The sequence below is a fragment of the Periplaneta americana genome, chromosome 13 (assembly GCF_040183065.1).
Source record: "Periplaneta americana isolate PAMFEO1 chromosome 13, P.americana_PAMFEO1_priV1, whole genome shotgun sequence".
Classification (NCBI taxonomy): domain Eukaryota; kingdom Metazoa; phylum Arthropoda; class Insecta; order Blattodea; family Blattidae; genus Periplaneta; species Periplaneta americana.
In genome coordinates this window covers 109,894,973-110,026,584 of record NC_091129.1, presented here as the reverse complement: position 1 = coordinate 110,026,584, position 131,612 = coordinate 109,894,973, and the positions used below count along the sequence as shown (strand labels likewise).

Sequence of the window (131,612 nt, the reverse complement as noted above, 5' to 3'; positions counted from 1 at the left end):
CAACGGTTCGAGGCGGAAATCCTCCCCCGAAAAGGTCTGCCCCGGGTTCCGTTGTAGAAGCTGTCCATCATCACATGAATATAATCCATGGAGGCCAGTCGAGAGAGCCAGCAGCTTCGGAGGGCCGCCTGTAGAGCAATCTGAAAACTAGAAGTAACGGGATGATGAATGAAAGAATGATAGGGGAGGAAATGAAGTGGCGAAGGTGAGTGGGGTTCCAATAGCCTGATAAAGTTACCTGATATTAATCCATAGGAGTGAGGGAAAAATCCCGAAGAAACCTCACCCAGGCAACTCGTCCCGACCGGGGATCGAACCCGGGTCCGCTGGGTTCGGAGTTAGACTCGCTAACCCCTCAGCCACAACGGTGGACAAGTACATATATTGCGATTAATTTTCATATGAAATAAGACGAAGTTTGTAATGTCTGGTTTCCTCTCTCATATTTGAACATTGCACAATACTACTCGGTATTATGAAGATTGTTTGATGGCCGTGAAACTAGTGGGCCCGGGTTCCGGGTTCAAATTCTGGTTAGGACAAGTTACCTGGTCGAGGATTTTCCGGGGTTTTCCCTCAACACATTAAGAGCAAATGCTGGGTAACTTTCGACGATGAACCCTGGACTCGTTTCGCTAGCATTATCGTCTCCATGTCACTCAGACGCTAGATGATCATAGCAGTTAATAAATCGTCGTAAAATAACCTAATAAATAAAATACTAGCACCGAAGTCATTTCGCGCACTTTTCAAATGGCTCACTTAGATGATACTACTGCACAGTTTTAGAAAAAGTTTTGTCGCACAGATACTTTATAAGTCCCAGAAAGGAGGCAGTGCGCATGATCAGACATTACAAAGAAACGAAACTAATTTTATTACCTCAATTAGTCCTCTTGTGAACCAGGTCGCTCGTTCTCTGATCATGCGCACTGCCTCCTTTCTGGGACTTTTTAAAGTATCTGTGCGATTGTACATAGGGTCTATTTTGTAGTGTATGAGACGCGATATACTGCATACGTTTGATATTTTACGCACTGAAAACTTTTACACCCCTTAATAATTTGGCAGTGCAGTTACGATCTTGGTAGCAATTTAACTTTATTTTGTTGGAAAAGAAAAGCGATTCTCTAGCGTTTATGAGATGGTATCAGATGGCGCTGCTGGTAGTTACGAACTTTCGATACTTTCTATAGTATAGAGTATGTGGGTGAACTCTTGATATTTATCAGGATGTTACGACTTCCGTATTCGGAATTTAATCTCGTCTCACGAAAATATCGAAACCGGAAGGACTCTAGTTAGAAAATTATCGAATCAGTAAGACGAAAAATGAACACATAGAAGGATGTAATATTCACCTTCTTGCTTCTTTTAATATAAGGTAGGCCTACTAGTCGCTCTCGGTAGCGTAGTTGGTATAGCGCTGGGCTTCTATGCTCGAGGTTGCGGGTTCGACCCGTGCCGAGGTGATGGCATTTAAGTGTGTTTAAATGCGACAGGCTCATGTCAGTAGATTTACTGGCATGTAAAAGAACTTCTGCGGGACAAAATTCAAGCACACCGGCGACGCTGATATAACCTCTGCAGTTGCGAGAGTCGTTAAGTAAACCATAATTTTTAAGCCTAGGCCTGCTAATTAGCACGTGACGGTAACATGCCATCAAAAATGCTTTCAATTTGGAGCTTCATACTTATTGTATTTCTTACATCCAAATGTTAATACTTTTTCAGTACAGTGCAAGATTTGTGAGAAACCTAAGTTTTAGACAACCAATATGTAGGCCTACTGGCGAACTATAATGGATTTGATATTATGAAAGCGAAATGAAAGCGAAATAGATATGTGCATTATCTTACCTTTGATGATTTCACTGTCATATCTACAAGAAGTTCTTCGTATACAAAGTTCAAAGTGCAATATCTGTCCACATTTGACATCTTCCACACAAGTCAAATATTTATGAATTATTATAGATCAGTATTTACGTTGGGATAAACAAGTTGATTTTATATGTACAAGTATAAGAAAGACAATTATAAATTCATAATACTTCGAAATTTTATCACTAAGGAGGCATTGAGAATAATATTTTTAGCTTTAGCACAATCATTAATACAATATGGTATAATAAATATAGATTACCCAACAAATTTAATTTATACAGATTTTAAAGTATTAACTATTGAAGAAATTTATAAATATAGTTTACTAACTTACTACCACAGAAATCAAATAAAACATAGGCCTAAATCTAATCGACATGAATATCGTACTCGAAGACAAAAGTCTACTTTCCCAGTAATTGGGCCTAAATGTCATACAAGTGCAGCCCTTAAACATGGTGCTAGTTTCGGCCCAAGACTTTATAATAAAATTACAAATCATTTTCCAAATTTGAAATATTTTAAAATTGAAGCTTTTAAAAAAGAAATTTATAAAATTATTCATGATATATAGGCCTAATATTAACAAAAGTGTATATTTTTTTACCTTTTTTTCTGTCGACTATATTCATGTTTTTATTGAATATCACTGGCTTCTGTCTGATTGTAAATTATATTAAATGTTTTTTCTCTCTTTTTCTCTTTCGTCTTCTTTTGTTTTTGCTCTTGTGTGTTATTTATCGGTTTGAATTAAGTTAATTACTGTATTTAGTAAACTGTCCTTGTAAATTTTATGTTATATTATTGGCTAAGACCACACCGTACATGAGCCTGGCTCTTACGGTAGTATGTAGAAAAATTCTTGTTTTATAGTTTTCATTTGTACTCACTAGCTAGCTAGTTAAATAAATAAGTTAAATAAATATGCTGCCGAATTGCTGGAATTTGAACTTAATCATTACGGCAACATTGAATGAGTGGCCATTTCGCAACTGTTACAATGAGTGGGAATGCAACAGTAAAGAAGGCAGGGGACTTGTCTCTATAGCCTACCAACACGGACGATCGGCTGTATAAAATTAGATAATTTAATGTGTTATTTATATATCTATGTTATACTTTAAATTGCTGATTATATATCTGGCGGCAACTTTATGATAACTGCTGTTTACAGTATTATTTGATATGACAGGCGTGGAATTAAATGCCATCTGGCGGTAAATTTATGAAACATTATGACTGGAGTTTCAACTCGCGTTCGAAAATGGATTATGAAAGTGAACTGAAGAAAATAAAATAAGATGCTGGGGGATTAATTTTGGATTTATTACTAACAAAATCAAAATTAAGGAAGTAGTGTGACGTATCATGCAAAAGATGTATGGAATAGCGAATGATAAAGAATGTTTAAAATAAGTAAGTAAAGCGAGAAGATTCTTCCCACTCATTCAGATGATGTTTCAAACCATAATTTACATCCCGTAAGTTCTGACGTGTGTCTGTTGCCAGTAATAAAAAGTTTTGGTTATCAGTAGAATAATGAACAAATTTATATAATTCGTGTATATTTCTTGAGGAAAAAATAGTCATTTTTAAAAGTAGGCCTGGCATTATTTTGAACCGCTTTATTGATCGATTGCTCTCATGTATCTGGTCGAAAACAATTGACAATCGGCGCAAACAGGTGGAAATCAGTGTTAAAAATATTCTTCACACTAGTGCTAAAAACACTTTTCGCACGCTACAACATTATAGTCAATTTTTAGCACGCTTGCCCTCCGTTAAGAGATCTACTTTTAGAAATTGCTGTCTAGAAAAATACTGTAAGAAAGTAATTATGTATTTCCGCTAGAATCTCGACATCGATTTTTTGCATTATCTAAAATTTTCTCTAATGAGATAGTAAAACGAATCAGTCAAATCATCACAATTACGTTAAAAATGCTGCAAATTACAGATAAAGATAATATGGTTGACATGAACATCGCTGCCTTCCTCCCGCAGCTGCAGCAGAAAGCTCGTCTTGATGAGATGATGGCTCTTCACGTGACCTTGACCGCGATCTTGTGAGTGTGTCAGTGAGCAGGTAAGAGGACCACCCTTGGAATTCAACTGAGCGAGCAACAACAATGCGTTTCTAGGTCCGTTCCCTTTCCAACAACACGTTCACACCTGCTCTTTTGTCTTTTAATAATTGCGATGTACTTTTCTTTCGAATTATCGAAAGGAAGTGTTTCCACAATAGGCACGTGCGTACATTGGATTGACCGAGTTTTATAATTTCATATTTAAGTAGATATACCTATCATCAGCTTTTACCACCAACAAATGAATAAATGCTGCTTAAATGATAATTGAAACAAGTGTATACATCATGTACTGTACAGTATCATCCATCCATTCTGTACAACCGCTGGAGCTACGTAGGGAAGGTTTCTTAGTCGAATTTGTGTACGAATGGTTAACCTCACTGCTTTCCACTGTAGCGACCTGGGTTCGATCGTCGTCTAGATCATGAAGGAATTTGAGGTAGACAAAGTGGGCGCGAGGTGGTTTTCTCGGGGTTCTCCCGTTTCCTTTCACCTTATCATGTTCATTTCACTAATGCTTCACAATCATCTTCACTCTGCAATGTTTCGAGCCAAGCCTTCAGAACAAATAAAAAATTGCTAAAAGTTATACACATTGTGTTTAATAATAAATAGTATTATTATTATTATTATTATTATTATTATTATTATTATTATTATTATTATTATTTAAAGATCGTTTCCTCCTTATATCTTTATATTACGACCACAGTCTAGTACGAGTATATACAGTCACGAAGTTTGAGTTGTGAGGGTGCTAGAAACAATAGACCGTGCCGGTACTATTTCGCATTGTTTGTAATGAGGCGATAGTAGCGATCCTAGTGGTTAGCAACTATCTATGGATGCATATTTACTACTTATTGGGCTTTGTGACTGTATATATTAGAATGTGGTACGACTAAGCGTTCAACCGTATGGATGAAATGCTTCACTACGTGTTAACGTAATTCATGACAGAGCGCATGTAACATCAGACCTGCCAATATACGAAAGGTGAAATGCGGGAGATGGGAATTTAGTAGGGAATAGTCTTTTGGATGATGGTGATAATAATAATAATAATAATAATAATAATAATAATAATAATAATAATGATAATGATAATAATAATATTAATAATAATAATAATAATAATATCAAAGGGGTGTAAACGTAACTTTAAATAGGAAAAGCCACCGGCGTCGTTCAGTCGGCTAAGGTGCTTGCCTGGCGATTTGATTACCCCCACCGTAAGGATCTTATTGTGAGCTACGGCGCACGAATATACTGTATTTGGTTTTACAAAGTAACGAATGACCTATATTTGGTATGATATTGTTTTGCAATCGCTATAGGTGCTTCATTTCTGTACAAATTTAAAGATTGAACTAGAAAGATCATAGGTATGAGAAAATGTTAGTAATTTTATAATTTTGTTTATCTTTTTTATTGGTTTATTTTACCACGCTATATCAACTGCGATTGTTATCCAGTTTCTGAGTGAAATGAAGGTGATAATGCCAGCGAAATGAGTCCAGGATCCAGCGCCGAAAGTTACCCAGCATTTGCTCTTAATGTGTTCAGAGAAAACCACGGAAAAAACTCAACCAGGTAACTTGTCGCAACCAGGATTTGAACCCGAGTCTGCTCGTTTCACGGTCAGACATGGGTTTATCTATAGAAAATGTTTCGGATTATTATACTGTACCTGTTCAGCCGTTTTAAATTGACAACACTGAAGAAAGGACCATGTAATGTGCCGCACTTTCATTCTGTTCCGATTTGTTCTTTGGACTTGGAAATAGGAATTGTGTATATTCATCAGTCTTATCATCACACCATGTTATAAACTTGTTTTCAGAATTGCAGAGTCTTTGGCAGGCTGAGACTTCACATTTGGAAGATATGCGTTTCGCTGTTTGTTGTTTTCATACTGAGTCGACAGATATCTTCCTCACCTTTGATCAGATCAGTCTTTTGGGACGTTATCTTAGTGGGCAAAGTCCACTGAAAAGACCAGCCTCATTCCTTTCTTGTTGAGTAAGAGGGCTGTTTTTATTCTCTGTTACGAGTAAATTATGATTTTTCTTCTCATGTCTTAGTTCTAAAGCATTATCCCGATAGCATGCCTACATTATATTTGGGAGATCCGGGGATTGCTCTTAAGAGCAGGGTAATCTGACCTGAGATTTTCGCGGTTTCCGAAATTTCACGAAACTCAATACGTAGTAAATATGCATCCATAGATAGTTGCTAACCACTAGGATCGCTACTATCGTCTCATTACAGACAATGCGAAATAGTACCTGCACAGTCTATTGTTTCTAGTACCCTCATAAACTCAAGCTTCGTGACGGTATATACTAGATTGTGATAGTACCAACTACAAGGTCACGACCCTATTCCTTTTGAACCCTTTAATTCAATGGTCGGCGTTTCTTGACTCGCGAGACAACCCCTTAATATACAAGCAGGGTGGACGGGTGATGTATGATCTCCCACCCCTTAGCCATCACTTGTTCATTCAAACTTAAGCAGTTTAGGTATGTTCATTGTCCGTCTCTGCGCACTGAAAACTTGCAATAGTGAAGGTGTTACCCGCCTTTTCCTCTTATATCTCTCTCCTCCTAGCTTCTCCTTTGCTGTGTTTTGCGGTCTGTATTTTATATGATGTAATTTTTACCGACCACTACTTTAACCCTTTCATCACACTCTTTATGTCATCGGATATCTTCCACGACGGACTAGTCCGGTAAGTTGCACAAACTGGCCAAAGATACTGCCTTCTGTACGAAGGCAAGAGAGCTAGTCCTCTTGCAGGGAGATAGTTGTGAGTAAACGCAGAATACGTTGTGAAACGCGTTAAAGCAGTGATTTTGCATAATTTAAGCGCATAAACGTGTTCTATAGTGAGAATCACGTAAGAGCAGTTCCTAAAAGGCTAATTTGGCCGTCTCTTCAGTGTTTCCAACCAATACCAGATATCACCAAAGAGGGTAAAATTACAATACCATGTACAATAATAATAATGATGATGATAATAATAATAATAATAATAATAATAATAATAATAATAACCAGTTCTTGCTTATTTATTTACTACATCCCATCTTTATGTTAGGAGGTGTTTTCTAAATGTTTAATAATTTGTGAAAGAGTAGGCCTATATTTTCCTCCTGTACCTCTCGCACATTTTGTTGGAAATGAGTAGATTAATATGATCTAATATTACAATGCATTTTGTCTGACAACATGAAATTCATTGCTTTGACTAAGCAGTTTATGATTCACGAGACCGAACCTAAAAATGTATACTCATTACATATTTGCAGCCATCGGCTTAGCTCGGTAGGATAAGGCGCTTTCCCTGTCGATCCGAAGTTGCGCTCGGGCGCGAGTTCGATTCTCACTTGGGTTGATTATTTGGTTGGGTTATTCCAAGGTTTTCCCTAATCATAAGACGAATATCAGATAATCTATGGCGAATCCTCGGCTTCATCTCGCCAAATGTCATCTCGCTATTACCAGTCCAATCAACGCTAAATAACCAAGTAGTTGATATAGCGGCGTTAAATAACCAACTAAAAAATTAAATATTTACATAATGAATTCATAGTTTTCTGCCCAAGGATAGATCTTTACTACAAACCTAGCATTCTCCAATCTTCTCTCTTTTCTGTCTTCCTCTTAGTTTCCTCGTACGATTCATAGCCTATATGTTAATGTTGTCTCAACTGCTATCTTCTTGTGCTTTGAACTTTTCTCCCGTTCGCCATTTCTTCCAGTGCATTCTGGAGTAGGAAGTTTCTTCTTTGCCAGTGACCCATCCAGTTTCTTTTTCTCTTCCTGATCAGTTTTCAGTATTATTCTTTTTTTCGCCCACTCTTACTAGCACAGTTTTATTTCTTATTCTGAACATCCTTAATAAGGTAGCGATATTAAATTTTTGTTTTAGTTCTTGAATATAAATTTTAAATTTTATTTTCTGTAAGTCGTGATATGTAATTTTTATTTTTCACAAGGTGTTTATTGGTACAAACAATTTCCGTCAAATGACTTATATCATGCAAGTTCAATTTACAAACGTTTTCATCATACAAATGACATCTTCGGGTAACAATAATCACGGTTTCATAACTGAAACATTTAAGCATTAAAATTATATGAAAAATTAAAAATATTGAATTACATCACCGTAACCAACATTTTATAATTAATATTCTATATAATACGATTATTCGTGAAATACTTTCAGTTGATAATGACCAAACATACCATGTAGGCCTAGCTAAAATGTCAAATAAATACAATATATTAAGCCTGTATTTGATGATTATGTTATCGCCTGCACAATTGTTTCTCAAGCTACGTAAGCATCGCGTATAGACCCTATAGAAAGACTAGTATGATTCATTTCCTTAAAAATCCAAAATAGGTTCTCATATGTTTTATTTTTCAACTTTCTAGGCGGAATATTAGTATTATTTATTTACGTTACAAGATTAGCAACAAATGAGATATTTTTATATCTATGAAAACAACATTAATCTTAATCGAATTTTTCTGAACAGCATTCTATCTGATAACCGTTGTGTGTGTTTTGTACTCGTCAGCTTGTTTGCGTTGCGTCGACTCCAAACAGCAAGCACGATGCTGAGATACAATTGTTCGTTTCTTACATAATTAATACAATCGCAATCACTGTAGTGCGCAGCGCCTATCCAACCTCAATACACTCCGTCGAACTCTTGGCAGAATATCCTTATCTGATCAAGGGATCAGGTTATTTTGTTTCTCAGCAGCTGTATGTGTGCCGCGGCCTGCATACGCTTCGTTGACTTCTCTTCAGTGTTCATCAAGGCCTCATAGATCGAAACTCGGTATTAGAGAGCAAAGTAACATTTTCTGTTTAGAAATGACAAAACTCAAGTCCAGTGTAATGTGTGACCAAGGGACGAGCCGTATTGGACGCAGGTCGCTGCTATAGGTTTGTTCCAGTAGAATCATATGCACTAAAAATTTGAAAAAAAAAATGTATGCACATATACCCTTAAAAACCAGGTCGGGACAAGTTACCTGGTTAAGGTTTTCTCACGAGGTTTTCCCGGACTCATTTCACCGGCATTATCACCTTAATTCCATTTAGACTCTAAAACAACCTGAGATGTTGATACTTACTTACTTATAATAATCCGTGGCGCTACAACCCGTGAAGGGCCTAAACCGACCAGCCGGCTGCTGGCCTCACGCTCACATTCGAAGCAGAGGTGGACGATCATCCAACCAGAATGGAGGTATCGTGTGGTTAGCACGATGATTCCCCCAGCCGTTATAGCTGGTATTCGCAACCGGATTTCGCTACCTATCGTAGCATCACGATGCTGGGTGAGCACCGGTCCCATACACTGGCCGAAATTTCATGAGAAAATTTCTTCCCCCATGAGGACTCAAACCACGCATTCCGTAACGCGAGTCCTAGGCAGGATGCCTTAGACCGCGACGCCACGGCGCGGGACACTTACTTACTTACTTACTTACTTACTTACTTACTTACTTACTTACTTACTTACTTACTTACTGGCTTTTAAGGAACCCGGAGGTTCATTGTCGCCCTCACATAAGCCCGCCATCGGTCCCTATCCTGAGCAAGATTAATCCAGTATCTAGCATCATATCCCACCTCCCTCAAATCCATTTTAATATTATCTTCCTATCTACGTCTCGGCCTCCCCAAAGGTCTTAATCCCTCCGGCTTCCAAACTAACACTCTATATGCATTTCTGGATTCGCCCATACGTGCTACATGCCCTGCCCATCTCAAACGTCTGGATTTAATGTTACTAATTATGTCAGGTGAAGAATACAATACGTGCAGTTCTGTGTTGTGTAACTTTCTCCACTCTCCTATAACTTCATCCCTCTTAGCCCCAAATATTCTCCTAAGCACCTTATTCTCAAACACCCTTAACCTATGTTCCTCTCTCAAAGTGAGAGTCCAAGTTTCACAACCATACAGAACAACCGGTAATATAACTGTTTTATAAATTCTAACTTTGAGATGTTGATACAGCATCGTAAAATAACCCAATAAAAAAGGAACAAGAGAGCGAATGGAAGAACGAAAGAGAGAATAAACGAAAGGAAGAACGAGATAGGAAACGAATAAACTGAAGAATGAGAGTACGAATGGAAAAATGAGAGAGAGAGAGAGAGAGAGAGAGAGAACGAACGGAAGAACGAGAGAGAGGCAATAAATGCAGGGAAGAAAATAAAAAAACGAACTAAATAGGATGGCAGTAGAGGATGAAATAAACTAAGTTGTTTTAGCCTACATTTACGTACATCATACATATATCAGCATCTTCCCATTAGCATTTGCTCTTCAAGCTATCTACACATCTTGTTCTCAATGTGTGATTATTGCATTACATCATACTCGTATTGTAACACGGAACTTAGTACGGGTAATTGATGACTGAGTGGTTCAAGCTTCAATTATTGTTGTTACTCCGATGTGCTTTGCATGAATATTGATTAACATTTAATTCAAGTGTGAAACAGCATATTACTGTAGGACGTAACTCCGAACAGTCTGAACCTATCTAGGGTTTTCATATCTCTAGCGGAATTAATATTTTATGGGTTTTATCGACTTAAGGACATAACGTCATGCGTTGGGACTACCGTGTTAGTCAGCACACCACCTGACTTTCGCCTAATATAAAGCAGAAGAATTAATTGGAACTGTACGCTGAAATAACAATCAACAATAAACTACAGCAAAAGAGCGTCCATTGGCGTGATGTTAGTCCATAGTTACTAAGATGGAATGTCCGCCCGCAGACTGCTGTTCACTACCGAGTCTAGTCGGCCGCTACTTTTCCTTTAACAGTTCATGTTTTCTCCTCATATTCTCACAGTTGACACCTGAGCACACTGGATGTCCTCGATCTCACTTGAGTAAACAACGCTGGAATATTTTGTTGTTTTAAATCTGTAGTTTAGAAAAAATGCCAAGTACGCAACTTTCTGTCAACTACGTAACATAGCCTACAATGTCATGTTCAGAATGGGTTTGTGGGATGTATTACTCTAGTCTTAAAAAGTTCTCTTTTAATTTCAATCATTAATTTTTAGATCTGTTCCATCTCCAAATTAGAGCCGATCCTTTGACTTACGCACCTGCTCGTACTTATAAGAATCTCAGAAGAAATAAACAATACATTTAAAATTACACATACTTTCTCGTTGTATATTTGATGTAAGCGATATGAAACGATTGGAGTTAGGGAAAAGCGTGAGAGAATCTTCGGCTATTTTGTTAAAAGCTTTCAAGGGGTCACGGAATTGCCTATCTTGACAATGTTAAATTATGTCTTACATAAAGAACTTTTCCTCGAAGATGTTCAAGCTACACAGTTGATTTTTATACAAGTCATGTACACGTAACTTGGCTGTATTCTGAACAGTGGTATTTCTTTAATTTACTTCCTTACTGAGAAATAATTTTTCCCCATTCGTATATATTTTTTCAACGGTTTATAATAAGTTATATTACACCGTGTATTCATTCATTTAGGCCTATAGTGTACGGCCATTGCAAACTCAGCATTTTCCAATCTTTCCTATTTTCCGCCTTCCTTTTAGTCTCTGCGTAAGACCCATATACGAGTATCTTAATGTTGTCTATCATCTGATACCGGTGTCTTCTTCTGCTCCAAACTTTTCTCCCATTCACCATTCCTTCCAGTGCATCCTTCAGTAGGCAGTTTCTTCTCAGCCAGCGACCCAACCAATTCCTTTTTTATCTTTCTTCACCTAATCTTTTCAACAAGGCTTCATTTCTTATTCTGTCTGTCCATTTCACACGCTCCATTCTTCTCCACATCCACATTTCAAAAGCATCTAGTCGTTTCCCTTTACTTTGTCGTAACTTAATGTCCATTTTCTGCCCCATACAATGCCACATTTTGCATGTAGATCTGGAAAATAGGCCTATCTTTAAATAAAATTAAAAGCTAAACTTGCATAGCATTTCAAAATAAAAAGTTTAAAAAGTGATATAAGAAAAGTACAAAACTCAAGTTTTATGAAGCACTTTGTAGGACACAAGTAGGGTACGACAAGAGATCCCATGTTGCTTAAGAAGCCATGTTGTGAGATCAGTAGAGCTGTGATTGGAGGCGCCATGTTGCTAGATTAGTGAGAGCTATGATTGGTAGAAGGAAACTAAATGAGGAGGAAGGGAACAACTGCATAAAAAGATTATTTCTGTTCCGTGCGGCCTACTGTACTCCAACCACGAGAAAGTCTTTGGGGACTGAGACGAAGCGGGGTAATGCTGTGAATGAATGTTGATGTCATAAGATGTCATAAGGTCACACACGTGGGTACTCGTGTATCTGTATTGGCTAGCTCCCACAGCACAAACAATAACATTGATACACACATATTGATACTACCCTAGTTACAAAATTAGATCATGTTAATCTCCTGGGGCCACATTCATGGACATTCTTAGCGCGAGCTTCCGGTGGATGATCAGCGAATTAACGTTTTTCGTATTCATAAACCAGTGTTAGCGATATGATATCGTCGCCTGAATGCAAGAACTATGATTTTTCATATTTTGTGACATCGCCTATTTAATTATTTATTGCACTAAGGAATATGTCTCGTTTTCTTTTACCTATTTGTTATATTGGAAAATAGATGTCGCTGGTATCGTTCGAACAGTTACCTAGATCCTGGATTATATTTCGTGCGATTTTTGCTATGCTATAAAAGCGGTAACTAAAAAATGCAAATTTCGAGTTACCTAGTTCTTGCATTCAGGCGACGATATGATATGAATCCTGTACAAGTAATCAGTCGATAGCCGGGGCTAGTTTAGCACGCTCGTAGCGCGGGCTAGCAAAATATATATGAATAGCAACCTAGGTCTTTTAATCTCTCCATACAGGAAATAACATATGCAGGAGAGCGCATGGTTTTTAAACTGACGTTATAACGGTAATATTATCTATCTACTTCGCTCCAATAGATGACGCAATAGTAAGCACATTCCTTTCACAGTTGATCTCCTGGTTGGAGAACAGTGCGATATCGGGCAGTGTGGAGGGTGTGGAGTGATGTGTGAGTTTCAACCTATTGGAATTCTTGAGTTCGCATTCCAGGAGTGAACATGCAGAAAATCGGCAAATGCCCAATGTGTCGATGCGTAATTTTATAGAACTCTATTAACAACACGAATCTTTATGAAGAAATGAAATCTCCAACTAATGCTAACAAACCGAAATGAACACCAGAAACTCGTTACGACCATTCAACATACTTTTCCAGCTATAGACAAGGAATTTGTGATTGAAAGAAAATAAACACAATAAGGTGGTTTAAAAGCCATCATTGTGGAACTTCAATTTACTCTTATTCACATGTGACCAAGGAACCCCAACAACCAGCGCATCGTATTTGAATGCCGAAACTGTAAATGTAAAAGATCAACAAAGTTTCAACATACGGTATTTAATATTACCCATACACTGAATAGGCCTACTTACTATCTTAAGATACAAACTATACATAATACAGTTCATTCATATTGGTCTACATAGTGATCATTTTTTCCTCGCTATAAAACAGCTTCATTGTTGGTAAAATATTGTTAGCTGTTTCTACATTGTTTTTATTCATCGGTGTTGTTTCTAATGAGCTGATTTCTTTGTATGTCAGCTACCAGTAAAGGAGTTTGTCTCCATTCTCATTTACATCTTCATAACGTATCATGGCAGAAAGCCATTGGCAAAAGCTTGTTTGTCTGCTGATTCGGAGTGCGCTCTGGTAAGAATTCGATTCCCGCTTAGGCTGATTCCGAGGTTTTCCCCAACCACAAGTCGAATGTTAGGTAATCTGTGCCTAATCCTCGGCCTCATCTTGCCAAATATCATCTCGTCATCACTAATTCTATCGACGCTAAATAACCAGTAGTTGATACAGCGTCGTTAAATAACCAAGTAAAAAAATTAATCGTGGCAGAATGCGTACTCCAGATTTCTCGATTTTTTTAATGGTGAGGTGTAGGAAGCATGAGAGCTCTTTCTTCTGAACTCCGGTAGCCTACTCGATCCACAATCGCTTTTTTCATCATAAACATGACGGAATCTTCTTTCGTAGCTTGATCTCTCACCTGTCCCGTTGCATCAGGCATGGTTCACGTTGTCCTTTTATTACATGGCACAGAACATTCTCCAAACTCTCTCTGATCGTCACCAGGTGATGAGTCTTGATGAATAGCCAAGCTAGTCAGCCGTACAGTTCACCCAGATATTTATATCTCATGTAGCACGACTTGGCAGTTGTCGCCTGAACTGACTCATTCACAAGCCCTGAACTCACGGCCAAGGCTGTCGGTACGCCATTCAAGTGAATGTGCCATTGTCACATTGTAGTAGATAAAAGATATAGGCATGTACATATGCATGCATGTAGACCTACATACATATATATGTATAAACATGTAAAATAAGTAAAAAAATATGGAACAATGCTGTAGCTTTCCTATTTTTAACTTTACTGAAAAACTCTATATGCAAAAAGTTATAGAGGCTGAAAAAAAGTAATATTTTGAACTTAATGATGTGACAATGGTTCTGTTCTTTTTTAATGGTATCATATACTTTTGTTTTTAATTCTTCAGGCCTCAAAACCTACAGTACAAAATCATTTTTTAACCATATAAATTATTATTTTGTAATATTTGTCTCAAATTTATGATTCCTGTGTAGGCCTATTTGTACGAATAAAGAAATGCTTCAGTGACATAAATTTGTCACTATGGAGAATAAGGGGGCCATGGATTAGTAATAAAAGTTTTTTTAATACTTATGCCACATTCACAATCTGTCTAGAATATACTATAAGTAAATAAATAATAAAAGTTAGGTAAGTAGTGTTAGTGAAACAATAATATTCATTTCTACACTAAAACTAATATAATAATAATAATGATGATGATGATGATAATATAATAATAATAATAATAATAATAATAATAACCGTATGATGGGGTTATTTAAACTGAGTACAAGTAACTGTGGAGTGAAGTTTAGTATGTCTGACTGTGAAACGAGCGGGTCAGGGTTCGAATCTTGGTTGAGACAAGTTACCTGGTTGAGACTTTTTCCGGAGTTTTCCTAACGCATTAGATCAAATGTTTGGTAACTTAGTTGCTGGACACTGGACTCACTTCGCTGGCATTATGGCCTAAATTCCACTCAGAAGCTAGATAATCATAGGAGATAAAAACGTCGTAAAATAAACCAATTTAAAAAAATAAAATATGTTTAAACTGTTATTATTCGCATATATTGCTTATTCACGTAGTAACAATACATTTAATCAGTTCAATGCAACTTTTCCCATTGTTGGCAATAAGTGTTGCTCTTCTGAGGTCGTCAGTACTATCCGTATTGCGAACGACCGATTCGTCCAGTGTATGTAATTTGTTTTTGTACACTTCGCTTTTCATCCATCCCCACAAACAAAAATCAACATGAGTAAAGTCTGGGGATCTTGGTGGCCAATGCACGTTACCATGACGGCGTGATATCGTTCGGGGAATGTCAGATTTGAATTGTGTCACCTGAAGGGACTCCGTCATGCTAGAAGAATATGTCCATCTTTGTAGCCAAGGGAACTGCAACAGCCGTTTGTCTACACTTATTATGAATAGTGCTGCCTCAGGCGATCTCAGAAGAGCGACACGTACTATTTCTTTATGCGTAGTCAATATTACGCAGTAATTTGTTGTTCCTTCACACCATAGGGCGGCCGGGTAGCTCAGTTGGTAGAGCAGCTGGCTACGGACTGTAAGGTCCGGGGTTCTATCCCAGGTTGTGACAGTATTTTTTCTCATAGCCAAACTTTCAGACTTTCAGAACGGCCCCGAGGTTCACTCAGCCTCCTATAAAATTGAGTACCGGGTCTTTCCCGGGGGTAAAAGGCGGTCAGAGCGTGGTGCCGACCACACCATCTCATTCTAGTGCCGAGGTCATTGAAAGCATGGGGCTCTACCTCCATGCCCCCCAAGTGCCTTCATGGCATGTTACGGGGATACCTTTATCTTTTACCTTCACACCATTTGTAGGGCCTCCTATGCGTAACATTCAAACGATGTGTCTCCACATCCATTGAAAACTGTACACTTGATTAGATGAACTGTTTTACTCACAATAGTCCATCCTATCATTCCGTAAAAATATTTATTATTCCGTCTGAATCACCCTGTATATGAACAAAACTATCTTTCACATGCAGAAAATCATGTACACTGTATTAACAGTGTAGTTCTTGATTGATTGGAAGCCTCTCTTTGGAATTTTTCAGTCTAAAATTCCATTGTTTTCAGGCGAATTCAATCCCTGCTTCGTGAGTCCACAGATAGTGAGCAGATGACATCTAACATGCTGGGACTGCGACCTATTCTATTACGCGTTCCTCAATATGAGCAGCTTACCAGGAATTTCAATTTTCATCGTGGAGAAAGAAATATCTTCCAGAATTCACTTTTCGTGTTACACGGATCCTCAGGAATTTTAATTACGTGCACATTCAGATGTTCTAATTTTAACTCACGCTGCAGTTGCTGTTACGAACAGGATGCCATAGAGATCCCAACATGAGCCGCGCAGAAGAATGCAATAGAGACGGCGTAAATGTCTGCCCACTTTTGTTCAATCAACTCAAGTGTAATGTGTGCAGAGGGAAAGTTAAACGTGACGATGTCGGCCGTGGAAACTGAGGAACAAGGACGTAAATGTGGAGCAATACACATACTGACTGATAGATACAGATTGACTGACTGACTGGCTGACTGACTTAATACAGGGGCGAACTGACTGACTTGCAAAATGACATGGTGCAGGAACAAATCGATCACTGTTTGCCTGTCATTTTTTTCTCTCCGGTTCACACTAGACGCAAGTTGAAACTGCCGTATATGGAGACGGCATAACGCCGTCTCTCTAAGGAAAATATTCTTCCATCGATATTAATTTCGCCATTTGTCAGTTCAGTCTATGTAATAAAAAATGTGACAGACGATTTATCGAATCCCTCTAATTGCTTGAAATGTTTATGCTGTTCCTGATTGTTTTTGTGAGTAAGGTTCAAGTAATTGTAATGATGCTTGGGATTTTAAAAAGATTTTATATTTATTTTCATTTGTCGTCATATTCCGCTTATTTAAATTTAAAGGCTGGTTCACAATAAACCGGAAAAGGAAACGACAGCGAAAAACGAGAACGGAAATAATTTTAAATACATGTATTTTGACAATATCTCTGTTCTCGTTCTCGTTGTCGTTTCCGTTCCCGGTTTATTTTGAACTAGCCTTCTCATTAACTACTTCATAAACGCTTCCTCACTTCATTAGGCCTAGCCTCGAGACATCAATGCAATTGAAAAGCGTGATTCCAAAACGCGTTCAGTCCATTTGTATGAAAGGACTGGGCTAGTTCTTTTATCCAGCGATGTAAGAACTGAAGTGACATGCACAATAACACAAACTTTTAAAAAGAATTGGCGTTTTTTTTTTTGGAAGGAAAGAAGGTAAAAATATAATAATGGAGATCTAAAAAAAATCGCATACATACATACATACATACATACATAATACATACATACATACATACATACATACATACATACATACATACATACATACATACATACATACATACATACATACATACATACATACATACATACATAAGTGTTCTGCCCATGTGCAGGTCTTTTACTGCAAACACAGCATTCTCAAATCTTTCCTATTTTCTGCCTTCCTCTTAGTCTCCGCATATGATCCACTTATCAGTACATAGGCTACTCAATAAAATTTAGGCTATTTAGATTTATTGTTTCTCAAGTTATTGGTATTTATTAGTTTTTAATTACTAATCGATGTAAAAATGTATTTGCATAGCAACTTAATCTGTGTTACAAACACATTTGGTATCTGGGTTTAATATCGCAAGTTTATTTTACTATCCATAAATGTTTAAATTTCCATTATTATTTAAATGTATTATTATTATTAGGCCTATTATTATTATTATCATCATCATCATCGTCATCATTCAATCTATTATAATGTTTACTAAAACTGAATGAATGTAAATCCCAGAGCAAATTTTAATTCTTACACGTATTACAACATTCTCAGAAATTTTCAACTGATTCGGACAGCTTAAAACTGATGTTATACACAGCAAAATGCTGAAAAAATAAAAAACTGAAAAAAAACAGCGAGGGAGGCGAGTACAGGATCTTTAAATACAATGCACAATGCGCATGCTCTTTAAAAATGTCCTTTAAGTACTTTAAAAATGTCGAAGTAAGTAAATAGATGCCATTTTCTGACATATGAAGAATTAGATTTTGTAATGAAAAAGAAACGAAAAATTATTATTCCGAATTACTAAAATTTCTGTCATATCTATGTACAATATAAATAATCTAAAATTACACTCCATATGAAAAAGTTATTGAGTAGTTTAATGTCAAAGACGGATATCTGTTGTCTCCATAGTTTGATCTAGAGGCACTTTTTGTTTCACAATGTTCTTTGTAATATTTTAACACAATTTATTTTTATAGATGTAGTGTTAGAGTTTGCATAACTGAAAAGAGCGTGAAAAAATATATAAGAATCCACATTATCTAAATTTCGATGTGAGATCAGATGTCCGTCTTTGATATTAAACTACTCATATATTCAGTTTTATTGTTACTTTTCATGAACAGGCTTACTGTACTAGCTTCCTAGCGTACATCGAATTAATTTTAAGTTTTTGGATACATGCATAACAATGTTAAGGGGAAACTGTAGTGAAATAATGGTGAAAAATTAAGAAAATTCACTATTTTGTTTTTATGTTGGTAATTGTATTTGAACCTTCTAATTTCATAATATGTTTTCATGTCCTGTTTGAGAATCCCTCAAACTGTGTCACGTGATTTATGTATATTGTAATAGAGAAGAAAGAAATTGTAAAAAATTACAAAATGCTCTCTGTGGCTATAGAGACAAACCACGTTCAAATCCAAAAAAAAAAAAAAAAAAAAAAAACTTCACCGTTCTAAGGTATTATCCCATTTAATCGAATGAGTTGAGGGAAATGTTTCTAATGCTGTTTTTCTAATTTAAAATTTTAAGCTGTTTCTTGAACATAAAAGGTCCTTGCACAACAGTTATTGCCAGATTGGTCTGGAACTTCTCACAGAAGTCAATTAAATGTTGATAAATAAAATTTAAGTAGCATTTCTATGTAATATTAATATTAAGTTCATTCGGGGCATATTCATATTGCACAGATTAAAATATGCTGTAATATTCAATTCATTAAATTAAAAAATGCGACTATTTAGACTGAGCTTGAAAAGCCAATTAATTGTTATTTCTATGACTATTTTCAAGGTTTTGAGCAAATATGAAGTAAAAATTTTGAAAAATTTGTCTTAAGGAATCTTTCTACAGTAGTGATGTCAATATAAAATATATTTAAAAAATATTATTTCAAAACTATTATTCCTAATAGCACTAAATTTTGTACAGATGATAATATTGTAGGCATGTTTATCATCATCGTCATCATCATCATCATCATCATCGTCCTGTCAAGTACTAGTCCCAAAAGAACTGTTGCGGCCTGATAAAGCGATTTTCATGCCATCTTTTCATAGGTCGACCAAGCGACCGTTTCCCATTTGGAAGATACTTCATTATTGCCTTAGGGATCCTGGATGAAACCATTCTTGAGACGTGTTCCTTCCAGTTTAACTGATGTCTGGAGATATAGTCCAGTATTGATGACACATTAAGTTCTTGAAGGATATCTTCATTTTTCTTTCGATCCCATTTAGTGTAGCCAGCGCATGAATCTCGGCGCATGAATCTCATCTCGCAAGCTGTTAGTCTGCTTTCATCTTTTGTCCTTACAGTCCACGCTTCACTCCCATAACATAAGACTGGTCGAGCTATTATCTGATAAAGACGAGTACGAATTGATTTTTGTACTAATGAAGGTTTTAAAACTCTATTAATAATGCTCATTGATTTGTTGAATTTTACAATTTTCTGTGATAAATCCAAATTTTCAACAAAAGAAAGTTTATATCCTAAATAATTAAACTCATTAACTCTTTCCAAAATAGTGTTATTTATGTTTATGTAGTTTAAAATTCATAAACTTTTGATGAAAATTGTAGAAGTTCTAAAAATCACATAAGCGCCCCCCTTAAGCTTCTCGAAATAATTTTTTTAATTCACTACAATACAATAAATAGGCCTGCATAGCTACCTTCTACATCTGAATGTTTCATGCGAAATGCAGAAATAACATGAATCGCAAGGTTGCGAACGCTCCCACGCAACCCGAAATTAAGTGTATATTTCCAAACGCAGACAAGAATATAATAATTTAAGAGATAAAGTGTTGGACACTTAATGCGTGGTTCACGGTGTTACCTCAACACCCGTGGAATGCGTGAGTGCATCTCCTTTATGAATCACAGTTCTTGCTGCCGTATTCGGAGTGGTCTAATTTTAGATTCATGCAGGCACGCAGCAAGCGTCGCGGCGGTTTCTTGTGTTCAAGTGAACACCGCGCGGCGCTACAACCATCTGGAACAATCTGCGACGTCAGCCGACGCTCCAGACGCGGGTATATAAGGCGCCAGACGCAAGACGGTGCAGTTAGACGTGCAGATAGATCAGTTTAGAGAAGAACACAGCAAGGGTGAGTTTAGCTTTATCTCGCAACTGACATTTGACGTTTGTTATTGCCTTCATTGTAATGAGACTAATAAGCTTTTAAATTCAGTAGATGCAGGCTAAACTCTAGAAGACAGATAAGCTAATTGTCCTAACATTAGTGACTGTTCCCTATCGAACTGCAGGAATAAAGGTCAATGTAGAGTATCCACCGCCCACTGAACGAATATTGGTTAAACGAGCGTTGAGCGACTTCCGCCGATTTTGGAATAGACACCGACGCACTTAGGTTAGGTTAGGTTAGGTTAGGTTAGGTTAGGTTAGTTTAGGCTTTTATTATCCCGTCAAGATGAAGGTGAAAGCGATTGAGTGTGATTTTTTGTTTTCTATGTTAGCAGTTCAAGTGCGTCGGTGTCTATTCCAAAATCGGCGGAAGTCGCTCAACGCTCGTTTCACCCGAATATTTCACACTTTTATCACTGCCAATGTTTGGCTATAAACCAATTTTCGCAAATCTAATGTAAAAGACTGCCTACACAAGCAACAAGTTATACTAAATGTTTAGGATTAGTGTAAAACTGGCCTATGTCTCCTATAGTGGGCAGGGCATAAGTAATATTCACCTGGAATGTTGAATTCCGTTGCTTATGCGCCCGCTACCATTTGAACTGCATATTAGGGTGGGGTGAATCTATACATGACATTGTTTTTTTATCTATTTTCTAAATGTAATAGTTGCAAAAATCTGTATTTTTACTTTACTTACGAATGTGAAAAATATTGAGTTTCTATATTTAATTTTTGAGGCGCCCCAAGGGCTTTAAAGTTCCTTAAAATTATATATTTTTGTTTCCTCTTCGTATACTTGTTCTATTATTTTGTTTTTATTACATAGCTAATGAATTACTGTAAAATCACATATTTCAACTTTATTCGGAAGACTCTAAATTGGGGTTGCAGTATACAGTATTTTTGAGGGGAACAAAAGGGACAAAATATATAGTATTTTACATAAAATATGACAAAAATTCCATTTTGCCCGATTCATTTTTTAGCTAGAATTTATTCTGGTTTTCTTTTTCATTTCTTTCTGAGTGGCAATTAGATAAATACGAGTAGGTCCAATTATCATCCTTCTTTTTATTCTATGCTCTAGTAAAACATTTTCTTGTTTTGGAACACGGCGGTCTTTATCACAATTAGGCCTACAGTATTAAATGTTTTTGCATTTGCAACTGGATATATCAAATAGTTTGTTTGCTTCTTTTTTTTAATTTTGCAATGTTGTCATTTTAGTTGTCGTCACTATGTCGTTTCTTACAAGGCTTCATTAAGTTTGTGTATTGATCATGGTAAGCACGAACCAGTTCTAATATTCTTTTATGACTGGCTTTCGGAATTTATGCCTTTACCTGGATTTCCTTAGTTTTGATAGCAACTCTTTCTGAAATCTCTCCAACAGTAGATTCTTTTGATTTGAAGACAGATTTTAATTCATTTCTGACCCATAGATAATATTTCATTACGCCATGATAATATAGGTAATTGTGATGGGTTCAACCCCTCTGGCATTGCGAATACAGGGTAGAAGGTCAGATTTCTTATATTAATTAGAGATATTCTGATTTAAATACCCTGCGACATAAAAAGAATGAATTTCCATTAATGTTATTATATTAATTATATAATACACAAGAGCTTTATGATTGGAAATAATCTTCTTACAAATTGAGGTTTTTGTGACACTTCAGGATGAAACAACAGGGTACCAAATATATGCCGAATCTTTTAACATGTATTTTTTAATATGTTCCTGATATCCTGTTCAGATTAAATCACTGGAGAATGTTCTCTCGCCAAAAAACCTGAACTTCAAAATTTTGTGAAAATTTCAAAATATGATGCTCTTGGGGCACCTCTAAATATTAATCTAGAGGAAATATATTTTGTATTGTTCTTTATGATATCACCCCACAACTTTTCCCTTGTATTACATTTTGATTCCACAAACTTCATATTTTCACTCCACCCTACTGCATATACCTCGATATTGTGAATTTTCTTTCTCACCCAACTTAATTCGCAAATTTTTCCACTTTAACTTGTCGATTGCTGATTTTTGCTCAATTGAGTTTGTAGCCTGATTCGCTACGAATCGTTTGACACCACTGCAAACATCCTATAACTTCGCATTCTCGAGCTACACTGTCTCGGCTGCCGCGCGACCCGCCAATTCGTGCCTCAGGGAATCCTCTCGCGTATCATTAGACGAAGTCACTCGCTCCCATCAAGGTCACGTTGGATACATTCATTCTTGTCGATCGCCGTTTTCTTCATTGGAATATGTCGTGCAGTTTAGAAATTACAGGGCGACAAAACTGATCTGAAAATGTGTCGGTCAGTTTTCTGGGACGTAAGGGCTAGACCGATCTTACATGCGTATTTACGTCAACAAGCGCCGATCTGTAGAGGAAAAAGGAGAATTGTTAATTTGTTTTATTAATTTAACAAGAGGATATTGTAGGCATAGTTTAATGATGATTACTTCATGTTGTTACAAAATATCAAGCTGAAATTAGTAATGTATTTGATTAACGAATAATGACGAATATTTCCCTGGACAGAACAATAGCATTTTTCCCTTGCACAACAAAAACTCAGAGAATGGAAAGACGAATATTTTTCCTGGACCAAAAAATTGTGCTTTTTTACGCAAAAAAATTAAGAGCAGTGAATGAAAGGCGATTACTTACTTTCCCTGAACAAAAGAAATTGTTGTCCAGTAGTATGGTCGATTCCATCAAATACCATTGACCTTCGACACGTTTCCCTTTATGGTACTTCCTTTTCCAGAACTCTTCGATTCATCAATTTCCACAATGTGACCTTCATATTTGAATCTTCCATGATTACTTCACAACTTCTCTTTGCAGTTGGCCATGATTTCTCGCAACGTTACGACACGGGTTTTTAGCTACTTAGGGTCTACCTATATTCTAGAGTCGTTCGTAAGTATGGGCCAGTGTTTTACAACCATTGTGATGACAAGCCCTCCCCCTCCCTTTCCTCACATTACTTTTGTGCAGACACCTGGCTTAAGGTACAAAATGTAGCCTAATTGTAGAAGATAATAATGTGAAATTTGGTTTAAATTGGAAAAGAAACAATTTAACAACGCCTTTATTCAATACAAAACAGTAATGTTTAAATTTTCAAAGCATTATTATTATTATTATTATTATTATTATTATTATTATTATCCATACTACTACTATTCTTTTATTCGTGGCCTCCCTTAACGGCTTTCGGACCCGTGAACCTCGCCCCCCTGTTGAGAATAGTTGGTATAGGCAATCTAACTGGGTAACAATCTCAATTTCATAGCACCATATTTTTCTTGAACACTAAACTGGTCATTTATATCTCCTTGCACTGTTGGTTGAACTGTAACATCTGCGGTTATCCATATCAGGGACTCGAGTGGAAATATTGGTCCTTCCAAGTGTAATTAATAATAAAATGAAAAGACGGTGTTACGACTAGTTCTCTCGGAGTACTCTCAAATTTCTTGTTATCACTTCAGAATTCTTCTTCATGTTATTAACATTGTCCAATAAGGAAGTGCTATTGACAACCGGTACCACAACATCCTGCGGCAGTACATGTGGCCTTTATATCTAACCCATCACTTGAGCCATACACAAATTCAAATAGAGATCGATATAAATGGAAATTTATTTGACTGGGTGACTTATCGAGGACCGGATAGAGTACTAAAACTCAAATTGGTACAATGTGGGACCTATATGCGATAATTAACCTAGTCTGACAGGTGGTTCGGGTGACATTTGTGAATTCGATGTTGACAGGTGGGCCACCTTACATCAGCCATGATAGAGCCAGGTTCAATTCCCAGATAAGCTCCAGGGTCTGGAGCCTCAAGCCCTTAAATGCTATAGGTACCAGTATTGTAGAACCTTATTGCCTACAAGATTTCACCCCAGTCTATTTTTAACTGTTGCAAATGACATAAAATGAGGGGGAGGTGGAGAATGTTAGTGAAATAAAAGAGGGAAACGAGATTCCCCGAGAAAATCCTCTGCAACTTCTGCTTTGTCCTTCAGAATTACAACACGACCAGATCGGGGAACAAACGCGGGCCGCGATGGATTGCTATTGGAGATAACTTACGTATTAAGATAATATTGTGGGAATTAAGAGGAGTAAACGACTCGATAAATCACTATCCAACTATAAATACTACTAGAACAAACATTGGAAAGCAGAAACAAAATAAATAATTAACATAACAGATTGACTGCTCATATTTAACATAAAATTATCACACGAAGACTAAAATTTATTCGTAACATTCACGTGACGATATCAGTGGGCATTATACCAAACTTGATTCCGCCTGCAAAACGGTTAAATACCACACGCAAGTCTAGACTGCTATTTGAGCTGCCTAAACAAAAATGAACTGTTTAGGTCAGACGCTCTGTATTGAATTACTATCAGTATTCTCGTAAAGTATAATACTCGTTCAGTTTCTCGGTGACCTCATAATATAAATATCCAGAGAGACTGAAACTTCGGCGCATGTCCTTTGATCTTTACCGTGAGCTACTGCGAAAATCATGGCATTCGATCGGAGATTGCCTGCACAAACAGCGCTCCTGAGCCCCTGCTAATCTGGAAACATGTTTCTTATACTGCGTACAGCTCATGATGATTATTGTTAGCAGAAGATGTCGCTGGTGCCACTTCTGTTCCGTGACTGGTGGGACGACATTGAACGACCATCCAGGCTACTGGACCAGCACTTTGGACTGGGTCTGAGGCATCATGACTTGCTGCATCCGGGCTCCTTGACACGCACAGGATACTTCCGTCCTTGGAGAAATATTACCCGACAAGACAGTGGCTCTTCCAATATTACTGCAGACAAGGACAAATTCCAGGTCAGTAAATGTGAATAAACCAGGTGGGTGAAAAGTAAATGTCAGTTGAAAATTGCTAATAAATCTAGTAATAATTGGTCGATTATGATGAAACAAGTTTTACTGTGGACCGTAGAATGGTACAAATTGTCTGAAATATTAAAATTCCATATAGGCACAAGCATTGTCCACCAGTTTCTTTAATGATTTGGGAACAGCCTCGACTGACTTTAGCAGGAACTCTGGTAGTATGTTGGTCAGAACTTCCCGAATACGATCCTCCAGCTGATCCGCAGTTTGTGATTTGTTGCAATAAACCTCCTGCTTTGCCTACCTTCAGAGGAAAAATTGACATGGAATGAAGTCAGGACTCCGTGCTGGCCACTCATACAAACCACAACGACCCAACCAACATCCTGGAAAGTGATTGTGAAAGCATGATTTCCCCATATTTCATCAGATAATCAGTCTTCCGCTGATAATTCCTGACAATAATGCTGCTTCCACGGACGAAAATGTAATTCTATCTTAGAACAGTTTGGATTGCATGGCGGGTTAGGCTACCTTTACAAGTAATCGGTTTGGAACTTCGGGTGAACATATCCTGCACGAAATGCACATTTTCCTCTGTGCTGGATGTCGAAGGACGAACATTTCTGCCACTATTTGTCACAGATCCTGTGTTCATCAATATTTAATGGTAATTCCTGATGGTCTTGGGATGCGCTGCAGTACAATGCCCATGTACGTCTGCATCTGTACCATGGAATGCTACACTCCGTAACAGAAGGCTAGATGAGCTTGCTCATGCAGTGTCAGGCATATCGCCATTATCGATTAAATTCTACCATTTTAAAGATCTAAAATTTTTCTTCATACCAATACATACATTAATATTTACAAAATTTATGAGCAATTTTCATTAAGCAATTTCTTCTCACCCGCTCTGTACATCTCTTACTTTTTGGGGTTAGCATTCCAGAAGCTATAGACTTTGTGGACGAATGTGAAAAGATGTTACAACATGTAGGATTAGGATTAGGATTATAGGAGCAATAGATAATCAAAATGGGTCCCAGTTTTAATGTCCATTATTTCTGTTATTCATACATTAGATATGTTCAGTGGTGGTTCTGGAATAAAAAGTTGCAGAACTGAAGAACTACGAATATTCCTTGCAATCACGAATTATTAATGTACAGTATTAGTAGATACGGATTTTGAAGCTTTGGCTGCTTACACTTAGTGGTGTCATTCTAATTTTTTAAGAACAGATTCTCTCCGCTAATACAGGGCCGGATTTAGTAGGCTATAGTGCCGCCCCCTAGGCAGTGCTAAAATTTGCCGCCCCCCATCTCTCGCAAACCGTTTATGAGCAGCTATTATACAAGTCATGTTTAGTTTAAATTAGTTTTAAATGAAATTTTACAATTCAGAAAACAAATTACTGAAATCAAAATATTCGTACATCTATCTTCTGAATTATAAAGATTTCCTTCGCACTGTCTTCACAGAGAAAGCATTGATGATGTCATCAAAGTCGATCTGACGAAGCACATCAGACTCGATGCAAAGAAATATATTCAAACTTATTCATTGTTGAAACAAAATTGATTTGTGAAAGGCAAGCTGTGGTTTATTTTTAAGCATTGGTTTTGTTGGTGGTATAATTATTACGAGCATTTCTTACTTCGATAGGAAGTATAAAATAAATTGTAAAATAAACTCCAACTCTTTGCGGAATAAACCTTTCATATCGAGTTATGTAGTGCACATGCTGGAAAGTGATTAAATAGTATTGTTGACGATATAGGCTATTATAGGAAATGTAACCCAGAGTTCTGGTTATATTCATAGCGATAATATAATAAACACACATTCAATTTGATTTTCAACAATGCATTCTTATTTATACAAGCAGTTAAATTTAAGCAGTTTCATAGTATAATAACGTAATACCGGCATTACAATATTATTATGCAGCTGCACACTTTCCTTCTACTCTCGCCACGACCACGACAACGCGATAACAAAACAATATCCGACTTCCACAAGATGTTCAAGAACAAACTTCAGAAAAGATTTACCAACAACTGTTTTAAAAACAAATTTCACTGTAAAATGAAAATTAAAAAGACAGAGAGAGAGAGAGAGAGAGAGAGAGAGAGAAATATCGTCCCACCTGGAAATTGCCGCCCTACGCAACTGCCTAGGTTGCTTAGGCCTAAACCCGATACTGCGCTAATAACCGCAAATTTCAAAATTGTTATATAAAAAATAAGGCAATAATAAGCTGCGACAAATAAAGAAAAATTGCAATACAATATGCTACTGTAGAATTGTGAGGAGAGCAATTTAAAAAGTCGCAAATGCGAATTCACGTCACACGAAGAAGGGGAGTACAGAATATTCAAAACACCAGTTATGACCACACTGACGTATTGTTTGAAACATCCGAAGATGCCTGCACGGCACACACTTATACCCTCTTTATCAGAATTAATTTAACATTAAATTATGGCGTTGCTACGAAGTGGCAGGAATGAGTGTTTCCGTAAAAAAAACGAATATTTTCCCTGGACCAAAAATGCAATATGGCGGTGACGTACTGAACATTTACCAGTTTAATGTCACACAATTCTCTAATCTCTCGAATCTCCTGAATCTCGAGTCTTTCTAAACAACAACAGTATAATAATAATAATAATAATAATAATAATAATAATAATAATAATAATAATAATAATAATAATAATATAATAAAAATAAAATAATATAATATAATCATGATAAAATAAAAATGAATTTGTAATATTATAAAAGAATAAGGACAAGCTACTTCAAATTAATGTTTTAATTGAAGAAAATTATAAATCTGAGGTTAACGTAAAACAAATTTAAGAAAAGTTTTCGAGAAAAATATACCCATAGATGGCATATGGCATCAAACAGTGTGGCACTTAGGGCCGTCACAAGATAATATTGGTGATCTGGTTACCACCGAAATTGCAACAGTAGTCTTTTTTTGGTTAGTGAACGCATCTATTGGATGTCGAGTTAAAACTCTAACATTTTTTTTTTTTTTTAACGATTCGAAAGCTCTCAATAACGAAAAATCACGAGGATTCGCATGATTCTAATGTTCCATCTATATTAGAAAAATTCGTTCTTCTGTAAGACGTATTTCAATAGTATTGGTATTACTCAACCGAGGCAAGTGAAGCTGCGGGCTTAATGTGAACTATCGCATTGATGCTATATGAAACCTTATAACTGCTACTGTATGCTAAAGACAGCATATTTTCTGACAAATTCACTGGCAAATCCTTTCTGACCGCTATCCCCTCTGAAGTGTCACCAAAAGAAAGGCCTGCGCCGTAGGTAGCTTTGGAGAGAGAAATGTGAACGACAGAGGAGGATAGTGTGTGAGACATAGAAAGGCAATATTGGAGCCACGATTTTCGGTGGCGACTAAGGCGTTTTTTTTAAACACACTTTCCCTCTAATTCTTCACATTTTCTGATCACCACAGGCTGTTTAGCAGCTCTTGCTAGTGCACTTCTGAGAATAAACCCAGAGATGCCACTTGCTACAATATTACATCTGACTTTACTGGCTATAGTTCGCTTATGCTCTAACCAAAAGAAGCTGAAAGTCCAGCGATTTAATTTCTGCAGTTACCCTCAGAATTGTCAATTATGACAGGAATGAATAGCATCAGTGAACCTAATGACGAGTTGTGCCTGGTACCAGATAAATTACATTGACGATATGCTGTGGCCAAAATACCTAAATTACAAGGGCCCCCGCAGGATCCGGTCTCAGTGGTAGCAAGATGGTTAGAAAATTAGAGGAAATGGTTGGACGAGGAGAGAGAAGAATGAACATGAAAAATAGCCAGTTCTGAGATAATTACTTTGCGCACACATTCATAGTTTAAAGCACTCGCTTTTGTTGAAATGTTTGCCGAGGGTTTGAGAAAACATGTATCGAGCATGTAGAGAAAAATAAAAGAATCGCGTAAAAAAAAAATCTCCCCTTGGGAGCCCTTGCTAAATTACCACTTTTTTGACTTTGCTTCTGACTAGCAAATTGATTTATTAGATCAGTATATTGTAATGATCCCAACAATTCTGACTAAAATGTCAAGAATAGCTAGATGGTAGAGCATTGGTATATCTTCATTCATTATGTGTATACAGGTACAATATATTCCTCATAAAGCAACTAGATATCAAGTTAAACCAACTGTAAAATGTACTCATTCACCTTAAATGTTGATTGTAGCAGCCTTCAGCATTGTAGTACTGTTTATGATAGGTACCGTAACCTTTCAGATTAGCACACCAGAACACTCTTATCTTACAACTGAGGTTTCTTAGTGATTGTGAACGTTGAATACTTTTCATAACACCCATCACACTAGCTACGCTTTTTATATATTGGAAACCCAGTAAAATCCGAATTGTACGAGAATAATTAATCAATAGCAAGCAATAATTCATAAGGGGGAACTACATAATATATTGTCAAAAATGTAAAATAATTTTAAAGCTGAAGCTTCACTTCTTTTAAAGTAAACTGAACATGACATTTTTATATGGAGACTTCGTATTAATTACTGCTAGCATCTGAGAGAAGCTAAGACGATATTCATTATTGTATTTTTCATGGTTCATATTCCTTGTCTGTTGGAGATCTTTACCTGATTTACAGTATGGTACCGGTACTGAACATTTTGGCAGCAGTAAGGGAAGCAATAATACTAAATGTTTAACAGAGAGATTAACATTAGAAACAATAGAATGTGTACGGTACTGGACTATCAGTTACTACGGTATCAGTTATTTATTTTAGGAATTACTTTAAGACTATCCAAGGTGTAATGTTACCCATAAACTTCTAGATTTGGAATCATTTTCATGAAAATTTCAGAGGGACTGTAATTAGTTGGAAATATTTGTAACCATGCTAATCACAATGCTCTTTTCAACTTTAAAAATAATAGTTACATTCTTACGTAGCAATCAATGTCTTAACCTCGCTCTCCATAGAAGTAATTATATGTCCACATCCCAAAACGTAACGACAGGGTTATTGAACATTTTACAGACTAAAAGCAGTGCAGAATGGAGTTCCTCAACTGTAAAATGGGTAAGTTTTTCATCAACTACTGTAATTTTAGGCATTAGCATAGGTTAATTTCGTGTTCGTATTATATGCTTGAGTATCAGTAGTACCTAAAATTTATGTTCAGATTGTCTTTTCTCATTCGTTATTTAAAAAGCGTGAGAACCACCAGATACTTTGTTTACAAGCCGCTTGTAACAGGACAAGATCAACATATCCAATCTATATATGTAAAATGATGGTATTGATATCGTTATCTATATTAAGGGTTGGGTCTGTTAATACTGTCGGTTACAGATACTGGTATAAACAAAAACAATTGATTGTAGAGGAAGTAAATTGATCACACAAAGAAAATGCCTGATATACTCACAAACCTAAAGAGAAAAGGAGAAAAGAACTTACGGATGCTCACTAAAAGGTGGAATGAAATACTTTAACAAAAGGAATATATTGATATTAAACTGAATCAAATATTACTGAAGGAACAAAGAAGCAATTCGACAACAGGATTTAAAAAAAAATCATATTTCCTCTGTAAATAAATATGGATTTTCTGTATTCAGTCAAAATGAGTGAATATTTGAACAATTTCAATTGCTTTCTAATTTTGAGAACACCCACACATTTTTTATTTATAATTTGTCATTCCATAGTCTAAAGACTGCTCTCGAGAGTTCATTTCTGCTGCTTGGCATTTTCTTTTTTCTTAGGTCTATTTGCTATTTGCTCCCTTCCTTTTGAATGTCCAGTGTTCACTTTCAAGCAGTAACCTTGATAATAAAAATACATAAGACAACTTTATAAACTTACTGTCTAAAATTGCAATAAAAAGTTTTCGTTTAATTGCTTCACACTACTGTTGCTGAAATCTGCCAATCTTTAAGTTAGGATCTCTACTATTGCTGCTGGTTGTTTTTGATTAGTCACTGTCGAAGATAGGTCTGAACCTCACAAGTGATACCAACATGGCACCACTTATGAGACAACTGGGCCAGGAGATAATGGGGTAGGGTGGCCAGTTCCTTTCCCCCCCTACATTGCATACATCGCCAATTATCTACATATTACACTAGTCAGACTTCAGATGTATAGGGTATAAACAATTGTTCTTCCTCTGACACATATCGTTAAATGAGATGTACTGCCTGATAATAGATGTTGCATATCAGCCAGAACCTCAATCAGAAGTAGTTCACTATATTGTTGGGCACTAATTGAATTTTATTCATTCAGTCTTCTGAACAGTAGGCCTACTCACATTTGCTCTAACAAGTTGTAGTCAATGGAAGTCAAAGGCTGGCAGAAAATTTTCTCAAAGAATGTAAAGAATTTACTAATATTTCTGAATGGAAAGGTATGGAAAAGTTTATAAAATATAATATAAATTTAGTCTTCTAAGTGATTGTGTAGTTCACAGTGCATGTGAATTGAATCTGTGCAGGTGATCTTGGACGTGCAGCAGTTTGCGCCAAGTGAGATCACAGTGAAGACTCTGGACAATACCTTGGTCGTGGAGGGCAAGCATGAAGAGAAGCAGGATGAACACGGCTTCATTTCACGCCACTTTGTGCGCCGGTACGTGCTCCCCAAGGAGATCCAGGTCGAGAATGTTGTATCCAGTCTGTCATCAGATGGTGTCCTTACAGTGACTGCCCCCAAGAAAGTAAGTGCCAACTGTAGCTGAAATGACTGCGTTCAAAACCATTCCTTTCACCACCATCAATTTTTTACATAAAATCTATTTTCTTTTAATTCTTTGTATTATTGACACATGCAACATAAAAAGCACCTTGCTTCCTTCTGTCCATCCATATGAAATAGCTAAATTCTGCAGAATTTTGTAGATGAAATCCGCATTTAGTTAAAATTAATAGGCCTGCATTATTTTACATCATCATAAAATTACAAACCTTGTAATAAGTGACCAGAAAACTGGTACACTATAGAGGGGTAGTGTAATCCCTCGTGGGTCTACTTACATTGAAGCTATTATCTGGCACACTTGAGAGAATAACAAAATTACAGTAAATTTAAATTACATGTTAGAATACACTAACACAGTACAATAATTACATTCCTATATTTCATTTTCATATAAAGATATAAAATTATTCTCCTTTTACTCCATTATATGAGGTATAATGAAAGTATTTAAAAATAAATCTCAGATTATGACATTTTTTCTCAGGATCCTTGATATAATAAGAAAAGCTTTTTGCTTCCATATCCCACTATGCGTTTGGAAAATGAATACTTTGTTGGTATTCAGTATTCACCATTCATTTTATGGAGAATGTAGGTTGCATAGTGATTGTTGTTTGTTGTTTAGTCAACTGTCCGAAGACAGGTCTGAACCTCATAAGTGATACCCTAGATCATATATGTAACAGATATGTCGGGCTTATAGGCTTTGAGGTTAACAACTTTTGTCAGGTTTACTAAGCTGCCATCTAGTTGTTACATAAGAAGTCACGTCATAATTCCCATTTGAATTGCATTAGCGACTGTGCTGCCATCTCGTGTTCGTTTACGGCGGACGGGTGGCGATCCTGGCGGTTGTTCTCTTCAAAGTGCTGCCGATTTTAACGTAGCGAAGAGTTATCTGTTACATATATGATCTAGGGTGATACTAACATGGCACCACTTATGAGGCAACTAGGCCAGGAAGTAATGGGGTAGGGTGTCCAGTTCCTTTCTCTCTCCATTGTATACAATGCCAATTAGCTACATATTACACTAATCAGACTTCAGATGTATACAAACAATTGTTCTTCCTCTGACACATATCGTCAAGTGAGATGTACTGCCTGATAATAGATGTAGGTTTACATATCAGTCAGAATCTCAGTCAGAAGTGTGCATAGTGATGATATAAAAATATTTAAAACAAAAAGTTAATGTAATTCACTTTCAATTTCTTGAGCACAAATAGCAAACAAAATAACAGTTTGTATTGCGATGTAAATTTAAAAAAAGTTTTTATGTTTTGCAGTGCCTTCCACCTGCATGTGGCGAACGAGTTGTACCAATTGTGCAGACAGGAGTGCCAGCTGTGAAACCTGTAGAGCAGCCCATTGTGGAAACGCCAAAAGAAGTGAAAGTGGAACAATGAATACATGTTATTTTGTTAATGTAATGTAATAATAAAACTTTTGTACCTTTTGTGTGTATTTGTCTTCTTATTTTTGTGACATCAGTAGCTCTTTGACAAATTCTGAACATATCATTGCTATTTGAAAAGATTCATCATTTCACTAGTAACAGTAGTTAATACAGTCTTCACATTGTATGAGACACCCAGTCAGTGATTCAACAATGTAATTTGTTTGTGGGGGTGGGGAGAAGAATTTTTTCGTGTGCAATTCCCATGACAACAAAACTTATCATAATTGAAGACCCCCTGGAATAAGGATGTAACCAACAGAACTGTAATTCATGTTTTAGGAGAAAGGAATTTTTTTTTTCAGGGATATATTTCAATAGACCTATATTTTCTATCACAACCATTTGACTAAATAAATGCTTTAAATATACTTTTTCTGCCTACATCACATATTTCTAGAATCGGACGTTACATCTTTTTTTCCGGGGAGGTCTTCATTTGTGAGGCAGAGTTAATTAACAAGCAAACATTCTGATGGGGGCAGATAAAAAAGTTATTTTTTTTTCTTCCACCATGTTAATAATGTCAAAAGAAGTCCTTATACAAATTTTGGCCACTCTACTGCAATTACGAGGCCGTCCAGAAAGTGATTTTTCCCTGGGGCTGTTTACAGAAAAAAAGCATAATTGCATCGAAAGATTTATTGAAACAGATACAGCAATTGTTACGCTATTTGTCAACACATCCCCCACTAGAACTGAGACATTCGTCATAGCATGAGATCAATTTTTGTATCCTTGTGTCGTAGAAGTCAGCTGCCTGGAATCAGAACCAGCGTTTGACAGCGTCTGCACCTCTCTGTCAATCCCATGACATGACAAATGTCTCAATTCCGGTGGGGAATATGTTGAAAAATAGCTCAACAATGGCTGAGTGTGTTCCAATAAATTTTTCCGATGAAATTGTGTTTTATTTCTGTTAACGGCCCTTGGCGAACTTATTTTTTTAAGGACCTCGTAACTGCGGTCGAGTGGCTAAAATTTGTATAAACACTGCTTTTGACATCTTTAACATGGTAAAAGGAAATAATTTAACTTTTTTATCTGGCCCCATCAGAATGTTTGCTTGTAAGCTTTATTATCAACTAGTCTAAAGCTATAAATTTAGTAAACTGAAAGAAGACCGCAAGAAATGATACAATATTATCGCTATTAGCAAATTTTACTCACTTTATATTCGTGTATGTGTGTGCGTGCGTGTGTGTGTGTGTGTGTGTGTGTGTGTGTGTGTGTGTGTGTGTGTGTGTGTGTGTGTGTGTGTGACCCATTTTCAATTTGTACACCACTTCTGCGGACACACTGTACATGTGTAGTATCTGTGAAGAGTTATGTCATTATAGGGCAAGTGTATGTGTAACAGTGGCGTATACTGGTTTAAGGGCCTGGGCTACCACTGACCCTATTATTACACAAAATATATTTTAAAGTCCCTACAATAAAATTCCTTACCTATTTATATATGAATTTCAGACGTCTTGATTGGGACGAAAATACTTTGATGACTTCGTCATTGAAATTACAGTTGGGCCGCTTGCGAAGTTTCTGTAGAAATGACTTTTCAATGGACATCAGTGCCAAGCCGGATAAACGTTCTTGTGTATGAGTTGATCTACAGTAGGATTTTATTCTCTTCAACGCAGAAAATGTTCTTTCTACCGATGCTGACGTAGCTGGTATTGTCACAATTAATGTTGCCAATTTAAGGACTTCAGGAATAACTTGGTTCAGCTGGTTTTCATATATGGCAGATAATATTTCATGGATAGGTTTGTTCGAAAAATCAAAGACCTCTGCTGAATATATTACACTTAATTCATTTTTCAAACGTACTTGATCAAAGTGACTGTTATAGGACTGAAATAATTTGTTTAGTGCCTCATTCGGGAAGTTTTCTCTATAAGCAGAAAATTTTTGAGAATCTAGAAGATATGTGAACTGAAGCTTTCCATAATCAGAAAATCTGTCAGTAATTTCCATGTGCATACGATCTAGTATGCTGTAGTACAGCTGCCTGTATTTCAATTCATCATCTCCTTTTCTTCGCTTTAATGGTGGTTCCATTGTATTGGCTGAAGAATTTTCATTTTCCATATTACTCCATATGGACGGAAACCCACTACGTCTGAACTCAAATATAGTATTTTTTAACTTTGATACCTCTTGCAAGCAGTATGCTATGTCTAGACTTTTTGTCTGAAGAATATTGTAGAGCACATCTGTATGTGCGAACACTCTAGCATAGACTTCAAGAAGAAATATATTCTGAAACTGTGTGAAAAAATACAAATATCCTTTAGCCTGCACAATTACATCATCAACCCAGTTTTCTTCAGAGTCATTACAAATGATATTTTCAAAGAAAGCAGTCAGTTGTTCTCTGTATTACTTTACTGTATTTACAAGCCGAGATGTAAAATTGCATCTAGTTGGTGCTACTTTTGGGAGTTTCTTTTTCATAAATTCTTGATTTCTGATCTTTTAGGAGATGATGAGGAAAATGCAGCTAAACCCGACAATGTTTTGAAAAAAAATGCGGCATTCTGGAATGGATGAAGTAGTTTGTTGCAAAACTAAATTGAGAACATGGCTGTAACAATGGACAAATAGTGCTTGAGGATACTTTTCTTGAACTTTTGTTTTTAAGCCATTAATATTTCCCGCCATAACTGAAGCACCATCGTATGTCTGTGCAATTAACTTATTGCCGACATTGTATTCTGCTATAACACCTTCCATATGCTGAAACAAAGCAGCAGCAGTTTTGCCCGAACTGACATTTGTGAATCCTATAAACCGTTCTTGAACATTGACAGTACTATCGACGTATCTTAAAACAGTGGACAATTGACTCTGATTAGAGCAGTCACTTGTTTCATCAACAACAATGGCCGCAAAAGGTGCTTCTTCTATTTCAGATTTTATGTTCTTTATCATAACCCCACTTATAGCAAATATTAAGTCATTCTGAATTGCGGGAGAAGTACCACGAAATACTGTTGAACTCTCAAGATGATTGGCCAGTAAATGGTCAAATTCACTTAAGGAACTTAAATATTCAATATAATTTCCTCTATTGTCTGATTCCACACTCTCATTATGATCCCGAAAAGCCAATTCTTGTTTTCCTAGAAAGCAGACTGCGTTAATTAGATGCAGTAAAATCTCCCATTTTTTTTTTCCACAGGAGCATTGTGTTGGTTGATATGTAGAGCTTTTTGCTTATCTAGCTGTAAATCAATTCTTGTCTTCTCAAAGTTTGCAAAGTTCATGCTACTACAAATATGAGCTTTTGATTTGTCGTGTTTTAGGACTGCTGTTCGAAGGGAGTTGATATTAGAAAACCCTCTTTTGACCACACATTAGTTTCGCGGCTAAATAACAAACATGGCCAGCAAAATAGTTTAGACAGTTTAGAACTACCACACAACCAATTCCACTTACCATATGATGTTGAAGTGAAATGGCGTGTGTACTCACGCTGTTTTTCTTTTACGTCCATGGACAAATTTAACTCAGGAGTTGGTCTTTCCATTTTCACAATTTCAACTTCTCGTTGTATGTACGACGATTAAAAGGCACTTTTAATAAACCTTCTATTACACAGTCATTTTCAACACAAATCTCTCCAGAAACTTGTTCTGCCATATTTTTCACAATATCACTTAATTGGGAAATTAAAAACTTAATAATTCACAATTAATATAACTCTTAGACACTCGAACAAATCACAAATTTAAAATACTGCACTGCAAGAACACAATTACATTCATGAGCTAGCGTGCTAAGCGTACTGTTGCTTCGCGCCTGCGAAGAAACCGATCACGAGAGCGGCAACTCACCCGGCCTTACACTGCACGTTGGAAACAGAAGAGAGCAGGGGGATGGGCAGTTGTGCGACCGGACAGCGTGCACAGTACGGTCACAGGCTACCTCACGTAGCAAGCGGTTTCTCCAGTGATGCCGCCTTGACAACTTGTTTCTTTTCGAGAGCAGAGAGCACATATAAATCTAACAATTACTTTAATTTTAATTACTGTGGTAAAACTAATAATACAAAATTATTACATTATGTTATATTATTATGTTATGAATTATGTTATGAAAAATTTCGAATCGCCATAACTGATTATTGCCTTTGGAATGAAAGAATTATACAAATTCGTTTAAAGATATCCAGAGGTTACTTGGCTATAGTTGGGATTTATGCGTCAATAGGTGACGAAGAGAGGACTGAAAAATTGTATGACAAATTGCAACAGATTTTGAATAAAGTAAATAAGAATGATTTTATCATGGCGATGGAGATTTTAATGTTAGAGTAGGAAATTCTAAAGTTGAACAAAATATTGGCACATTTGGTGAACAGATCCGTAATCGAAAAGGAACTTGTTTGATTGACTTTGTACTGTACATTCAACTAAAAATTATGATCACTTTTTTTCAAACACAAAGACAGTCATAAATACACGTGGGAGGCAAGAATATTAAAATCAATAATCGATTGTGTTATATGCAACAATAAATGACAGAGGCCCAGAAATAGAAGCTGATCATTATCAAATTTATTAGTATGTCCTGTCCGAATGATACTAAAGTGGTATAAAAGAAAACACAAACCAACAAATCCGAACATAGAGTTATCATATAAAGTCCACCTGCTTAAAGACCCCAGTACAATATGGTTATACCAAAGCGATTAGATGAAATAAATAAAACAAAGGCAGTGAGCACAGACGTTGAAGAAGAAGGGAAGAATATCACAGATGTAATAAAACAAGCAGCATTTAAAAGCCTGGGGACAAAGAAAAAGAGGACTAAGAAATTGGGATGAAAATATTAAAAAGATCATTGAAGAAAAGCGAGAAACATATCAGAAATATCTTAATACAAGAAAGGAAGAAGACAAAATTGAATATCATCGGAAAAGAGCAATTGCTACAGTAAATGTGAGGTGAGGAAATATCATAGAAAAAATTGGGAAGATTATGTGTCTTTCTTAGAAAATGACATTACACAGCCTCGGCCACAAGTGTAGGCCTACAAAATTTTAAAATTCATGAGCAACGAAATTAAAGAGACTGCTCGACTTAATACAATTCCTTAAAATTTATGTTTAAATATTATCGAGATTTATGGTGTCAGGATACTTCTCCTCCTATCCTACAATACTCACAAAATTCTGACACAGAACCCATCTCATTTGAGGAAATTTTAACAGTACTTAAAAAATATAAAGAGCAATTAAACATCAGGCATAAACGTCGAACTCTTCAGACATGCAAATCAAACATATTTATTTAGACGTTTAATTTTTCTAAATTTGGTTTGGAATGGAGCAGAACCTCCTAGAAGTTGGTTGAATTCTATAGTGATACCAATCTATAAGAAAGGAAACAGAAATGACTGGAATAATTACAGAGGAATTAGTTTAGTAAATACTGATTGTAAAATTTACTCCAACATAATCGAAAACAAATTGGACACATATTATGAGAAGAGAACATATCAGGAGAAGAGCAGAATGGATTTAGGAAAGGATATTTCACAATGAAACTTTTTATAGAGAAACATCGGGAATTTAATATAGACACACATATTGCATTTATTGATTTCAAGAAAGCTTTTGATCATGTAAACTGCAACAAACTTAGAGAAGTACTAGATTGTGATAATATTCCACAAAAAAAAATAATTGAAAATATTTTTAACCTATACAAAGAAATTTTCATTTCTGACAAAACTGATAAGAAAATGTCTGATTGGCTGGAAATTTTTACTGGTGTGAAACAAGGATGTCCTCTCTCACTTCTTATTCAATATTTATATGAATGCAATAGTACGGGAATTTAGAAACTCAAGACATGATAATATAACTATAAATCAAAATTTGTGTCTGACTTTCGCAGATCATTTGGTTCTGCTAGTCACTTCAGAAGATGATTTACAACGATCAGTCTATAGTTTAAAATTAATATGTGATAAATATTGCATGGAAATATCAACGAAAAAATAAAAACTAATGGCATTCTGTGGCAAAGAACCGTATGAAACAAAATTTGTATAAACGGTAGGCCTGACATTTTTGAAAGGGTTAATGAATTCAGTTACCTATCTTGGTTTCAAGCTTTTCTTTCTACCTCATCTAGATATCTCACAAAAAAAAAATTTGAAATTCAATAAATCTGCAGGCATTATCAACAGTATAATTAAACCATCTCTAGTCCAGAAACATACCCGCATTCATCTGTACAAGACCTTAGTAAGACCTGCCCTTTGTTATGGCAGCGAAGCTTGGACCTTACGAAAAAGTGATGAAAATAGAATTACTACCAGTGAAATGAAGATTATGCGCCGAACAGCAGGATACACTAAATGGGATCATAAAAGAAATGACATTCTATAAGAACTGGGAATAGAACCTATACTGCAGTATATTCATCAATATCAAGACAACCTGGCTTCACCATGTCAAGCGTATGCCTAGAACAAGGATTCCTTGAGCGATCTTGAACTACAGACCAACAGGGATAAGATCACTGGGTCACCTTGTGAAGAAATGGCGAGAAAACTTTTGTAGACCAGAACAAGTCTTTCTAGGGCTATCACCTGTTAGGAAGATGATGATTGTTGTTGTTTAATCTATTGTTCGTAGACAGGCTGGAACCTCGTAAGTGACACCAATAAGACATCACTCATGAAGCAACTAAGCCAGGAGATAATTGAGTAGGATGGTCAGTTTCTTTTCCCATTATATTCTTTATTATTATAGTGTAAATAATATTCTGTCCTGATAGATGTATACTGTATTATAGACGGAGAGAAAGTCTGCGTTATTTCATTAAAGTATAAAAGCTAATTTCTTATAGTTTGCGGTCTTCTGCCACCTAGTGTCATAATGTTGAACTAAATCACATATTGAAATATCGATACATTTCGATATACGGTTTTCTTCCTTTGAGCTATCCTCTGACCTCTCAGTTTTATCATCTTATTGCAATTGATTTTATTTACAGCAGACGTCAGGTTTTTGGTACAGTACAATTGGAAAAAAGTTTGTGGAATTCAGTTTATTGCAAGCTCTAAGTACAAGGTAATGATGTGGAGTCCACCCAGTCATTTGAAAAGATACTATTTTATGATATAAAGAGGTGGCATTAAGGCGCTGTTTATGAAATAGACTTTGGCCTTTGGGAAACCATCCTGGAAACCTTTTCACTTTACTATGCATATGAGGTTACATAACTACAGTAATCAGCTAATAGATAAGTTTTTTTTACATAGGCCTATTCTTTACTCCCACGTAGTAAACTACTATGTGCACAATAATGCCGACACATTATTTATCATTAGGCATGACTGTGCAAATTAGGAACCCGCTTACTAATCTAGGTATAAATTCGTTTGTTGATAACGTTTCTGTTCTTTTCAGAACAAGACTTACAGTGGATACACCTTAACGTATTAATTATGGCAGATCTTCGATTTGATGGTCGAGTTGTTGTTGTAACAGGAGCAGGAGCAGGTGTGTAGTATTAATTTGTGTTGTTTAAAGTATTTTCATTTATTATATGCAGCCATTAAATGCATGTTGGGTTGTATTTATACAGTATATTAGGAATCGTATGTAGGTGGTAGTAATAAACATTTTTCTGTATTTGAGAGTTTATAGGTTAATTCGAGCCTACCACACCTCTTTGTCTATAAAAGAAGCACGAACGGGATGAAGAGAACATGGTGACAGAATATGTGAAATATTTTTGTAATGGTTCTGGGTTCTGTTTCGTAGCGAGGTGCTGGTATTGTCATGGAGAACATGTTATTTATATGAGTGATAGGTCTAGTGTTATTACAATATGCCCGCGTGTTCCAGGACTGGGTAGAGCATATGCATTGGTGTTTGGAGAACGTGGAGCATCAGTTGTGGTGAATGATCTGGGAGGTGGTCGTCACGGAGAAGGCAAGAGCAGCAAGGCTGCTGACGCTGTCGTGGAAGAAATCCGTAGCAAGGGTAAGTGTGTGAACTGTCCAGAAATAGTTTTGTTGTAATACACGTTTTGTAGTTCAGAAAATACATTTCATTGAATCTTCCCTCTACACACATATATCTCATTTTCGTTGCGTTATTTAACTGATCAAATTATACAGAGATGAATTAACTTCACAAATATACACATGGTACTATTCAAATAAAAATTATATCACTTTTAATACACTGCATTTACAAAATTCCACATCATAATCATAGGAGCCAAAAGACTGCTGAACATTTTGAACAATAGTCAAATTCCGGCTATTACGCTTAGTAATATTGAAATTCCTTACTCACCTATCGTGAAAAATTTAGAAATATATTTTGATAATGAATTAAGTTGGAATTACCAAGTAGAGCACGCTTGTAAAAAAAAATCTGCTCGTCTATTCACTCGTTAAGCTGGTTCAAGCATTACTTTCCCATGCCACTGAAACAAACATTAGTTCAAACACTCATAATGCCGCACTTTGACTATTGTGACGTGTTGTGCACTGACTTAAGCACCGAACTCTCGAACAAATTACAAAGTGTTCATAATATGTGTATAAGATATATGTAACCAACTATGATTCTGTTGTGGATACGATACTATCATATTTCATCATTTTTCGAATCTTTATCTTGGCTCCAGCTCAACGATCGCAGAAATTTGCATTGTCTTTCTCTACTATATCAAATTCTGCGCACCTCAACCCCAAGTTATCTGTCGTCTCGTCTTGAGTATTTATGCTCCAACCATAACCTAAATACTCGATCTCAGTCCACCGGTACATTGAGTATACCTCATCATAACACTTCCCGATACTCATCATTCACCGTTTCAATTCCTCGACATTGGAACTCCCTACCTCATACCTTAAGGGGCAGTCAGACATTTACTAATTTCAAAACCCTGTTGTCAAATGGTCTGCTTAGACTGCGAGCTTTCCTAAAATATAATTTTCTATAATATATGACATATATTTTTAATATATATATTTTCTTTGTTATTTTAACAATTACTTCGATTCACATTACTGTAATTGTTTGATTCTTAGAATGACATGTAACTAGTTTTCATTTTATTATTATTATTATTATTATTATTATTATTATTATTATTATTATTATTAATTGTATATTGTTCCTGATTTCTGACATTTTTATATTTGCTATTGTTCTTATACTGGTTGAATGGAAGAGAAGGCTTTATGGCCTTAACTCTGCCAGCAGAAATAAATTACTAAATAAATAAATATAATGTTAATATGAGAACAGTTAAAGAAACGTTCCAACAATGTAAAATCCCGAACTAGTCCTGAGAATGCACTCAAGAGCACATGCATCAAAAGATGTTTGATATTAGTTCGTAAGGCGTTCTGAATGGCTTCCTGTCAAAAACGTACTGTTAATTGTTTGGGCAGATACTCGGAGTTCTCTGAACCACTGAACAGTCAGTTCCTATACTTTGAATTTTTAATTTTCACTCATGTGATTACAGGTGGAAAAGCCGTAGCCAACTATGATTCTGTTGTGGATGGAGATAAGATTGTTCAGACTGCTTTGGATACATTTGGACGAATTGATGTGATAGTGAATAATGCAGGCATTCTTCGAGACAAGTCTTTTGCAAGGATTAGTAATGATGACTGGGGTGAGTTCATGTCAGCATTGATCGTGTTATTTTATGTTAGTATATTAGCTTTGCTTTGTTCTAACTAGAGTCTGGATTTTAGTGGATTATTTATGAAATTTGAGCATGGCAGCGGAAGATTAGTTTGGCCTTGACCAACATTTCAGGTGAAGGGGAGTTGTGTCTTACTGAATGTACAGAGCAATGAGTGGATACTAACCGTACGTGTTTGTTAGTGATTGTATTCAGTCTGCTAGGAGAGGAAAGGTAAAATGGAAAATAATAGGCCTACTTAAATTCTATTCTGTTGGTATCTTTCTCAGCAATCGGAAATTTCCTACACTTCCATATGAAAGGCTATGAAGTTAATTAAGGTAAAACCATACAAAATCACTGTTTGGAGCAAGAACTTAGACCACGTGTTCCAGTACTTTGGAATAGATGTTGTGAATGGATTTTTAGTAAATTGCATGATGGAGAAATTGATCCTAATTTCATTTTGTTTTTGGACAGAGCTTGGTTCCACTTACGTGGCTGTGTTAATATGCAATGTCAGTCACAACCTTACATCTCACTCAGTATATTGCCATAACGCTAACTGTAATTCTAAATGTAAAGTTATAATTATTACAGTTTATGAGTGCCACATATTCGTGTACATGTTTCGAAGAATTTTTCTAAATATTCATGTTCTTATTTCATAATGTGATGCTACGTAATAATCTGGGCTGTAGCATACTTATAGGACATGTAAAGCACATGTAGATTTTCAACTGTTTGTGAAACCTTAAACCAATTCCAAGTGTGGAAAATCTTCTTATATAGTTTGCAACAGAAAGTTCGTGTTCTTTTCCAGTTTCTCCTCTTAAAAATTCTTAATGTTGCATGTTCGAGAGCTTATCCTGTAATTGAAGTGGCAGAGTAATATACTTAATATCTACGTACCTTTTTGAATTAAAAATGATGTAGCTCAGTTGATGTCCATTTAGTTATGCACCATTGCACATGTTACGTGGAGTGTCAGAATAGTGTAGCTGGTAGAGGCAGAGATAAGTTGCTTATCACAACATTTGTGTTGCAGACTTGATTCAAGATGTGCATCTGAAAGGTTCCTTCAAAACAACACAGGCAGCTTGGCCCCATTTTCGAAAGCAGAATTATGGCCGTGTTATAGTAACAGCTTCCAACTCTGGCTTGTATGGAAATTTCGGACAGGCAAACTATAGGTATGGTTCTATTTCATTTAAACTGCATTCTAGAGCAATCTGTATGTATTATATTAATACATTCAAGGGTGTGCAGTGAATAGGTCTGGAAGGCCTGCAGGTTGTGTCATATTCTATGTTTATTTTTACAGCTACTTACAATATGTATAAGTTTATTCAGAAGTCACTTCAAACCTTAAAGCATATAAATATATTTTACAGCTGGGGTTGGGGCAAAAAGAATTAATGTGGTGGGCAAACAATATAGTTTGGTTTGTTATGTCTACCATTCTCTTTTTCAACAAGCACATTCTTTTTGACACACCATGCATAGCATTTTGCTGACAGCATCTTGGAATATTTCCAATTTCTTCAGTTATTGAGTGTGCAGTGAAAACTTGTGGTTTAAGGTAACCTTACAACTAAAAGTCAATCGGATTGAGATCTGAAGATTGTACTGTTGAAAAGAGCGTATTGGTGGCACGATCACCAAATATCTGTGTAATTAATTTGTTTTGCAGGGGTGTAGATGTGGGATGGTGCTTCATCTTTGATAGAGATCATGTTTTTCAAGTAGTGATTCCTCCGTTAGGGGTGACGAAGTTGTGTAGCATATTGTGTAGTAAAAACAATATATGGTGAGGTACCAAAGTTAAAAAATGGGTGTCACATCAATGCTACCAATTTTGAACCTAAAGCACTATTTCACGAAGTTGTATAATGTGATGTGATGTGATGTGATGTGATGAAAATAGTAAATTTACAGTTCACATACGACTTGCTGTAGGCTATAAGAAGGAATAATAATAAAATTGTGTTTCCACAATATTCTAATTTTAATATGTTGTTGTTGTTGTTTTCTAATTCCAGGCGTTTGACAATAAAGTCATTTGACCTCTTGCACTCCAATATTTTTCAAAGATATTATCATGACCAGCCACTGAAGCACAGATTTTCAGGTGTTCTGAATCCATTTCTTGGTTTGAGTTGCACAATGGGCAGTTAGGGGACTGATATATTCCAATTCTATGCAGGTGTTTGGCCAAACAATCATGGCCTGTTGCCAATCTAAATGCAGCTACAGACGATTTTCGTGGTATACTTTTAATATAAAATATACCACACAATATAGCATCTTAATAAAATTGGTGTATTTAAATTAGAGTAGCTTGTCTCTCCTGATTAATATCTCAAATTGTGCCAACCTAACAGTTACAAAATGACTTAACTGTCATGATATCTGAGACATACATGTGTTCGAGGAAGTGTTGCCAATAGTGAAATGAACCTAACAGCTAGAAAATCACTAAATTTGCATAGGTGATTACGTAATGGGGAGGAAAAGTTGAAGTTGCAACTTAGTACCTCAAGTTACACAGTATAGACTGTAGTAGTGCTCCCCTTTTACTGTGACAGTCTCTATTATTCGATTGTCTTTTTCAAAGAAATATGGACAATGATGAATTGTGAAGTGAAGCTACACAATATAGTGATTTTCAAACCATGAACACCTTGTTGAATGAAAACCTGATTCATTGTCAGACCAAATTCTACAATTACTTATGTTAACTCCACTATTAAGAAAGAAGTGTGCTTCGTCTGTAGAGAAATCTTTGTCCAGCCAATAATTATTAAGTTGAATTTGTGCTAGCACAAATATAGCAAAATCATCTTTACTGCTTGTCACTTTCTTTAAGTGTGAACATTGGTTTTAGTATAATGGGTACAAAATGAAGTGTGGTAACCACTAGATTTCTGAGGACAACTCATACCATAAAGAAAAAAAAAGTTTGAAGTAGCACATGAAGTGGATGGACAAAACATCAATTGTTTCCCTGAGTGCTTGTATTTTCTTCATTGCTTGTATTCTACCATTTCCACATTAATGTAATCATAATTTCTTTAATGCTGACAGTGTCTATGGTTTGTGCCACTACTTGTCTGTTTTTATTTATCTTTAATCAAAGAACTTCAAATTCAAATCTGTTTTGATGATCAATTTTTTAAGAGGATGTGGTTTGTTTACACAGTGCTGCTAAGATGGGAGTGGTGGGCCTGAACAACACAATCGCAATAGAAGGCAGAAAGAACAACATCCACTGCAATGTGATCGTGCCCACTGCAGCTTCCCGCCTCACTGAGGACATCCTTCCACCTGGTGTGTATGTTTTAGCTCTTCTGTAGCAAACAACACTAATTTAACTGGAAAGCATTATATAATGAGAAAGAAAAGTATACTATGGCTATAGGATAAAAAGTATACTATGGCTATTTATTAGATACAAATTATTATGAAATTGTTTGCTTTTTATTTTATTAAATTATGTTTGGTAAAAAAATTTTGAGAAGGAAATTGTGGGTCTTAATAAAATGTACACAATTCATATTAGAGGAGAAAATTCGCTCCAGCACCGGGGATCGAACTCAGGTCCTTGGTTCTACATACCAAGCATTCTAGCCATTGAGCTATGCTGAAGTTCAATCCACAGCACTGGATCGAATCCCTCTCCTTCAGTGTTTTTCCCTTTGTGGCCAAGTTCGACATATATGTTGACATTTTATATTAACAGTCTTACTAATAAACCGTGTATAGTTTTTTTACGAAACTTATGCAGAGTTGAGACAGAAAACGTTACTAATAAACCGTGAATAAGTTATGGACGTATAAACAGGCTGTAACTATACAATGGGAATTGCTTTGCAGTAGTTATATACACGAAACCCCTTGTTTAAACGTTGTATATAGGGAAAAAATGGCTGCCCCTCTAACAGCTGTTCGTATCGACTGTCATTTTATGATGATGTTTACCTTGTAACCACAGAAGAACAAACCAAAGATCATAGAATTATTAGAATAATATTGCTGTAGCTTGTACTCTTTGACCAAAATGTAGTGTGGTAATCGATTAGAGCCAGTTGTACTATCGATATTTAACACGCCACACTAGAGCGCTCTACCGGATGCAGTAGAGAACCTCAGATATTCTATTACCTTTCGTAACGAAGTAATGACGAAACTATGACGTAGCTGTGTAACAGTTGTACTGTTATACACGATGTATGTAGTGATTATTAGTAAGGAATTTACACATGACTTATAAACGAGCTACTCATTGTATAAGTATAAGACAGTTAAACATCTGTATATAGAGTTTTTATTAGTAAGACTGTAAGTCAACTGTCATTATACAAGGAGCGCACTCAGTTGAGTGACTTGGTGGCCGGGATTCCACAGTAATATGTACTGTTGCTCGAAGAATCTACGTAAAGATTAGTTTTTTGGTCCTATAGAATATATCTGTTATGGTAGCAATTGATATTACCTCTGCTTTTGCTGCCATAGATGTTGCCTTCAGTGCATCATGAAAGGTGAACTACATAATACCGCATGATGATGAGTAATGGAGCAGTAGAGAAATGTTGGTAGGGGAAATGGGAATACCCCATACACATGCATCCACCCACCCATGCACGCACATGCACACACAGTTATATGGAACAGTCATATTTTTCTCCTGCTACTACTCATCTCCCCAATGTCTACTGTGTGGTAAACCAGATTTGGCAATGACCAAAGACCACATTCTTGTGTGTGCAGCTATTAACCTACATTCTTAATTAATTAAATACTACTGGGCTGCAACATGGAAGATGGAAGAAATCCAACATTCCTAGCATTAGCAACCAACCAACTTTTCAACACTAGGCACACTGTTAGCAGAACAGCTAGAACGTTTGCTTTCGATGCTGGTGACCCAGGTTCGAATCCTGGCAAGGTCCAAGAAGAATTTCTGGTGAACAAAGACAGTACTTCGTGGTAGGTTTTTCCATATGTTCAATTTATGGAGATGGGCTGGTAGGCAGTCATGACTCATGTAGAGTCTAACAAGGGTGACTGCTGAGACTCATGGAAATTTGGATATTAAAACTTTTTATGGGGTCTGAAAAAAAAATGAGAAAAACATATAACTAAAATTACATTTAATAACATCTAGAATAGCATTTGGAGACGATATGGGCAGAACTAGTTAAGTCAACTTAGTAAAATTTTCGCATGAGAAATGTAAAATTTCATAGTTAAGCCATCTTTGGATCTGTAATACAGATCTCAAATTTATAACGTATATTCTTGAAGAATATAAGATGTTCAGAGTCAAAGCTGGCTGATATATTACATTTAAAATTCCAATCAAGAAAATTTTAAGAAATTGACTTACCGTATGAGTTAAACAGGTGATGGAAATGAGAGTGGAAGGAAGAAAGAGAAGAGGAAGACCAAGGATTAAATGGGAGGATACAATAGAAAGAATAGGCCAACAGAAAGGAAAAACAATGGTAGAGATGAAGAGAATGTGTAGAGACCGGGAAAAATGGATGAAATGGACGGAGAGAGGCGAACCCGACGCTTAGCAGCAGAAGGGACTGAAGAAGAAGAAGAAGAAAAAGAAGAAGAAGCCTAAGAAGAAGAAGAAGAAGACTAAGAAGAAGAAGAAGAAGAAGTAGGAGGAGGAAGAGGAAGAGGAAGACTTACCGTGTGATATTTCTTTAACAACATGTGATTATTTTTACATAAAAAAGTGTGTTATTTAGTCTACTTGCTCCTAAGAAATAAACCTTGTCCTCAAATTATGATAACAGTTTCATAATTTGTTCATTTACATCATGATGTGTTATGAAACATTTTGCCGTTTCTAAAGCAGTAACAACATTATTGTTGGAAACAAGGATTAGGCAGCTTCGAATTTCCACGAATTTCAAAATGGGTTGCATCTTAGTAATGAACATGTACTGTATTTTTATGTTCTTACTGCTTCTTGTTTGGAGACTTAAAAATAAGCTAATTTTCTCAGTTGGTTGTTGGCCAAAACATATGAAGAGTCCACTGCAAGAATGATGGATGTCACTTTCTTGTCGAAAATGAACCAAGACTGTCAATGCATAGCTTAAGACATATAGAATGTACATAGAGAGTTGTATGGCATTAACACTGATAGTCATTGTCCAGTAATGATCGGAAAATCACAGTTAAGCTTTGAGCGCTAAGCATTTCAAACTTTCAATTGCTTCTCCTGCAAAATGTATTCCAAATGACATCCATCATTCTTGCAGTGAACTCTTCATATTTGAGAGAATTACGTATCACATTGAAGTATTATTGTGAGAGAGAAAATATTATGAAGTATGTATTATCATTTATACTTTTTGTGCAGATGTCTTTGCCCAGCTGAAACCCGAGTTAATTGCGCCTGTAGTTGTATGGCTGTGTCACGAGTCTTGTGGTGAAACAGGCAGCATCATTGAGGCTGCTGCAGGTTGGGCAGGAAAATGTAAGTTAAAAGAGAAAAATGTTTGTTTTTTATGTAAGATTCCCGAAGAGCTTCTGTTCTCCATTGTTATAGGTATTTGAAAATGGTTTTGTTGAAAGAGAAAATTATCTATTTAAAATACAAAATGTCGTTTTATTTGTTTTTATTTTCGGTACTATACCTTCCATTAGACCTTTCAATATTGTTACACACTTGGTCATGTAACGTGCTGAATCTGTAAGTATGACCACAATTTTTTCTTGATCATTGCCAAAAGTCTTGATGTCCAGATGGTATTCTCACTGTTAACATCATTCACTGGCTTTAGTACTATGGAATCCCCTAGTTCATTTGTAAGTATTGTTGACTGATAAACTGAGCAATACGTTAAATATAAACTACAATTTCCATTTTCGTCTATGGTTTCCTCACAAAACAGAAACATATCATTGTCTTTCAGTTCTTGTTTAATTTCATTCTTCCTCTTTCCTCCTAGCAGTGGTAAATAATGTCGAATTCTATTGACAGAAGACAAATCACCACAACCGCGAACATATTTCGACAACCATTCCCTCATTTTAGGATGATCGAATTTTTCAACAGGAGTATTGCACTTCAGAAAAGTTTCAAAGTAGATAACATTCTTCTTTCACTTTCTTCATTTACTTTCTTCGCGTTCGTAATTATTTCTTCTAATGTTACCAACCTAGCTTTATTTTTTTTTTCTGGATTCAAGTCACTTCACGTGCTTTTTCAGCTGTGCTTCACCAGAGCCTTCTTTCATTGATAATTAAATTAACAGTCACAGTATATACTACTAGATACTACAAACCTATCGGATTTTAACTCTGCAGATTACAAGAGCCATGACCTGCTTCCTTTCCACTTATACAGTCATTTATAAAATCATTTCTTTGTCATCTTCTCACGTTCCGTGACAGATGGGCCATCTATCAGAGAAGTATTGCAGTTGGCTAAGAGAGGAAGAAGCATTAGAGGCAAACCACTAAAGAGTGGAAAGAGCCTAACAAAATATAAAGTGCATGCTTCATTTGTAAAGGATTAAATGCGAAAGGAAAGAAACTATCCAAATATACAAGTGAAGATGATGTTTTCGTCACATTCTTTTAGTTGAATATTGAAGTTCAATTTCTTGACAATGTTGTCAGGTCACCTGGTTCGTTCTACTGGTAGCTTGCTGCGTGCACGGATTGATGAGATAGTGACACCAGAAGCTGTGCGAGATAGCTGGGACAAGGTGACTGACATGTCATCTGCTGTTAGAATGGAGAGTATCGGGGAAGCATCTGGTGCTCTGATAACAGCTATTGAAGAAACGAGAGAAAAGTCTCAATCTTCTGCAGATGGGGTGAGTTATAAAAAAAAAGTTTGGTATGAAAGCATATTTTCCACTTAGAAGTGACAGTATGCAGTGTTCCTTCAGATCTAGTAGCTGTCACACTGCCTGGTATTAGAAAGTAATCGTCTTGTACATTTCCATGGACATAAAAATGTTAGTACTCACAGTGTTCAGGATAACGTGATAATTTTCTGGTGATAAAACAAAGAGCAGGAAGCTGAAAACAGTGGTCGTTGTAGGACTTTTTTTATTGTGGACTGTTCCCATTGCTGTAATTATGTCTAAAAATAGATGTCCTGAAACTTGAATTTACTCCCATAATCAGGTGAAAATGAGAGAATCTTTCTTATTAGAACCATTGGAAATATCTCAATTTCTTACAATGCTGCAACTGATTTATATACTGTGTCTGATTTAACAATGTTTACACATTTTTCTGTAACCTGTGATTTGCTTTTATTATTCTCCATTCTTGTGTGTCTGCCCACAAATTTTCTTCATTGTCCCGCTCCTTCACTAATGTGTGAATTCCCTTCCTTCATCTAGCTATCAGGTGGTCTTCCCCTTTTCCTACTTCAAAATGGTATCCATTCCATGCTTATCTTTGGTGGTCTTTCATCCGCCATTCCTTTTGTGTGCACCACTTTTCCAATTTTTTTTGTTGAATAAAATCAGTAGTTTAATTTCGAGCATTCATCGTATCTCTAATAATTTGATTTCTAATTTTTTTTCGTCGAGATATCCTTGCAGATAATCCTCAAATATTCATCTCTGCTGTCTATACTTTTGCTTTTAATTGTGATTTCACGTCGAAACTTCTGGTCTATATCTTACAACACTTCTGCCAGCATATGGGACTGGTGCCCACCCAGCATTGTGATACATTTTGCGATAGGTAGGGAAATCCAGTTATGATAACCAGCTTTGAGGTCCACTCCCCCCCCCCCCCCCCCTCCATTTAATTGAGTATTGGATATTTCGTCCTGTGCTTTGACATCATTATCTAAGCCATCTGCCGAGGACTTACATAACGGAATGCATGCTGGTTTGAGTCCTCATGGGGGAGAAGTGTATGGTACCTGTGCATCCCCAGCACCATGTTGCATTTGGGGAGCTATGAAAATAACGAAATTCAGTTATGAACAACCAGCTATTGGAGCAGAGGGGATCATCATGTTAACAACACAATATCTTTGTTCTAGTTTGATGATTGTTCCTTTGCAGAAGCGTGTAGACATGAGGCCAACAGTCGGCTGTTCGGCCCTGGCCAGTGTTGCCAATTCAGCGGTTTTCCTGCTAGATCTAGCGTTTTTCAGTGTTAGTTTAGCAGGTAAAATTTATGAAATTTGTATTGTTGATATAAGGATTTAGCATATATTTTTAGCACTCACAGCGGCAAAATAATCTAATTTTACATTGACACTATAGCAATTTAGCGGTTTCTGCACTGTTTCATAGCGGGTTTTTAAGGATCGAGTTGGCAACACTGGCCCTGGCTGTTAATGGGCTGTTGTGCTGCAAATTTGTTTATTGGATCTTTCACATAAGCATCAGAAATAAAATATATATATATATATATATATATATATATATATATATATATATATATATATATATATATGAAGAGCACAGGAAAGGAACGTGCTTTGTCCACTTTTTTTAAAAAATGAGTTATGCATGCTATGAGATGCAGGATTCCATGTAGTTTGAAGTTATTAATCGACCAATGTGATAATGTGAATAGTCGAAGTGCTACAAGAGATTTTAGATTTGGCGTACAGGGAAAGAACGTGCTAAGTCCTCTCACTACAGGGAAATAATGCGCTCTGTCCACTGTTTCTGTGATTTAATTTTTAGTTTCCTTACGGATTGGCATGCATGTTATAGCAGGAAGAAGGGAATTGGAGTAAAAATAATATTCCATTGTTTTTCATTATTGTTATAATAAGAAAATTCGTTCTTGCTGCATGAACTTTATGTACAAGTATAAATCTTTTTAGTTTGAGAAATTCAGTTTATAAGTATAAGTGTTGTAAATTTGTCACTTAAATTTTAATATTATTATTAAATAATATTACATTATTGAATGTTGAGTACTTCATCTGAGGATGGAACTCAGAGACCTTCGACTTCTAACAGTGTTAAGAAAAAGAAAGTACGAGGGAGAATGACTGCAGTCATGAAGAAATTAAGGATTCAATCACATGAAGTAGGAGAAGACTGCAACTGTTAGTTAAAGTGTTTCGAGGAAGTAAGTGCTGAAGAAAGATCAAGTATTATAAGGCAATTTAATGATTTAGAAGACTGGAATCAACAATCATTACATATGACTGGGCTCATTACAATAATTCCAGTTTATCGAAAGCGATCAGTCATTACAGCAATGGAAGGACCAATAAATTGTATCTCCCAGAAGAACTAGCAGTGAAAAAGATGTATGAAATGTTCAAGAAAAAATACCAAAATTTAATAATTTCATATGAAACATACAGAATAATGTTCAACACCAAATTCAATATAGCATTTGGATATCCAAGGAGTGATACATGCATGTGATAAGTACACAGCTGAGATGGAAGTGCTGAATGCAAGACTGACTGAAAATAATTTAGATGGCAACATGAAGAAACAAGTTTTGGAATAAATTAATAAGATCACCAGTAACAACAAGGTCCATAAACTCAAAGTTGAAATATTTTATACCAGAAAGAGGAATGCTCGTTTAAGAAGTCGGAAGTTTGAAGAAACAGAAGCAATTTTCATGGACTACGAAAAAATGTATGCTTACTGTACATTAGTATCAATGATGTCTATTAGTATTACAGAAGGCAATTATCTGTTTACTCTTTCAATATTCATCAAATTTCAGATGAAACTTCAGTGTTTTGTAGTTGTACTGAAGATAATGGTAGAAAAGGAGCCAATGAAGTCGTATCCTTTTTAAATCACTTTGTGACAGGAATAATGGACAACAAAGCGGATAACTTGAATATTTTTGTGATTCATGTTCAGGCCAGAGCAAGAATTATATTGTTCTGAAGTATCTTAATTATCTTGTGAACGAATTTAAACTTATGAACAGAATGAAACATTCGTTTATGGAATGTAATAAAATATAGGACTAACTAATACAAAAGCAGTAACAGAACTTCCAATGGGTTGGGTGCGGATCATGGTACAAGCTCGAAGTAAACCTACGCCTTTTGATGTTGTGGTGTTCAATCAAGATATGATGGGAAGTTGGGAGTCATTTCTGCAGAAGAAATATTTGAGGAAATACTCATTTCTTACAAGGCCCATCAGAGGGGTAATCATCACAAAAGAACACCCTCACCTCATTCAACATCGTGATATGTGTAATGGAACTAGGATTTCATCGGTGGTGAGAGCTTCACTGCGATTTCGAGAGCAGCAATCTGAAGAATACCCATGTCCTGCTTACAGAGGCAAAACACAAATTATTTTGAATAATTTATTTTATATCTGCTAATAATTTAAATATCGGTAACATTATTTCTAACAAAGAAACTTCTCTGGTAATATCGAAGGAAAAGTATTAGGACCTCCAGATTTTGAAGGAATTTCGTGGACACGAAGATAGAGTGTTTTACACAAACCTTCCACACTAGACTGGGCTGTGCATTTTGGGACAAAAGTGATTTTTATTGTTATTAGGTCCTGTGCAGTTTGGAACAAAAGTGATCATTGTTATTATTATTATTATTATTATTATTATTATTATTATTATTATTATTATTATTATGTCCTGTGGATTTTGGGACAAAATTGCACAAAAGTGATCTTTATTATTATTATTATTATTATTATTATTATTATTATTATTATTATTAGGCTTTGTGCATTTTGGGACAAAAGTGATTTTTATTATTATTAGTTCATGTGTATTTTGAGCCAAAAGTGATCTTTATTATTATTATACCTTGTGTGTTTTGGGACAGAATTGATCTTGTTTTATTCTTATGAGGCCCTGCGCATTTTGTGACAAAAGTGATCATTATTATTATTATTATTATTATTATTATTATTATTATTATTATTATTATGCCCCACTCCACTTCATTACAGAAAAAGTTAAAAAAGGAAAGAGAAAATGTTTAACGTTATGTTATCATTTAAAGGTTTGTCAACCCCGTGATTTTGAAATTCTGAATTCAAAATTTCTATACACACAATACGCACAAACACACATACAAACAAGTTTCCAGAAGAAAACAGCTTTACTTGTAATATTTAATCTAAAATTAATTCCTCTGTACATAAGAAGCACGTTTTTTCCCTGTAACTTATGACATTACTTTACGTAAATGTCAATAAAACTACAATTTTCAAAAATAAGGATGCAAACTTAAATTCAAATTCATTCAGATAACCTGTTCTTTCATACTGACTTAAGTGTTCATTAATATCTCCATTAGTATCCATGGAATTAGGTTTCAAACTTTGAAATTGCTCTCCTGAAAAATTTGATAAAGTGGACAAAGCACGTTCTTTTCCTGTGCTCTTCATATATATATATATATATATATATATATATATATATATAAAATATTGTGTTTCATTATGTTTATAAACAGTGAGGTAAACTTAAGTGCAGCATGGCAGTATATCATAGTCATCAAGAAATGAATCAGAACAATTTAGCTTGGTGAAGTATTCTTTCTTAGCTGGAATTTCTTCTAAGAAATAAGTAGTTAATGTGACACTTGCTTCTTGCAGAATGGTGTGGTGTCAAAGTTCAACTACAGCCCACGCGATCTGATTCTCTATGCACTTGGAGGTGAGGACTATCATGGATATGTTTTGTGTAGCTTAGAATTCATTATACTTTGTTTTAGAAGCAGACTTCTTCTAAAAATAGATTAAGTTTTGAGTGTTCTAATTAATATGCTGTTATTTAGTTTGTTAAAAAAAAATGGAGATGTTATATGTACCTCTATTGCTACTGATAGTTATAGTATCCATATGCAACAATGTACAATATGTACATCACGATTGTGATATTTGTTCTTGTTCAGAAATCTTATTAATAAACTTAATTATAAAATGGTAACAATGAACCTGCCATCAAGCACTGAGCCAACATGTCAGAGAATTAGTTCACCTTGAATTCATGGTGGCCATTCACCTGCACAACTGCTATGCTCAACATACTTCAATTTTTGGATGGCTCTTGCATAACATAATGTCATCTAAACTGAGCTTTGTTTTTTTTTTGCAGTTGGCAGCACGGTGGCCAACCCAAGTGACTTGAGATTCCTCTATGAAGGTCATGAAGATTTCTCTGCATTGCCAACTTTTCTAGTGCTGCAGGGTGTGTCAACTACCATGGAGACAGGCATTGTGGGTAATTTGTTCAGTGGCAAGGACTTCAACCCAGCAAAGGTGAGTTCGTGTTTACTACTTGAAGGTATTTTAATGGCACAATGTGTGTTAATATAAATACACATTCATATTTTCGTACTATACCAATGTTTTGATTCAAGGAGTTTTGTTTGATTTACACTAGATAAAGAAGCTCGTGGATAGGTTTAATTAGTACTTCAGGTATCTCTACTAATCTTATTCTGCCATTTCTTCATTTTTGCCATCATTTCATCTCACTGAATGTGCATAATCTCAGTAGATCAAAATAGTTAAAGTAACACATTGGTTTTCCTCCAACATTGTGGTCTATTGAATTTCGAAATTCTTATAAATGTAGTAGCAGAAGGCTTACTTGTGACCTATACCCACATATATTCAGGAACTCAAGTAAAACATCAGTAGTAGTATCCGCAGTATTACCATAGCAGAATTGGTACACATATTCATGAACCTGTTAAGATGTGCACATCCACACCTGTAGAGTAACAGTTTGCACGTCTGGCCGCGAAGCCAGGTGGCCCAGGTTCGATTTCTGGTCGGGGCAGGTTACCTGGTTGAGGTTTTTTCTGGGGTTTTCTCTCAACCCAAAATGAGTAAATACTGGGTTCATTCATTCATTCATTCATTTATTTTATTCCATAGATCTTACATGAGCAATGAAGCTTTAAGATGTGGAACATGTCAACATTTTACAATATTACAATTACAATTTTTACAAAGTTTTATAGTTTTACAATTTAGTAATTTTCTAAAATTTTTACAATGTTGTACAATTTTTTTTTTTTTTTTTTTTTTTTTTTTTTTTTTTTTTTTTTTTTTTTTTGGCGAGATGTAGTGAGATGAAATGAGGTCCGAGGATTCGCCAAAATATTACCCGGCATTTGCCTTTTCGGTGGGGGAAACCTCGGAAAAACCCAACCAGGTAATCAAATCAAAGGGGGTAATCAATCAAAGGTGTTGATGCAAAGGACTCGCCATAGACCATCCGGCTTCAGTCCCACGGCTGTGGAAAACCTCGGAAGAAACCAAAGTCCAAAGGGGGATCCAACCCAAGCCCGAACGCAGCTCCGGAACAGCAGCCCAGCGAGTCTGCCGACTGAGCTACATCGATGGCTCTACTAAAAGTATACAATACATAGCCAATCAGATTATTAAATTTACAAACGCAAACGATCATTCATAAGTTGAGCTATATTATAATACAAAACAATTTAATTAAATTTAAGGTATAAACAATTCAACCAGTTGTGATATACAGAAATTGATAATACATATCATGCAAACTACTTCAAATTACAAACACAAACAATTTATCAGTAGAGCTATATAGATTACTATTCAATTTAAAGCATATACAATTCATCGGCCAAAACTATACAAATATATACAATACAAAGTAGCATACTTTCATTAAGCTATACAAATTTGTGTAATTAATATCAAGTAGATTAATTCAATTTATAATCATAAACAATTCATCAGTTGAGCTATACATATTACCATTCAATTTACAGTAGGTCTATATACAATTCATCAGTAGAGCTACACAGACTAGTAATCATTTTAAGAACATATACAATTCATCAGCCAAACTATACAAACATATACAATCAAATTAGTTCAATTTACAAACTTATTTTCGTTAAGCTATACAATTCATATGAAGTAGATTAATTCAATTTATAAGCTTAAACAATTCATCAGTTGACGTATACAGTACATACAATTCATCAGTTATGCTAAACAAAAAATACAATACATAGTAAACAGATTAAGTCAATATAAAAACATATTTTAGTTGAGCTATATAAAATTGTACATGTCATTTAAGTAGAATAATTCAATTCACAAGCATAAACAATTCATCAATTGTGTAGAAGGTATGAGTATGTAGAAATTTGGTTAATTCTTTTCTGAACCTTTTCTCGTTGTTCTTCAAATCTTTAAGATTATTAGGCAGTGCATTGAAGACTGTTATACATGAATAGCGAACTCCTTTTTTAAAACAGCTTAGACTAACAGAGGGTAGATGAAGATCTGATTTATGTCTTGTATTAAAATGATGAATGTCTTGATTAGTACTGAATTTATCTTGGTTCTTAATATACAGCATCATTAGGGAAAGAATGTATTCACAAGGTAAAGTCAAGATTTCTAAGTTTCGGAAAATATTTTTACATGAGGTCCTTTTATGCACACCGGCCATTATTCTTATAGCTTTCTTTTGTAAAACAAAAACGTGTTTAGCTTCAGACGAGTTACCCCAGAATATTAATCCATATTTCATTACAGAGTGAAAATATGCAAAGTATGACATTTTAAGTAAGTTTATATCACCAATAGTAGATAAGGATCTTAATGCATAACAGGCAGAGCTCAATTTACGAGTAATACATTCTATATGCGTTTTCCAGTTCAAGTGATTATCCAATTCTAAACCAAGAAACTTTGTGCTTATAGATTCTTTGAGATGAGTTCCATTTAATCGAATACTGTAGGAAACCTGAGCACTATTGTGTGTACTAAATTTGACTGCACTGGTTTTATCAACATTAAGTGCTAGTTTATTTGCATGGAACCATTCATTCATTAGATTCAGCACTGTATTAGAAGTGTTTATAAAATGATCGTATTGTTTGCTTGAAATAATTACACTTGTATCATCTGCAAATAAAATTACTTTAGATAAATTGTTTATGGTCAAGGCTAAATCATTAATATAAACTAGAAACAACAATGGACCTAAAATTGACCCCTGCGGAACACCATGTTTAATATTTCTAAATTCTGAATAAGTAACTTTATGACTATTTGGTACATTTATTTCTACTTTTTGTTTTCTATTTGATAAGTACGATGTAAACCAACCCAACATCTCATCTTTAATACCATAAAACTTCAATTTTTTTACTAATATACTATGGTCTACACAATCAAATGCTTTAGCCAAGTCACAAAAAATCCCACCAACATGTAGTTTCGAATTTAATGAATTTAGTATTTCATCCACGAAACTAAAAGCAGCATTCTCTGTCGATTTTTGTTTTCTAAATCCAAACTGTTCTAAAACTAATATATTGTTGGACTCCAGGTAATGATATAATCTATTATACATAACTTTCTCAAACACTTTTGAAAATGTTGTTAATAATGATATGGGTCTGTAATTAGCAATAGTACATTTATCTCCCTTTTTGTATATTGGTTTTACTATTGAATATTTGAGTCTTTCTGGAAAAATACCACATTGCATTGACAAATTGCATAGATAGCTTAACGGATGGGATAATATTTCAGAACAAGCTTTCAGAACTTTACTTGGAATTTCATCATATCCAGAGGAATATTTTGTTTTTAGTTGTTTTATCACATGCATGATTTCTGCTGCGGTAGTGGGAATAAATTTGAGACCTAAAAACTCAGTGTTAAATGCATCAGTTAGGTAACCAAGTGCAGCATCTTCTGGACAATCTTGAATGTTTAAGTTCTGAATAATATTTATATAGAAGTCATTAAAATGATTTGCAATTGATTTTGGATTATCTATTTTACTATCATTGATTTTAATGCAAGTAATATTTTCACTCTTTGAATATCGATTAGTTTCATTTTTAATAATATCCCAAATAGTTTTAATCTTATTATCTGAATTTTGTATTTTTTCATTCAGATACATTTTCTTTGCATCTTTTATAACTTTTGTCAAAGTTTTACAGTAATTCTTGTAGTAATTAAGAACATGAGGATCATCACTATTCCTACTCATTAAATATAGATTCCTTTTTCTAGCACATGATATTTTAATTCCTTGAGTTATCCACATGTTTTTACTTTTACATTTTTTCACCACCTTGACTGGAAAACATTCATTGAAATAATTCGTAAATGTAGTGAAAAATGCATTAAATTTAGTATTAATATCAATGGTATCGGTACTATATACATTTTCCCAAGATTCATTTTGTAGACATGTATTTAAATGATGAAGAGATTCAGCATTTATAATCCTTTTTTTTATTTTTAGATTAACACTTTGGAATTTTTCACTCATATTGAAAACACTTAGAATTTGTGCATCGTGATCAGACAGGCCATTGACTAATGGTACTGTTGAATAGGAATTCAATCTACTTTTATCTATAAATATATTATCAATGGCAGTACTACTTCCAGCTTGTGTTCTGGTTGGAAAACTTACTGTGTGACTAAGATTATAAGTTTCAAGAAGTGAGTTTAATTTTCTTTTACGTGAGCTTTCTGATAGATAATCTATGTTTATGTCACCACAGATTACAAATTCGGTATGTGGTTTATAAAGTCTTTTCAATAATGAATCTAATTTAGTTGTAAATTTCTTATAATCTCCCATTGGCGCCCTATAAACACATAAGATAATTAAATTTGATATCTCATAACCAATTTGTATTCCACAGATTTCAATATCTTGTTCAAGGCAAAAATCAGATATATCAATTTTACTAAATAATAGATCCTCTCTGATAAAAATACAGGCACCCCCTTTTTGGAAGACATCTCTACAGAAATGAGAACCTAATACATATCCATGTAAAGACAGTTGTAGTATTTCCTGTTGCTTCATATGATGTTCAGTTATACATAATATCTGAGGTTTATGCTTTTGAGTTGCTAAAGAAGTGATCAATTCATCAGTTTTTTGTTTTAATCCCCTAATATTTTGATGAAAAATAGTGAAGTTACTGTGTTCATTACTAGAAACATCAGAGCATTTACAATTTAGTTGAACTTGTTTCAAACACCTTACTGGTGGGAGGTTTAACCTAAAAAAGGAGAAGCCCTAGCATTAACTAACACAGGAATATTACAACTCTGCTTTTTAACATGGCTGCCTCTGATGCTATTAGCAATAAGAACCGAAAGGTGCTCCTTGCCTCTACCATTCAGATGCAGGCCATGTGACGTATATTCATACCTTCTTATAGGGCTTACATCTATCAAACCAATGTGTGATGCCCCAGGTCTCATCAGAGCCCGCTCAAGCCGCACATTCACACTCCGCACCCTCCTGCGAAGATACGGCTTGTCGTACCTGCTGAAAAGACTGAGAAATCCCACATTGGTATGGCTGCTCATCTCAATTATGTTGTTGACATCTTTCTCAATAGAATAGTTACAATCGTTATCAATACTATTACCTGGCCCACCCACTATAACTACATGATCCCTCTTAGAAAAATCTGAACTCAATTTCATCATATCCTCAACAACATTCTTGAGAGGAGCATTAGGCTTACATACACTAGATACTTCAAACTCATCGCCCAGTTTCGACTTCAAAAGTGAGGAAATACCTCTTGCATGGCTGCTTCCTAAAATCAATACTTTACTCCTACAATCATTAACCTTATCTGTTTTCTGACTTACCTTTACTAGTGTCGATACTGGGTCTGAGTTCTCCTGATCAACATTCATTGCTTGAAGAGCACTGAATTTGTTGGTCAGTTTGATTGATGCAGCATCATCCGCAGAGAAACGTCTACTCCTAGATTTGGAATTCTTCGGTTTCATCCAAGTGTGAGATCTCCCTTTATTCGAAACACTAATGCTATCCTTCAAAGCTCTCAATTTATTAATTTCACACTTTGCCTCATCTAATTCCAATTCTAGGACTCTGATTCTCTCCAGTTGATCGCGCATCTTTCTATCATATATACAATCACTACATTCCCAACTACCTTTGTCAACAAAATTATCAGGATCTATATCTATACATTTCCAATGAAAACAGAAATTACAATTGTTACATACCAATCCTTTCACTACAATCCTTCTACAACTACGACAGTTTCCAGACAGAGCAGCCATAGCACACATTATGTATATACTGTACCTTATTTACAAATTCAATTTCACTCACTTTTCAATTTAATGTACTTACGTATATTAGTTTTAGGTTATTTCCACCCTTTAGTATCACCACACTATAATATTTCAATAGGCCAACACTACACTTTATCACTTCACTATACCACACTTTTCGACGTTGAAACTACACGACACGTCACTGCACTTATATTTCGGTCTAGATGAAACTTCACTATTTATGTTTTAAATTATTTCTACTTTGAAGTATCACCACACTACAATATTTCAATGGACCAACACTACACTTTATCACTTCACTATACCAGTACAACACTTGTCGACGTTAATCTACACGATACGTCACTTCACTGCACTTATATTTCAGTCTTGATGTAACTTCACTATTTATGTTATTTAACACACGCAATTTCTTAACCAACAATAGTATTTATATTGAAATGTGCTATTAATAATTTAGCCTAGTCCATGTTAAAATATGTAAACACGTTCTATATTAGGTGTTACAATTAAGCCTACTTATGTATCAATTAAATATTTCAACTTTACAAATAACAAAGAGCCTTAAAATTAGTCAACTTATGGGTTAAGAATTACTCAAGTTAAAAGAAGAAAAGGTCGGGAATAGTGACTAAAGTGTTGATTTGAGGTTAACTGTTTACAATATGGCGATTTATGTTGTGTATGAAATGCGAAGTATATTATTACAAAATTGCGTGGAAAATGGATGTTATGAATTTATGATTTATATGTCAGATGATTAGTGAGTAACTTTTGGTGCTGGACCCCGGACTCATTTCACTGACATTATCACCTGCATCTCATTCAGACGCTAATTAACCTAAGTGTTGATAAAGCGTCATAAAATAACCTACTAAATTAAAATAAGATGCGCACAAAAATATTTGAATACTGGTGGAGCACATTCCCAACATCTGTTGTGATGGATACGGACGTTTCATTGTTTTCATTATTTATTTTCATTTTAATTATATAATTTTTATTAATTTAGGAGAAAATTTAGGTTCTGATCAAGTGAGATGAGATGGGCCGATTATTCATGCCCAACCCTGTAGTTGTTTAACATTTTAAACGAGTCCTGTCTGTCACCAGTTTGAGACGAGTTTTTTTAATTACTTTAGTTTTTGGCAACATTATAAGCTTATCATAGTGGATGAGTGCCTTTTCTATTTTAAATGCAGAAGCACTGTGAGGAACATAAGTGCAGTGAGACTTTGAATGTTGAGGGAGAGTGTCATAAGGGAGAAGTAGTAATACACATCCTCTTTGCTGTTAGGTACTCCATGGGGAGCAGTATTTGGAGGTGTTGCGTCCAATGAAGGAGGAAGGTGTTCTTGAGGTGCACTGCAAGGTGGTTGACATGCTGGACAAGGGCTCTGGGACTGTTGTGCTGCTGGATGGTGAGCTTTCTGCTTCTCATTAATTCTGTAACAAAACCTCAAAATGGTACACATTCTTTGTAGCCATAACAACATGATCCTCTAAGATTTATCATGTTAAGAATACAGTGGAACCCCTTTTTACACTACTCTGTGGACCATTTTAAAAGAGTGTAACATCGAGAATAGTTATTTACGATACAAATGTTAAAAGTAATGTTTTATTCTGTGAGTATGGATCTTTATGAAACAAAGTCGCTGACCAAGTGAAGCAAACCTACGAGCAAAATAAAATAATTTTTAACGTGTGTGCCATATGCTATTTCTTAGACAGCCTTTGTTCTTGTTGGTATAGATAATTCCCCCACTTCTTCATTGCTGTATTTCTGCTCATTGTAATAGTGAAGTTAGAGAACATAAAATCGAAGTTTCATTGTATATAAATTGAATTCATGAACTGTCATTGGAATCATAGGGAATTCAAGAATTTCTAGTATTGTATGAAGAATGGATACACCAAAATTCTGCTACAGGCTCACAGAAAAATTACTCGTATGCTTCTTCAGAGGTTTTTTGTGTGTGTGTGTGTGTGTGCGTGTGCGTGCGTGCGCGTGCTATAGTTTCGGTAGCATTGGCAAAACTGCCAACAGCAGGAGCTCTGGCAGCTTCAGTCTTTTAATTTATTGATGAAATGAACCAACTATACAAAACAATCGAATTTCCTGTTTGCAGTGGATACATTCGATGAGAGTGGAGAGCAGATTGCCCATGGCCAGATGTCAACGTTTATTGTTGGAATGAAGGGCATCACAAACAAGCGAACATCTCCTCACAACGTACCAACTGCTGAGCCACCAAAGCGAGCGCCTGATGCATCTATCTCGCAGAAGACATTACTGGACCAGGTTAGCATTACTATTGATTTGTTGACAGAGTTTAAATAGAAATACAGTGTAACTTGGCAGGCGTACATGTAATGATAAAATCGATATCAGTGCTGGTACCAATATCGGTGGTACAGTAGAATCTCAGCTGACGTGCAGGACGCCTTTAAGACTCCTTAAAAAAAAACCGTAACCTAACCTCACTTATACATTATTCACTTCTATGTTTTTCGTTTTTATATGCTAAATTTTTTAAGACCTGTACCCTTCTCCATTAGATTTTGTCTCAATGACATGTTTTTCAGTTACGTTTTCACATTTGTACCTTAAATTTTTCAGTTTCCACATGCGAAATTCACCCATTTATGCATTATCTTTTTTTTTTTTTTTTTTTTTTTTTTTTTTTTTTTTTTTTTTGAAAGGGAAAGGATTAATTGTGACATTCATATAAATTTTTCTGTTTGTTTGAAGCGACACACACTAGTCTCAAGTTTCTTTCCATTTCTTTTGAAATAATGCTGCTGATTCAGTTGCTTATCATGGTATTGCACCGCGACAGAAGATAAGGCATCAGTTATTCCAACTGACAAAATTTGGAGCATGGCTCGACCTACAAAGATAATGAACACGTGTCTTTTCTGTCCTTTTGTGTCCTGGCTTCTTTCCTGCTGGATATTTTTCTCGCATGAATTTTATCAGAAACATTTTTATGGGTCTGTATGGGAATGCACAGTTATAGGTTAACAACTAGCAAAACTCTGCTGAGGGAGGTTATTTACCTCATCACTGTGCTGGAGGCAGAGTCTTCCTCCATTAATCTGAACCATTGTTGCTTGCTACTGATTGACAAGTCATCTGATGCATTACTGCTGTGGGGCCATGGCTGCCTGAATTTAGAAGATTTATTGCCAAAATATACAAGCAGCGGACTGTATATCCATATAATTTAGTAAGGAACATTTGTCGACCCGTCCATGTTCATATTTCGTTGTCTCTCTTCTCTAACTGATGCGAATCTAAATTGGCGTCACTTCCTGTCTCAACCTTCCAGAATGAATGAGAAGGTTGTAGGCGTTTCTGGCAATGCTACATCCGGTAGTGGCAAATACATAAACTAACTGTACTAGTGCTGCGACATGCAGTTAAATGACACATTATAACACACTATAACAAATTACACCCAGCAACACCTATCGAAATTATTATTCTGTCAGTTTCACTGTCTATTACGTTAGCACTAGAAAAAAATTGTTCATTATTTTTAACGTGATCAACACATTTCTTCCACTTGTCTTTTCCATATTCTGCGAAAAAACGGCGACACAATTGTGACAATAATCTTGTCGGTGTGGGTGTACAGCAACCCTTGCCAGTGCCTGTGCCAACAATGATATCAGTGCTGCTCCAACACTAATTTCATTGGTACATGTACACTTGCTCTTAGATTAGTCTTGGTCCATTGTACTACCTTCCTACATTAAAAGAGAGAAATTAATTAAACCTTCATCAGTTTCAGAAACTTATTTGAAGTCCCTTTTGGTGATATTATCACCTTGGATTTACGATACCAGACAGTTAATATCTTCTGTTAGATTATAGTCAGAAAATTTGTTTTCATAGTCCAGAAAATCTACACTTTAAGTTTCCATAGTAGAATCCCGTCCTGTGTGTTTTGTAAGAATTTTGTGTCCTTCATTAAGCACATTATAATCTTTTTAATGGTATTCTCTGCTTTGGATTTTGGCACTGAACTCTGATGGCTTCTGAGGTTTACTGTTATCATTCATTGATCACACTGCAGGCAGGTCTTTTTCTTACCCACAAAGCCTACACTTGGAGTTGACGATTATTAATGCATAACAAATTTGTCGAAATAGGATTAGAAGGTTTTGTGTACCAACACCACAGCCCTGGTCGGCATTATGATTGCTTATGTGCTTGCTCCTGTCCCCTGATTGCAGGCTGCTCTGTACAGACTGTCTGGAGACCGCAATCCAATACACATTGATCCCACAATGGCGTCATTTGGTGGATTTAAGACGCCTATCCTTCACGGTCTGTGCTCTCTGGGTTTCTCTGCACGTCATGTTCTGCAGCAGTACGCAGGAAATGATCCAACCAAATTCAAGGCAATCAAGGTAATGTAAATAAATAATTTTTTTCCTATATATAAAATCAATATTTACATGTGATTCATTGAAGATGTAGAGTGCAAATGTATTTTCTGCATGTCTTCTTCGTTCTTATTAGGAATTCAATATAGAAGGTGATGTTAAAAGTGAATAAAACTTTAAAGCCAGTATTTAATAAAATTATTTCAGAACAGTGTTATTACGTCATTTAAGAGGTAGATCTGTCGACTACAGTAAAAGGAAGGCTGTAATGTATTATACTACTTTTCATGTGACTTAGTTCATGGAGATCATGGCTTTTTAGCCATCCAGAACAACATGAGCCATTTGCACTTACACAACGTTGTCTAGTTGTAATGTTAAGACTCAGTCTCTGTTAGTTATGGTAAGTTAAATATTACATGCACCAAGACAAAATATGGTAGCCATAAAGAAGATGAGATGTATGGACTAAGTCACGTGAAAAGCACTATAACATGGTGACAGTACATTGGTGAATTTCAATTGCAACAGCATTGAACTGATAGCATCGACTTGCGAAGTTGCTCAAGGAATAAAGTGTTGCTTCTGTTTCTTCACTTTCGTTTTCACCTTTCTATTCTTCTCATCTTTCTTTGGTCCCTGATTCTCTTCTTCTTTTGCTCCATGATTCCCTTCTCATCTTCCTCTGCTCCCTGATTCTTTCTTTTTCTCTTCTCATTTCACTCTTCTTCATTGTTTTCCATCTTAATCTTCCTCTTTTTATTATTATTATTATTTTTTTTTTTTTTGTAATTTAATTGGTTATCTATTGCTATACCCACATTGTGTAATATGTATGTATGTGTGTGTGTGTGTGTGTGTGTGTGTGTGTGTGTGTGTGTGTGTGCGCGCACGTGCATAAGTGCATGTGCGAAACTGTGACCCAATTGAACTGGTCTCCTTGTCCGCTTTTGGAGAGTCATTGATCCCTATTTTCATTTAGTGTATAACAGATGTGTGTTTGGGAAGTCTCTACTATCCTGGTATTATGAAATATCTTACACTTTTTCTTTTCATTTCACCTATAATATCCTCGAACATACATATTATAAGTAGAGGTGTGAAATTATGACATTAATTTGTTATACTTATAGCAAAAATTAAAAAAAAAAATAGCATAGGTCTTCATTGTCATTTTTATTCATAGACTATTGGCTGTATTATAATATAATATGACAGTATTATGGTATCTGAAATGTTCGTAAGAATAAGTGAAAGATTTTTGTTGTTCAGGTACGATTTAGCAAGCCAGTGTTACCAGGAGAAACACTACAGACAGACATGTGGCAAGAGGGAAAACGCATACACTTCCAGACAAAAGTGAAAGAAACTGGTAGTGTGGTGATCTCTGGTGCATATGTTGATCTGACCGAGGTGTCTGCTCCTCCACCCAAGGTATGTTTAAATACTACGCAAAATATTAAAACTAAGGACATAAAATAATACAAAAATACTTAACCTCTTAAACCTAAGTCACGATGTGCATACAGCAGATAGAAACATCTCATATCCATATAGCGTTATATCTGTAGTTCTCAAGTTAGCAATTTTTTTAACTATGGATCTTACATTCCACTCCCTACTGCAGATTGATGATAGGGTAGACTGGTGTGAACTATGCTTTGCTCACGTTTTGTTAATGTCACTTTTGTTGATGTGTGGTCAATTCATATCATGACTACAGTATAGTACAGAAGACATTGTTCTAGTGATAGATGTGAACCAAGTGACAGTAAGGAAATTCATAGTTAATGTTAGATATGGGTATAGTTTAGAGTAGCATAACATAGTATAGAATAATTTATCTTCAGCGTTCATCAAATATTCTGTATTATAGAGAAATTGAAGTGTGGCAACTCAGGTCTCTGCTGAGCTACGTACAGACTCAGTTATGCAGGGAGCATGTTATTGGTTATGTGCAATGCCGTATCAATAATTTGATACACCACATACTATTAATATAAAATATTACTAAATATAATCAGTTAGCTGGGCGGCCGGGTAGCTCAGTTGGTAGAGCAGCTGACTACGGACTGAAAGGTCCGGGGTTCGATCCCAGGTGGTGACAGGATTTTTTCTCGTTGCCAAACTTTCAGAACGGCCCCGAGGTTCACTCAGCCTCCTATAAAATTGAGTACCGGGTCTTTCCCGGGGGTAAAAGGCGGTCAGAGCGTGGTGCCGACCACACCACCTCATTCTAGTGCCGAGGTCATGGAAAGCATGGGGCTCTACCTCCATGCCCCCCAAGTGCCTTCATGGCATGTTACGGGGATACCTTTTTTACCTTTATAATCAGTTAGCTGCTATACTTAGTAATACAGTAAATAGAATATTAAATTTAAAAGTGAAAGGAAGATGACCAATGAGAAGTCCACGTGAAAGATGGATATATCAAATTCAGAAGAACGTACAAGAATGGGGATACAAGTGGGATGAAATAAACAGGAAAAAGCTTGGGAAGAAGAGACGAATGGAGGCATATTTGGAATCGACCTTCCAAAAGGAGGACACGATAGGATGATGATGATGATGACGACGACAACGGTGACGACAACGACTTAGTAATACAGTAAAACTTCTTTATATATATTTCACACTTATGCGGTTTTTCTGAAGTCCCAGCAAAATTCCTATATTTTCCATGTTAATTTATTTCGGTTGTACGTATTTCGTTTGTTTTTTACACTTGTGTAACTGTATTATAAACTCAGGAGATAAATCAATTTTGCTCGAAATTAGGTTTACTGTGAAAATGTTGTTTTCTAATGCCAGACATTTGACAATAAAGTCATTTGACCTCTTGCACTCCAATATTTTTCAAAGATCTTGGCATGATCAGCCACTGAAGCACAGATTTTGAGGTGTTCTGAATCCATTTCTTGATTTGAATTGCACAATGTGCAACTGTGAAAATGTAAGAACACGAAAATGCAGTATGTGCGTGTTCATTTTTAAGATATGGCCCACTTTGAAGTTCGTGGAAAATCGAAGCTATCCATGTTTTCCTCCACCAATCTTGTGTCTTTTAATGACATTGTTACTGCTTTAGAAACAGTGAAACATTTTGTAACAGACCATGATATAACTGAACAAATTGAAGACCTCCCCAGAAAAATGATGTAACATCAAATTATTTAAATGTGTGACTTGAATGGAAAAAGTAATTTTTAAGCATTCATTTATAACAAGGAATTATTTATTACATTCAGTAGCAGAATACACTTGTATCTTTTATTATTATGGTTATGCTAGTAAATGTAGGCCTAACGAAATATGCCCCTCAAATTATTTTCCTTTCTCCTGAAACATGAATTACAGTTTTGTTAGTTATATCCTTACTCTGGAGAGGTCTTCAATATGGAAAATCATCACAATTTGAGGGCATGGTTTATTCCTTAGGAGTAAACAGTCCAAAATAACTCACTTTGTAAAATAATCTCTATCTATTATAGGACTTCCTACAGTGCTGTACTGTCTCTTGTTGTTCATTTAATTTTTTTCCTCCTTTGTTCCCTATCTAATGTATCTAGATCTTGCAGTCCTTTCAGTTGCATATTTCTTCTTATTATGTCCATCCAATTTTCATTAAGTCTTCCTTTTCGTATTCCTTCCTTCTGGTTCTCATTGCATGATTTCCTTTGGTATTCTTCCATTGTCCATCCTTTTAACATTTCCAAACTTTGTAATCTTTTTTTTCATTTATAACTTCCATTATATCTTTCTCTACATTCATTATCTGCCTTATTGTTGTATCTCTTATCACATGTTATTAAATGAAGATCACACTGGAAGAACAAGATAAGTAGTATCATAAAATTTTCTAGATTGGAGTTTCAAACGTGACTTAACAGTTCTAAATTTCTGTTGTGAAAATTTTTCTAAATTGACTTGACTTATTCTCCCCATATACAGTAGTCTTTAAATGCTATTATTTCAGATGTTATTAAATGTCATTTCAGTTATATGCTTTTCTCACATATTTTCTTCAGACCTCCATAAAAACGTATAAATGAAGTTTAACTATATTTTACATTAGTAATTTATGGTGCGTCAGAAAAAAATAGTGTTATTTGTATGGTATCGGTAATATTTTCTATACAAGCAACCTAGTGTTGATTTACAGTCTGGATCTAAAATTATTGCCAGCTATTTATTGTGAACATAAGGGAGATTAAATAATCAACAAGGTGTCATGTGCACATTCGATATACTTTTACACAACAAGAAATATAGTTTCATTATAAGTGTAACTGCATAATATGATAATTAAAATATAAAGAAAGCATTGTAATAACAGAAAATTTGTATGTATCTACCACATCTACTCGCGTAATATTTTTTTAAACCAATGCCACCAGGTTGTCTTTTCGACATTTCTGGTCTTCTCTCCTGGTCATGGCTTAGTTGTAACCCACTTCTGAGGTTGGGGCGCCTGGAAGGCGGAGTTACATTACCCCAATGATGTGATAGGATGATTATGATAATGTGGTGCCAGGAGAGGTCTTAAATCTAAACTTAACCTAAATTCCAGACCATGGACGAACACAGGAATAATCCCCTTTAAGGAAAAATTCCTGTGCTCTAACCGGGGATCAAACCCGAGACCTCATGAACTATAGCCAGAAGCTTTGACCACTAGACCATGAGGCTGGTCAAAGCTTCAATTATAAGACAGTGGATTCACCCAATCCTTGTGGAAGGTAGTTCAGTTTCACACTGAGTCTGGCAATCAGTGTGAACGAGTATTTTTTTTGTAACAATCAAGTGATTGGACTTAAGTTTCTTACTTTACTATATATGGAAAATATAGACATTCTGCTGGAACATCAGAAGAAGTTTTACTGTATACAGACACACTATATATAAATGAAAACAAGACAGTAGAAAACCAAATAGTTTCAAGAAGTTGTAGTCATCTCTTGAATAACCTAATATCTATGATAAAGACTCGCGTAATATGCTACTTCTTTTTTTTTCTTCCTCTCAGTGGCGAAAAATCGAAAATCCTCTTCCCCCCCCCCCCAGATTACGTGACTACAAAATACCGAGAATAATCTAGGTGGTAAGGGGAAATTACACACGTGTTTTGTCCCTGAAAATCTTGTTATATTAGACACTGATACGACCTGTTCTTGGATATGCTATTAGTGATGAAAATTTCCCGGAAATACTTATAATTTTCCACCTTATCAAGCAGTTTTTAGCTCACTGATTTTGCAGTCTTCTCAAGTTAGTCGAAAGATAATAATGGAGAGCAAAGAGTTCATCTTTTCAAAGTAAAAGAAAACTATCCATGCTTGAAAATATTGTGTTGGGATCATATTTTATGAACAATTGATGTGATAAAAGAACAGTTCAAGGAACAATGGATCCAGGAAAAAATAGCTTATTTAAATGGGACTATTTCTGGACCCCCCCCCCCAAAAAAAAGAGACGAAAAAGATGACAATAATACAACAGCAGAAACTATGGAACAAGGTTCCACTCTATAATAATAGTTTCATAGGCATGGCTGTTGTCAATATTGACAACATAATTGTGATACTTTATGCACGTCCACCTTAAAGTAATTTTCCTTAGTTGTGATGCACTCTGTTTGCATTGGTAGACCCTACATTTACTGGAAATGGATATGAAAAACATTTTTCAAAATTAAATGAAGAATTGTAACTGTGATAATTTCATGTAGACCTACTGGAAAGATCTTATATAAGTACATGGAGAAACATGAAATAACTCAAAAGGTGCTAAGTCAGTGGAGTATGGAGAGTGTTATAGAGAGGGGTCATCAATTGCTGGACTCTGGTCTGAATGTGGACTGCAAAGACTGTCTTTTCACACCATTTGAACAATAAGTCATCACTGGTGGTGGCATCATTGTCGTCGTGGTCATCATCATTTTTGCGATATAGGCCTTAAAGCCTGTTCTAGTTCCATAGTCCACCATTTTCTAGGTCTGCTACGTCTCTCCATCCTTTTAGGCCAGATGCACACAGAATCAGATGTGGCGCAGCTCTTCGTGATGTGACATTTTGCTTTATAGTGTCTCACAATGCCTCATGACAGCTTAACACTGTCTGCTCACGACAACTGATCTGCTGGCTGTGTGGATTTGGAAAACTGGCCTAGGCTAGAAAATGGTGCCAATGAATGAGGACTATCTATATCAGAAATTCTTTGTATTTGGATATCATTTCTTAAGGACGCCTAATAAACCTAAAAATCTATGCAATTGAAAGCATCTTGAAATGAAATACTATTAATGTAGTGCACAAACGTAATTTTGTATGTTATGATACTTCATGAGCCACAATAATGAAATAGTAATATGCATTACAAGAGCGGTATGTTGAAGTTTTCATGTTCGAGGACAAGATTGAAAAAACGAAACGTAGTTGAGCTTTTTTAATTTCCGAGAATTGAAAGAAAACATACTGCTCGTGTATCGTACATTATTTTGTGCGAAGATCGTTTATTACATACCTGAAAGAGGAATTTCTAATTAGTTGCAATGAAATCTCCATCTTGGTTTCTGTTCAATGACGGCAATTTTGGAAAACAAAAATATCTATCTTCAACATTGTTGCTTTAAAATGTTTTCTGTGTTTACTATACTCCAGCAGGCCATGATATACTGTACATCTGTCTTTTTTTTTTTCCCCCAGTCTATAAATGCGAACTTAAAACAAATGGCTTCCTTAATGTTACATGCATCACGAAATGCAGTAACTTTAGTGGAGTTGTAGAGTTTACTTAATTTTTGCAAATATTTAAAAACAATAATTAACAGTGCAATTTAGGTGAAACTGCAGTGGTAAGTTTCCAATTTATAATTATTACTATATTGAACGTCTCTAAAAATAATATGTTAAAAGCCTAAAGCAGTAAAATCAATATGTCACTTAAGCGGAAGAAGAGGGAAATTGTTATGTGTGTTCGGTTGGGAATATTGAATGTGGAATTTTAGACTTACCGAGGGTTGGTTTTGTGCGGAAACCAAGCAAATACGCACGATCTCGCACAAAATATATTAAATCAATAATGCGTAATAGCATAGAGCAAAGAAGTAGACCTACTACAAATTATTATTAATTATTATTCACCTGGTGCTTTCATCTCATTTGCAATTTCCTCCCACATTTTAGAAACCACATTATTGTCGTGGTATTTTTTCAAAATGAGATTTTACAGAATGTATCTTTCCTATATTAAAACAACTAATCTATCCACATCCAGTTCCATTATGAATTATATGCACTACACAACAATAGTATCTGTAGATAGTTGAAATGTACAATTGTGGCTGTGGCTACTGACGCATGCGCAGGCATCAGACTCAGACCAAGTTCATGCAGTCATCCAATGTTGTCTTCTTGTATCTGCTCGCGTCTGATTCTGCGTGCACCACATCATAAGAAATCAATGGGAGACAAGTACCATCAAACAAAATGTTGTGTCGCTCCATGCCACATCTGATTATGTGTGCACCTGGCCTAAGTCTACATTGCCACATTAGTTTGGATATCTGGTATTTTCCATCCTCTGCAGTTGCTCAAAACATTTTATTCTACATATTCTTTTATTCTTGAGTTGGGAGATTTTATTACTAATTCCAATCTTACATCATTATAGGTAATTTTGTCTCGGTGCTTACATCTTTTTACAGGTCTTAAAAACTTCATCTTGACAACCTGTATCTTTGCTTCATCATTTTGTAGTAATCCAACACTTGCTTCCATACATCAGTGAGTGGATCGATATTGTTTTATAAAACTTTAGTTACGTCTCTTTCCTAGTCTTTTTTCCTTAATGTTTTCTTTTAGTCTCGCACATTAACTGAAAATTTGACAGTTTGTTCTGTATGTCTGCTTCTTTTCCATATGATACATAATGTCGCAGGTAATTGATGATTGAAGTCTGTTTTAAAATATGATCATCTATTATCTTCGACCTTACTGTGCTCATTCTGAGCCATGTAATGATGGCCACATACAGTGACTCTACAAAAATGCATGCACGCAGCAATCACTACTGTTAGCTATTATCAAAATAGCATTTATTTCACAAGTAACATTTATGAGTTGTTTGTGAGAACTTGTTTTAAAAATTACTTTATGATTGTGGTCATTAAAGATTAATGTAAAATATGTGGCACCAAAAGAATAAAGATGGATTACGAAAGTAGACAGTTTTTATCAGATCAGACTAATCTGTATTGCTTCACATTAACTAATTGACCTGGTGCTTTATCAGTATGTTTGATTTATCAGCAAACTCTGACAAAATTCAAGAGTTTTAATATAAACATACACTGTGACACTAAATACTAATCGTTTGCAGAGAAGTATCCTGTTGGTAACAGGCTTATAAAACCTGAAGAACGTCTTACCTGTCAACTGTTTCACAGCTACAGAGGTTATGAGAAATATATTGAAGCCCCTCTATGCAGAATTTGGATATTGGGAAAACATAGGGAGCATTTTAGTGCTGCAAATGTAAGACATTATTCGAAAGCAGATAAACATATTATCGATACTTTCCAACGTGTACCAGTGTCAGGTTCTTCAAACACAAGAAATTCTCAAAGCAACAAAGTGAAATTAAACTGAAAGAAAGTGTAAAAATCACTTTATATTATGTTTGTGGTGGATGCATCATGCAATATTACAAGCAATGCTTAGTTATTCGCATTTGTGGGTTACTTCTTAGGTCCAAGAGCAAGTATAGTAATGACCTCATCACTGAGGATGACTCTCTGAAAATTGTAACGTAGGATATTTATGTTTGAGAAGGTAAGATAAGTAGGGAGGAAAAAGCACTAGACGTGATTTTCATGTAAGCAAAGCAGTTAGAGTAAATGTGAAAAAGATTGGATGCAATGGAAATGTGGCTTTGGAGGAGAATGACAAGGTTTAGCTGGACAGACCAGATGAAATACAAGAAAACAGATTGCTAACTTTTTAATTAACAATAAAAGGGTATCCTTTTTTTTTATCATGTTGTAAATTATGTTTTATTTATATCAGCATTGCCAGTGTGCTGGAATTTTGTCTTGCAGGAGTTCTTTTGACAGTAAATCTACTGACACGAGCCTGTCGCATTTAAGCACATTTAAATACCATCGATCTGGACAGGGATCGAACCCGCCACCTTGGGCACAGAAGGCCAACACTCTACCGACTGCACCACCCAAACCGACGCCTTTTTTTTAATCATATTACAATATTACGTCACAATAATTTTCTTAAAATAATTTATGAAGGCATAATTTTGAGGAAGAAGAACAAGAGAAAGATCTCGAAAGATGATTCTGGAAGATACAATAGCAATCATAGGATGTCAAGACTATCGAGAAATGAAAAGAGTATCTGAAAGAAAAGAGAAATGGTTTCACTGACAATGCATTGCCTTTAGATGAAAAGAAGAGAATGAATGTATGAAGATTATATACATAAACATCACGAATATATTTTTTTATTTTAATTTGGTTATCTAATGATGCTGTATCAACTGTTAGGTTATTTAGTGCCAAAAGAATTGGTGATAGCGAGGTGATATTTGGTGAAATAAAGCAAATGATTTACCAGGGATTATCTGGCAGTTGGGAAAACCTCGGAAAAAAACCCAACTAGGTAATCAGCCCAAGCAGTAATAGAACTGATGCCCAAGCACTGTTCTGGATCAGCAGGAAAACATATTACTATCTAAGCTACACCAGTGGCCTCGAATAAATTAAGTCTTACATAATCTATAGAGAGAAAATTTTGAAAAAGTCACACATGTACAAATATAAATGTGTTACATTTGCGCTTATACATTTGAGCATTAAACAATCAATAATATGAGAGAAATCGAAAATATATGTAGATTGTTGCAGAATCACAGAACTTCTAATATATTGTACTTAGTGTAATGCGAAAATAATATGAAGAAATGCTTTTTGTGAAAATGCGTTGCACTCTTGCATTTGCCTATATTACATTCAATAAATATATTCAAAGTCATACTTCAATTTGATCATTTTGCAAGTGATCTGAATGCCATAACATTGCCGCTATTTCTTATCTAATCTCAGTTTATCACTTCATGTCGAAAATAACGGATTTAGATTTGTAGCAATGTAGCTACTCATAACTGTTTGTCAGTAGGTTTCAGAGTTCAATGATTACTTTGTTAAAATTTAATTTAGGGAAAATGGAAAAATGTTTATAATAACATACATCTTATACCTTTTAAATGCCAAATGTTTACAACATTTAATGAAGCTAATATTATATTCATTCATTCATTCATTCATTCATTCAGTGTTCTACTCAAGAGTAGATCTTTCACTGCAAACCCAGCTTCCTCCAATATTTCCTATTTTCTGCCTTCCTCTTTGTCTCCTCATATGATCCATATCTTAATGTCGTCTATCATCTGTTATCTTCTTCTGCCCCGAACTCTTTTCCCGTTCACCATTCCTTTCAGTGCATCCTTCAGTAGGCAGTTTCTTCTCAGTCAGTAATCCAACCAATTCCTTTTCCTCTTCCTGATCAGTTTAGCATCATTCTTTCTTCACCCACTTTTTCCAACACAGCTTCATTTCTTATTCTCTCTGTCCGCTTCACATGTTTCATTCTTCTCCATATCCACATTTCAATTGCTTCTATTTGCTTCTCTTCAAGTAGAACATTATATTAAGCTGAAAGAATATACACCAAAGGTAATTTTTTTTTCCTTCTTACTCTCGCCATTCCTTTTTTCTTTTGCATATCTTTAGTTTATGACATTGCTGAAAATCGACTTGGAGATTTTCATGGAAGTACAGCTTTTCAGTATTAAGTCATTGAAGAATTACCTATAATTTTAGTAAATAAATTAATGAATCTATACTTGAAATCCACAACACTCAGTGGCATTTTACTTCAAATTAGATGAGACGATTTTCTTCATGATTTTCTGGTATTATGTAGAATAAACTGACAAATGAAACAGTGTAGTCCACATGAAAGGAAAAATTATTTCATCAGAAAAATTAACAAAATTATTTTACATTAATGTAACCCAGAAAACGAAGGTTTATCTTCTAGTGTAAACTCATAGTAGCTGTAACATGTTAAACACATTGTATCTGTTGGAGCCTGGTCTGGAAGAAGAGGGCAGTGTGTCGCAATGCTATCTTATGATATATTATGATTATTTCATCTAATTTCTCTTTCTGTAGTAATGCCTATTCATTTATTTTGTTATGTAAAATTCAGTGATAACTATTTTTGCATTATCAGTCGATTGATTAATCAATCAGTTAGGCATTATGGGGCAAGTCAACTCCGTGCAGATTTCGCAAAGTGCCTCCACTCTTTTAATATAATAATAATAATAATAATAATAATAATAATAATGATTTATTTAACCTGGCAGAGTTAAGGCCATACAGCCTTCTCTAACACTCAACTGCGTTACAAAAAACACTACAAATTTACAAAGTACACTACAATTTTACACACAAAACTGAATAAGATAATAATAATAAAATGTAAACAACAAGTAAGTAGAAATCAGACATAATATATAAGATACAGAAAGAAAGAAAAAAGCATAATAAAATGTGAACAGCAGGTCAAAATAAATGGGACATACAAAGTATAAAGTATAAAAAAATAAGACAATTATTGATGATAATAATAATAATAATAATTATTATTATTATTATTATTATTATTATTATTATAAAAATAAGAATAGTAATAATAAAATACTGCAGTACAAAGCATACAATGAATACAATATTTTTAAGTACACACAGTAAGGAAAATTATGATTATATATAGCTCAACTTATCACATTATAGATATACCATTATCGGAAAATATGAAAACAAAAATATAAAATAAGTTAAATATCACTAGAACATTAAAAAAAAATATATATGAATACGTGGAAACATGCAATACAACATTTGTCATAATAGTAAGTTAGTTTGGCAACTCGTCATAAGATAATTTTCTAACTTGGATTTGAAAGATTTCATTGTTCGGCAGCCCTTGACTTCAGGCAGCAGAGAGTTCCAGTGACGAGAGGTAGCAACAGTGAAAGATGAGGAATACAGAGATAATGTGTGAAGTGGAATTTCTAGCGTGTTATCGCGTTGTGATCGAGTATTAATATTATGATAGCGAGGGAGAATATGAAAACGAGTGAATAAATAATAGGGGGATGAAGTGTGCATAATTCGATATAAGAGAGAAAGTTGTTGTTGTTGTTTTCTAATGCCAGGCGTTTGACAATAAAGTCATTTGACCTCTTGCACTCCAATATTTTTCAAAAATATTATCATGACCAGCCAATGAAGCACAGATTTTGAGGTGTTCCGAATCCATTTCTTGTTAAATGGCAAGTTGTAGCCGATTTAAGTGAACACCATATTTTAACGTTTTGGTGGCTACTTCATTCACACACAACCCCCAGAATGTCTGGAGGACCACACCTGCTGTTGGTCGATGGGTCCATTGGACCTAGCTGGGAGATCTTGTTGATCACCAGCTTTCCCTCCTTAAGCCACTGGAGGACGATTTTAGTGCCATAGCAGGTCAGCACTAGGAACAGAAAAGTAGAAAGAGGAGGAAGGAAAGGGAAATGAACCTCTAGGCCTCGAATGCTCTAATGCCGTCGGGATCGAAGAAAGTAAGAGTTCAGTCAGAGGACTGGATAGGAAAGGGTAAAGAGGGAATTAGGTATTGGATAGAGGAAAATTATACCAAATTCAGTCATTAACTCATCAAGCTGACCAGTGCTAATGGATGAGTAGCCCCTCCCTTTAGTTCATCTCGTAAAATTATGCTTACTAACAGCTGCACCACGGGAAGGTAGGGATGGGACATTGGGTATTTGTCCAGGTTGGTTCCTTAAAGCCATCAATGGGAAGGATTAATGGCTCTCCCCCCCTGTATCCGACAGATACCCTTTTACAGCCATAAGAGAGAAGTGAGTGCAGATTTCTCCTCTCATGTAACCTAAGCCATGAAAACTTCTCGAAAGAAGGTGAGATATGATCGTAGTATCGAACATTACAAATGAAGCGGACGCACGCGTTATGAACACGCTGTAGTTTCTGAGTGGAATCAATCCTGAGATCACTGAACAGAACGTCGCAATAATCGAAGTGAGGTAGAATGAGTGTCTGTACCAGCATCTGTTTTAATTTAGATGGATAATGATACAATCCTTTTAGTGAATGGAGAATAGAGAATGCCTTCTTATATGTATATTTAATATGCATATCCCAATTGAGATTAGATTCGAAATGCACTCCGAGATTTTTTACGGTAGAGCTGAACAGGATGATTGTTTCATTCAGTTTCCCATTTGTTTCCATTGCTAGATCTTCTCAGTTGTCAACCCCCATCTCCAGGCATTCTGTTGCGATCTCATCTTTCCATCTCTCCTTGGTCTTTCCAGGGTCTTTTCGTTTGAAAGTAATTGAATAATATTTTCTTTACACTTCTGCTATTATGTCTTAGCCATTGTAGTCTTTTGGCATTTACTAGTTTTGTGATTGGAAGTCTATTGTATAATTTATGGATGCCATTGTTACTTCGAATTTCCCCTTATTTTCAGATGAGATAAAAATTGGACCATCATAAATTGCATTATCATAAATTTAACATAATTTCTTTTTATTACATATCTTGATCTGTCTTCCCTTTTTGTGCTTATATATCATATTGTTCCATGCTTTCTGTCCTTCAGTGTCTGCTCTTTTGTGACACTGACAAGAAAACATTGAAGTCTAAGGTAGTGTTATGATGCATATTATAGTCGACTGTTTTTCTTGTGGTCTGTATAATTTAGTTTGACTTTCGAGTTAGAGTGTGTTATTGAATTGTCAGGTAACCTCGTGCAAAAAAAATTCACGTTAGCTGCGATTTTTTAAGTGTAACATTCTTTTGATTTTAATTGTATTATTGGAAGTCAGAGTAAACTACTTGGAGAAGTGAATATTATACTGTGTAGGCTTAATAGTTTAGAATGAATTGTGTGCGTAAGAAGGGAAAACCATTCATAGCGAGATGTGTGAAGTTATTTTACTGGTATTAAATTGTGCGATGAAGAAGCAAGGCTGAAACTGTTGGTATATAGTAACGGATAGTTCAAGTTTCTGTGGCTGCTATTAAATGGATTCAATAATAGTCCAAAGGCAGGGAGGTAAGAGCTAGCTACGTCCATTGCATTACACATACCAAGGAATGTCTGAGCTAAGGCGAATGTGTTATTAGATAAGATTAGATTATTTATTACATTATAAATTCAGATATACGTATTCAAGGACAACTGAATATAGAACAAGTCAGAATAACAAATGAGAACTTACACCTAGGTATATGGTAAATGTATTTAAATAAGCTTCTTAATAGCCTACAATATATATATATATATATATATATATATATATATATATATATATATATATATATATATATGGTATATATGTACTGAAATATAGTTTCTAGGGAAGGACTACTGCCTAAATAACTAATATTAATCTATACAGTAAAAGCATGTGAACAAAGCTGATTTTTGCGAACAGATTTGAATTTATTTTTGTTGTCTGTTAATATTTTGTTTCTAAGAGTAGAAAATTAAAATATATTCATTATATACACCCTTCTGGAAACACATTAGGGGAACTGATGGCTTATGAAGGTCATTTTTATGTCTTGCATTGATGATATGAGATATTTCCTTCATTATCTACATACGACATCATTAGAAATGTACAGACCCAGAAACAAAATTCAGGTGTACATATTTGCAAGAAAGGGTCAATATTTCGTAATTTCGAAATAAAGGTACCTTATAAGAATCTGTTTTATATGCAGCAACTATTAAAGGAATACTTTTCTTGTATACATAAAAGATTTTGCTGCCCAAAAAATTAAACCATGATATTCCATAATAAAAATAAAATGAAATACCGTACATTAGTTTTAGTGTATTACTGTCAGAAAAAAATTACATTGATCTAGTAGAATAACAGGCTGACCCAAGTTTGGAAAATATATTCATTATTTTCCTTCCAGCTCAAGTGATTGTCAGTTTTAAGACCAAGAAATATTGTACTTTCAGTTTGTTTCAAAAAGTTGCCATCATTTACTATACACAACATCTGAGCTCAACATGTTAGGAACTTGATTGTAATATTTGACTTACCTGTATGAAGTGACAGTTTATTTGCTTTAAACTAGGAAATAAGGCTTCTAAGTACTATATTTTGTTTAGTTTCAAAGCAAAGTACTTTGCTTACTATATAATGCTAGTGTTATCTGCAAAGAGAATTTCTTCAGACGAATTATTTTATAGTTAATATGTTGTTGGTGTATACCAAAAACAGCAATCACCCTAAAATAGAACCTTGAGCAATACTTGTTTTATAATACGTAATATTGATTTGTTTCATTAGTTGCGGAAATTATCTCTATTTTTTGCTATCTGTCTTTAAATATGACGAGACTCACTGTAAATTTTTTATCCCCAATGGCATTTCATGATGAACAATGTATACAGAATGATTATTTACTACATTTTCATGGAGTATTCAAATCGATCTGAATACATTTTCTATACGGAATACGATCTGATTGATTCCTACAAGTACCATAGTAATGCGTTTTATATGGTTATGGGAAAAATGTATGCTTGACTGTATACCCAGGTCATTGCAACCTTGCACCTGACAGCTTTGCGTAATGGTGGTAGCGAGAGCTGCAACATTGCCACAATGATCAATAAAAAACAGCTGACTTAACTTACGCTCAGTTTACTGTTCTGTACAGTTAATTCAAATGGTAATTATTATTTAACTCCATTCTTTATTACTGTTCTCTTAGAAAGGGCAAAAGTGTTTGATGTCCACTGTTATTACATCACCTGCAGGAATTGATATACGGATATATTCTTTCTCCTGCTCATAAAGTTGTCGAGTCTTTCGCATCAATTCTGAAGTCTGACTAGTTACGCAAAGGATTGTCACTACATAAATTATCACTTTCTCTTGCGATATTTCACAGCAGTGCTACAAATTTATTTCTAACTTTACGACACTAACACACAAATGAAGCATGTGCCAGTAAAGCATTGGTTTTTCTGAATTGACGCTGAGCGTAGATTGTGTCCGGATTTTCCCTTCAAAATTCACTGTAGTTCCTTCAGTGGAACAGCAAAACTCGGAGACAAAGTGGCCAACAGGCTTGCAACTAACATATTCAGTTTTCCTCAGCCTCAACTCCCTTGCAAGGACGAGTTTTCGTGTACCTTTTAATTGTTTCTCCTTTAATTTTCCCATTGACATTGACAATGGTCTCGCCGCCCATTTGCTACTTTTGAAAGAGGAAGCTAATGTATGTACATATGTTTAGTCAACAGTCTGAAAACTGGTTGGAATCTGATAAATGGCACCAATAAGGCATCATTCATGAGGAAACTGAGCCAGGAGATAATTGGTAGGGTGGCCAGTTCCATTCCCCATTGCATATATCACATACAAGTAATTAGTAAGTAAACTAATCAGACTTGAGATGAATGCAACAATAAAATTGTTCCTCCTCTGACACTTTTCATTATTTGAGCTGTACCACTTACGTGAGAATCTAATTGTTTTATTCTTTTGCTATATATTATTAATTTTTGTCACACATTCTTTCCTTGAATCCGTATATGAACTTAGATAATTTATCGACATAAAATATTAGGAATCTCTCCCACATAGTTCATTTTTGAACTGCTAGATAACAGCCTGAGAAGAAAACTAAGTACAAGTGCCTGTTTCTTTTACACTAGGGTCTATGTGTGCAGATTTACGCTTTCTTGTATTATTTTACAGTTATTTATGCACAGTTATTTGCGTCCAGTAGACCATCTTTCCCTACCCCACATATCTAAATTGGACATGTTTTATTTCGCTAGATAAGTTACTTTATTATTTTCTTCATATTTTGTAGAAATATTATGTTTTATTTAACGACGCTCGCAACTGCAGAGGTTATATCAGCATCGCCGGATGTGCCGGAATTTTGTCCCGCAGGAGTTCTTTTACATGCCAGTAAATCTACTGACATGAGCCTGTCACATTTAAGCACACTTAAATGCCATCGACCTGGCCCGGGATCGAACCCGCAACCTTGGGTATCATATTTTGTAAATCCTCATATTGCTCTTGAATCTTTTCACTCTATATAATCTATTGTTGATAATGGAATGGAATGGCTGTTTGTAACGACCCCAACGAGTAGGCTATCCTTCTCATCTACGTTTTTTCTCATTTAAGGAAAGATAGAAGATAGAAGCAATCTTCAAAATGTTGTGAATTCATTTAAAATTAACCAATACAAAAAAAAATCCAATCTACACTTCCTCTTTACAGCCCTCTAGATCCAAAGCTATTTTCTGAAACCTCGCAGAAATCCGGCTGGACAAATCAGTCCGAGGTACTGCGCACTTCGCAGCTATAGAAACACTCACTATCTCTCGTATAATTCGGGCCTCGCACCTTCGCATGCGTCGGTTCAGAAAAACCAAGGCTTTACACAGCAGTAACAGCTGATAGAAAATCCTACATTCTGATTGGTTCAGGAGCCGACTTTTTCTATGCTGAAGTTCAGGAGGCTGCCGCTTTTTCATAGGAATGGTTGCCAATGCAAATAACTGTCAAATCCAAGTTACAACGGCCTGGGTGTAGTTCATTATAATGACCTCAGAAATAAATTTATTGTTAGGTGTGAGAGGTGAATTTCTCTCTGGGAAACTTCTTGAATTCATCACAGAATATCTATGCAGTGACGATTTCATGCTGATTTTTTTGTCCTCCATGTAGCAGCTTTGATTTCTTCAATGTTCTGCACACTTTCCTAAGTTTTTCTTCATTATGTGTTTATAGGACGAAAATGTATATAGTGATGCACTGCTCATTTTGTTCATATTTTCAGTTCATTAGCCTATGTCGTTCTTAATTTTTTCGTTTATTTTGTGTATTATTTCAAGCTTCTCAATATGCGTTTCTCTTAACAGCACTAAGCATAAATTTTTAAAGTCACATAGATTCTTATGAGAGAATCAGTCTTGTTTAGGCTGATATACGTAGGACTAAACAAACTCAATCGGATTGATAAATTTTAATAGTTTTGTTTTTGAAGTTAAAATTATCAATAAGCTAGAATTAAAGATAGTTCAGACTTCAGATCAAAGACGTAGGTTCAGATGACCTGAAATCTCGAAGTGAGTGGTTGAGGTTTGAGCTTCAGGGAGGAATTGAATTTATGCATGTTTATAATTATTTTTAGTCGAAAGGACAAAATCAGTTACTTCATTTTCTCGGCCCAATTTTGGATACTTTTACCCAATATAGCTACCGTAGGCCTATATGTAAATCTTTACCTTGTGTAGATATCTAAGAAATTGTTATGTATCATGACAGGGTACTTTCAGACACCTGATGATACGATCAGTTGTCCAAGGTTACGAACAAAGTTCAATCATTCATAAGGCATAAGGTAGAAAGTTGCGAGTCATTCATTCAAACCGATTCAGACCACATTCAGACACGCGTTGCTGCCATTACTGACAAGATGGTTTCAACCAAGGCAAGTATAACGATCACGAAACTTAGGTTAAGTCACATATAACATTAAAATATTCCGGGTGAAGTAATTAAAAAGAAGAAAGAAAATTGAATTTAAATTAATGAAATTACATCATATAATATTCTGAATAACATACTAATTGCCAACGGATGACAGTGTAAAAAAGATAACCTATAAATCCATTATCACACATGATTATCCTTTGGGTACCGGTAGATAATTTGAAACCTATTTTTTACACTGGATGTTTCACATATTTCTTAGATTAGTAAGGTAATTAGATAATCTCACACTTTACAATTCCTTATTTTAGACGTAGTTCTGATAATTATTCACTATTGCAGGTAACATCAGCCTCACAGCTGGAGTCAGACAGCGTCTTTGAGATGATGAAGAAACGGGTTGCAGCCAATCCAGACAAAGTTAAGAAGATAAACGGCGTTTTCCAGTATAATATAACCAAGGGTGGAAGCCAAGTTGCTACCTGGAGTACGTATTGTTAAGATTGTTTCACTGTTCCTTTTGGGGTTATGTGTTACTAAGAGACAAACGTGATATTTACTTACATTGGCTTTTAATTAGGTTAATATATCACAATATCACACAAAACGTTGATTTTATTGATATATTGTAATCTCCACTTTCATAATTCTCAAGAGTAAATTGGTCAACTTCTGGATGAGAATTCAGGCACGAGATTTAAAACGTAGGTGGTGTCCAATATGTTGCGGGGGGGGGGGGGGGGGAGTTTTTTTTTTTCTCTTAAAAAAGTGATACACCTACTTGAGCCTATTCTTCAGAGTAAAAAGTAGTTAAAGAGTACCCATTTATTGTTGGAATTTTGGGCTGCCCACATTTTAATATATATTGAGATTCAAATTCCTCAGTAATATCCTAGATCATCTAGGGTAATATCACGAATTGACAAGTATAATAACTTTATTATGTTACTATTCTTGTCAGCCCCTGTATTACTGAAAGGTTCAGTTCCTATGTTCGTAATTCTCCAGAAGAACTACGGTACAACAAAGACTCTGTATCTCTCTCCTTCCCCTACTAATTACCAACATAACATACGAGAAGACCAAGTCGATTATCTCTAGGGAAATGGTCTGTTTTCTAGCATTGTATACTGGACTTTCGCGTATTACCGTACCGGTATATTAGTTATAAATATGCGGAGAAGGGAGGTGCATCTCGTAAATAAGTCTGTACCTTCCAGAGGAATACAGAGTTAATTCATATACATAAGCTGTGTTTTCCAGAAAGCATACCTGCATTAAGTACCATAGCAGTAAAAACTTACCTTCGTAGGCCCTACTATCTCCAGGTTCAGAATTGCCAGCAACAATGTATCCTGGTGTTTTTTGAAGTTTTTATTTCAGGTATTCATAAAAGTGAGATAGAATGAAAAGATATATTTCAAATATCTATGTTCATTTTACTAATTTTATACAAGCCTCATCACTATTATTTCCAAAACTTCGGTAACTCTTATTGTAAAAGCTGCGATTTCTTATTAGGCCCTAAACACAAATAGTGTCAAATTTTATTTATTTTCTACAAGATTTTTAAGATTGTAGGTGTAACAAAGAAGAAACTGACTCCAGTGACCACTGTTACTTTCTGAGTGTTTTCTTAAATGTCAAGACTTGTTAGTTTTAAAGTTCATAAACATAGACATATTACGAACAGTCTCCCTAGACTGGCTGTGTGTTACCTTTCCATTCATTCTGTTCCATGCTGGCGACATGTTTAAATGAGAGAAGACAATATTTCCATAGTGTTATGAGCCATAAGTAAACCCCACTGGGATAATAGCCAGACTGGAGAATCACATGCTGAACACTCTCACACACCGTATGTTATCAGTAGCAATTTTTGTTTCTGCATAAGTAGGGCTGGAGTTCAGGTGTTTTAAATTTAACTTGCAAGAAAATTATTTTAACTATAAAATCTATAAATTGACCAGCACCATGGTTATGAAATTGTTGAGAATTTTAAATTAAAATGTGAAAATTCACTTATGAAGGAAGTGTTAATGAGTAAGCTCAAATCGAAATCTCCCGTCGATTAATTATGAAATTAAAACTTGAATAAAAGATTATGACCTTGAGTAGATAGTGCTTACTCTGCAGGTGCTGGATATTAGGTGCATCATCTGATCTCATGTGACAGTAGCCTATATGTATTCACTTTGGATGGCAACTGAACTACTCTCTTCAAATATGCGCTGTAGCTTTTTAATGCAACATTCCGAGTTAAGTTTTTGTACCCATACAGTTAGTATTCACAGCTAGTTTTTTTATATTTGTGTGTGCTATGGAGATCTGATGGTGTGCATATTCTGAGGGGAGGTTTCGACATAGGCTTATAGATAATTCTCTTGTTAGTGTGAAGCTAAATTTAAATGCACAGTTGCAGATGTGATAGTTTACTGTTTTACGACATATTGCCGATTTTCTTCTTTATAAATATTATTTTAAATAAGTTTGTTAAAATTGTTTCTCTATATTAATTCATATGTTTTTGAAGTTTTGAACTGAAGAGCATTTTGAATTTGAATAAAACCATTATTGCTTTCCTATGGCTATGTGTCATAGCATTTATTATTTCCAAGAACTATTTCTAGTGTAAGTGAAATAGTAGTAATGCATATTATCTTTGTTGACAGCTGTGGATCTGAAGAAAGCTGATGTATATCAGGGAACTCCAAAATCTGGCAAGCCTGACTGCACACTTACCCTTGCTGATGGAGATATGGCAAGCATTGTAAGTTCTCATTTTGCACTAATCTTCCTTCCAAAAATAAAGAGGTGTGGTTCTTGAGATTACAGTCGAGTCTGTATGTTTCCTTAATAGCTTCTCAACCAAAGTTAGATAGGCTATTTATTAGGAACATCCTTTCATTGGAAACTACGCGTGTAACATGATGGCTAGTCATGCTTCTAATAGCATAACATATTGTAAAACTGACATAGGTACGTTTGATAGCACAGTAATTTTTGTTAAGGTCATTAAATGCGAAAATTATAGTCGCGTTGCTGTTATTTCCGGCATGACTCCTCCTCTTTACTTACGCCTTAGGAAGTGAAGGCTTTATAAAGTCTAGGTAGGTAATATTCGCCATTTTTGTTCTTTCGTTACCAAGCTACCGGACGAATCTATTTGCCGCACTGTTAAACATTATCATGTCATAGCTCCTATGATAATAAATCAAACACACTGTAATTGAGCGACAAAGAACGTCCTCGTGTGCCTTTTGTGAACGCCAACGAAAGAGCCAAAATGGCGGGCGATTATATTAAGTATTTATCGAGCCTTAGGAAGTGCATAACATTATCAGCAGCGAATCACAAGACGCACACGTTTAAATGTATCCGACCTGCAACGTGATTGGCTGTCGGAAATAAGAGCGATGAGACTATAGTAAAACAAATGGAATGAAAAAAATCCATTCTTTGTGAATCGTTCAAATTTAAGAAACGAAAATTGTGATAAAAAAAAAAAGTACTGTTGAGAGCAAAATGAAGAAATTTTGATTTAGAAGAGTTTGTTTCTAGTTTTACACATGATTGCAATTGCTGGCTGACGTATCGTTTCCTATGTATCACGATTAACTACAATTTGCACACTTTCTTGGAGCTATCAAAATGATTATAGATATTCACAGTGTTCATTACATTTTAATACACAGACTGCTATTCAGTTCTATATCCAGGCCATTATAACCTTGCACTCAACAGTTATTTTTGTTGAAAACCCTTCCCATGAAAGTTGAAGAAAGCTATGCAGTAGCTTTCTGAACGAATCAGAATATAGCATCTTTTAACAGCTGCTATCCAGAGCTTTGCTGTGTTGTTATTGTGATACTGCTATGTGCGTAATTTGTGTGTTGTAAATTTATAAATATTTTATAGTGCAGCTGTGAAATATCACAAAAAAGACATCTAGTTAGAGAATTATAATTCAATGGCGTGAGAATCCTTTCTATAAAAGTGTAGTGTTAAATAGTTAGGCATCATCAATTTTACGAGTAGGAGAAGGAATTTTTATATATGGGGGTCCCTTCAACATTTTCATTGTTGTTTAGTCAACTGTCCCGAAGACAGGTCTGGACCCCACAAGTGACACCAACAAGGCATCACTCATGATGCAACTAGGCCAGGAGATAATGGGATGATGTTTCGAAGGTTGGATTTGCATTCATTTTCAGGCGAAAAACAGTTTTCACTGAGCAGACTACTCACAGTAACACTAAAACAGCAAAAAATAGTAAAACTGTGCCTTCTTCATAAGTTCAAAGTAGCACAATACATGTGTAAAGCTGGACAAACTGGCCAAACATTTCCATCTTTCAAATAAAATAATCTCATACTCGATAGAAAACCATCAGAAGCTGAACATGTGGTCTGCTCAGATCATCCCGCTCGACCTAAACATTCCCAATATTGGTCACTATCATCAGAAACGAAGTTGCTAAACTTAACGAAAAAACTTGTCAATAACCTGTCTTCTGTTAATTGGACCACATTATGCAGAAAGGAACCAACCCACAAACAAATTTAATGTCTCTAATTAAATAATTCCAAGGATCCATATTTTGAACGAAGATACTTCATATAATACGTTTCTGGTTAAAGTAGTATGTAGTTACATTCATAAATAAATATATCACTCATGTTTAACTTTAAAGTGCATTTTTCTCAGTTTAGGTATAATGTGGGCTGGTTTCTTTCTGCAAAATGTGGTCCAATTCTTCCTCAGTCTGCTATATGGTAGCATAGTTGCTATTTTTTTTACAATTCTACAGCCTCTGTATTTCATTATTGGTTATTCGCCCGGAACTGTATCAGCCTCTCACTTCCATGTCTGTATTGTTACCTGAAGACTAAGATACATCCAAACTTCGAAACACTGTAAAATGTGTTTACTTTTCAGCAGTGTGAAAAAGTTCATTTGATGAAACTTATTATAAATTATCAGTTATGTTCATTTGGATTATATGAAAGGCAAGGATATTCAAGTACACAGGAAAAGTAACTTACAGCACTATGACGTCATTACTACAAAGAAAAATGTGCAGTTACCATGAGCAGAAGCAGTGCAACTTCGAGAATGGTCTTTGACTACTGATGTTCACTGCATGCTGTAGTCTCTGCCCCATGTGGATCTCCAGAATCCCACCTAGACTCCCTTATTATTTTTACCCAGTGTCATAGAAAACGGGAAATGTTTATAATGTCTTAATATTTGTGATATAATTGGATAACTCCTATTGTCTTGACATTTGACAGGAAATGGTAAGGAAAATAAATGGTGACAGTTCACGAAATACATGCACATACAACTGTCTAATTTTGTTTCTGTATCATATATATTGCAGTCACATTGTTAATATTGCGTGAAGATCTTTTGAAATGTTTAGAATTTGTAAGATTCTATGATGCAGTAACAATAGTATTTATTTAATGTATTGCATTATTCGTCTGTGTAGGCATCTGGAAAACTGAATCCCCAGACTGCTTTCATTCAGGGCAAGTTGAAAGTGGCAGGCAATATCATGCTCACACAAAAACTATCTCAGCTACTAAAAGAAGAATCGAAACTGTGAAGATGTCAACACTTAAGGTCCTCTAATTCTCTTCAGCTGGGTGTTGGATGGGTGTATGGTATGGTGGATTTTATACTTTTTGTGTGTTGTTAAAGATTATGCATTTGTTAAAGTTTTAGATGTGTATATATTGATGTAAAAGAAATATTTTTTGTAAGGTCAACATTGTTTTTATTAAATACGTATCTTCAGTCATACAGTATACAAAGTCATTCATTCCTTGGAGCCTCCCCTTTCCTTCTTCCCACTGTGCGCCTTGCTCAGTTTTTCGTATTTGGACTTGCTGGAGTACCATAGCAGGAAAGGAATGGCCAGTGATGGCAGTGTCATGACTGCAAATGCTCCCCAATCCAGCTGAAAAATAAACATTGCTGCTAAGTTACTTGAATAGGTCTGAATAACACTGTATTATTACATTGTAATAGCTGATTTACTTGACAAAAATCTACATCGAAAATTTTAGTCACTGATTTATGAAACTCCATTACATCATCAATTATGGATTTTGACTTGCTGTTGGTCTACTGCACTTGAAAGAACACTATCCAGGCTAAGATTTACCAGCCATTATTCGCAACTCAAAACTGTTTTTGTTTGCTAAAGCTTTAAATTTTGGATTTCTTTCTTTTTCCATCTAGCATCCCAATAGTACTTTGCTAGCTGGGTTGCCACTCAACATTTGGATGTAGCAATAGCCTAGTATGATTGAAAGTGTGCGTGCATTTGTCATACCCTCCACATCCATAGGTCTTTCTTTGTAAATTGAGGTTATGATGTTTGAAACTATTTCAAGTACAGATTTTTCAATACATACCAACTCAAGATTTACAATTCTTAAATAACTTTCTGAAATTAATATGCTTATACAGGCTGCAGTATACACTACTGATATTTAGGGCATCAGCTGTAACATAGCACTTAGGCAATTATTGTAGGCTCTAATCCCACTTAGAGCGAGGATGTTTATTCATCTAATGTCAAGTCGGGAAATCCCAAAAATGAACTAGCAAGGAAACTCCAATAAGGATAAGGAAAGCATTTGAAACATACACAGCTACGCTTGTAACTTGACAATTCGTATAAGATTATTCCATATAGACTACTGTATACATAATAGTAATTTACGAGTGGAAAGTTTAGGGCCTGAGACTCACCACATGTGGAGAGAACTTCTTGTCGTAATCTCGGAATGCTATTATCAGTCCCTCACCTGGCTCACTGGTCACAGCCACCTGTAACTGTGTGAACAAAAAATAATTTAGTAATTTCTATTAGGCTTCTAACTGCCAGGTAATTTTTTTAATGGCTACATTTATTCATGCTTTTCATTTCTAACGTTCTGCAAACACAAGGAAAAGACATGAGAACAATTTTTTTTTATTTGGTTATTTAAGAACGCTGTAACAACTACTGGGTTATTTATTGCGATGGAACTGACGATAGTGAGATTGTATTTGGTGAGACGAGGCCGAGGATTCGCTATAGGTTATCCTACATCCGCCTTATGGTTGGGGAAAACCTCGGAAAAACCCAACCAGGTAATCAGCCCAAACAGAAATCGAGCCCATGCCCGAGAGCAACTCTGGATCACCAGGCAAACACACTATTGTCCGAGCTATGCCAGTGGCTAAGAACAACAATGAGAATAACAGCGACTACAGAAGTAACAATATTAGCAGAGACTTAAAGTCCTAAACGTGCAGTAGACAAGGTTCATCCTATGTTTATTATAGTCTTGACTATTAATCTTTTCTATTAAACAAAGTGAAAACTGGAATTCTGTGTCTGACACTGTTAATTTTATTGTTGAATAAAAGACATGACGTTACACGCAAAGGTTAATTGAATAATGAAATTATGTTTATGACAAGATGGGAAATCTTTATCAAATCATGGCCTTTGGGGTAGCTATGTAATTTTAGCCTACAAAAGTTTCATCCACTCTTCAGCTAACAACTTACCTCAGACGAATCTTCCGTAGGTCTGTAGTTAACTTCTGCTGCTGTGAAGTTGAAGTAACCGTACTTTCTGGGTCTGACCACTACTACATGAGAAACGTTGGTTCCTGGAGCAATGCGGTCAAGCTTGATATTAAGCTGTCCGCCCACTACGGTAAAAGCTTCTGGGTGAAAGCTGTTGTCACTCAGCTGCACACTAAGGGCAGCACTTGAACCAACATTATAGAGTGTATACTGTAAAGATAAACACAATTATTTGTACAAATATAAATACCTTCTAAATAATTAGTATGAAGTGTAACTGCTACAAACCTTGACGACTATATCCATGTCTTCTACCAGATATTTGTTCAGAATTTGTTTCGATATAAGTAATCTAGCACCTGTTTCTTCTTCCTCATTTCCATTCACAGAAGCCGCTAAGGCCACAACTAAAACCACCAAACTTTGAAACTTCATCGTGCTGTTGTAAATTCCGAACTATGGTGTTCAATACGAAGTCCTCAATGTGCTATGCACATGTGTACGTCTAACCTTTACGATTCAACTGTATCTTATCACCTGTTAACCTACAAACACTTCCAACTCCGTGCCAACTCATCTGGTGAATGAACGAATAGAGACACAAGCTCCTCTCATTATTATCGTATTCCGGTTCCTATACAATGTTGCCAATATGTAAAGGTTAACTGTAAAATTTCTTAATGCTGTAGACGTGGTAGCACTGACACAAGACACTGACAGTTGGTCGAAGTTGTCTGCTACAGATCGTACGACATACGCAGAATATACCTATGTTGTCCGAAGGGGTAGAGGTCCGAATGGCAATAGATTTTGATTAGCTAAAGAATCAATACTTTTAACATAATTCATCAACGTGATTAAAAGGAAAATGACTATGAGTGTACAAAGTGACTTAATATGATACATTTGCTATTGTGTTTCGTTGGCTATTTACAGAAGTAAACATTTTCACAATCATGTCGATGCATCTAGCATCAGATCCCGAATTGGAGGTGAAAGTTAAGAAAGGTGTGTTGACCATGTATTACTGATACGTAATGCAGCTGATCATTTATTGAATTGTTGGTAATGACCTATGAAGAACATTGTGTAAACTAAAACGGGTAACAGTACTGTGAGTTACAAATTGTAAGTAGGCCTACTTAAGTTATCCTTGCTAAAGAAAATGTTTTGAATCAATGTCATTATCACACTGTCCCAACATAACTTTCTTATTCATGGGGCTTACTGTTTGATATGATAGGTCTGTTCTTTAGTAATTATAACATCATATATCAATAATAAGTCCCGCGCCGTGACGTCGTGATGTAGGGCATCTTGTCTAGAACTAGTACGGAATGCGCGTTGGTTCGAGTCTCATGGGGAAGGAAATTTCTCATGAAATTTCGGCCAGTGTATGGGACCGGTGCCCATCCAACTTCTTGATGCTTATAGGGAGCTACGAAAGATAGCGAAATCCGGTTAAAAAGTCAGCTATAACGACTAAGGGGAGGGGATCATCGTGCTAACCACACGATACCGCAGTTCGAGTTGAATGATCGTTCACCTCTGCTGAAAGTCTGAAACGTGAACATGAGTTCAGCAGCCGGTTGGTCATCCCAGGCTCTTAATGGGCTGTCGCACCGCGGAATTTATGTCTCTTTAATTTTTATTCAATAATAATGGGAAATAAACAATAACTGTTTTAAATGCAGTGCAAACTAATATTCGTGATCAACAGTTTTACTACAAAGGTTGCAACTGGGTGTCCCCATTGCTGTTTTGTTGTTTGATATTATTAAAATTTTTGCCACATTCTCTTGTTAATGCAATTTCTCACTGCAAGATAGTGGTATTCTTGAATTCATGCTATTATTTTAAGCGCGAGATTAACTTAGCATGTTTGATAGCCTTTTTACTTTTTCAGCTACTGAAAGAATATCTGAAAACATGCATATTGTGGCCAACGAGCCATCCCTCGCATTCTACCGTCTGCAAGAGCATGTGCGCAAGGCGCTACCTCCTATGGTAGAGAAAAGAGTGGAAGTGACAAAGCTGCACCACGAATTGCAAGGTCGCTGTTATGATGTGGAATATGCAGTTGGGTAGGTACAGTTCCGTGTGCATGGTCATGCTCTGAGACTTACACATTTTGTATCACCCTCTGATTGAGGTTCTGGCTGATATGTACATTTATTATCAGCCAGTACATCTCACTTGACGATATGTGTCAGAGGAAAAACAATTGTTTGTATGCATCTGAAATCTGACTAGTCAGCGATATATGCAATGGAGAGGGAAAGGAACTGGCCACCCTACCCCATTATCTCCTGGCCTGGTTGCCTCATAAGTGGTGCCTTCTTGGTATCACTTGTGAGGTTCAGACCTGTCTTCTGACAGTTGACTAAACCGATAAATCACAATATACCGAATGCCAGTAGGGGAAATTATCCCCACCCACATGAAATGTGCATTCGACACAACACTCGCCTATCACGTAGGTGTCTATTGAGCTAGTAGGGGAAAAGTGGAAGGGGTCGTGGGCGGAGCTTCTACGTTCGCTATATTGCGATTTGCCCAACTAAACAACACTTGAAGCATAATACCAAGTGCTGCTGAATTGGGAGATGTATTGTAGGAATTTTAATCCTAAAATCTCTAATCATTTTACTGGATGAGTTTATTGTCGCTTCTTTGTAAAAGATAAAATCTGCACTCTTCCATTCTGCTAAAAGTAATTTTTGTTTTAAGTTATGTAAGAAATCTAAGAAATGGATGTCATGAAGGTGACATATACTTTCTTATTTAGCTAGTGACTCAACCAATTTCTTTTTCTCTTCTGATCAACTTCAGCATTATTCTTTCATCACCCACTCTTTCTAACATAGCTTTATTTCTTATTCTGTCTATTTCAGCGCTCCATTTTTCTGCATTTCCACATGTCAAATACTTATAGTCATTTCTCTTCACTTCGTCGTAATGTCCAAGTTTCTGTCTGTTCTCCTGAATCAGACCTTCAGTGTGGCACATATTGTCATGTGTGATGGACATACTTGGCCAGATGGATCATTTCTGTCTTGCTGTTATTAAAGGCTAGTGATGTGACGTTTAGACGCAGAGATCTGATCACACTACGCACTTCAATGTTTTAACATGTTTCGGCCAGCCCTGGGACGATATGACTGATATGAAGTATGGTCTACTTGAACTGACCTGGCGAGAGGGATTTGAATGAAATAAGGAATATTGCACACATAAGAAGTCTTGTTATCTTATGTATAGATCCACCTTTGTATTTGGTTTCAGGAATGCAGTTTTTTTTCTTTTTCCCGAAAATAACAATATTTTCTCTTCTAAAATGAAAGAATGTTGTTATTTTTTTTCTTTAATTTTAGTTGAATGTCTTAGTGGGGGAGTACACCTGTCATTAGCAGAAATTTAGTAAAATTCAAATTTTTATAACTCAGCAACTATAAATGCAACTGGTGCTGGACTGTGAGCACTATAATCATTTTTTTTTTCCCCTATTATTGACCATGAATATGTTTTAACCTTGAACTATTAAATTTACTTTGGAACTTTTGTTTCTTTTCCGGAACTGATACTGCAGTAGTTTCACAATCTAATGATGAGTTCATGTTTAAAAATACTTTACTAAACTATAAAATGCAGGTAATACATTATAATTTCTTTCAGTGTATAAAATACTTTATCAAAAGTGCTACTTTTTGTTTTGTCACTGACTTAAAATACACACTGTTTACTAACTGTGAGAGCAGCGACTAGGTACTGAAACAGATTAACCACACTACGGCTCAGAGAAGTGTCATCCTGAGAGTAGCATTGCCGTATGGCCATCACTTTGTCACTTGAGTCAGTGTATAAATCGAAATATTGGAGAATTGAAGCTACAGGCTAATTTGTTGAAATATGCTCAAATATCTTAAAATCGGGATTTTTCCCAATCCCGATTGGCTTTAACTGGGATTTCACCATAGAAATCTGGAGAATCCCACCTAAATCGAGATACTTGGCAATCCTGGTGTTTACACGGAATGTATTATGTTGCAGGGCAGTGAAATCAATGGAGGGAGCAGAGGAGAGTCTTACCAACATTCAGGAGCTGCTGAAGAATGCTGTGTTTCTGCGGCAGCAGATTAAGTACGAAGAGGCTCGTAGGTGTGTATTGCATGTAGGATACATACGTACTGTAGTCGGTAGCACTCCTGTGCGTGACCTGTTGGCGTAATGTCAATTTCAGGTTATTTTCTTTATGTCGTTTTGAGCATTGCATGCCTTCAATGCCGTACTGTATAAAAATGATTTCGTCATGTGCATCAATAACAATTATTCTGAAGTTGGAAACATTTTGGTACAAGATTCGTACCAGAATTCATGAGCATATTAATATCAGAATCAAAGAGAAGATCCATAGGAACATACTTATTATGACAATTGTTTTGCATTTCTCTAGTTTTTTATGGTAACATAATGAACACATTTGTTATCTTTATCTAGAGATAAAAATTCCCTCGCATCTTGTATGCAATGATGTGCAGCCTAGTGGACATCTATATTGGTATCTAATTAGTCATCTCGCGTTTGAAGCTTTATGAAATAAATCGGATGGCAATTCGAGTGTACCGGATGTTGACTGTATATGGATAGGACAGAGGCTTTCATCTATTCTTCTTGGTTCTCACTGTGTAAAGATGTGCCAAAGGAGACCATTTGTTTTCCTATTAGAGGACGATTTTTTTCATTCCTTCTTGCAGCAAATGACGTACCTTTTTGACAGTCGCTATTGTATAATCATAACATTGCTTGGGAAGTCTGAGGAAAGATTAGAATTGTTCTCCAACAAGTCAGTACTCTAATTTTCACTGCATACTGCCTGGAAAGGATAATGAGAAATAGATGAGATCCTTTGATCTGTTCACTGTAGTAGATATGGTAGTTTTGGATTAACAACTGTTGTTTCATTTCATGAAGCAAGAGATTCAAGACCACTACTTCGATACTAGTGATGTCCAATGGGCTGCATTTTATTACATGCGGAATTTTCTAACAGTTTTATTGTGAGTCCAATTATGAAATTCAAGAAAGGTAGCAAAAATTGCGTCGATTAGCATGGTGAATTCGTTGGAAAGCAGGGATATCTTAAGATATTTCTTCAGTAAGAAGTGTGTTACTTCTAGTAGATAAATTGTAGAGAAACTGCAACATAGTAGTCTTGCTTGCCGATACACATCTTAGTATGTGTAATTCGACACATCACAAACTATCATCCGAATTAACCAGGGAGAGGTTGCTATGTACAGTGTCTTTTTCGGTGATTGTGTACCCGGCAATTTGCTGAGGCTAGTGCAGCCTTGAATTTTCCTGTTATAACATGTGAAAGGGATGGAATACCAAGTTCAAGTGACAACACATGTTTTCTTAAGACTTGGAGCTTTCTTTTGATATAACACAATATATAGTTTCTTCGAAAAGAATGTCTATACCTGTTTTAATACTTCTTGGCCCTATTATATTCAACTGGATTTTGTACTGCAAAGTATATGTTTTTATTTCATTTTAGAAAAGGTTACGTTTCCTGACCCTGCATTCAAAGAAAGATTTATGAACTTTTAAAGGGAAATAATAAACCAAAATAGGATTAGAAGTCCATTGTCTTTATAAAAACATGATAGTAATTATTCCATTATAACTGAGCTACTGGTCTCACAGATATTTTTCGAAGAAAATTCTTTAGAGAGAGGGACAAACGTGCAGCTCCTTCCATTTTGATGTGATTGTCATTTGAATTTGATACTTAGCAAAATGCTCAAATAGTGACCAGCGCCAGTTTAAGAATGCAAATATTGGAACTGTTTGCTTTCTTATTCCAAACATTTGTCGAACCTGTGAAGGAACTGATGCATCATTCGCTGTAGTTCCCAATGAGAAGTGGAGGCACTTTTTCCTGGATGCTATTTTTCAGTTCATCCAGGTATATGGCTTAGAGTTCTTCAAGGATAAAAGTCACAAGGGGTTAGGTCAGAGGATTGAAGAAGCTACACATTCCTACCACTAATTCTGCCTTCGAACACTCTGTAAAGTTTGTCTTTAAAATAGTGGTAGCAGGTTGTATGTGCTATCACAGAATCCTATTGGAAAAAGGCAAAAGCACATTCCTTTTCAACATTTCCCCCAGTATTTGATTATCCTATCAATATGCTCATGACTTTTGGTACATCTTTCATAATTGATTAACTAGGTATTGTGTCCGTAAATATTAAGAGTACAAACATATTAATTGATACTGTTTTTATGAAATATTTCAGATTGTTTATTGTAGATTTTAATTTTATGGCCTAAATGCAGATATTTTATTTATCTATATCTTTTTATTAAATATATTTTGCAGTAGTATGTTCTGGTGGTTATAATAGTGAACTACTTGGCATATACAGGATGACTGACAAAGTATGATCCACACCTTAGGAATCAGTTCCATAGGTCATTTTGAACAAAAAGTCATATGAACATGAGTCCAATTATCATTAGTTTTTTTATTTGTTTGTAAAAATTCTTATATCATATTGTGACTCAGGATTGTAAATTATTTATGTCTTAATACAAATAGTGTTACCTGTACTAAGGAGAGGGGAGGTTTCTCTGTGACAAGACGTATGGGGAGAGGGGTAGAACATGTCAGGTCTGGTGACATCAGCCATCGATAAGTAGACCTAACATCCACTTTTTGAAATCTTACATTGGAAGACGTCTCTTTAGAAACCATATGCTATACATATGCATTATCAACATAATGATACTTATCCTCTTAGTTCTCTCGTGAAGTAGCAGCTCACTTTGTGTACCATACGAAAGTACAAACGAGAGAACTTTTAATATATTGTGAATGCTGCTATGGTATTATTTTCATGTTGTGTAATGTCAATTTTAATATGCTATTATTATTATTATTATTATTATTATTATTATTATTATTAATTTATTTTTTTTTTGTAATATGTTAGTATTCTCTTCTTTAACTTTTTGTTAAATTTTCACTGCTTGTATACTTAGTGACTGATAAGAGTGTAAGAGAAGACCCTATGGCCTTAACTCTGCCAGTATAAATAAAGAATTATTATTATTATGCTCATCAGCTGTGTTGAGTTATGAAATGCTACAAGCGTGATTCACATCCGTTCAACTAAGTGCATTGACGTGGAAAAAGGAATATTTGATAACCTGCTTTCTTACTGAGATATGCTTATTTTCTGCTTAATGCAGCATTTTTCAATAATCATTCTGTGTATTTTTAATTGATTCCCTTTAATGCTGTTCACAACCGCTTCTACTTTCCTAGGATTTGAACAGCTGTAGCTTCTTAAATATTGATCATTGCACCTATGTTCATAATATGACACTTTTTGCTCAAAATAACCTATAGAACTGATTTATAAAGCACAAGTCATACTTCATGAATCATCCTATATCGTTTTGAGAATAAAAAAGAAAACCCGTGAAATTTCTTTTAAGGAAATGTGCTGCCTGCTGAATGTTCCGAGCTGTAAGTGAAAGAAGAATTTGGTCTGATATGTTGAATTCATGTCTGTGTATCAGCTACATTGTCATGATGCTATTATGCATCAATCATACGAAAGTATTTGTTTGAGGTGTCAAGATTTGCAACAGTATGGGATGCTGGAGTGCTGTCCCCTACGTAATAGTTTAAACTAGTCCAGGATAAGAACTGATGGAATATGGAATATCTTGCGTTGTGAACGTGAACGTGGGCGTGAGAGTGAGGAAAAGACGTGTTATGTTATTACAGATATAGATGAGACAGTGTGAACTTTGTTTTGCATGTGCCCACTATGTTAGACCATATCAGTTTTTTTTATAGCTGTACTGTACTGTATTAGGAAAAATTGATTGTTAAGTGTTACGATATGTACTGCAGTGGAATGAAATTGTTCTTTCTTAGAACTATAATTAAATGTTTTCTCCAGCAGAAATATGTAGAATATTTATTTTTTGTGCAGGATTCATACAAATGCATTAACAAATTTGTCAGCAGACATAGATTTTGAAAGTATTGAACATAAATACAGTTTTTCTATTTTTGCTATTATTAATGTGAAAGACATTTCATGTGTAATACAGTAAGTTAATTTTGTGTTTATCAGTACTGCAAATAAATTGTGACAAAATGAAACGTTAATGCGTGCCTTCTGTAAAATAGCCTTTCACAAGAATGTGCTGACAGTATTTAATGTATATAATCACTTGCATTATTTAAGTACCAGTATTTATAAACTTTTTAGCTCTAAATCTTATTTCAAGTTGATGACACAAAGTACTATTTAATGCATTTGCTCATATTCAGTACTTTCGAGTCATTTTTATTAATTTCGTAGTTCTCTTTATTGACATTTTGAATTGCAAATGTGATAAATAGTGAAGACCTCAGAAAGATCATGACTCAGAGTTTGTTCGGAAGAACTGAGGAAAATGATAAGAAATCAGTCAGGACAACTAGCCTCGGGGACTGAACCTGAGACCTTCTGAAAACAATCCCAGTTCACTCTTTCACATCTAGTATATATTGCACATGTTGCTATATTAGAGAAATTGTCACATTAAATGCATTTCATTGGACTTCATTTGATGTTCTTTCACAAAAATTATTCAGCTTTGTATTTAATTAATACTTGGTCTCAATTCTATTTTAAATGAGAATAATAATTACACGTAAGTCACGCGACAGAAGTTTATTTAAAGTTAGACATTTATAAGATAAATCAAGAATGACATATAAAGTGCTGAAATGTACTTCATAGTAGTTAGCTCATGGTTATCTTTCGTCTAATCTTTAATACCATTTTTTTTTTCTATAAAATAAAGTTTAATGATTACCTTGAATATAGACAGTATTTACAGTGCTTCTTTTTTCTTTATGTAACAAATGGTCAGAAGTACATTTTCAGAAATTCATAATGTAAAGAAATATTTTTTTCACACCTTGTTAAAATACGACTTGAGTTAAAAACTTCGTCTAGAAAAAAATTGTAGGGAATTTTCATAAATCATTTGAATGCCCAAATTGTTTAGTTTTAGTCTATGTCTCCATCAGTACTTGAAATATTCCATACCTATTAAGACATAAATGCTTTTTATTTAAAAGAAGAGAAAAAACAATATACTGTACATGTATATATTAAATTGAATATTTGATTTTTCAGTGTCCAGTGTTTGAAAGAAAAATATATTTTCTAAGATTCATGTCTCAGACTGCAATTTAAATTACTGCACATCCCTTTCCCAATTACTTAGGAAAAAATGGGTTGTTATAAACAATTTACATAGTTTATACACTACATGTAAGCAAGACTGTAAATATTAACTGTAAGCAAAAAATATAACACTTGCTTCAAGAGTGTTACATGGTGTTACTTATGAAGTTCAAACCTGTCTTCGTACAGTTGACAAAACAACAAATAATGTGTAGTATTTAAAAACCATAGTATACTATGTAAAATAGGGTTTTAATTTTTGGGGGAAAAAAAAGACTAGTATTAAATTGTAAAAATTGTTAAACAACAATTTGTGAATGAATAACTGTGAAGCAAGATGATGATGATGATAATAATAATAATAATAATAATAATAATAATAATGTAATAATAGTAGTAGTAGTCGTAATAATAATAGCAACGTTGTAGCATCATATCAAATTTTCAGAATTGACTGTTGTTACATGAAAATAATGCATTTGTAAGTTTCGTGCAGTGATAGGCTTTGTTTTCCAGTTTTACAAGATTTGAATACTTCCAAAACATTAGAGTTTATTGTAGCATGTAAGATGGACACTTTCTTCTCTTTGAAGATTGTTAAGTGTAAAATTTACTGTTCAGTACTTTTAGAATTTGTGTATTAAAATTATTGCTATAGTAATTTTTTACCATGATTATTGTTGTAGTTTTTATAGTAGTTATTTTCTTAATATGTATGTAGTATGTTATCATTCATTGCATGAAAACTGCAGGCTCAAGTTAGCTACTATTTTAAAATAGGGGAAACTTTTTTCTGACAATACTCGACACTTCACACTTGTTTGAGAAGATTACGATCTATTGGATTTTTATTTTTCTTACACACTTTTTTATAGGCCTGCTTATTGAAAATTCTTCCACATATTAAAAGTCAAGAAATGCCGAATTACTGTGTTTTGATGTAGCAACGGACTGAACATTGCTTCAGTTACACAAGTGCGAAGTAGTCTTTTGTGCTTCATCTAAGCAACATCTCTTTTTTTATACTCTAAATTTAATATTTTTATGCATGTAGTTTTTTTTGGATGGCTTGAAATACACAACGCACACATTCATCTATTATCAGCAAATTTGAAACATTTGAATTTTCTATTTGCAACCTGTTTGGAAAGCACTGGCTATTATTTTAATGTTGCATACTTTATCGCAGGAAAGTGCGTGCCTTTGTGCAGCCTCTGACGAAATGTAAGAAAAATATTTACTCGAGAAATAGCAGAAGACCTTAGACAAGATGGTATAAACTAAAGGTATCTACCCAAAAATGACGTTAATGATTTTTTTTTTTTTTCAGATTTTTTAATGTGTAAATTTTCTCAAATAATATATAATACATATGCTACCAAAAATTCATAGGTAAGGCCAGTAATTTTTTAATAAAATATTTTCAAATAGAAGGGTTAATTTTGCATCTACACAAATTCTCATAAAAGGTAACTGATAGCAAAAATGATAGTAGTCCAATCAATCATGAAGAATTCCCAAGAGTTAGCATATTAGCATACAGAAAGAATTTATCAATCTTCTTAATGTATCCAGCTGTTTGCTGACAACATAAAGTCCACTATAGTCCACTGTAGTCTATTGAGTTGTTGTACAGAAAGAATTTATAAATACATAAACTAGAAAAAGTTAAATAATAGTTACTGCATAATGTGCAGTTCCACTTATCACTTATGAGTGATTATACACCATGTTTTATAATTTATCTTTGGAGTTATAAATATTTATTACAAGTAAAATTCTGAATTAAAGTTAATGAAACCAGTGTAAAATGGAAGAAGAACTTAAAACAGTTCTTTTGCGTGCATGCTTTCATCAACTGTTGTTCATATTCATACCACTAGGCCGTATTTGCTTCTTCCTGCTGCTGGGTTGTTATTCCACACAATTGTTGTGAAATAGCTGCTACGACACTTGTGGAGAAATTATTGTGTTGGAATTTCACGCTACTGAGCCAGTAATTACTATGCCTACTTCCACAGTGAGGTTCGTCTCTACTCAGACATAGTGCTGCTAAGATGTTGGTTAGAATGTGTCTGAAAATAACCAGCACATGATGCTATGGCCCTCGCGATCACCAGATTTCACACCGTGGGCTGACATTCCACCAGCTGAGGCTGCGTATTTTCGCAACAAGTACTATCAAGATGTCTTGTTGAACTGGACTATTGTGTCGATGTATGCTGTCTTACCCATGGTGTATTCATTGAACATTCCTAGGTGTTAGGAAGATTGAGTTCTTTTTTCGTTCTGCATTGGTTTCATTAACGTAAGTCCCCTAGTTTACTTGAAATAAATATTTTGTAGCTTCGGAAATGATTATTATGAATCATGATGTACAAGTAGTGAGATTTTAGTTCAGGAAGTCTGACAATGAAGTTCGGGAATTTGTAGGTGCCGGGGCATAGATACCTTATTGCTAAGCTGGTGTGAAATCCTCTTAAAATTAGCCTCTTTAAGATTTTGCCATTCTGTTACTCTAATTGTCATTGTTTTCTGAATGTGTTACCTTATTAAATGAACTTTCGTAGGGGAAATAATATTGAGTTACAGGAGTAAAGATCTTGAGTGTAAGGGGAATGTTTAAACATAGTTGTTTGTGTGTTGACCAAAAGTAACCTAAAAGACAGTGCAGTTCTGTAGGTGCACTGTCTTGATATAAAATTCCATTCGCGTACATTTTTTTTTTTTTTTTGCAATACTTGGACAAAGCTTTTCCACAATTAGCCTCTTGATAACATAAAATTTCTACAGCATTTTCGTACATTATGCAACGAGCCTATAATGGTAGTAATTAAGACGCGAGTACGTTTATGAAACGAGCGCAAGCGAGTTTCATAATTTTCATACGATCGTCTTAATTACCATTATAGGCAAGTTTCGTATGACTTTTTATGCTCGACCATATTTCTAACTTGAAATTATTCACAAGTATTCATGTTATTCTTATCTGACTGGGGAGCGGAACTGACCTGTACAATATCTCGTAAATTGTGAGATGTGCGCAGACGCGAAAGTATTGATTTTTTCCGAGAAACAGATGTCATTGACCTTGATATAATCTAGAGAGTAAAATAAACATTAATCTTGATATAACCTTGAAATTGATTTAGACATTGAAAAACGAGATGACAAATTGAATTTATTTGAATATTATCTACAATTAACACTAATTATTATAGTAACAAAACATAACCTTCTGCGACAGTATTGGATTTCCAGCCTCCGTGACATTTCACTAGTTGTCTTTCGATTGCATATCCGAGAATAATCGATAATTGCGCTTTCACATTGCTACAATGGTGTTTTCTGATTGGTGGAACACCTGAACTTTAATGAATAGGTGTACTTTAATGAGGTCCATTAAAGGGCTGCTACCAGGTGTATAATTACTACATTTCGGCATGGTCGAGCATAAAATAAAATAATGCATTAATGGTCCTTCACAGTATTAACACGTGTATGCAAACTTCATTATCAGATTTGGTATATAATATAATATTAAATAGGTAGTATTAATATTGTCTCTCCACCACTGCTATGTTACTGTATGTATCTGTTGGTGATTCTTAATTGTTAAGGCGATTTCGAATGTATCTGACACCAACATTCGATGTGGACATGTCTTATTCTGTGCAGTATAAGTGTGGTAATTATTTATCAGATGTTGGTGTTCGTATATGCATGGATGTAACCTTTGTGCCACTTTAGTTTTAACTCAGTCCGAACCTCAGATCTTTAGTGGATAACAACCATTCCTCAAAGACTCGTCAGTTTTCAGTGGGTAGATCGTTCATTATTGCCTGCCTTTTGACTGAGCATTTATTGTTACTATGTTTTGTAGAAGGTAACCAAGTGTATATTATGATGGCATATTGCCTATTTTTGGTAATAGGCTCCTTAAAAAGACTGTATGAGCTGGTCTTTGCCCCGATGTAAAAGATGATTTTTGTGTAGATGCGTATGCTGATTCTAGAAGTGAAAGTGATTCTCTCGTATCACAGAGGCAACTCGGATTTGAATAAATGGAAATTAATTTTGGAAAGTTACAGCATGCTTCTCTGAAGAATTTTTTATTTACTTATTTAATACACCTTAGGTAATAGTTTCAATATTAACACATTGAAGTTAAAAAGTTGTTAATATAACAAATTTAACAGATCATTAATTATTTCATTATTTTAAATGTGTGCTACAACACAGCTGGGCTCCAATTATAATAGCTACATATAATGCATTCACAGTACAGTGGAATGAACAAACAAGATACAGTAATTGAAAGAGAATACAAAAAAATAATAGAATAATAATAATAGTTTTATTTTCTTTGGCAGAGCTAAGACCTTTAGAACTTCTCTTCCACTCAACCAGGTTGAAAGCAGATATAAAAAAATATATACAGGGTGAACCGTAAGTAATGCCATTCATTTCAGGGGATTATTCTTTGGGATATTTCTAACAAAAGACTTTAATACAGTTTTGCTCGTTTTTGCTTCCTTTTCGAGATAAAAATTATTTTGCAGTAAATATTTCATAGTGTTTTTGGAAACCCATTGATTTAATTCCCAATATGCTCGGTCAATTTAAGAGAGCAGTGTATTGTGATGATAAATGATTCAAAGAATTTTAGTTTTGTCCCTTAGATACGCAGAAATTTGATCCGAACAAAATTTAACTTTTCGTTCTGAAAAGGAATTTTAAAATTTTACATTTGTTCGGATCGAATTTCTGCATATTTAAAGACAAAAATAAAATTCTTTCAATCATTTATTATCATAATTCACTGTTCACCTAATTTGACTGAGCATATCGGGAATTAAATCAATGGCCTTCCCAAAATATGCTATGAAATGTTTTGTATAAAACAGTTTTTATCTTGGAAAGGAAGCAAAAACGAGCAAAACTGTATTAAACTTTTTTGTTTGAAATACTTCAAAGAATACCTCCTGAAATTTACAGTTCACTCTGTATACAAATATTAACTTAAGTAAAAAGATTGGATACACATGAATAAAATCACAAAATTGAAGGACGAGTACAATTTATATGGGTTATATTGAAACAATGATAATTGTCTATAAATCGGAGTTAATGTACACAACGAAGTAATAACTATGGTATATATTAAAAATTTTGGCTGCAGAAAACTAATTCTTGACGACAATAATAAGAAGAAAAAAAGCAGTAAAGAAAAAGGAACGAAAACAATAAGAAATGACATGAAATGAAAAGGAAATAGAAAGATAAAAAAGAGTTAGAAAGATATCTGTACAAAAAGGAGTACTGCATAGTATGCATATAAATAATATGGTCTAGGCCTATCTAATTTTTATATAAGAATAACCAAAATCCAAACTCCAAATCTTACATAATTCATTATATGTAGAACTCATGACGAATATTTGTTGTAAAAGTACCAAAAATGATACCATTGTGATAGACCTGTCAACTGTTTCTCATTTTTGTAAGATAACTTTTTATATATAATCCATGTGTCATATCCAGTTTTGTGTTTTTTAAAGAATGACATTATTGGGCGCCTGACCACAAAACCAGGTGCCCTGGGTTCGAATCCCAATCGGAGAAAGTTACCTGGTTGAGATTTTTTCTGGAGTTTTCCCTCAACCCAATACAAGCAAATGCTGGGTAACTTTCGGTGCTGGACCCTGGACTCATTTCATTCAGACGCTAAATAATCTGAGATGTTGCTGTGGAACATGCATGATGGAGCACCGGCTCACTTTCATTTCAACATTTCAGAGTCCTTATGCACAAGCTTCCACAACAGTGTATGGCCCATGGCTTACCAAAACCGTGCCTCCCAGGTCCTCCGACTTCAGTCCTTTGTTTTTTCTTGTTGGGATGTTTGAAATGTTTTGTATATTCCAGTCCTTTTGCTAATGTTAACGAACTCTGGAAATGCATTGTAGTTGATGGTTGCCAGCACATTGTACATGCCAGGGATATTTGAACGTGTACAGATGTCGATGTGGAAACGTAGTGATGCCCGCCTTATCGTGAAAAGCGGTCATATGTTATAATGCTCTTCTTCTCCAGTGCGTATCAGATATTGTGTTACCTTAGAGCACCTGTACTGACGGACACAATAAGACCCTATAGATTTAAGAAACAGCTGGACCTATATTTATTATTCCATTTTCCTCTACCCACTATGTTAGTTTGTACCTACAATTATGAAACATCCTGTGTATGCGTGTGTGTCTGTCTGTCTTCTGCCTTTATGTGGGTAGTTTGATGAAGACATGAAATCCATTTTATTTCATAACTTATTATTAATGTTAGATGATAACAAATTTCAGATACTACATATACATTCTGTGTAAAAATGAACAAAGATCATCCATCTTATGTCGGGGCAAGATGACTTGCAATTGGTTGTACAGTGACAAATGTAATGTGTAGTGTGCAGCAAGTATGTCTGTGTACACGTGCACTGTCGGACGTAGTCTTGTAGCATGTGATTGATGTCGCACGTCTTGTCTGTGTAGGCTCCCCCACTAGTGCTGTGAGGTGCCAGGTAATTGCTGCTTCTTCCTGCTGTTTGTTAAGTTGGTAGTGTTGTACGGTAAGCACTTGCTACGAAGTCATGAGGAAGTGATGACTTACCACAGAGTGGCAACACCGTGTTCTTGATGGAAAGTAGTCTGCAAATCAAAGAAAGAATGTGTGAGCAAACAATTTGCAGACTTCCTGTGTATATTTATTTTAAATTCAGAAATTGTAAGAAAGACAGCATATCAGAGACTAGTTTGAATATAATGTTATGTGATTCCAATTTTTTGTGACAACGAAAAGGATTCGCTTTATAAGACAAAATGTTTGCGACTCGAAGTCGCCACTTCACCATGACTTTATGGAGTAGTTGAAACGATGTTCAGCTCAAACGCCAGCTACAAGGTATGTCTTTAATTGTAATTATTTATATTATGTAATCATTTTATTATTATGCTAAAGGAAAACCTCCATTATCAGAAAGCTATTCAGTTCTTCTTGCACGAACCACTGATGCATACTTACCATGAGCTTACAAGGGACATAGAGATCTTACTGTCATGATCTGACAGTACTTGCTGCTTTTTTAGTGTCGGGAGATCGAACAATAATATTAGCAGTGGTATATGTAGGAATTCTTACTGAGAGATTTCAGTAAGATTTTGTCCCTAATCATAAAATTATATGTTAATTGTATAGGTACTCAATGCATTTGAACTCCAAGCAACACCTTCTTACTGTAGTATTGTTGCACCACTAGGTTTCCTTCTTATGTTTTCTTGCTAAGGGTTTATAAAGGAGAATATAATTGGTTGAAAATGGTAAGAAAATTAACATAAAGATTGAGTGTTCGCATAGGCTTCTGCGGTAGAAGCCCTGAAGCTTATCCACATAACATAAAGATTGTTTAATGGATATTTTTCGAACACATTACACAAAGTAATGTTAAAAGCTATTGAAGTAGGTTGAAAGTGATATAACTGTGCATATTGAAAGGGGAAGAAAATATGTTGAAATAAAAAAAAACCTGTTATTCGTTTTATAATTAAGTTCAGTGCATGGTGAATTAAAAAATTTGGCTTATAGTCTGCATATTGTTGCAACAGCGCATTGCTAGCTCACCTACGAACACACGAACTCAGTCTGAATAGCAGCATTCCATACCTTAGTTGCTGCAGTAGGATTGCCAAACTTCCTAATTACAGGAAGTAATAATATATGTTAATCTTTTTATTTAATTTGCAAGAATACCGACCACACATCCGCCTGTGTATTGTGTGATGCAAATGAAAAAATGAATATGGAACACATCAAAAGAAGCACAGCATTGCTGCAAGAAGATGACATCATACAAAAATAATGGAGTGCGTAGGCATTGGTCCAGTGACAACAATTATAGCAATGATTCTTAATGGCAGTTGTTGATAGGAGATATGGTGGAATATTTCTATCCATCTCTTACAGACTTCTTTCTTCTTTTTATTCCATTAAGTGACTTTGCACTAGCAAATTTCTTTACATAAACAAATTCATTGAACATACTTTGTCATCAATATTGGAATTGTCAGAAACGTTTGTAATGATAGCTATACACATTTAACATCACTCCATTTTGGGAAATTGTTTAGGAGATTTTTTTTTCCAACAAAACAAGACTAACAGGCGTCTCAACTAGAATTGTCAAGACACTGAGACGGAATATCTAAAAACAGGACGTCTGGTCACATTAAGGTATATAGAATCCAATATTTTCTGTCATTTACGACAATTTCAGAGCTTTTGTGTGATTTTTAATAGTTGCGAATTTGCAATCTAAAAGGGATCTATAAAACATTGGTCGTAGATACAATTTTGTTTTATACAGTGTTCCTACATAAAATGTAATTTAATGCTAAACTCCTCTGACTATTCCAGTTTTCACAATATTATTTGTATTCATGTGAAGAACAAGTATTTAAGAACACGACATTTTTGTGTGACTGTTGGGAAGTTATAGTTTATGAAAGCCATTTTGTTTGGATTTTTCCAATGCAAATGGTAAGACGCATGATTTTAAGAACTCAATATGGAAAGATTTTCCAGAATGTGCTAATAATGCTGCGTTATATAAATTCTTGAACTATGATATTTTATCCTACAGGAATAAAGGTGAGTATGGAATATACGTATAATGTATCAAATTCATAGGCAACTTATGTTCGAGTTTTGCTTTTCGTTTAAAATTCTACGAAAAGGTAAGACATAGAAGTCATAAATAATTAATTCGCTATGTGTAGTTTAGAAGACTTGACAAAATACTATCATATGCATGTCATGCAAGTAGTGGCGTTGCGTGGGCGTTCATATCAACGTGAAAGGACTGTAATAACTGGAAAATAAATATGTAAGGAAGTGAATTTGGATGTCTTACATTACTTTAAGTTTTTCAGATATTATAATCTTACTTGTCTGATGTAAACATCCACAGATTTTCGCTATGCAACGCCATTGAAGGGCATGTGCTTCTTAGAATTCTTTAATTAAAAAGTTGTTAGTAAAATGAGTCATTCTATAATTTTAGATGCAACATAATTGATCTTCATTAATATATTTATAATACAATTAAATAAAAAACAGTGGTTTTACGGTTATAACGTTTTTGTTGCATGTATCAGAGTGAAATATAGCCTACTACTATTCATGAAATGTCACAACTATCTTTTCCACAGGAAGGAAAAACTTTTGTCCTATCAAGAAAAGAGGGCTTTGGCAACAGTTATGTCACTGAAACTGCATCCAAAAACACAGACTAAGAAAACTTGTTGTTGACAGTGTTGCTACTTCATAACATATTTTGTTTATTGTTTAGAAAACATTCAACTGTTACATTATGGTTAAAATAGTCTCTCTGTTAAAATCTGAAATGTATCTGTAGTTACTATTAGTAAAATATTTCACACTTCAGACCACATTTTCAATAGCTGGTCTGGTGCTCTATTCGATTAAGGATACTAAAAATGTTATGCTTTTAATGTGAAAGAGGTCATCCTGAAAAGACTGTAGAGAAGGTCTGAAATGTCTTTACTTTAGTAATACAAATACAATTTCGAATATTTTCTGGGTATCATAAGATGGGGCCACTGTGTATTGAATGAGCTTTTCTTGAATTAATCATTCAATAACTTGTATGATTTTTGGAGTGATCACTGACATTCTCTCATACCAAGGGTCTTATTTTTCCAAATGTCCGATTTTTCAGTTGGTTTCTTATGTTAGTACTGGGTAACAGTTGATCACAATCGGTATTATTAAATTATTATTATTATTATTATTATTATTATTATTATTATTATCATCATCATCATCATCATCATCATCATCTGACTAATACATACATAGTTTTCTGCCCGAAGGCAGGTCTTTCACTGCAAACTCAGCATTCTCCAATCTTTCCTACTTTCTGCCTTCCTCTTTGTCTCCACATATTATCCATATATCTTAATGTCATCTATCATCTGATATCTTCTTCTGCCCCGAACTCCTCTCCCTTTTCCATTCCTTCCAGTGCATCCTTCAGTAGGCAGTTTCTTCTCAGCCAGTGATCCAGCCAGTACCGTTTTCTCTTTCTGATCAGTTTCAGAATCATTCTTTCTTCACCCATTCCTTCCAACACAGCTTCATTTCTTATTCTGTCTGTCCATTTCACATGCTCCATTCTTCTCCACATCCACATTTCAAATCCTTCTGGTTGCTTCTCTTTACTTCGTCGTAATGTCCATATTTCTGCCCCATACAATACCACACTCCACACAAAGCACTTCACTAATCTCTTACTTAGTTCTTTTTCCAGAGGTCCGCAGAAAATGTTCTTTTTTCTATAATAAAAACTTCCTTTGCCATTGCTATTCTCCTTTTGACTTCCTGGTAGCAGTTCGTGTTACTACTTATAGTACACTTCAAGTATTTGAAGCTGTCCATTTGCTCTACTGCCTCATTTAGTATTCGTACGTTAACCTTCTTTATTTTTCTTCCGACAACCATGGTCTTCGTCTTGTTTGCATTTATCTTCATTCGATACTATTCACAGCTGTCATATAGCTCCAATAACACGTCCCTTACTGTCGTTTTCTCTTCTGCTAACAACGCCTTATCATTAGCAAATCTTATGCACTTTATTCTTCTTCCTCCTACTATCACTGCTCCCATGTTCTGAAAATAGTTCTTCACTAAATCCTCCAAGTAGGTGTTGAACAGGGTAGGTGACAAAGGGCATCCTTGTTGTACTCCTTCCCCTATTTCACTTCCTTCTGGCATTTCTTTTCTTGTCCTGACTTTGACTCATTTCATATATAGGTTACTGAACAGCCTCCTCTCTTCCCAATCCAAATCTATTTTTTTTCAGGATCCCATCAGTTTGTTTCAGTCCATTCTGTCAAATGCCTTTTCTAAATCCACAAATACTATATACCGGTACTCTTCTTTATTCTTCTCTAGATATCTTTCGTCGATTGTTCATAGCAGTCCAATTGCATCTCTCGTACCTTTTCCCTTCCTGAAGCCAAACTGCTCTTCTTCCAGCTATCCTTCCATCTTAGAATATTATCATTCATTCAGTATTCGCAGGAGAATCTTTGCCAAATGCGATATCAGGCTGATAGTCCTGAACTCGTTACATTTCTTGTCATTTTTTTTCGGTATTGGCAGCAACATTGTCTCTGTAAAATCTTCAAGCCATTCGCCTTTGTCATATATTTTATTGCATAATGATAGAATTTCATTCTTGTCTTCAGCCAAGCATTTCACTAATTCAATGAGATTTCTAGCAACTTCTGTCTAATAGTAGCCTATTTATTAGCACAATATGAAAGTGCAGTATTTTTCACATCTTGAGCGCTTCTCATAGAATAATCTTGTACGTCTTGTAAACCTATACAGAACATTGCATCAAGAATGTTAGGCTGGAAGGCGAGAGTTTAATAAAAGTCAAGAAGCATTTTAAATGAATTCCAGTTGAAATATTCAAAATGAAATAAATGGAAGAATCTATAGAAGCTGAATTGTATAACCTAAGGAAACAATTCTGGAGTAAAAATATATCTTTAAAACCTGAAATGGCAATGTATGGCAATCAATCCTTTCAAAATAATTTAAGGATTTCAAGCCAGACGTGATTATGTCACAGTATTACAAAAATTAAGTTTATTATCTTAATTACCCCTTATCCTACCTTGTGGTCAGCATGAATAACTGTTTCCTTAACTGCTGGAGGCTGCAATGTGAGATTAAATTTGGCAACATATGGATTTAGACATTCCCAGTTGAACTTAAACCTTGGATAAATCGAAACTATGTTATGTGGATTAGTCATATCTGGTTTGAACGCTTTGGAAACATGAAAACGAGAGAGGAGGGAAGAGAGAGAAGAGGGGGGAGTGTGTGCTTGCGCCAAAACCAGTTTTAATATTTTAAAACCTACTTTAGATCCTAAATGAGCATTTTTAGAGTTTAACAATATTCTCTAAGTCTACTCATGAATATTATTGAAATTGTTTGAATAACTCTTGTGCTATATGGTCCTGGATAGAATCATGAAAACCAGTTATTTGTATTCAGCGATAATTAGAAATGGTAGATTTTCACAATCATGATACAAGCTGTCAAAATAAGTAAGTTTATATTTAAAAGCATGTTAAGTTTATTAATGCAGTTTTTAAATCCACGATAAAATGCGAAATGTATGTTTTTCTGTGAAATAAGAGGGAAATTATATTTTATGGGATATTTTTGTGTTTTTGTAAAAGTAATCAGAATCTATCTAAAGGTCCTGTCACATACAAGTTTTTACATTGTTTCTTTTTTTTATTTTAGTTGGTTATTTAATGATGCTGTATCAACTACTAGGTTATTTAGCATCGATGAGATTGGTGATAGTGAGATGATATTTGGCGAGATGAGGCCGAGGATTCGCCATAGATTACCTTGCATTCACATTACTGTTGGGGAAAACCTCGGAAAAAACCCAACCAGGTAATCAGCCCAAGCGGGGATCGAACCTGCGCCCGACTGCAACTTCAGACCGGCAGGCAAGCGCCTTAACCGACTGAGCCACGCCGGTGGCCTACATTGTTTCAAATACTTTGGTCACACCTCCATGTTAGCTTCTTCAGTATGAATAGCACAGCAATGTAGCCTACCTGATATCTACCTCTTTGTTGTTATCTGTACCATTATATGAAGTTTTCAATGAATCCTTCTAGTGCTGGTGGTAGAATCCTGACTGCCCGTGCAATCTCTTTAGGTTCAGTGTTAACTCACAAACAAGTTGTATGTGATAGTGGATGAGTGTGATTCAGTAATAAGATGAGTCGGGATAAAACCACACCATATCTTTTGGCATGTTTTTTAATGTTTACAATTTCACTGTAATTTTATATATTCTTTTACTTATTTCTTATTTTTATGAATTCCAACTAAAAATCTATAAACTGCACCTGTTAACACAATGATGGTATTAAATTTCTAACATCAAACTCTCCATGAGAAATGTTCCACCCAACAACACTACAAAATGCTAAATCCTAACATTGAAAGTGCTATAAAATGCGAAATCTGATTTCTAAAGTGGTTTCCGATTAATTTGCTAAGATTTACCAACTCTTAGTGATTATATATTATGAATTATTTACTATAAATGTTATATTTTTTTTTAGTTTTAATACTAACATGTAACTACTAATAACATCATAGCACAATAGTAATTTATTTTTTTAAATGCTTAATCTTAACATATGCCTGCCTTCTGCTTGTTGTAAATGGAGCGGAAAAACATCAGAAACAGGCTGGAAACCTCTCCACTGTTATATACAGTGAGAGAAAGATAGTATAATTATGTTCCATATCTCTCTCTCTCCCTTTTTTTTTTTTTCCAGCAACCCATAGTGACAAGCCAGATCTAGTTGGAAGCTAGGAATATGTTACATCACCTACGTGTTCATATTCTCCCCGAGTCATAATACTGTCCAAACACGAAGTAACTAAATATAATAATAATAATAATAATAATAATAGTAGTATAGTATAGTATAGTAACAATAATAAATTTACCTATATACCCACAAAAAAGTTTCCTTTAAAAATAAAAGGGGACACAATGCTTCCATCACATCCATGGACACTACCCTCTGTCCCCTGATATTTTGTAGGAAATATGTTTCTTGTGTAGAAGCATAATCTTTATCAGATTTTACGTGATAATTAGGCATGATTTAATGTTCACGTTCACTATTTAAACATAATACTCGTACCTTCATTTAATTGAATACCAGTATGGATTATTTGGAAAATAACTAAAAAATGTTAACAATAGGTGTATATATCATTTGACATAACATTTCCAAGTAGCCACCAATGCAGCTAAGGCATTTGCTCGGGCGCAGGTTCAATTCCCGCTTGGGCTGATTACCGAGTTTTTTTAATTGTTTTTTTTCCGAGGTTTTCTCCAACTTAAGGCAAATGTCAGATAATCTATGGTGAATCCTTGGTCTCATCTCGCTATTACCAATTCCATCGACGCTAAATAACCTCGTAGTTGATACAACATTGTTAACTATGTGCAGTTGTACGAAATTAAAATTTGGAGTGAGTCTTGATGGGAGTCCATTGTATGTAGGCAACAGTTTTACACTACTGTCCATAAGTAGCATATATACAGGGGCTCTTGTTTACTGCACATGCGCAGTGTGTTAAGCGAAACTTACACAATAAGGGAACTCCAAATTTTATTTCCGTATTTGTACATTTTATGTTGTGAGCTATGACATCTAGAATACAGGCTCCATGCTTTCAGGAACAAGAAAGAATCTGGCTCAGTGTACAAGCGCCTTTCTGCGCACATCACACTGGACCTTCCTGATCTGCCAGAGCTGTCAGACGCATTGCGGGAGACTGCCAGCCGTGTGGAGTCCATGATGGCACATGCTACCACTCGCCACTCAGCTGGGGCGGAGCTACAGCGGTCCCACACCATGCACCAGTAGCATTTACACTTCCATGCTGTTTTCTATTAAATTTGCTTTCAAAATAAACACCATTTTACTTTTCTGTGTTGTTACTGAGCTTCTGAAATATTCTAGTGACTCAAATTGTAATTTGCAGGAGCTCGACTTCTTTGCTGGTTACTAGTAGCCCTGCGGTGCTCCTCCAGTAAAGTGGGTGGTGCTCTCAGCCCCATCATTCTCATTTTCGAAGAAAAAAAAGGTCTTCTCTTTTGACGTTTTTTTTTTAATTCGCCAGGCTCTACCATCCACACGCTTTGAGGCACAGGGTTGTCCCTTGCACTACAGTTAGGGCTCAGGGACCTCTCAGCCCTACACACAGCTTTCTTCCCACTGCATATTCTGTAGAGCTATAGCAGTGAGAATGTTCACAGAAGAGTGGTTGAGCCTTTCTCTTGGAAAATTAATTTTTGTTCGAGCTTCCCATTTTGATGCTACCTCGTCCAATGTGGATCACGGGTAAATCTACGACAACGCCCCATTACTCGATTATGCTATTATACCCGCTGATTTGCGACTAAAATATCCCTATCATTTTTATAGACTCAAAAATTTTAATTCCTCGTGAAGGCATGAGAGGCAATGGAGGAACTAGATTTCTTTGCTAGTTACTTGTACCATGTAGGGCTTCTACAACAGAGGGGTGTGGAGGCTCTCAGATCCTTTCTTCTCATTTTAGAAAAAAGAGAAATTCTCCCCCTTAACAGCCGATTTTCACGGTTTTTTTTAGTCTTTGTTGAGCTATGCTGTCCATATGCTTGGGGGTACAATGTCATCCCTTACACTAAAGTTAAGGCTCGTGGTCCTTTCTGCCCTATATATATTGGCTTTCTTCCCTCTGCACACTCGGCGGATTTATGGCCGCGAGAAAGTTCACAGAAGGGTGGTTTATTGGTCTTTTTTTTTTCTCGAAAATAAACTTTTGTTCTGTATTCCGATTTTGATGATATCACATCCAATGTAGGTCACAGGTGAATGCAGCACTGCACTCCTTCCTCAATCGCGCAAAGAAGGAGCTCGATTTTATTGCTTGTGACTAGAGTCGACAGCAATTCGGAAGGTGGTAGTTTGCTAGTGTTTGCGTCCAGAGAGACAGATAGAGAGAGCAAGGCAGCATACAACATTGCCACATCTTACTTCACGCGCACGTGCAATACAAATAGCGCAGGAGAGAATTTAAATTATCAAAAGATGATAATTACCTTAGCCGTTGATTACTGTAAGCATGACACCAAACAAACCCTCTTTCCTACACTAACAGTATTCTTTGCACTGTTCTCAATCCCACACCACATGCTTCTGCAATCGTTTCTTGCACGTTGGCAACGTTGCAGCCAGCATCAAGATGGCCAGCAGTGTTCTGCTCGTCAATGTTTTTAAAATAATTATACAAAACAAACACTATTTTCCGCTCCTGCCTGTGCAATACTTGTCTTTTTACAGTCTCTTCTTCCATTTATTTATCTTACAGACACACAGAAAATGTTAGTTCTACTTATTCAATGTATTGAAACACTCATACATGAACAAATGAACTCGGGAAGTACTTGTTACAGACTGATTCCAATTGGTTCTACTGTACAAGCTTGTGACGTCACATAACATAAATGCTACGGCGCAAATAGCAGCTGACCGCCTTCCGAAATGCCATCTAGTTTAGTAATCCTGCTCAGCTCCTTCATTCGCCTTGTGTAGGAAAAAGTCTCCTCTGAAGAATCAATTTTACTTTTTTTTTTTTTAACTTTGTCAGGCTCTATCGTCCATATGCTTGCGGTGCAGAGGGTTGTCATTTGCACTACAGATAGCGTTTGAAAAGCTCTATTCGCTACACACATTGTTTTTCTTTCCACTACACATTCGACAGAGTTACGCCAGCGAGAAAATTTGCGGAAAGTAGCCTTGGTGTTCTTTTCTCGAAAATAAACTAGCTATTCGCTAATATGTTTTCGCGGGATATCAGCCGAGTCAGGATTTTGGAATGCTCCAAGCTTTCGACTGCTATCTCTGCAGCCATCTTCAGGGAAGTGATGTCCGAACAGAAAGTCGAAGGGTATATAGATGTTAGGCTGTCTTAGGTGAAACGGGATTGGTTGGCGGATCGGCCAATCCGGGGCCGGGAATTGTCATTCGTCATAAGCTCCGCCCCTCCCGGGATTCCTGTGTGAAGTTTGGCGGGCAGCGAGCCCTGTTCCGCCAGTTGGAATCGGTTGCCGCCCGCGGTCCGTGATCTTCATGACTTTGATTGTAAGAGGGCCTAAGCTGGTCCAAGCCCAGTGTCCATGCCTGACCGCTATTGTTCGGAATACCGATTTTGATACTACCACATATTACGTGGGTCAGTGTGACTGCAGCACCGCACCTCGTTCCTCGATCACACCATTATTTACCACAAGATTAAGACATATTTTTAATAGGCTCAAAAAAAAAAAAATTCCGTCAAGGGCCCTATTATTCTTCTGGCAGAAACAACATAACATAACATAACATACGCCAATTTTTGCCTCAAGTAAGGGAACTTCGTGAAGTCTATGGGGGTTTTCCAGTACGAGTTTGTGATGGTTTGACAAGTACTGTTTGAAGAATAGTCCCATTTACAGTGTTGCCATCCCTACCAGTTATAAAATCAGGAGATTCAAACATGAAAAAACAGTAAATTGCAATATAAATTTCAAGTTACAGATTTTAGATTTTCATAATAATACACAGATGATTATCGCAGCTGGTCTCGAGCAATTGTCTCATACAAGTCAGTTTTAGCCTTCTTCAGTAACGAATGTGGACAATTCTAATGGCATTGGGATTTGACACAAGTCTCTTGCCAAACAGCACAATGTCTTTGCAGGTACTATAGGCCATTTGGTATCTCGTGAAACCTACCTGCGCGTGAGGGGAAGAAAAAGTGGACTGAGAAGCTTCCCTCTTTTGCAACACTTCGACTTGCAGTTATAGCTAGCTCACTTACCCCCACCCTAAGGTTCTTAGTATGACTTACGGCGCAGAATGCATTTGGTTTCACGAGATAACGAATAACCTATACGTGTTTAATGTTACATAAATGCTGAGCTCTGATATCACCATTGTCATTGTGTACAAGACATCATAGGTGATTACGGAGCGCATTGAGGGGACTGAAGCATTCGTGGAGGAGGATGACGCATTCTGCTAGTTCGTGGAATAAACATCAGTCAATTTACAATGAACAGGTAGTAATCTGTTTCTTGTTTTTGCTTTCCTGAAGTTCATCGACGAAAACACTCGCTCCACTGTAACACTAGAATGGCATAGATTCAAAAGATACAAAATTAACTTCGACAAGAGAGGGAATATTTCGAGGAGTGTAGTTTCAAAATCATTCTTATCCCAAAAAATTTAAAATTTATATATAAATTGGTTAAATTCTGTTGGTACTTCTGCACCTTTCTGTTAAGTACCAATTTAATAAATTTTATCCATATGAAATTTCAATGATAATTTTCAGTTTACTTTAAGATTGAATCAGGTTTTAGAAATGTCTCTGCTATTTACTAAAAACTATGTCAGACTGATAACAGTACCTTTGAATCTGAATGCCTCACTTGTTAGGGATTGCGTACAATTTTTTCCGGATATTATTCCAGAAATCTTCAGCTGTTCCAATACTGCTACTAGCAACCCTCTGAATTCATTCAACACACACTTTATTGGCAGTAAAATTACTATTGACATTACATACGCACTAGCACTCTGTTTTATGTACTGGTCATAACTAGGGACTGGATTTCTAGTTCCGTACCTATTTTAATTGCCATGTCCTAGACGTATGTTAGATATCTCTACCGTATGTTTCATGTACACAATATCCCCCTATTAAAATTCTGTAGGACTTAAAATGAACCATGAACTCCTACAGATGCCTAAAAACCTATGTTTGTGCCTGAAAAGTGCCTTTTTTTTTTTTTTAGCATTTTGCATATATTTAAAATGCCAGTACTAAAAATGAAAAAAATGCCAAGATAACTACAAAAATGCTACTCAAAATGTAAAAAATAAAAAAAAAAATAAAAAAATAAATAAATTATAATAATTATCTTACAAACACTGGTCTGGACAAGTTCGTCTCATAAGAGAAGAGAGATTTTCTGCAGGAAGCGAAACTTGTGGATCCTGGTACTCGAATTTTTCCATCTCTGCTGACCTTAAATGTTCGGGTTTAACAAAACAAGTGAGGGTAGTTTGCAAGGCAGAAACAACACTAGCTCTCAAATTATGAATTTGGGGCTTTTCTCTTTGCGATTGCATGTTCCAGAATATTGAAAATGGGTAAAACAAACTCAAGATATAACTTATAAGTATAGCCTATTTTAATTTCGGATGCTAACAATTTGTCTTGTCAGGCAGCATGGGTGAAGAAAAGAGTCAGGACATCATGTTATCAGGCGGTGTGGGTGAAGAAAAGAGTGAGAACATCATGTTATACCAGTATATTGTTCTAACACCTGAGTTTTCTGAGTACAATTATTGCCACACTTTCTGTTGTGAAAATTCGAATCTTGGAAATTATTGGAGAAAGCATTTCCAATTAAATGATAATTTTAGAATAATTCGGCACTTTTTATGGTACCTCTGTGCGTGTTTGTTTAAGAGAATATTCTGCAAAACTTTTAAGAAAACCGGCTGGCAACCTGCAACACTTCAAAGGAGAGAGGTGTCCTTTTGTCAGACATTCCCAGTTAGCAAGAAGTGGCCGGCTGGAGCCCACCCAAAATTAATTTTAGCCACCCTTAAGCTCCTTCAACATGAAAGTGAATATTATGTGAATAATTATATATTGTTTTTCACTAAATAGTAGTAAGTATTTAAAATGTGTAATAATGTAATAACGACTTCATAATTCAGGAGCAGGTCTCTATTAAAGACTTGTCTGATTAAATTTAATATAAAGAACATTATAATAATTAAAGTATTGCCTCAGTTTTTATCGTCTGTCTGCCCTTGAGCTAACTGTTTATTATTGCAACCTTACATTTTAACACTAGTAAGTATGCCATTTAATCAGTCATTTATATATGTGTTAAAAGTAGTGTACGCAAGATTCAAGATGGACTTACATTTCAGTGCCAGCTACAAGTGCAGTTTCTTAAGTAGTTTGGTTTTCGAGTTTGTTATGAGATTTATTTAGTGACCAGTAGCTGTCAGATTTCGGAGTCAGTCATACATTCTTACAGTTTATTGTCAAGCCTACAATTGCATATCCACGGTACAGGAAACAGTATTTGTATGTATGTTCTCTATAGAAATCTACACATTTTGACCGATATTTATCAAATTTTGCACGCTTATAACCTTGACAGCCAAAAAAAAAAAAAAGCACAGACCGGTTCTGGGATACAACTGATAAAAAGTTTTTTTTTTTTTTGGGGGGGTATGGGGGAGAGAAGGTTCTTTGATACGAAAAAAAAGAAGTTTAATTCACCAGGACATTCCATGGGGCCATGAGTTAACTTCTTAGCATAGGAAGAGAATCCCAAGTCCTCTAATCGAAGTCCTACAATTTGATATCCTTCAGATTGGCAACAGGCTATGATTGTTTGGCCAAACACCTGCATAGAATTGGTATATATCAGTCCCCTAACTGCCCATTGTGCAACTCAAACCAAGAAATGGATTCGGAACACCTCAAAATCTGTGCTTCAGTGGCTGGCCATGATAATATCTTTGAAAAATATTGGAGTGCAAGAGGTCAAATGACTTTATTGCCAAATGCCTGGCATTAGAAAACAACAACAACAACAATTTGATATGCTGAGATTTTTGTGGCATGTAATACAGTTATAAGATTGACTGTTTTCTGTTTTCCTCCTGATCACAAACCCCATAGGTGTGAAGGAATGGAAAATCCAAAATATTTAAATATTGTTGTTGTTTTCTAGTGCCCTGCATCTAGCAACGAAGCCATTAGCATTCGTGCTTTCCAATACTTTTGAACTGTAGTTTCTTCTGATCTTAATGCTTCACAGGTCTTCAAGTGGTCTTCATTCGTTTCTGCTGGATCGTTACACAGGACACATATTGGTGAAGCTGAGATACCTATTCTGTAGAGATGACTTGCTAGATGTAAATAGTACAATATGACTGAAACTGTTCTGTCTTCGTCCAAATAAGTATTTATTTAGAAGCTGTAATGTGGATTTTTTCACTTACATTGGCCCTTCTATTTTTTGGTGTGCTCCCACAATTTGAAAGTTCTGGCACCTCCACTAAGTGGCCAGTGATTTTGTTGTTGACTGTATGTGGTTGAGGGAAGTGTGTGGTGCGATCGTAAATAATTTGGTAGGTACTTTTTATGGTACCTCTATGCGTGCTTGTTTAAGGGAATAGGAAATCAAACATTGCAAATCTTTTAAGGTCGTCTTGCTGCAGCATGTAGGTAATGCATTAAAGAAGGCTACCATTCATACTGCATTTCAGTAAAGGTTGTTGAAAATAAGCTGCGAAAGGACAAAGAACAGGATAGTTGTCTAATTTTTCGGTTTTCAGACATAGGTAAGTAGATTTCTATAAAAAAAAAAAAAGCAGGAGATCTACTGCAAAATCAGTAGGCCTCGTAACACTGATGTCTGGTCTGACCCAACCACAATTATAGTGCATGTTCACCGACGTCTGACAGAGCAGTCACGAAGCTTGAGGTGATTTTTTTTTTTGTGCATTACTCGCGATACAATGCTCCAGCGGTTAGCTTAATACCCTGATCCAAATAGATTCATATTTTAATTGATCAGTTGAAGGGAAAATAAAGATTAACTAAGGTGGACTAGCTTTGTGAATTCATAATTTTAACGATAAAGTAAGAATGCATTATACATACAACAAATTAATATTCAATTTCTGAACTCTGAACAAATGAGCAACATGTAAACTTAAAAGAAAAAAAAATGCAAAATTTCAATGTTCATGTGGTTCACACTGGAAAACTAAATGGAAGGTCCATGAACCCAGGGACATTCTGCTTCCATCACTCGACACTACACTGACATGTACAACTAAAGTAATTTCTAATACTCTGTTTTGAACAGCAGATATAGGCATCATAGCTCCTTGTGGAGTACTGTCATAATGCCTGTTGTGAGATGAAGTTGTAGTGATTTCACCAATGTTGGCAGTTGGTCTCCCACCACTGCTCGTACCAGGTTCGCCAATTTTGGCTGTTGGTTTCCCGCTTTTGCTCACTTTTGGAGGTGATGGCTTTTCTTCTTCTGTATCACTGGAACTGTCTGAAGAGTCATATTCTTCAGAATCATCATCCTTTATATAATACTTATTTTCCCTTTTTATGATGTTGCCATTACGTATAGCATACTTTAGACTTTTAGGAATTTCTTCTTATTTGATTGCGATGGAAAATTGTCCACTATAAAGTTCTCTATTTCCTCTCTCGTACAACCAGATCCTTCTTTGTCTAAGCTTTTTACAGCATTCACTATCGTATCAAGTTTCACAATCATACTTCTAAAATATATAATATATTTTATAACTGATTATGATCCTTACTCAAATACACAACAGTATTCCCGCCTTTCTATTGTTGGAACCACCGCCGTCTGAATCTCCTCGCCTAAGGCCCGTAACAGACTTGCAGAATTTTCGCCAGCTAGAAATGAATCCTCTAGATTCAAAGCCCTCTAAAGACCATTTTGTTCACAATTGATTTATGCCCACATATTGCTTGCTAAGAATTAATTCGAATGATTTATATACTTTGAATTCAAAAAGTCACTAAATTTATTTATTTTACTTACAGATACTCAATGGGTGGGGAATTCATGGAAATGACTGACAAGGTAAAAGATTTAGGCATAGTATTCACTTATAACATGGATTTTGCCAGCCATATACTTGAACTTGTGTCTCAGTCTCTTAAACTTCTAGGATTTATCCGAGCCCCTACAGCCGAGGCTGCGCAGAAGTTTAGAGTAGGGACAAATTAAAGCTTACGTCCGCCGCCATGCTTTGGGAGAAGCACCGGCTAGCAGACGGATGTACTATACAATGCTGAATGTTTAATATATATGTATGGTGTCTTTTATAAATCAATCTGAATGGATAAATGAAAAAAAATCCCATTAACATTTAAAGCGACCACATTATGGACATAATCAAGCTTAGTTACTGTTAGTTTCACATGAAATGAAAGAAAACTGTAGCAATTTGATACCGCAACTAAAGATGTTGTATAGTTATTTGGCAACATATAGAACGAACAGAAATACAAATGCATATTGTAGTAATAATTCAGATGAAAAGAAAATTATTAGTATTAACTATTATTAACAAAACACTGTCTGTGTAAGACGTTACATTAGGCCTATATTGTAAACATGTTTGCTTTGATGTGGACGAGAAATGAACAATTATTATTTATTCGCTTCCATATCACATAATATAGGTCTACACCTGTAAAATAGAAACACGTATCTAATGTTTTAGTTAGAAATATAAGTAGGCCTACCATGCAATAGCTTATTATCACAGCTGTAGTATGAAATAAACGTCACATGCATGAATTAGTCATATAATAGAACTCAGGCCTAGTGTACAGAACATCTTGCCTATTGATTTATTATTATTATTATTATTATTATTATTATTATTATTATTATTATTGGGCGGCCGGGTAGCTCAGTTGGTAGAGCAGCTGGCTACGGACTGGAAGGTCCGGGGTTCGATCCCAGGTGGTGACAGGATTTTTTCTCGTTGCCAAACTTTCAGAACGGCCCCGAGGTTCACTCAGCTTCCTATAAAATTGAGTACTGGGTCTTTCCCGGGGGTAAAAGGCGGTCAGAGCATGGTGCTGACCAAACCACCTCATTCTAGTGCCGAGGTCAAGGAAAGCATGGGGCTCTACCTCCATGCCCCCCAAATGCCTTCATGGCATGTTACGGGGATACCTTTACCTTTTTATTATTATTATTATTATTATTATTATTATTATTATTATTATTATTATTATTATTATTGACTCCGTTAAAAATTGTCTTATAAAATGTTTATGTAAAGTCGTGTTGTACTGGTAACCTTAAGCTGTGTGCTAACATCTGCTCTTTATGTAGTACTTACTTTCTTTTATTTGGTTATTTAATGACGCTGTATCAACTACTAGACTATTTAGCATCGATGGTATTGATGATAGCGAGATGATATTTGGCGAGACGAGGCCAAGGATTCGCCATAGATCACCTGACATTCACCTTACGGTTGGGGATATAAGAAAAAACCCAACCAGGAAATCAGCGGGAATCGAACCCGCGACCGAGAGCGACTCCGGACCGACAGTCCTTAGCCCACTGAGCTACGTCAGTAGATCTTTATGTAGGCCTGCTTCTATTGTCAGTTTAACAAGTTTGAAATATGTTTCTCGGGAGGAATCTGGGATCCATTTTCTAAAATATGTTCCTATAAGTGTAGAAAGATTGTACAAGTGTTCTACTTCTAGAGCACATTGTTTTCACACGATGTAAGAGTGGGTGGTAATATCCCATTGAACTGTCAACATCTGTATGATCGCTCTTTCACTTAAGCGGCATATTTCTTTCGTTAAAAAAATAAAAGAGATTTTGTTTATTGCTGGTAGGCTACGTACCATAAATTGAGTCTTTAGATTAATACGCCATATTTTTCTTAATGATTTAACAACTAAGCCAACAATGAATACAATCACATTTTGACAATATTGTGTCATTGAGAATGATGTAAGAATGAGGGAATTGCAATCAATGTTTACAGTAGAAGAGTCATATCGCCTCTGATTCTCAAAACACTGAGGATTATTATTACAGTGTGTTAGGTGCTTTGAAAATACCATTGGGTATATAGACATTTTTAGCGGACATCCCTCTCTTTGTAATATAATTTAAATTAATTATTTACGTATTTTCTAACGTATATAAAATAACATAAGTAAAAATAATCCATGTATTCGATCATAGGAAATAGAAATAAACTAATAAGTGTATTTATGAGCAATATAAGGCGTTTATATTTAAAGCAATGCTTAGTTACATTATTTAGATTTACTTCTGTTATTTTATACTATACGTTAAGTTTAGTTATATTACAGTGAAGGAGGAAATCCACTAAGAAAACGCCTATATACCCAATGGTATTTTCTAAACTCCGAATGCTTTATAGAAACAATCATTCGTGCTCCCCAAACATGGCGTCGTGCGAACCTGCGCGAGAGGTTTCAAATTTGGTACACGACACCAGCGCCAATTGTGTGTCTAGATATATAACTACAACGTCTTTGGATTTATCTATAGACATACCACAAATTTCTCCTCTCAAGATAGTTTAAAAATTCTATTTTTTTCACTAGTTAGATCAATATTGAATATTGCATGTAGGAATTTAGCGACTTTTTCAGCACTCACTAGCGATAAAAATAAGACTCTGTGTATTCATAATAAGGAATCTTGATATTTTTTTATGTACTGTTTGACGACTTTCCATACACTTCTGTTGGCGACACTGGTCTTGCTAAACAGCGGCTGAACCACAGTCAAGTAAATTATTCACGCAATCCCAAACTATTATTACGTAGTAAATATGCATCCATAGATAGTTGCTAATTGGTGGGAGGGCAGTGAGGTCCAGTGATTCTTTAGGCTATGTCGGCGGTAGCGTAGCTACTGGCAGGGTCTCCCATGCCGGACAGGCCAAAGATGAGAACCCAGACAAAGAAGCAACCCAGAAGAGGATTCCCAACGGTTCTGAAGGTGGAAGAGGATTGAGAATCCCAACAGCGGATGAAGCGGAAGAGGCAATCCACGGGTAGATCAGACTCGTAGCTGTGGTGGAAGCAACTGATCTAGGGGGCGGAAACCCCAAAATCAAGTGACCCGTTTCACAATCCTTACAAATTACAAATTAACAATTTACAAATAACAAGTAAAAGATTACAAATGCTTGTAAATTGTGTTTCACAATGCTATTTTATTAGTTTGTAAAGTCTGACGAACTTTACAAAATCAGCTAAAGAAATTTACAAATACGCATTATTGGTTACACAATATCGCCAACGACAGTTTACTAAAATCGCTAAGGAGCAGAGCTAAAATCGCTGTATTTTTACTACTGTCGATACATATGTTTATATTTTGTACTAAAGAGATTATTCGGTTGGCACTCCTTCAAATGTTACAGCATAGCGGGACAAATACTGCAGTAGAGCCGTACTTGTTATCTGTTTTTATATAACTTTACCTTCCTGCACTGCAAGCTTCAGACTACGACGAATCCCTTTCATAAAATGTCTTTTGTAGGATTGCGTTGGGTAGTTCTTCTCCACAAAGCTGGCTATTTCTTGCCTGGTACAACCAGATTTCGTTTTATCTAAACTTTTAATAGCATTAACTATCATCTCTATTTTAATACTCATCGTTGAGAATATAAAATCTATATTTTAGAATTAATTCAGATCCGTATTACACTCGTATTACCTCCTTTCTATTGTTGGAACCACCGCCGTCTGAATCCCTTCGCCTAAGGCCCGTAACCACTGCCTGCTGTATCACATCCTTTGGCTGCCATAGGATGTGTTCCAGCAGGCAGTGCCCGTAACACACTTGCAGAATTTTCGCCAGCGAGAAATGTGTTGCGAGAAAATTAAAAAAATGATAACAAATGGATTCAAATGGACGTCCACACACTGGAAGAGATTCTTGCTCGAGGCAAAAACCTCGCGCGAGTTTCTCGCTGGAATCGGTATCTCAGCGAATTTTCTTGACACATTTATCAAAGATGTTTGACATTTATACTATTTATGACGATTGAATGTAGAAAAAGATATCACAGGTGGCGATGAATTGTTTTTATTTGTCTATGGTACGCATTGAGTTTCGTGACTGACAGAGCCACATACAGTTATGTAGATGAAAAGTGGTTCTGCGCAAGAAGCTACAAATATTATAGCCCTCTTTCTTGATCATATCCCTTCGTATTAAGTAATGAAACAAAAAGAATATGCATGTTCATTCAAAACGCAACATATTTCATTCAAAGAAGTTTTTATACGAATTCTTCCATTCAGAACGAAAGGCCAGTAAGTAATCAATTAGCCATAGGATGCGATCCAGCAAGCAGTGGTAGTAGGCATGGATAAATATATATTTATCTATGGCGCCAGCATCTCCAACTTCCAAACTGGGATCCAGCCAAAGAGTTTGTAATACTTCAAACTCTTTGGATCCAGCATGCAAGGCAGCTCCATCCGTGTGAACGAAAACCATCACCGCAGCCACCACGGCACCCAGCCTGCTAGCCACCTTGGAATCCATCACAGAAACACGCACCGTCTGAACCAGGCTTAAGATGTTGATAAAGCGTCGTAAAATAACCTGCTAAAATAAAATAAAATATTTGAATTTTTCCACCTCTTCGAAGGATACAACTTCAATTTTTATATTTCCATTTCGTACAATATTCTGGTCACGAAATATAATCATCTTTCCCTGTCACTCGGAAATTCGTGGAATGATATATTGCTTTTTCACTCTTTTTTTTTTCTATTCGAAATACACAACAATACGTCATTTTGAATCATATCACAATAAACTCACATACCAGTAGAAAGAAGCGCAATATTACTAATTATAATCGTACAAGACACCATACACACATTCCTCAGTGAACCTTGGGAGTCAGTGCCATTTGGCGGGAATTTCATATTTTCTCCATTACAGCTTTAACACAGGGATCAAAATGAATAATTATTGTCAAGGCCGGTAAAGAAGTAGCGAAGCGAGCACATCAAGTCGGCCATGCCCTAGTTATTGCAATAATCGGAATTGTAACTATGGAAATAACATTAAATTTAGTCCTATATGTTATTTACGAGAGTTGGCCATGACAACATGTTCTGGTAATTTTATTCATTTGTGTGCATTTTTCGATATCAAGTTCGCTATTACAGTGATTTAATTACATTTGTACAGAAAGCTGAGGTAATTCCAGTGCTTAAAATATATAGGAGATAGCACCAAATCGTTCTAGCTATTCATTTTAAGAGTTAAAATTGATCGGATTTGTGTCGAAAATGATCATTCCAAGTAAAATTATACTAACTGCCATTAATGAAATACAAAATGGAGCCGGTGTTAACAAACTTGATATCATTCAATTTGTACGGGAAAGATACCCTCAAGACCTACGACTAAGTCAGATTACAACGGCTGTGAACTCTGCAGTACACCTAGCATTAAAAAATGGCATTATCAGAAAAGAACGGCGTAGGTTTTTCACTGTTAATCATGCCGGCAGTACTGTGACTATGACCAGCTCGCCAGAGTCGAGAAAACGAAGACTGAGCATTTCCACCAGACAGAGCAGCGTATCAATGCGATCAGCAAGTGATGTAGACATGGTTTCAGTAGTCAGAGAAAAGCCCGCAAAGTTAATTCGAAATAGTGTGGGAGAGACCACATCGACCCAGAACATCAACCCATCACAGCAAATTGTAGAAACTAATTCAACCCGAATAAGCACTTCTACTGAAAAAATGAATTTCACTGACGACCCTGTGACATCGATGCAGTACTTCTCAGGCAATATACGCAGTGTTTATCAAGAGATCAAACTGGACCTAACAGTTACATCTGTTCCGCACAATGGTTCAAGAACCGTAATTAAAACAAACACATTTTACGCAACTATTCCTTGTGCAGTTCCAGAATAGGAACATCAGCTTCGTATTCTTTTTATGAACTTTTATTTGGATATATTTTTAATACATGGACATCTTCGTACTGTTTGCATTTTTTATTCAGCTACTGTACAGATTTTACTGTCTAAACTTCTGATATTTTCTCTCAATAAATTACTAGATCATGTAAATTAATACTGTAATATACTTATTTTTGTACACAATAATATTTGTTCACTTTCTTTGATATTCAATACAATATATGAAATAGTTACAATATAGCTTTACTTTGCTTTCATCTGTTTTTGTATTTATCAAGCACAGAAGCATTACAAACTATTTGCTAATGAAAATGGAACAAAGTTTAGTATAAATAGTGAGTGGTTAACTCAAAAGCAATGCACTCTTAATTTTTTCGTAGCTGATGACACCTATGCAGAACTATTAAAAAAATGGTGCTTTGAGTAGAGTTTTCAAAAAAGAAAGTACAGCAACAATTGAGTTATAGAGAAACTTTTCAGTTACTACTTGACCATAGGAAAGACCCAAATTAGTATGTGTAATATAATTAAACATATGACAGCATGGGCTAGCGTGATGTCTATGAATAGGGCCAGCAGAAAGTGTTTTAAAGTGTTAAGAAATGCATAATGTACGAAAGCATGTATGAAATAAATATTAATGGCCTATTTCAAATAAAAGCCTC

General features: G+C 35.4%; 4 protein-coding genes across 5 annotated transcripts; 3 read left to right on the top strand and 1 right to left on the bottom strand.

The window, feature by feature from the left end:
* Nucleotides 1–20,595: 20,595 nt before the first annotated feature.
* Nucleotides 20,596–33,968, top strand: l(2)efl (lethal (2) essential for life). Of its 2 annotated transcripts, XM_069843803.1 has the most exons (5): nt 20,596–20,755; nt 25,479–25,694; nt 30,786–30,827; nt 32,248–32,469; nt 33,799–33,968. In XM_069843803.1, exons 2-5 carry the CDS (start codon nt 25,482–25,484, stop codon nt 33,916–33,918), a joined length of 597 nt encoding a protein of 198 aa, XP_069699904.1. In that variant the 5' UTR covers nt 20,596–20,755; nt 25,479–25,481; the 3' UTR covers nt 33,919–33,968. The 2 variants fall into 2 exon arrangements, with proteins under 2 accessions (XP_069699904.1, XP_069699905.1); XM_069843804.1 differs by lacking the exon at nt 30,786–30,827 and having other exon boundaries at nt 20,597–20,755.
* A 6,942-nt stretch (nt 33,969–40,910) lies between these two features.
* Nucleotides 40,911–91,593, top strand: Mfe2 (peroxisomal Multifunctional enzyme type 2). Its single transcript, XM_069843799.1, has 17 exons — nt 40,911–41,058; nt 41,398–41,490; nt 41,839–41,976; nt 43,481–43,633; nt 44,694–44,838; nt 46,848–46,975; nt 50,028–50,144; nt 51,293–51,492; nt 56,221–56,281; nt 56,723–56,886; nt 64,028–64,151; nt 64,863–65,035; nt 66,976–67,152; nt 68,401–68,562; nt 86,129–86,273; nt 88,459–88,556; nt 91,282–91,593. Exons 2-17 carry the CDS (start codon nt 41,436–41,438, stop codon nt 91,396–91,398), a joined length of 2,157 nt encoding a protein of 718 aa, XP_069699900.1. The 5' UTR covers nt 40,911–41,058; nt 41,398–41,435; the 3' UTR covers nt 91,399–91,593.
* On the bottom strand, nt 91,546–93,963 carry SsRbeta (signal sequence receptor beta). The gene is made up of 4 exons (XM_069843801.1): nt 93,669–93,963; nt 93,360–93,590; nt 92,553–92,636; nt 91,546–91,752 (listed from the first exon to the last, which is right to left on the bottom strand). The coding sequence occupies exons 1-4, from the start codon at nt 93,813–93,815 to the stop codon at nt 91,612–91,614; spliced, it is 603 nt and encodes a 200-aa protein (XP_069699902.1). The 5' UTR covers nt 93,816–93,963; the 3' UTR covers nt 91,546–91,611.
* Nucleotides 93,964–94,120: 157 nt separating this feature from the next.
* LOC138712238 (BLOC-1-related complex subunit 8 homolog) lies at nt 94,121–117,277 on the top strand. The gene is made up of 4 exons (XM_069843802.1): nt 94,121–94,388; nt 95,287–95,464; nt 97,431–97,538; nt 117,024–117,277. Exons 1-4 carry the CDS (start codon nt 94,337–94,339, stop codon nt 117,211–117,213), a joined length of 528 nt encoding a protein of 175 aa, XP_069699903.1. The 5' UTR covers nt 94,121–94,336; the 3' UTR covers nt 117,214–117,277.
* The last annotated feature ends 14,335 nt before the right edge of the window (nt 117,278–131,612 follow it).

Coding starts and splice junctions, on each gene's coding strand:
- SsRbeta (XM_069843801.1), bottom strand. CDS start 93,815: ATGAAGTTTCAAAGTTTGGTGGTTTTAGTTGTGGCCTTAGCGGCTTCT. Junction 93,591..93,668: donor ACATGGATATAGTCGTCAAG/GTTTGTAGCAGT, acceptor TTATCTTTACAG/TATACACTCTATAATGTTGG. Junction 92,637..93,359: donor CTACGGAAGATTCGTCTGAG/GTAAGTTGTTAG, acceptor TTGTTCACACAG/TTACAGGTGGCTGTGACCAG.
- Mfe2 (XM_069843799.1), top strand. CDS start 41,436: ATGGCAGATCTTCGATTTGATGGTCGAGTTGTTGTTGTAACAGGAGCA. Junction 51,493..56,220: donor CTCAATCTTCTGCAGATGGG/GTGAGTTATAAA, acceptor TGCTTCTTGCAG/AATGGTGTGGTGTCAAAGTT. Junction 56,282..56,722: donor GATTCTCTATGCACTTGGAG/GTGAGGACTATC, acceptor TTTTTTTTGCAG/TTGGCAGCACGGTGGCCAAC.
- LOC138712238 (XM_069843802.1), top strand. CDS start 94,337: ATGTCGATGCATCTAGCATCAGATCCCGAATTGGAGGTGAAAGTTAAG. Junction 94,389..95,286: donor GGAGGTGAAAGTTAAGAAAG/GTGTGTTGACCA, acceptor TTACTTTTTCAG/CTACTGAAAGAATATCTGAA. Junction 95,465..97,430: donor GATGTGGAATATGCAGTTGG/GTAGGTACAGTT, acceptor ATTATGTTGCAG/GGCAGTGAAATCAATGGAGG.